The 121,306-nt window shown below is 26.4% G+C and overlaps 6 protein-coding genes and 1 long non-coding RNA gene across 11 annotated transcripts; 4 read left to right on the top strand and 3 right to left on the bottom strand.

The window, feature by feature from the left end:
• The first annotated feature begins 16,402 nt into the window (after nucleotides 1–16,402).
• Nucleotides 16,403–35,135, top strand: LOC132927911 (uncharacterized). Its single transcript, XM_060992481.1, has 24 exons — nucleotides 16,403–17,091; nucleotides 18,731–18,874; nucleotides 19,099–19,246; nucleotides 19,305–19,439; nucleotides 19,513–19,663; nucleotides 19,751–19,943; nucleotides 20,014–20,128; nucleotides 20,252–20,548; nucleotides 20,614–20,807; nucleotides 20,908–21,088; nucleotides 21,150–21,290; nucleotides 21,369–21,534; nucleotides 21,598–21,834; nucleotides 21,906–22,023; nucleotides 22,089–22,258; nucleotides 22,507–22,616; nucleotides 22,679–22,823; nucleotides 23,520–23,692; nucleotides 23,775–23,886; nucleotides 23,966–24,194; nucleotides 25,236–25,327; nucleotides 26,204–31,262; nucleotides 33,780–33,901; nucleotides 34,468–35,135. Exons 1-24 carry the CDS (start codon nucleotides 16,876–16,878, stop codon nucleotides 34,550–34,552), a joined length of 8,733 nt encoding a protein of 2,910 aa, XP_060848464.1. The 5' UTR covers nucleotides 16,403–16,875; the 3' UTR covers nucleotides 34,553–35,135.
• Nucleotides 35,136–45,070: 9,935 nt separating this feature from the next.
• Nucleotides 45,071–60,971, top strand: LOC132924963 (protein ELYS-like). Its single transcript, XM_060989398.1, has 18 exons — nucleotides 45,071–45,427; nucleotides 49,406–49,546; nucleotides 49,622–49,769; nucleotides 49,836–49,970; nucleotides 50,030–50,177; nucleotides 50,272–50,464; nucleotides 50,535–50,649; nucleotides 50,733–51,029; nucleotides 51,098–51,291; nucleotides 51,402–51,579; nucleotides 51,641–51,781; nucleotides 52,354–52,519; nucleotides 52,577–52,813; nucleotides 52,874–52,979; nucleotides 53,048–53,217; nucleotides 55,322–55,434; nucleotides 55,509–55,647; nucleotides 58,664–60,971. Exons 1-18 carry the CDS (start codon nucleotides 45,233–45,235, stop codon nucleotides 60,969–60,971), a joined length of 5,124 nt encoding a protein of 1,707 aa, XP_060845381.1. The 5' UTR covers nucleotides 45,071–45,232.
• Nucleotides 60,972–61,683: 712 nt separating this feature from the next.
• On the bottom strand, nucleotides 61,684–67,436 carry LOC132924204 (tyrosine-protein kinase transmembrane receptor Ror2). The gene is made up of 7 exons (XM_060988373.1): nucleotides 66,840–67,436; nucleotides 65,994–66,181; nucleotides 65,657–65,924; nucleotides 63,908–64,153; nucleotides 63,569–63,810; nucleotides 63,336–63,491; nucleotides 61,684–63,273 (listed from the first exon to the last, which is right to left on the bottom strand). Exons 1-7 carry the CDS (start codon nucleotides 66,913–66,915, stop codon nucleotides 62,431–62,433), a joined length of 2,019 nt encoding a protein of 672 aa, XP_060844356.1. The 5' UTR covers nucleotides 66,916–67,436; the 3' UTR covers nucleotides 61,684–62,430.
• A 1-nt stretch (nucleotide 67,437) lies between these two features.
• Nucleotides 67,438–74,347, top strand: LOC132924205 (uncharacterized). The gene is made up of 3 exons (XR_009661300.1): nucleotides 67,438–67,579; nucleotides 67,730–67,848; nucleotides 73,878–74,347. It is a non-coding gene; the product is annotated as an uncharacterized LOC132924205 (long non-coding RNA).
• Nucleotides 74,348–80,647: 6,300 nt separating this feature from the next.
• On the top strand, nucleotides 80,648–88,025 carry LOC132924202 (ral guanine nucleotide dissociation stimulator-like 1). 5 transcript variants are annotated; one of them, XM_060988371.1, is made up of 15 exons: nucleotides 80,656–81,254; nucleotides 82,108–82,212; nucleotides 82,305–82,501; nucleotides 83,917–83,979; nucleotides 84,210–84,391; nucleotides 84,446–84,567; nucleotides 84,637–84,834; nucleotides 84,890–85,000; nucleotides 85,084–85,248; nucleotides 85,326–85,463; nucleotides 85,555–85,751; nucleotides 85,828–85,936; nucleotides 86,649–86,835; nucleotides 87,485–87,619; nucleotides 87,687–88,025. In XM_060988371.1, exons 1-15 carry the CDS (start codon nucleotides 81,231–81,233, stop codon nucleotides 87,797–87,799), a joined length of 2,046 nt encoding a protein of 681 aa, XP_060844354.1. In that variant the 5' UTR covers nucleotides 80,656–81,230; the 3' UTR covers nucleotides 87,800–88,025. The 5 variants fall into 5 exon arrangements, with proteins under 5 accessions (XP_060844351.1, XP_060844350.1, XP_060844352.1 ...); XM_060988370.1 differs by having other exon boundaries at nucleotides 80,663–81,254; nucleotides 85,323–85,463; XM_060988368.1 differs by having other exon boundaries at nucleotides 80,648–81,254; nucleotides 82,111–82,212; nucleotides 84,210–84,567; nucleotides 85,323–85,463.
• Nucleotides 88,026–90,027: 2,002 nt separating this feature from the next.
• LOC132924962 (piwi-like protein Siwi) lies at nucleotides 90,028–95,431 on the bottom strand. The gene is made up of 16 exons (XM_060989397.1): nucleotides 95,320–95,431; nucleotides 94,863–94,958; nucleotides 93,582–93,793; nucleotides 93,138–93,323; nucleotides 92,896–93,072; nucleotides 92,664–92,819; nucleotides 92,452–92,597; nucleotides 92,278–92,386; nucleotides 91,911–92,200; nucleotides 91,702–91,856; nucleotides 91,497–91,621; nucleotides 91,267–91,435; nucleotides 90,753–90,874; nucleotides 90,532–90,689; nucleotides 90,219–90,366; nucleotides 90,028–90,144 (listed from the first exon to the last, which is right to left on the bottom strand). Exons 1-16 carry the CDS (start codon nucleotides 95,429–95,431, stop codon nucleotides 90,028–90,030), a joined length of 2,478 nt encoding a protein of 825 aa, XP_060845380.1.
• A 7,234-nt stretch (nucleotides 95,432–102,665) lies between these two features.
• LOC132926628 (piwi-like protein Siwi) lies at nucleotides 102,666–116,712 on the bottom strand. Its single transcript, XM_060991002.1, has 18 exons — nucleotides 116,490–116,712; nucleotides 107,746–108,074; nucleotides 107,643–107,682; nucleotides 107,134–107,253; nucleotides 106,582–106,793; nucleotides 106,138–106,323; nucleotides 105,896–106,072; nucleotides 105,664–105,819; nucleotides 105,448–105,593; nucleotides 105,274–105,382; nucleotides 104,907–105,196; nucleotides 104,699–104,853; nucleotides 104,494–104,618; nucleotides 104,264–104,432; nucleotides 103,751–103,872; nucleotides 103,528–103,685; nucleotides 103,214–103,361; nucleotides 102,666–103,145 (listed from the first exon to the last, which is right to left on the bottom strand). The coding sequence occupies exons 2-18, from the start codon at nucleotides 108,058–108,060 to the stop codon at nucleotides 103,029–103,031; spliced, it is 2,745 nt and encodes a 914-aa protein (XP_060846985.1). The 5' UTR covers nucleotides 108,061–108,074; nucleotides 116,490–116,712; the 3' UTR covers nucleotides 102,666–103,028.
• Nucleotides 116,713–121,306: the final 4,594 nt, after the last annotated feature.

The following is a 121,306-nucleotide window of genomic DNA, read 5'->3' as shown; positions in this document are numbered from 1 at the left end:
AACTTATGTGAAATCAGTAAAAATGTGGGAAAATGACCAAAAAATGCAAAATAAAAATTAGTTGTTCAGATTCACATACTAATGAAACACATTTGTGGCCAGGAGAGTAGCGTCTAAAAGTAAAAGTAAAAGTTCCAAAAAAATTGCAAAATACATCAACTTCCGAGCCCTACACATTACACTAAATAATATTTTATCTAAATTACTTTCACGTTACGTTAAATTTTCGTTTAAAAACACATTATTTTAACAACAAAAAATACTCATAGCTAGTAATAACTACCAAATCATGTCAAATGAAACAAAGTTTGTACAGCTATAAAAATAAAACAGTTAAATTTGAAGAAGTAAGGAAAATATATGCCAATAATATAGTCATATAGATATTAAATAATACACTCAAAATATCAAATATGAATTATCAATGTTCAGTGTTCACAAATAGGTATACACTATACAGTAGATTATTATATTAATATTAATATTGATGAGTGATGAGTGATGACTGATGTTAAGGATATTATTTTAGACGAATTATATTTCCTGCAAGGTTTATGAAGACATGAAGTACCTGCTACTTAGCAAAATAAATAATACAAATGCAATCAATTATGTATTCAGGTATTCTACTTAGATAGGTAAACGATATACCTACAACCTACTCGTTCTGTTTTTTAATTTTTATTTGAACTATAGGTACATTACTACTTACTTTGTATATTGTATTGCGTAAAATATGTTTAAGATTTAATACATATGGTTCGCACTCCACGAAAAAATTATTTTTATCCCATGTTGATTTTAGATTAAAAAACTTATAGGCTGCTCCACTAGACCCATGGTAATTTACTAATTTTTCAACAATTATATATTTATATTATTCAGATTCACTATCACTCACCGTTAAAACCTAATAGGATGTCATTACCCGCATGTGTTGTCTCTGTCTTACTAACGTACATCATAGCAAATTTGCGATCAGCAGAAGATAATAAATTGTTATATTGTTAGCTTTAATATTGGAGTCAATTAACCTATTATTCAAATTAAAGGCAAGAATATTATCTAGGATATCGCATATGTTTTTATTTATATTATAATTTTAATGTGAGTTATGAACATTCTAAAGTTGCAATATTTTACATAGCTATATTCCTAGCTCACTTAAAATGATAATAATATTAATAAAAGCATTATTAGCTCTACTAAAATTATTATATACACTTTAATAATTTATTTTTAATTTTCACAAGTATTTAGTTTAATGTTTATACATATACGTAATCACTAATTGGTATATAATTAGTAAATATTGAACTTGGTATTTTTCGTGTAAAAAAATTAAAATTAATTAATTAAATACATAGCAAAATTCATCTGTTGGCATAACCACAGGAGATGGTAGTACCCAATTTATTATTAAATTACAAAATATCATTATTCATTACATAATAGCTATATATAATACTTAGTAGTTAGTAATAAGAGTAATAACAAGTAATTGTATTACGAATCTATAGGGAAAAAAGCCCCGTACCAATTAAATACATTATGATTCACATAATTAATTATAATCATTACGTTTATCTATGTAACATTTATAAAAGTACCTATAGGTGCAATCTGCATTTAACATTGTCGATAATAATTGTCATTTATCATTTGTATTAAATAATTAAAAAAATGTCAAATAAATTATTCAAAATCTTTAAATTATATACAAATGTCAATTATTATTATTATTATTTTTATTTTTATTTTTATCTTAAATTTTTTTTAAATTATGTAGATACAAAGGACTAATGACAATTATCGACAAGACAATAATGTTAAATGTAGATTGCAGCTATACTTTTAGAATTTTAGATATGTTAAAGAGGAGTACATAGATAAATGTAATGATTATATTTAATTATGTAAATCATAATAAAATAACGAATAATGTATTAATGTATTTAGTGCTACAACCGGTACGAGGATTTTTTTCCTATGATGGGGCTTTTTTTACGATGAATAACTAGGGGCTTTTTCGCGAATACCTATATAACAATATCTATATGGCTATATAGTTTATACAAAATCTACTTGTGAAGCCGTCTTAATTATAATAATCACAATTTAATTTAATTTTTAATCAGACATTTTTTAATTCCTGTAAAATGTGGTTAACATTAATTCCCTAAATGTTTAATTATATTGTTGTTCGAAAAAGTAGTCCATTAATATTTTTGAGGAGGACTTCAAACTGTTTTCCACAAAAGCGCATAGACTATAAATTGTAATAATCTTTTTTCGGTATACATCTAATTTTTTCATCATTTAATAATAGCGAACTGGAAGATTTTTTCACTCAATCGATTTCTACAGTCAATATTACTCCTAATCTGCTATCGTATCAAACCATACAATCAAAATCAATAAAATTGACTACTATCGTTTTCATTCATAAAAATTATAATATTATATATTTATATCTAATATATTTATAAAAGTAACGTACCTGATAGCTACTTTTAAATTGTATAAACAATTATAAATTGATATGATTTTGTGTTTAATAAGAAAAAAAAAAAAATACTATCGCGCGAGCAGCCGTACCTAACGCACGCCTCTTTGTCGCTCCGTTAAATACCGCCGAGATCTCGATCATAGATGCTCAAATTTTTCCAAATTTATATATGTTTATATTATATTATGTAGCATGCATATATATATATACATATACATAATACAAATGTAATATATTATATTATATTAGTAATTCTGTTATATAAGTGAATCAAGTTCGTTCGTAAATTTCCAGTGTCTTAATTACCGTACAGCCGTCGCGTTATCGTGAACGCCGCACGGCCGCCGTTATCGCATACGTCGCGTAGCGGTGCGTGACCTTTGTCTCCGTGACAAACATGCCACAATCGCCGAATCCAAAAACTAAAACTAATATTAAAAATAAAAATATTAATAATAATAATACAAATAATAAAACCATTATACAGGATGCTCGCCTAAACTTATCGACAAATAATCCCAACGTGAGCCATTCACCCACACAAAATAACTTAAATAGTCCAAATAATGATGGCTGGACACATCAAGCCGAGAAAAGAAACCGCTCAAGTTCCTCAGAACCAAGCTCTCCAACTCAAAATACCAACAGACACAAAAAGCTATTTATTTCTAGAAATCGATTTGATGTCCTATCGCAAACTGAAGCAATCGAAGTTGACACAATAACACCAAACCCAGATCCTAATGTAAGCAACCCTGAAGAGCGCACCTCACAGGTAAAAAGTACAAATCTACCCCCTCCCATAATAGTAAAAGGAATTAAAGACTTTGTAAGTCTACGCTCGGAACTCATAGACCTTGTGGGTCCTGAAAACTTCACATTTAAGTCAAGCATTAACAACCTCAAAATCCTAACAAAAAACCCAGAAACCTACCGAGCAATCATCCGTTTCTTACAAGGTGCAGAAGCCGAATTCCACACCTATCAAATGCAAGAAAACAAAGCCTATCGGATAGTCATAAGAAACCTTCACCCAACAACCAACACAGCAGAAATTAGAACAGCCTTAGAAGAAATCGGTTTTCAAGTACGCCAAATCACAAATGTCCTACATAAAACAACAAAATTAAATCTTCCAATATTCTTTGTTGATCTCGAACCTTCAGAGTTAAATAAAGACATCTTCCATATAAACCACATACTTCATACTAAGGTAAAAATAGAAGAACCATATAAAAAACGTGACCTAGTACAATGTCTGAATTGCCAGGAATACGGTCATACAAAAACGTACTGTGCACATACACCAAGATGCGTTCGGTGTGCTGAACATCACATCACCTCAGCATGTATAAAGCCTCGAAATCTACCCGCCAAATGCGCGCTATGTCAGGGTGAACACCCTGCAAACTATAAAGGATGCCAAATTCACAAGGAGCTTCAAAGACGTCGCAACCCAAACTCAAGAACCATCCAATCAACTTCAATCAACAACCAGTCCAATCCAAAAACCACAGTGAAGACTTCTTCGACTGAATCCAATCCCTCGCCCTCTCAAAATAGAACTTATGCAAATGTAACCTCGAATCAGGAACCTCCGAAATCTAACAACAGTAATCAATTAGACACAGGTACCTTATTATCTAAATTTATCAGTGACTTCCAAGCTATCATAAATCCATTGCTCTCCCTTCTTACAACAGTCCTTGCCAAACTTGCAGCCCAAAATGACAAATAATACCCAAACCTCCAAATCATTGCTCATACTCCTTTGGAATGCCAATGGTATTCATAATCATGTAGCCGAACTCTCACTTGTACTTCATGAAAAACGTATAGATATAGCTCTAATATCTGAAACACACCTCACTAACAGAACAAAAATACACATACCCGACTACACAATACTGAGATCAAACCACCCAGACGGTACCGCACACGGGGGAGCGGCGATAATCATTAGATCTACAATTCTCTTTCACAATGTCTCTCAAATTAGCGAACCCCACATACAATCTTTCACCATACAAATTACTCTAGACCATTCTCCTATCTCCATCTCGGCAGCATACTGTCCCCCTAACCAAATCATTACCACAATACTATTTGAGCAATTTTTCAACTCTCTCGGAAATTACTTTATTGTTGGTGGCGACCTCAATGCCAAACACACCCAATGGGGATGTCACTCAAACTCACCAAGAGGTAACTCTCTTAGACAAGTTATTACTACCAAAAATTACTTAATCATTTCACCCCAAGACCCCACATATTGGCCAACATCACCCCGAAAGCGACCAGATATCCTTGACATATTCGTCTCTAAAATACCGAACAGATTTAACACCATCATAGATAATCTAACGAATCCTCACTCAGACCACTCGCCAGTACTTCTCACCCTTGACACCTCTCCTCAAAAAAGATTAATGAATCCATCATTAATCAATGGAATAATTAACTGGGAAAAATTCCAATCGATACTCACAAACGACATTAACCTGAACGTTAGTTTAAAATCTCCAAATCAACTTGAGGAATCAGTACAATATCTAACAACAACAATACAAAATGCAGCATGGTCCTCTTGTAAACCAAAAATAATTGATAATTACAATCAAAGTAATCTCTCTTTGCCTACCTATTTAAGATCTCTTATTGTCCAAAAACGTCGTGCCAGAGCAACCTGGCAGAGAACAAAATATCCCACCGATAAAACTAATTATAATCACCTATGCACATTACTCAAACGACAAATGGCGAAACAACGTTCAGAAGACTTCGCCAAACAAACTAGCCTCTTAACTGAAAAAGATGGCTCTCTGTGGAAAACCACTAGAAAAATCTTAAAAATCAAAACAATGTCATTTCCAATCAAAAAAATAGACGGCAGTCTCGCTATAAACGATAAAGAGAAAGCAGAAGTACACAGACATCATCTCTCCCAAGTCTTTAACCCAAACGATTCCACCATTCCTTCCATAGAAAACAAAGTACGCAATTTTCTAGATAGCCCACTCCCAATGACACTTCCACCCAAACCATTCACTCCAAATGGGATAAAATTATTCATACAAAAATTTCCACTAGGTAAATCACCTGGTCATGATTTGATAACAGCCGAAATAGCCCGCAGACTTCCAAACAAAGCTATAGTACACATCACTCATATTTTTAACGCAATACTCCGACTTTCATATTTCCCGATTCAATGGAAACTTGCCACAATTATTCTCTTCCCTAAACCAAATAAACCAATAGATAACCCCTCCTCATATAGGCCAATTAGTTTGTTACCTTTCTTTGCAAAACTTTTAGAAAAACTCATACTAAACAGAATCTACCCAATCATCAAAGAAAAGAAACTAATTCCTGACACGCAATTTGGATTTAGAGAACACCATTCAACCATCCATCAAATGCACCGACTAGCCGATACTATTGCCTATTCTCTGGAAAAGAAACTGTACACTTCTGCAGTATTTCTTGATGTTGCACAGGCCTTCGACAAGGTCTGGCATCCCGGTCTTCTTTATAAACTAAAATCGTTCCTACCCCCATCATACTACCTTTTTTTTAAATCATACCTCAACGAACGTTACTTCTTTGTCAGGTCAGGAACCGAATACTCCAGTATATCCCCAATAAAAGCTGGTGTTCCTCAAGGCGCTGTTGTATCTCCAACTCTTTTTAATCTATACTCTGCAGACCAACCCACCAATCCGAATACACAAATAGCTGAATATGCCGACGACAAAGCAATATATGCCACCCACACCGATTCTGACATGGTTTCAACTACTCTCCAAAGACACCTAAATGATCTATCACACTGGTACTCCCTCTGGCGCGTCAAAATTAATGAAAACAAATCTGTACACACCACCTTTGCTCTTCGCCACAGACAACCTCCTCCGGTACATATAAACGGCAAACCAATACCAAACTCCGAAACAGCCAAATATCTAGGTCTAACCTTCGACAAACGTCTAACATGGGCTAAACACATACACACAACAAAAATAAAATTAAATCAACGACTCTACTCTCTCAGACCTATTCTCGGTAAATTCTCAAAATTATCCCTCAAAACAAAAATTCATATATATAATCTTCTTCTTAAGCCTATCTGGCTCTATGGCATACAGCTCTGGGGCTCGGCAAAAATATCAAATACAAAAAAAATACAAGTATTTCAATCAAAAATCCTCCGACTCATAACCAATGCTCCTCCTTATATTTCAAACCACACACTTCATACAGATCTTCACATTCCGAAAGTCACTGATACAGCCAAGCTATACTACTCAAAATTTAGGAATCGCCTTCAAAATCACCCTAATCCCCATATAAAAAAGCTATTATCCATCTCCATCCCAGGAAATCCCACCAGGAGACTTAAACGACAATGGCCCCGTGACCTTATAAAGTAAACATAATATGAATACACCTAAATAATTGTAAATTCAAGTCGAAGTATCTTCACTGGACGGTTTCTTCTCTCAAGACATTCAAGCTATTGCACTTAATTAAACATACATTATGCTTATTGTACTTTTTGTAGTATAGATTGTATAAATTCTAGATTAAAAATAATAAAAAAAAAAAAATAAGAAAAAAACTATTATGAAAACAAATAGAAAAAAAGTATTGATATACGACTGTAAAATTATAAAAAAAAACCATAAATTATATATAAAAAATAAGCAATAGGTACAGGTACAATTAACCTCGATTATAATTGTATAATAGTTATATATTTATAATCGGGGCTTTGAAATTTTTACATTTTCATATAATAATATTTTATTTATGAAAGTTATAAATAATAATTATGTTCTATGTATCTTGTAATAAATTGTACCTAAACATTATGATTACCTATAGAAATAAACCGGCAAAGTCACTGTGCTGTATATTATTAGTACCTAGCGATATAGCATTGTCGAGTTATTTATCATTTATCGTTGCAGTGAACGTAATAGTGAGACTATAATGGATGTGTTAAAAGTTAAATTAAATAAAGAATCAATGCATATTAAAAACGATTATATCCTTAGAGTGGCTTAGACTAATATATTGCCATTAGTTATAACATTGATTATATGAATAGACTATAATCAATGGTAATAAGTAGTAGGCATAACTTTAGTTTTTTCTGTTTTTATACCTATATATACCCATATATTATATGAATTTAATTTTGATTAATCATTTTTAATTGAAAAAAAATATGTTTAATCTTTTTACATTGTTTTTGTCTATGCAGGTACATTGTGCATTTTACTTGTTTTCATTTAAACTTATTAAAAAAAATATGTACAATTACTAAAATTTTACAACGTTAAATAAATTAATAACAATTTTTATACCTGAAAGTTAAGAGTACCTATTTTGTGACTTTGTGAGCGGCTATATGATTATGGTAGGCTATTTATTTATTTTTTAGATTCTATTTCTATTCTGAATTAACGCATCTAAAATGAATACTAGCACAGCACGGCGTATACCTACTGAAGAAGTTTAGAGAATAAATTAGGTAAATTAAGGATGTAGGTATTGATAAAAGTAATCTAAATGTTTTGACAATGTAATTGTGTATTATAAATATTAATTAAATAATAACAAAGGTACTACCATTGCTAGCGAAAATTTATGCAAGCCCCTATTCTCTACGAATAAATTTTTTTTTCTAATTACAACAAAATACCATAAAACGAGGTGATTATGTTCTTCTGAATAACAACTTTTTTACTTCTTATTTTTACTATAAAAACAAAGGCGCTATTAATAGGGAGAGCAAGGGGAAATTTCCTACTTGATTTGGTAAGTATAGGTGGGCAATCGATCAATACTCGATGGTGAATTTCAAACCAAACAATAAGCATATAGCAATACCTACACTAATATTATGTAATTTATAGACTTACAGTATTAAGTAGGTACGATATAATGAAAATATATATTTTTTCATAGATGGGGTATTGATACTTTTGTTTTGCCCCCCCCCCCCTCACCATAACTCCAACTAGTTTGTACCTCTATAAAAGAAAATAAGTATAAATGAAAAAAATTTAGTCTTCATTGTTTAATTAACCGAAATATTTTGAATTTTCTATGAAATTGATGATCTATATTTCTATTAAATACCTATCTAACAATATAGCCATAAGAAGATAAAGAAGGCCGTGCAATCAAATGTCAAATTTACATTAATTATTGGGCGTCGCCTACTACCTACTGCACAAACAAACACAACATGTCATTATGCACAGTATAAAACCACATTCCTACAGATTTTAAAATATTGAATAACCCATTACCACACACAAATTTAACTGTACATTTTTCACGATTATCCTTAATTATCAATAAATAAAAATACATCTTGATCAAGATCGCACGACATTATTAAGCTTTATTTGTAAAATATTGTAAATATTCACTTTGTACAGATTTGTAGTGAGTTACAGGTTTCAATCTTTGAAAGTTTGAACCATTTTTACGTATTATTTTACTCATTTTTGACTATTTTTATGTAACACACACATGTTTGATAATTGATATCATTAATTTTCGAACACAAAATATTCATAATATGTAAGTACCTGCATGTCTGCATATTATGTTTGTTTTTAATAAATCTGTGAAGTATTGTACTATTAGTTATTACTGTATGTGCTATTAGGTTATGCGTATGCGTTTTGTGTAATATTAGTTCATGTTTATACGGTATTGGAAAGAAATGTTGATTATAATTTATAATAGTACGAGTTCTACGAAGGTATCGCGTAAGAAAGTGGTTTAATATCATCTACAATTATTGATACCGCTAAAACTGTTATCAATATATCACCATCAAATGCCAAATTTTAAATACATTATGTAACTATAGGCAGTTTAAGTCTTTAAATGTAAGAATTATAAAATAAAATAAATTTTTAATCATAATATAAGATACCAATAAATAATAATGTAATAAATAATAATATAAATTTGGTATTCATATAGATATGGTATTTATTTTTTATAGCAGTTAATAATATATATTAGGTACTTATGTTTTTCAATTTAATGAAATAATTTGACTCAATATAAATTTTTCTTATTAATTTGTATCAGCCAAAAGATTCTACACTTTAATAACATTAATTAGTATAAAATAACTTACCAAGAATAATGTTGTGCCCATTTATAACTTTTAAAATAAGAATTTATAGGAACCTAAAATGCTAATACTGTAATAACTAATAGGTACCTACAATTATGTTTATTTTGAGTAGAAATGGCACGTAAATATAATATGATTTGGACATTTTATTGGTAGTTAATATTTATAATCTGCAATCAATGTTATCATAGAAAAAAACTATGAGTTTTCCTATAAATTAAACCTTTTAGGTATTGTATTTAAATATGTACCTATATTTACCTAGTTGATTGGTAAAACTGTACAAGAGTTTTAGGAACCTATTTTGTTATTGTTATTATTAATATTAATTGTTAATTAATTATTAATTGTTATTATTTGTATAATCCAACAATTAACATAAACATTGATACATATTATACCTACCAGGTTAAATAAATAAAAATTATTAATTGAATGATTCATTTAAATTTAATGGACTACTATAATAAACTATAATAATACTATACACTTAGATAGGTACATAAAAAACTCCTAGAAAAGTTATTAAAAAACACCCTAAAATTGGGTTCGCTATTAATTGGGACACATTTTAATTTTATAAATAAATTGCGGCATAAATAATTTTTATTCATATGTAATCTAAGGATAATTTTACAAAATCAATATTTTCCTTCTCATTTTTCAAGCATATGAACTGATAATATTGTATTTATATTAGTATAGGCGGTATATGGTTCAAAATATTGGTATCACATTTCATAATTAATAATGTATTATTAAAAAATAATAATTAAATAACTGGTAAATATTTATATAATAATTCCTGCAAAAGTTTAAATCAGTAATTGTTTCTCTGATTTTTCAAGCTGACATATGTATTACTTTGTTTAAATGATATGAAAATTATAAATTGTTTTATTAACCGGTATAATAACAGTTTAGCAGGGCCGGCCCGATCATTAGCGGCGCTTCTGGCGAAATAAAAATTTGCGCCCTCACAAAATAAAAAAATAAATTTTTTTAAATTTTTTTTATGTAACCTTAAGTGTTTTTTTGTGTTAAAGACATTGGTGTGATTATAATTTTGATATACTTTCTAGTTTTTTATAAAAGATAAAATTATTATAGTCAGTTTCGTAAAATTTGGTTTGCGCAACAATACAATGCGAGTTGTGAACTCAATAATTTTACTAAATTATAATTTATAATATTTATGCAACAACAAATATACTCAATTTTAAATCACACCATCGTCTTAAGCACATAAATATACTTCGGATTATGAAAAAAAAATTCTGAAATACAATTTTAAGTTATTAATATCATTGTGTAAATCAAACTACTTTTACGCGTAAAACATAGGCGGCTGCTCGGTCGTCGGCACTATGACATCACGCGGCTATCCATCTACTCATTATACTCTCATTATTTTGTTAAATAATCATTTTTTTAACTTCGGATTTTAATCAAAACATTTTTCATTGTGTTAACTACAATAATACACCAATAAACTTAAAATTAAAAAAAAAAATAGTGTTTTGATGTCTTTTAATCCAAAAGTACGCAAATTTGTGCGAATAAAATAATAATGAAAAAATAATGGGAAAAATGATACAATATTAATGCTAACAATTTTTCATAATCGTTAAATTTTAAATAAATTCTATTAGAATATTTACCTAATTACCTTGTTCTATTTCAGGCTTCACTGTTTAAGAGCGTAGATTAGGTAGGTATAACTCCGTAATGCGCGTTGTCATTCAATCGAATGTCTATTGTAAAATAACCGAATAATTATTATTGTAATTTGTAATATAATAATACGATTGTGTGTGTGTATATTGTATAGCTTATTTCAATACTTTAATATAATCTTTGAAAATATTATTTTGGTCGATTTAAAACTGATAACCATTTTATATACATAATATATCATAGTTGTTCTATTTTTATAATTGTCGGCCATGGGAAACGCATTAATATTTTTTACATTATTATAAATAAAATATAATATTCCTTTTACGATACCATTCAATAACAGCCATCGTCGATCGTCGTGTATGAAAATTAATTTCTGTAGTAAATTTGTTGCTTAATTATAAAAATTAAGTGTTAAATAAATAGCACAATTAATGAATTAACTCAGTATTAATCAACTCGCATCTAATAACAGATATTAATATATTAAAATATTTTGGCTTAGATTTTCAAATTCAAATTTTATGATATCAAATTTTGCGCCCCTGGCAGACGCCCACCTTGCCAGGCCCTAGGTCCGGCCCTGCAGTTTAGTAGCTAGGACGAAATTACGTATGTTTCAAAAATACATAAGCTGTAATTTACAAACTGATATTTTTTTGGGAATACGTACCTATTCCGTATAATTAACCTTAATGCCTAATCATCCAATTACTATAAATTAGAATCATTATTTTTCATAAATACAATAAATCGGTCAAAAGTTATTCTCAAAATCTTTATTAAAAAAAATTGGAGCATATTGAACATTTTAGGTCTATGTAAGAAACATTTTACATTAATTTTTCATGGTTTAATATTACAAAATGTTTGTTATTTTTGCGATTTTGACGAATTTTATCAAAATTTAATTTACCAACATTGCTTGTAAAAAAAATTGTGCCAATATATTTCCATTATTTTTAAAAAAACTATAAAAAGGACTTAAGTGATATCTTATTTAAACTCTAATGAGTTTAAAATTGTACCTAATTCATACTAAAAATATCCGAAAATATCAAAAACTCATTTATACAAATAGTAAAAAATTAATTTAAAATATTGAAATACTTTGAAAATTGTATTTTGTATATAAATTGATGTTTTGTGAAATAGTATTTTGTTTGTGTTTATATGATTAATATTTATTAAATTACAACAAAATAAGAAATTATCATAATTTTAAGGATTTAAAAAATAATAAAATACCCATATTATATCTCGTCTATTTACTAATTTTTATATTTTTAAAAATCGATATCTGCAAACAATTTTACATGCATTAAGCTAATAATTAAAAAAATAATTGAAAATATATAAAAATATTACTTTGAATAATGTATAATTAAAATTACATACCTAATGGCTAATACAATATCGACGTTTTAAGGAGTTCAATATAGGCAATTTTAGTGCGTATAATGTGCTCAGTATTAATAATGATGGTGTGTGTAAAAGCTACAGAGTAAGAATAATAGTAGTAAAAGCATATACATTAAAATAAATATACTATATAATAATATAGTGTTATTTTATCTATGATTAAATATGATTATTATAACAGAATGTTCCCGTATGCACATACACATGTCAATTACGTTCAAAATAAATTATTATTATTATTTTTTGACTTTTGACAGACTATCAATACCTATTTTGGCAATTGTAAAAATGAAACTATTTAGTATTTATACGAAAACATTATCAAATATTGAAATTCAGTTTTCGACAAAATCGATTTAGTTTTTTATATACCTACTTTGAAATTTTCATAAAATGTTTATATTACCGATTTCTATTTACAAATTTATAACAACATTTTTAAGCTATTGAAACTGAAAAGCATAAGTAATTTTCATTTTTTTTTTATAAATGTCGAGTAAATATTATTTGTGAAGTAGAAATGCTTAAAATTGAATACAAGATTCCACAAAAGATATTCTAATATCTATATCTGTATAAAAATATTGAAAAACATCGGCACAAATTATTTTTTATATGCATTTGAAGTTCAAAATTTGACGAACTCGTCAAAATCGCAAAAAATTACAAACTATTTTTTAGTTGAAAATTCATAAAAAGTTTTCTTTTAGTTTTGGAAAATTAATATAAAATTCCTGATAAGTATAGTTCATATTGAAACCATAAAATCTAAAAAATATATAAAAATAACAATTATTTTTTTTTAGAAAATTTGAACGAATTTACTTATTTAAACGATAAAATAACGGTATTAATTATTATGTTATATTTTCAAAATATTATTTGTGAGACCTTTTATGTATTTTAAAATATTATCAACTTATAGATAGGTAGTATGAATTTATTTTTGTTGTTCTACAGTTTTTACAGAAATATGTTGTTTTTAATATTCATAAAAGTTGTAATTTTCCACAAATAATGTTTTGTAAACATAACATAATAATTAATACCGTTATCTTATCGTTTAAATAAGTAATTTCGTCCAAATTTAAACATAAATTATCTATAAAAAATAATTGTTTTTTTTTTTAGATTTTATGGCTTTAGTATGAATTATTTATGAGGAAAATTTTAAATTGATACAAAACGAAAAGTTATTGTGAATTTCCAGCTATAAAATAGTTTGCTATTTCTTGTGATTTAGGCGAACTTCGTCAAAATTTTAACTTTAAAAGCATTAATATATTGTAATATATTGTAATGATATTTCTTATCAATATCAATTGAAACAAACTAAAAAAAATTGAAATTTGCTCATACCTATGAATAGCTCAAAAGATTTCAAAATATTTTGAAAATTATGTATAGAGAATGATGATATAAACATTTTGTGAATTTTTTTTCTATAAAAGGCTGAAAAATGTATAAAAAAAACTTAGAGAACTATGAGTATCGATAATAAAATAGTTTTGTTAATTAAATCTTTAAAATCTGATAGACCTAATTAGTAATTTACCTATAGTGATGAGTGAATAACAGAAACATTAAAAAAGGATATTTGTTTGTTATTGTCCCACCACCAACTTGTATACAATTCATCACAACTCTACCGGGTGATCTTATGTTGGTAGTCTTTGATCTAAAATCTAAAATTTGGATATTCATCGATATCTCTGCATTTCCATAATATCTTACATATAGGTTAGTCTAGTATGCCTTTTATTTAAGTAAAAAAAGGTAAATACCACATAATATAATAGTTGAAATTGTATTATTTTATTATGTTAATTGTATTAGTATGTTTTCTGTGTATCACTTTATTGTATATAATTGCAATTTAAAGTTCATACCTATCTGACAAAAAGTATTAGATTATTTCAAAATATTGTTAGAAATTAATATGAGTAATATTAATTTTAAAAAGTAATATTCTATAGTTCTATACAATTTTATATTTATTTTTTAATGTTATGTAATTTTCTAGAAAAGTATTCTCAAGTTAATATTAAACTATTTTTATATTTTTTTTAAGATTGAAAACTCTACTGTCTGTGTCCAGTCCTAACAGTGATGAAATATTTTATGTATGCAGTATAAGTGTATAACGATGTAATTCCTCAAAAAACTTAGTACTTATTACGCTAAATTCATAAATTATGTTTCACTTAAAGTAAGAAGAAACATAACTCAATTAAATTAATATTAGAGGTTTTGATTTGTAAAAAATAGTTTTTTAGTTGTTATCTAAGAATTTAGTTTCAGTATTATAGAATTTTGGACTTTGTTGACTTAGCTAATGTTTCTGTTATATAATTTCTCCATTGTTTTTATAAGTCTTCTGTTTTCAAATCTATCAACTAATGAAACTGAATAGTACCGAAGTTAACCTAAACATAAATAAATATATTTACTAAAAAATAAGTTTGTTAATTAATAAATTAAATATTTTTATTTTTACAGAAAAATAAATATATTAATTAAGTTTGATACTCTACGTATAGCTTATAGTATTGTTTTTTTCTGTCATTTACACTGCCATTCGGTGTCTGATTTCTACCGAACATTACATTTGCTGCCAGTGATTTGTGTATTTCCCAAATATTTAAGCTGTTGTACATAATTGATCGCTTGATGCTTGATTATTTAATTGTACATCGTAAATGGATAATTCTGCTTTTTTTATACTTGCATTTAATATTCATAAGGTAAGGCATTGTTTTAATATTTCATTAAATGCAGCGTGTTGCATACTATTCAACCAGCTTCCATTATAACAATGTTAAGATTCGTATCAGTAGTGATGAATTAATTTAGGTCAACTAATAGACTAATCACAAGTGAATGTTCTGTAGTTTTACTTCGTAATATATAAAATAAACGTAAAACAATTAGGTATTATTTTAAGTTATCGATTAAAAATGAATACATTTTTTTTCTTAGGAAATAATTTATTTTGCAGCCTTGCGTTGAATTTATTGTAGTTAACATTGTTGCCATGCTACCACAGAACACAGACTTTAATCTATACACTTATAAGTTATAAAACTTTAGTATTTAAAAATGAATTATAATAGTCTGTACTCTGTGCGACAGAACAACTCAATGTTGTTACTGTTCGGCATTCGCCGACCCAATCTAGCTAGCCGTCCGATCTCCGATAACGTTTAACCATACGTCCATACCCCTGTCATTGCTGCACATAGCCAAACTTATATCTTAGATCATAGACTATGGATCATGACAAAATATATATTTTATTTATTGTATAGTCACAGGCAACAGCGCACGGATCTATTATCCGTGGTCACAGCGTAGAACAAAAACAATAGGCATGTTAGTAAATTAGGAGATGTTCGATATGCCCATGCGTATTGCAACTCCTCGCATAATTATCCACCGGTACAATGGACAATTTAATTTATCTGTGGATAAATATGCGAGAAGTCGCGTCGCGCGTGCGTACATCTAACACCTAATTCCGAGACTCGTCGCTAGATCGACAACAAAATAATACACTCTGTGACCACGGACTTAGGCAGATACATACTTGTCAATGGATAGGATGTCTTGGTCTGTGACTGTGACTACATCCATTACAGTATTTGATGATCGAAGAGGCAAACCAAACGCGTCCAATAATTAATTTGTCCGTGTTTTATCAACGCGCCGTTAACGTTCTGCCGTTATAACAGCACAGTTTCTCGAACGACTGCAGCAACGCAACCACGTGATCGGCAGTCGTTGTCGGAGGGGGAGGGGACGGCGACCGTCATATCGTCGGACGCTGCAGTGTATTGTCTGATACTTTGATAGTAGTGTTAGTAGTTGTGCGTTAAAAAAAAAAAACATCATTCTACAAAGCATGGATTTTCTATGAACTCATCGACGGCCGATTAAACGCGGTACCGATGTGCGTTCAGTGCGCTTAGACAGAGAGTGTGCGTTTCCGGTTGTTGTCAGGTCCGCGGACTTGGAAAACCGTATCGTGTGCGCCGTAGTAGCGTGAGTGTTTTCTTTGGGGACTGCGTGTACCGACTACACCGTGCACGGCGTCATGTCGTCTCTGAGACAAGTGATGCAAGTCATCGGCTCGCATCACATATCCAATCAGTTATTGGAATCGGATTGTGACAAGTCCGGCGGTCTAATTTCCAATGGCGAGTATGCGTGGTTCGCCGCCGGGGCGAACATCATACTTTATTCGAAACGGCTAGGGTCCATTGTTTCGTCTCGGTCATTTGCCGCAAATCAAAAGGACAAATCGTTGACGGTAAGTCGCATATCTACGTCGTGTCCGCCCACACTCAATTGAGTTTGTATCGGTTCGGCAAATAAGTTGGTAGGTATATTAAATACTTAGGATCTAGATGATTTGATCGGTTTTGGAGGGAAATAATTGTACGTAAGCAAAAACTCCGTAAGTCTCCAAAAAATTAAAATGAGGTAAAAACAAAAATATTATTGTATAATTCGGCTTGTGTAGATTTTATGTATTTTGTATGTCTGAAAAATTGTAGAAAAATTTGTGGGTACTGTGTTATAACGCCGTAAGTATTGTTGAAGATACGGCATTTTATCTTAGTACATAATACAAATTATAATTGACAGGCATTTTGGCTTGCAAATAACAGTTGTTTTGTTTTGTGAATTCTTTATAAATAATTATTTACCAATAAATATAATAGTTAAAATGTATAAATAATTTTTAATTATTAATACAATTAAGAAATTATTAATTACTGCATTGTTTGCTTAGGAACAAAGTATCAAAAGTTTTTACCAATAGGTACTAAGGTGCAACGTGAAAAGTAAAATATCTTGTTGAAAATTAATTTAAGTTTCATTGTATTCGTCTGGTAAAATTACATAGGAAAACATATATCATATTTAATATTTAAATAATTATAATGTACAATGTGTTATGATTTTAAGAAAATGCAAAATACTAAAAAATATGTTTTTCTCAAAATCATTCTACGGTGACTTTAAGCGTTTTTACTTACGGCGACAGTATACTTAAGTATCTGTAATGAATTTTTAGAACAATCGACTAATTTTATAATATATGGTATTTTTTAATAATATAATATGTACATGATTTTAAAATTTAAATAATAATTAGGTAGGTATATTATTCACGTCAAAGTGAATTCCCACTTGAATCCAAGTTTACTGAAATTATTTAGAAAAAAATAGCAAAACAGTTTATTTCATTACATACAATCAGAATGATGTAAAACAAATTAATTTACTTAAGAGGACATGTGTTGTCTTCATCTTACAATTGTATAACATGGCAAATTTTTGTTCAGTAGAATCAATTTTGTGTGATTAGCTTATAATGGGTCATTTCACTTTAATATTTAAGTTTATCACACAAAATTGATCCTACTGAACAAAAATTTGCCATGTTATACGTTTGTAAGACGAAGACAACATATGCGGGTATGATGTCCTCTTAACATAAGAATTACTTTTTTATCATCCTCCTAGCCAAAAAGCAATTGCTACCACGCGTTCTTTATTCTTATTTGATATTCCATCATATAAAAAACTAAAAACATATTTAAAAAACACAATACACATTTTCCTATCTAAATGTGGTATGTGGTTGGAAACCTGTAATATATTTGTCTGTGTAGCCTAGCTTGAACCGGTATGGATAAAAAGAATTACATAGGTAATAAATTATACAAAAAGTTCAGTCTGCTCATGGATATAAACGAGGATATGAATTAATTTGTGGATGTTGTAGGGCATACCAATGAAAAACTTCTATTAATAATCTTTGTTGATAATGACTAATTAGTAATAACACTAATAACCCATTATTAAAATGATTTTTTTTATCTCATTCATATTTTACTAGATTTGCTTTGATATACTTGGTACTATTTTTCTTATTCCAGATTACCTTTGTTCAAGAATTACATAAGAGCAAGGAAACAACTAACTTACTTTTGGTCGGATGTTCTTTTAAATCTTCTGGGATATTATTTATATGTCAATTGCCAACATTAACCACAATTCGTTGTATTCATATACCAAATCCAGTAAGTTAATATTTAATTTATTCAATTACCTTAAGAGGGCACACTTCCTACATCTTTAGTCTTAGTCTTACAGAACAATATAAACAATTTTGTGTTGGAAAACTTACTTAAAGAATGAATTTGCCTATTAATGGGACAACAAATAGGGGTGTGATGGCCTCTTAAGTAATTTTACTAAATAAAAAATATCATTTAATAAAATATTAATTGTTTAAATTATTTAGATATCCTATATTTCTACAATAAAAAACAAAACCATTGCTGAAGATCAACTTTGCGATGAATTTAAACTTATGTCCACTGTATTGTTAGTTGGTATGGCAACTGGAGCAGTTTTTGCAATTGATTTAAGACAACAACACATTGAAAACCGTACGTTGAAAAAATATTATACCCTATAGATAATAATAAAACAAAAAATTTTCTATAGAATTAAGAAGAAATGAAATTGTTGTAAATGAATTGAGACCTAGTAAGTTATTCATTATAAGGAAAAATGAGGATTGCCAAGAAGTTAAAGAAATGAGTGATGACAGTGATTGTCATTTAGCAATATTTATAAATGGTAAAATTATAATTCAATAAATAAAATTCAAACAATTTATTCATTATGTATTTATCCTTATGTTTTATTTTAGAAAATTTCTGTATCTATTGTAAAAAACAATACAGTGGTAAACTGAACTTCAGCATATCAAGTTTGTTTTATAATGAAGAAATCAATACTGTTGCCATTGGATATTCTACAGGTCACTTTCAACTATGGGACTGTAAAATGATGCGGACAATGTAATTCTTTGATCTTTAGTTAATAATAATACTGTATTTGTTTTATTCAATTTTATAACCCAAATTATTTTTATTATTTTATTCTAGATATTTATTAAAAGAGCCTAAATGTGTTATGCCAGTAACCCATATTACATTTCTTGAACCATCTGATGATCCAAACAATCTTTGTTATCTTTGGATTATTCAATCAGATAATTCTAGACTTCCCAATGCAACAATGATTGCTTTAACATATGAACAGAGAACGATGATGTCAAATGGATGTTTGTCATATAAAGTGAGTTCAAGTTTAGAAGTTTATAATTTAAATAATTTTTTTTTTTATGAAATAATGTGTTTGTATGAAGGTGTACAAAGGAAATGGCATAAAATTAGAAATGTCATTACGAAGAGAAACTGGAATTGGTCGATGTATATCTGCATTAAGTTTATGTAATGTGAACTTGTCCAGAAATGAAACTGGTAACTAAAATATTTATTTTGTGATTAGTGTGGATCATCATCAATAAATTATATGTCAATATATGTTAACAATATTCTGTATTAATTTTAAACATAGTTTTTTTTTTTTTTATCATTGTTTAGATATGGATGAAGATTGTGAAATAAGATTATTTGCAATGTTAATGGAAATTCGTCAAAATGTGGATGCCAGTCCCGAATCTTACATTTTTTTGTTTGATATTAACCAGTGGTATAAAGCCCAGATGCCATCAAATATAAATCATCTTAAAGTATCAAATTCTTATGCTAGTTTTGTGAAATTGCCTCATATTGCCAGTTATTTAGATTTAAATATTTCTGCCAAAACATTACGCCCATTTGGTTACAATTTTAGAAATAATGTTGAAGAACTCTATTATCCATCTTCAATATATTTTGGTAACAATATAATAGTACTTGATAGCTTTTTGTTCTATATGTATAATTTTAAATTTTTTTTCCAGAATGCGATTGTTTGTTAGACAATGAAATAATTAGATTTAAACATGCTGGCGTTCAACAAGAAATTTTGGATCAATTACTTTTAAAAAATTGGAGGTTGTTAATAAATCCAACTTTAATATTCAGCCAGTGTTTACAAACAAATTTAAGACCATTTTTTTGGGATAAAACAGATGATTACGTAAATTATAGTTTGGTAAGAAATGAAAAATAGATTTTGTTTTCATGAAAATAATTAATTTATACTTAAATAATAATATAATATATATTGTTGATCAAATTTTGTTTTTTTTCAGCCTGATAAAAGAAGTTTTGTAATATCAATTATAGTTGAAAATAAAATAATGTCAGTTCTTAGTGCGTGTGCCGAAGAATGGAAAAATGGAACTTATGTATCTAGTGAAGCAACAATTTTACATTTAGTTCAATGTCTTTGGAAACATGTCATGGTTGTTAAACAATACGCAGACAAATTATGTAAATATCTAATTTGTTCAAAATGATTACATTTATAGCTTTTAATATAAATCCTTTTTAGGTGTTCCATTATTTGATTACTCTGGTACACAGCTGGGTAAAAAAAATGAAAGGATATTAAATCATTGTTTATCTCAAATGTTGTGTGTTAAACATTTCCTAGAAGATTTACATAATGCATACGGTATTCATATAATAAATGGTAAATATATGTAGTATATAATAGTATATTATATGTAAAATAATTAAACCAAATTTTATTTTTATCTTCTTATTTCAGTTGATTATTCTTATCGTGTATATACACTAAATTTGGTTACTCAATATTTTAAAGCAGTAACATGTTTTCTTAGTTATGGACTTTTGCCAGAATCCATCGAAGAAGATCCTACTCGAAAATTTATAAAATGTGATTTTTCATCTCTTATCCAATATGCTATTAAACGGTTAGTAAATAAATATTAAAAATGAACTATTAAATTAATTAGATAATAATATTATATTTTTAGGCGAATGGAATTTGGAGATTTGCCTTTCTATCTTATCGATGCTTTTGTGAATAATGAACCTAAAGGAAATAAATTAATTGAACAATGGCAACATGAAGGTGGTGAAGCAACTAAAGGATTGTATCCACCTTCTAATGTCCAATGTCTATTGAGAATCTATTTGAATGCTGCACTTTCTAATCAAATCAAAGATTTCATTACTATTTATTTTTTGATTGACATCTGTTCATCACAGGAGTACGTTTTAATATTTTAAATATATTAATTACTTATTAAAAAATAATAATATTCAATATGATCAATTTTAGGATAGATGTAATAACTGCAAATCGCATGTGTAATTTTGCTATTGAATTTGATATTGAAAATAAAGGATTGAATAGTCTTTGTCGTGCTAGCTGGTTAATAGATCACGACATGTTTGAAGTAAATATTATTCTTATTCTCACTATTATGATATTTTATTTTTATTGTATTTGTTATTTTCATAGGAAGCTATGGAAATTCTGGCCAGTAATAATGAATGGATGGTTAATGATAAATCTTGGGATTGGTATCATTGGACTGTATTAAAATTACTTGTGTTTAGAAAAAAATATTTTTGGGCACGGTTTTACTTGCAACTCACTAAAATTAATTTAGTCAACATTGAAGATCATAAGTAAGAGATATTCTGATATAATATTTTATTTTTGAATAACCCAAAATCTGGCTAATTCTTCCATACTTGAAGTTCTTTGTTAAATTTGTCATCCACTTGTATTATTTATGCATTGTTTAGACTGATTGTTATTTATTTGATAATTATTTTATCAACAGCAATTTATAATTTATTTATATAATATAGTATAAAAAAATTAAAAATAATATCAATTACATTTTATTAAAATTCATTTATTTTTATTTCAGATTTTATATCAACTTGCAAGTAATGGAAAATCAATGTTTCGATACTTTAATATATTTACGAGCAAGACCCTTCAAAGAAAAACAAACATTATTTGATTACTTCTTCGATCGTATGTTAATAAGTATATATTGATTAAAAATTTATTTCTAATATTTTAATATTTATTATTAGGATGCAGAGAAACAAAAAAATTAAAATGTTTAATAGAGTATCTCTGGGAAACAGAGGAAGCTGAATTATTTTTGTCTTTTTTGAAAAGATTTGATGATACTGAAACATTAATTTTTCAAGTATTATTTTTGTTACAACGAGGAAGGTAAGTTGGATTATTATTTAAAAATGTAATTATAATGTTGAATGAAATTCTTGCATGTCATAGAATTGTATTTAACTCAACATTTTTTTTTTATTATTATTATTTACAATTAATAATAATACACATTTTTATTATTTTTAATTATTTAAGATTGGAAATTCATTTAGTCATTGAATATAATTTTTATATTAATTAAAGAACTGTATATCTAACTTCATATACCATTAAAAATTTGTTGTCTTTTTTTTAAATTTAATTTATGGATTTGTTAGTAATAACATTTTTTATATTTTCACATAACTACAATATTTAATAAACATTTATTTTTTCCTGTGTAGAATATTTTGATATTTTATTAATTTTCGATTCAGTATAATAGTATTCATTCTAGTCAATATATATACTATATATTATAGCAATTAAAATGTAATTTATACTGTAATATTAATTATTCATTTAAATTAACAGTTAAGATGCTATCCAATTAATTTATATTATTGAGTGATTATCAGAAAATGTTGTGATATTTTTAAATTTAATATGATTAATATCCCATGGACTATTCACTTAGATTTAAAAAATATATATTATTGATAATTAATATTTTTTATGTTCACCGTTAGCTAGTTGTAGAACAGTAAATATCCAATAAAATTTGTGTATAAATAAATTATTTTTAATATTATTTTTTTTTAGACATAGAGAAGCTATCAAATTAAATCAAACATTAAAAGCTGGCCTTACATCAAATAATAATGATGCATTAAAAATTACCAGTGTTTTAATTGATGGACTTGAAAAAACTATTCCTGATGATATAAACCAAAATTATAGTCGTCGTAATCTTCAAAGTATATATAGTAAACCAGGTTAGTTGTTTTTTTAGTACTGTATTTTTATTGTAATTAACCTAATATAAATTATTTTTTTACCCTTATTAATTATTTTTAGATGTTGTTATGAAATGTATGAACAATGAAAGTAAAATGTTTATTATGGATATGAATAAAACAAGTCCTTTGGTTAAAAGAAGGAGTGAATCTTTGACACCATCAAATTCAATGTAAACAATTATTCATTAATATTCTTTAATTTAAGAAAATACTTCCTGAATATGTATTAATTTGAATTGATTTGTTTAGTGATCTTTTCTTACCAGCAAATACTAATTTAAGAAAGCGGTCACCTATAGATGATGTAGTTAGTAATGAAAAACGAAGAAAATTAGGAGACGATTCATTAAGTACACCAAACACTGTTAATGAAATTGTAAAACCAATTGAAAAACATGTATTAGAAATACTTAATACACCATTAGTTGAAAAGACCATATCATCACCATCTATTACAAGCTATTCATCAATTTTAAAGGTACATATTTTATTGTATTGCATAATTTATATCTTATATATAAAAATTTCATGTCACAGTGTTTGTCCGGAATGAACTCCGAAACTACTGGACCGATTTGGATGAAATTTTTTACATTGTTTGTATTTTGATCCAACTTAAAAGATAGGATAGTTTTTGTCTCAATTTTTTAAATTTATTTATTAACTTTTTAATAAATTTACATACTTATGTATAATTGCATGGTGTATTTCGGGTATTCCCATAACTGACCGCGATAGTAGGTTTCCAGCTACCTGTAATCTAACCTTTTTTCTTTTGTGTGTGTTTTATCGCCGGTGGCGTGTAAATATGAATTGTTCTGAGAAGTAAATCTCTACAATCTATCTATATACTATCTTCTATCTCCATAATATATTTTTATATACATAGAAATCATGTGTCATATTGTTTATCCGAGATAAACTCCGAAATTACTGGACCGATCTTGATGAATTTTTTTACACTATGTGTAATTTGGTCCTAATTAAAAGATAGGATAGTTTTTATATTGATTAAGGCCCTCAATATTTTTGCATTGCAATAATTTCGAAAAAGAAAGTTATAGAATTATTCAATTGTCAATAATAGTTTAATAGTTAATATTTCTCAAAAATAATTAAGTAAATAATGTATATTTTGGATATGATTTTACATTCTAATATACAACAAAAACAATTATAAAAATTTAAAATAGTCTCAATCTATAAAATGAAGTATCTAATATAAAATATAAATAAATCTATAAGTGTATAATATGGTTGAACTATTATTATTGAAAACAATTATAAATTAAAATTACACACTCCAACTAATAATATATTAATTATATTATGAATTTAATTATATAAATGTGAAATGAAAATCATTGTATAACTATCACAAAATTTAAATATAGATAAAATTATATAAACATATGTATATATGAATTCAATAAGAATAAGATACAATACGATTTATTTCTTTGTTAATGAATTCATATTCACATTTATTGATCTGTTATTAAATTAACTATCATTTCAGATGAAATTGGCTGCAAACAATAAACAAATACTGTCTCCAAGATCTTCAATAAGATTTAGTCTACCTTGTAATGATGACGCTACAGTCAAAAGGTGTGTTATGATTGTGATTTATATTAGTTTTTAGTATTTATTAAACTTAGATTGTTATGATGGTACTATAGTAGATATCGCCTTTTCCTTTATTGCATGCCAAACTGTTTTCTTTAAGAAAACAATTATTTATCTTTTATATAGTTTATTACATATTTCTTTCATAAAGTTAATTCTTTGATAAAACGGTCAATTTTCAAGTTCATTTTGAAATATTAAAAATAAATATATAATAGTGTTGTAATAGTATTGGATGAGTGACATATCTTACTTTAAAATAATGTTGCTGCGGTAGTACATTAAAGTTGTGACTCAATAAAATTACTGTATACTTATTCTTAGTTCTTTGTTAAATTCAATTTTATGGTATTAATTTGGATATATTAGGACAGTCGTATAAACATTATACATATGTTTATTAATTGGGAATTAAAGTATATAGGTATAATAATTCATATAATTTATGTTTTTTGATTTCAGTATTACTGGTAAATCACATTCTATTCATGAAATAAATAAATTAATTTGTTTGTAATTAATTGATAAAAAAAATATTCATCTAGGATTGGTTTGATAGTATCAACCAGAATTTTTGGGTTGTTCCCTCATATATCAAATAATAAGTTAATTCATAATATCTGGTGTTCTTAAACTTCCATTAATCTGGCTGTAAGTTGTCAAATCGGTTAACAAATTTAGGAATATATATATAGTTCAAATATATATTTTTAAATTCATAACAGATCTGGATTACAACATTGAATAGCCCATGCACAATAATAATTGGCAATTATTGGACCTCGATTTATAACATGATGTGTTAATTTTATTAATAATTATTAATTTTTTAATCAAACCATAATATTTATTTTTTAGAAATGATCCTGAAGAAGTGGTAAATGTACAACACACTGATAATCCTGAAAATGAAAGTTTTTATAGTGTTGGTAGCAGTGATGTCAATGATTTAACAAATCAAACGATCTCGGATAAAATACCAATAACTTTCCAGGAATCGATTAAAGATAATTCCAAAATTAATATGAGTAATGAATATGAAAAAATGGACATTTCTGAGGAAAATTCATGTTCTGAACAAGAACAATTTGAAATAGATGATGTGTCTGAAAATGAAATTAAAAATAAAGAAATGGTTTCAAATTTAGCAAATGATGAATGCATTATGTTGACATCTGATGAAGAGGATGACAAAGAAATGCCAGTATTAGCATTATTACCAAAAAATACAAGTTCAACTTTGAAAGAAGATATTAAACTTTCTACTCCAAAATCTGTTCCATCAGATGAAAAGAAAACCTTAAGCCCACATTCTATGACCTTGAATTCTTCAGGTGTTGATAGTGATTGTCTAATTCCAGATATGAAACAAAATATAACTAGTAATGAAAAACCACTATTAAATGAAGTTACCACAGACTGTTTAAAACTAGACACAAATTCCAATGACTATGATCCTGTATTAAAAACAAATAAAAATATTGATGTGATTTTATTGGATTCAGAAGATGAGCACGAAAGTGATATTTTATCTGATGGTTCATACAGTGAACAATCCTCAGATAGTAGTGTAGATAGTGATTTAGAAAATACAAGGTACGGTAGATTTAAATCTCAAAAAAGACAATATGGTGAGGATAGTAATGACGATGAACTTGAACAAGAAAATGAAGAAGAAGAAAACGAAGAAGATGAAAATGAAGAAGAAGAAAATGAAGAAGAAGAAATCGAAGAAGAAGAAATTAAAGATGATATAGAGTTAGATATTTCCAGAGATATATCAGAACAGGATGTTGAAGATTCAGAAGATGAAAATGTTTCAGATCAACATAATGATGTATGTGAAGAAAGTAATTTGAAACATCCTTGCCTGAATGATTTAGATCAACAAAGTGTTAAATTTGATGAAAATAATGAAGAAAAAGAAATTTATCGCATGACATATTTTCATAGAAATGAAGAGACTGGATCTGAAAATAATGTTAAAAGAAATGATGATGATAATTGTGAGAATAATCCAGGACGTGTTTTATTTATTAATGAAGACAAAGATAATGATTTAGAAGTCTCTGAATATGTTAAAAATGATGAATGTTCAGATAATGTAGCAGACGAATCTTATAATGTAAATGAAGACCATTTAAAAGATTCAGATGTCATAATTGATGATGCAAGTGACGAAAATAACTCAGCAGAATCAGATATCATTATTGATGATTCAAGTGATGATGAGAATAATTCGGAAAAACAAGATGAAAATGAAGACAAAGCAGATGAACTAAATGTCATTTCTGGTAATGGAATGGAAGAATACAACTTAGACGAACCAACTGACATACTTGTTAGCAAAAAAGTTGAAAATTTTGAAGAACCTGTTGTTATAGTTGATGATGCAAGTGAAGAAAATAATTCAGAAGAACTTAATGTTACAAGTGAAGGGAACGATTCTGAAGAACAAAATTATATAATTGATGATGCAAGTGAAGAAAATAGTTCAGAGGAATCAGACGTGTTACTGGATAGTGAAAACGAAGAAAAGAATTCAGAAGCATTTGAAGATTCAAGTGATCATAACAGTTCTGAAGAGTCTGATTCTGATGTCATACTCGATGATGAATGTGCAACAAATAATTTGAAATCGTTTGAAACTTTAAAAAGTGAGAATACATTAGAAAAGAATGAATTAGTTGACTCTGATAAAATGATAGATCCTATTGATACACAATCCACTTCTGAAGAGTCTGATTCTGATGTCATACTCGATGATGAATGTGCAACAAATAATTTGAAATCGTTTGAAACTTTAAAAAGTGAGAATACATTAGAAAAGAATGAATTAGTTGACTCTGATAAAATGATAGATCCTATTGATACACAATCCAATTCACTAGTAAATCTTGCCGAGGAGACTCATTCTAATGATGAAGATCAGATAAGTAATGAAGAAAATGAGAATTCTGAAAGTATTATAGTTGAAGATGACAAGACAAATGATTTATATTTGTTAGAATACAATGATAATGTTATTAAAGTAGTAGAAAATACAGAGGAAGATAATAAAGAAAGTTTGCCTATTAATCTAGATGACGTTGTTGAAAATAAAGATAATTTATGTTTTGACCAGAATGAAGATAACCATTGTGATGAGTATACGTCTAATAAATATCATTCTTTTGAAACATCAAGAAATGAGTCTAATCCCATACCTGATGATGGTTTTAATCATCTTACTATGACTGGAATTGAATCAGATCAAATAGAAATGGATGTTAATCAGTCGACTCCATTTATGTTTGGGGAATCATTTTTTGGTCAACAAGAAATTCCCGAGCAAAAACCAATGCTTCTATTTGGTCATGTATATTCTTCTGAAAATGAACAGTTGAATGTAAATGCACAAGTTAATAAACTTGAAACCCAAGAGTTAGTTGTAATTAATACTGAAGAAGATAATACTAATAAAGAACTAGAGGTTGAAGCAGAGGGTGAAATTCAAGATATATTGGAGCTAGAATCATTACCAGAGAGTAATCCAGACGATAATATTGATACACAAAACAATGCTGAAACTAATAATTTACAACTAGAATTCAAAGAAGCTAATGAAACATTGTCTGACAATAGCCAAAATCTTTTATTAGGTAATTCCAGCCTTCAAAAACCTATTTATTTTGGAAACATTGATTGTGTACAAGTATTTGAAATTGAAGAGCAAACTTCGAATGTAAGTGAAAATTTATCAAAAGAGTCTCTTGAACTGGAAAATGAAGATTTGACAAATCAAGAATCTTGTGACTTACTTACTATCAAACAAATAAATCAATCCGTGCCCAATGAATCAGAGGATCAATTTAAAAAAGAGGGTATTCTACCAAATAATGTCGAAACTTTTGCTAAAAGTTCTGTTAATACAATAGAGACAACTGATTTATCATCTTGTATCATTGTAAATGATGTAAAAATTTGTTCAATACCTCAAAGAAACATTGAAACAACAACTCAACCAAAACACTTAAAGAATATCATTGACATACAAGATGAAGAACTTAATTCTAAATGCACTACATCAGTTGTGTCTTGTTCATCAACCATTGAACAGTTTGATAATTTCAGTGATAATGATCATCTAGTAAAATCTAAAGATATTACACTTCAACAAGTTGATACTAATGTTTTAACTTCTACAGAAGAAAAATGTTCAGTTGACGAAGTACAAAAATACTATCCTGCTTCATTTGACCCCAGTAAAATGCTAACTAAATTTAATGCTGATAAAAGTGTAAGTGAAAAAATTGAGCTACCATTTGAAAATGTTAAAATAGAGTCCGCAGACAATACTATAATCCCGCAATGCCCAGATGTTCCTAGTAATATTCAAAATCTTGACGATAATCTCATTGATAACAGTGTAAGTGAAAAAATTGAGCTACCATTTGAAAATGTTGTTAAAATAGAGTCCGCAGACAATACTATTATCCCGCAATGCCCAGATGTTCTTAGTAATATTCAAAATCTTGATGATAAAAAAGAATTAAATTTAGTCGAAAAATTGGATAATAGTCATCAGGAAAACTGTCTGGTTATTCCACAAGTTGAAAACTATAGTTTGCGTTCGTCTTCTAGAAGAAGTATATCAAAAATAAAAAACTGCTGTTCATTGGATGTTCCTCCCAAAATAGAACAAAAATTAACATGTGGCAAAATTAATTTGTCATCTGATCCAATTCAAGAAGATAATTTAAGTACACCTTTTGTTATCGAGCAAATAAAGAAAGCCAAATCGATTCCATCAGCGGATACCAAAATAATAACAACAAGATCAAGAGCTAAAAGTGAACCTAAACAAGTTCAATTGGAAACTATTTCTTCAAATATTTTCCGCAGTTCTGATATGGTTGAAGATAATAGTAGACAAGTAAGGGTATCATTATCAAAAAAGAAATCTAAGAGCCAAGAAAATATTTCATCGATAAAACGCAGAAGTGGACGATCAAAATCTTTAGCTCCCGTAGATGAATCAATAGCTACTAATAGAAGAACTGTGTTTGGCTTAGAAGAAATACCTGAAGAAGATACTTCAAATGCGGAAAATAATATTCCAAAAACTGAAAGTACAGCATTAAAAAGAAAATCAAAATTCAATTTCTTAACTAATGCATCGAAAAAAATAGAACATAATAATTTAAGCACAAAATGTCAACAAAATACAAAAATAAGAACTCCAAGAAGATCTAAATCCGTTGAACCAGATCCTGTTCTAACATTTTCTGTTGTGAAAAAAAAACCAAAACGAAGTTCAAGTGTAAATATATTAATTTCAAATGAAGAAATTCCTACTCAAAAAGATGATTTAATAGGAGTTTTAAAAAAAGCATTGAATTCGCCCAAAAAAATTAGAAAACGTTCAGTTTCGGAGTCACTCAAGAGTAGAAAAAAACAAAAAATCCTAAATGAAGTTGAGGAAGAAAAAAAAGAAGTTGCTGAATCTGAATTAAATTCAAATGAGTCTTATCAAAGTAATCACAATTCTAATTCTTCTTATTCTTGTGAACAATTATCACCAATAGCTGGAAACATTTCTCAGCATATGTTGTATACTCCAGCAAAAAAACGTTCTAAAATACGTATGGCCAACTTGAATTCTGAAAATGAAGATTCTTCTTCAGATGAATCAACAGACTCCAAACGTATTATGACTAGATCAATGATACACAATTCTAGCAATGTAGAAATAGATCCTATTCACCGTACACTTAAGAGTGAAATCAGACCACCGGTTAAATCTAAAGTACCCATTAACAGACCGAGAAGATCGTCTGTTAGCAACACACCCAAAATTAAATCTCCAAGAAAATCAGCTACATCTCTATTTGAAAAAGAGGAATTATTGCCTAAACGCAAAGCTAAAAATATAAAGGTAAGAGATATTTAATAATTTTAACTATTAATCTTTATGGTGATGTTTAAAAAACAATATTATTAGTTATTTCAATTGCACAAATTTATATATAAAAAATAATAGTTGTATTATCAATATAATAAATCTTAGTAGAAAAAGTAACAAATATTTTTGAAGCCTAGAAAAAAAATTATTTACAACTTACGTATTTGTTCGAGATTTTTCAATTTCTAAAGATGTTAATAGTAAACCATTTGTTAATGTTAATAGTTATAAGAAAAAAGTAACTTAAAAGTTTAACTTAAGATAATGAGTTTCTTGTCTTTGAGTGATACAGTATCTCCAGACTTATTAAAGAGTCTCTCTTTGAACTGAAGTTACAAATATCTATAAATATTACAAGTCCAGCTTTTAAACTTTGCAAAAAGAAGTTTTAAATTTTTCCCAACTTATTAGAGTATCAATAGTATTAATAGTATTATCAGATTTTAATATTTATCATAAGCTTACAAATATATCTGTAATTTATTTTTTGAAATATTATTTTATATTACTTAAGTTCTTGTTCATTCCATAGGTCTTTGAAATAAATATTTAAAATATTTCTAAATTCAGTACTTAAGATCATAATATCTAGTTAATCCTCCTCTGGAATATTTATCAAAACATATGAAATGATATTTGCCAACCTTTCTCCAACCTATAATATGTTCTGTTTCAACATTTCTTGACATAAAAAATAAATTATCAGTGTCATAATATTGATATTTTTGTCAATATTTTAATTTTTAAACTAGGTTTGAGCATTTTCAATTTTAATATTTTACATACTCCATATCTTGCATATAAATTAAAATTTATAAAAAAATCAATTTTTCGACACTGATTTTAACCTTTAATTTTCATGATAGGTAAATTCTCTAATATTAAAGCTAAGGCTAACACATAATGTGTTTTACTGAACTCAAATTTGCTATGTTGCATATACAGGGCAGGGTATAACAGATCGACTTGACCAAAAAAAAAAAAATTATGCTACTTAAATGTATGATAAAAATTGTTAATATTATATGATGTGTAAACAATTTAAGAAATATATTCATGTCAGCAAATTCTCAAAAATCATATTTTTTTTAAAAGTTATTATAAAAATTATATTATAGTTAGACATTCATAAAAATTTTCGTTTTTATATCTAGGATTTGAAAATTTATTACAAGGTTCTTTTAAATTCCTCAACCTTCATTTATAAAAAAAATTCCTTAATCACACTTATTTCTCATCAACCAATTTTTGAAATTTTGTTGTATTTCAAAAAATATCACTGGGTGTGAATACATAAAAACAATTTTTCTTGTATGTATTCGTTAAAATAAAAAAAAAATGCTAACTGTTTTGTAATTAGAAATTTATAAAAACTTATCATTTTATATCTAAGTTTTTAAAATTTAATTCAAGATTCCTTACAAGTAGTGCATACCAAAACCTATCTATTTGATGAAATCTAAGAAAATGTTTAAAAATAATTATTCTTTGTAGACATTTTAAGTTCAAAATTGGATGAAATTATTTATTCAAACCTTTGATAACAATGTTAATTCTTTTGTTATAATTTAGAAACATTATTCATGGAAACTTAAAACTTTTACATGTATAATATTATTATGGATTTTATTTAACAAGATGTCATTTTTTGATTTATTTTTAGATATTATTTATTTTTACTGTAATATTTTAATATAATATCTAAATACTAATAATTTTATACTTAAATGCAATGTTTTTTGGAAAAAATCAGTTTAAAGTTTTAAGTAAAATACTTTTGACTCACAATATACTTATAAAATCCAATTTGCATCAAAACCACACTGTAAATGAAAGCTGACAAATAATATCACATTCGTTATTATTAAACTAATTTATCTCATTTTGTTAAATATCTATCATAATACCATATATTATAAAAGTGTTATATTATAAAATCAATATTATATATTTTGGATTATTTATAATTTTTGTAATTTTAATAGCTTTTTAATTCTTTTATAGTAAAAATCTAATCTGAATGGTACTATTTACTCATCTTATGATTGTAATTTTGAAGAATTGATATATATATAATAAACAAATAACAATTCCACCATTTGGTAATTTTCCTTTCTAGTGTTCCAGCAATATTAGTTGATTTTTTTTTTTAATATAAGTGCTTAAACAAAACCAACTCTAATATTTTAAAAATTAGTTGCTTATTAAATTTTTTTCATGGTAAAACTTATATTGTATTAATTATTATTACACTTGAAATAATGATAAAATGTATGTTAATCAAATATTTATGCCATATTTTTTTTTTATCCACCCTGTATTATTGAGCTCATTATAATAATTATTATTTTTGTTGTTAAAAGATTTTATTGTTTACAGTCCAATAATGTTTTAATCTCAATTTTTCAAATTTATGATAATTAACTATCACATATTATTTATCACCAATTTAGGTTATAAATAGTTAAATGTTTATTCATTTTTTTTTAGGAAACAATCGTTCATGCACCAATAGAACCAGCAATTGTTGAACCACCTACTTCAGAAAGACGTATGACACGTTCTCAGCAATCAATATTAGATAAATCATTACAGTCTACATCTATCATCGGGTAAGAAATTTGTATATACTGTCCAAATTAAACTGTAGAAATAACATATATATATATTATTACCTAATCTATGAACATTATATTACCTTAATGATTTAATATAAGTTTTTTAATTTATATTATTTATTTATTTATTTTTATTATTATTATTTTTACATGATTTATCTTTATCAATAAAAACAGATTTAATCCTTAGTAGTGATTACTAATATAAGGAATGTGATATTCCATATAGAACCCCATAAGAGATTCAAAATATTAGCTATTCTATTTGTCCAGTTTTTATTTTACCTATTAGAATCTTTATAGACTTTATTTAAAGAATATTTCTCTTGAAGAACAATCACAAGATTTAGATTTTATAATAACAATTAAGTAATACTGGAACAATTTATCAGTATAAATATGATCTTAATAATGTGGTGTATAAATTGCTAATCATTCTATTTTATAGAAATTATATTTTTAATTTTCCTTTTTATAAATATGGAGTAGAATGTATAACTTAATTATATTATCTATGTTATAAATTATTTGAAATATATGAATTTTATTATTTTTTTCAGACAAGATACAACAATTAATAACACCACTGTGCCAAAACCAGAAAAGAAAAGAAATGTTAGAAAAACAAATTTAAAAAAAAATTAGTAATTAACATTAATATAAAGTTAATATCTTTGTTAATAGGAATATATTTTTATTTATTAATAAAAATTAATCCTATAAATTACCTAAAACTTAAATTCTGCCGTATTTTGTTATTGTACGTATACATGTTTAAATTTCAAAAAATAGATTTTCATCTTAGCTTAGCTGTGGTCATGTAAGATTGTTAAAAAAATGTAATATTAAAAATTAATTCAACTGTATAATTTCAAAATTTGACTTTGAATTTTATTATTATATTTATAATTATGTATGTTTGATATTGAAATAAATACATTTTTTTAGTATCACAACCTTATTTAATCATTTATGTTTTGTAAGTTTTGGTTATACTTTGATTTTTGTTAATTGTTCACATCTCCATTCTTACTAGTTTTTTAAAGAACAAATATAACCAAGTTATCAAATAACTTATTCCAATGATATAATGTGTATTCATTTATTTCTGTACTTAAAATTATATTATTTAACTGTTATAATTAGGATACATTTATATTTGTAATGAACTATTACAAAAATTGGATTAACATTAAATAAAATATATAACTTTGATGTAAAATTGCAATTGGGTGTTAAATGATTTTGATATTCAATATTTAAATTGTACTAAATATGTACTGTTTTTTTAAATTAATAATTATTGTAATTGTAATACGTATTATTAAAAAAATTATTTTATTGTTCACAACTAAATAAAATGACAATAATTTTTCTAGAGGAGTGACATATTGTCTCCCATTAAACCTCCCAATGGGTGCCCTCGTCTGGTATAATATTTCTAAGATACAGCTTAAGAGGACGCTACGGCTACCCCCGCATGTTATGTCTCAGTCTTTCATATAGACAACATATAGAAAAATTGGGTTCAGCTAAATCCATTTTATGTTGTTAGCTTTAATATTAGAAGAAATTTAGGTACTTATTATCCAACTTGAAGATAAGAATATTATCGAGGCCACCAAGGCCGTAACTGAAAAAATTTCGTGGGGGGTCTAATATTTTTTTTAAATTTAAATGCTGAAAATTGTTAGTCAATAAATTATATTCACCACTAAAATATTTCTACTTTTAAAAATTTCGGGGGTCCAGACCCCTTGGATCCCCCCCCTCAGATACGACCTTGGAGGCCATCACTTGGTGGTTATTGATATTATATCATTTTAAAATGAATTATAATCACCCGTCTAAAATATATCAGTTAGCACACTAGACTATAATATACAGTATGGTATTCTAATGTAAATAATGAACAAATATTATTATAGGTAACTATAATATATCTATTTAACAAGTATTTTATTTAAACGTAGGTATTACACAAATATTTTATTTATGATTTATAATATAAGTTGTAATAAGTAGCTACTTAATGTAGTTTAATAAATCGTTTATAATAATTCTAATTAAATTAACTAGCATAACTTTATGTTAAGTAGTATATTTTACCTACAACCTATAACAATTTGTATTAATTTTTGTATATTTTATTTATAAATAACTATAAAATTAATCTAATTTTAAATAACATAAAACACTTAAACACACGTCACCCACACACTTATAATATATATTTACATATTATATTTCTATACTCAATAAGTTAAACGTCTATAGGTACTCATACTAAGGTATATATTAGGTACATTACTTTCATTAAGTGATTTCATTTCTGTTGTATTAAATTGACATAGCACTTACTTTCTCTACAAATATAACTACAGTTTTTGTTTCTACACCAAATATGACACCCAACTACCCAAGTAGATGTTTTTTTAAAAGGTGTAAGCAAATTTACTATTAACTATTTCACTTGTATTTTTTATAAATAAACCTAATACATTATACATTAATAGAAATGTTTGATTATGAATAAAAATTAAAGCTATCCCCAAGGCCGTAACTGAAAAAAAATTTCGGAGGGTCCAACATTTTTTTTAAATATAAATGCTGAAAACTTTTAGTCAATAAACTATATTTACCACTACAATATTTCCACTTTTAAAAATTTCGGGGGGGGGGGGCGGACTCCTTGGATCCCCCTCAGATACGGCTTTAGTTATCCCCCCCTGAAATTTGACCTGCCCTTGAAGATAGGTAATATTATTGAATGTATTGTATAGTATATACCAGCTAGTATACCACAGATATCAATCATTGTGATATTTACACTATTTTTATTCAACGGACAATGGAACTATGGAAGTAGTTATACATTCTAAGATTAATAAATTACATAGATAATACAAAAACCTTTAGGGCTTATTTAGATGAACACTCAATTACATAACACTACTGGTACTACAGATACTGGTAGTCGCATCATTTTAATAGTACGAGAAATACGCGAAAAACAAAATGAAACACTTGCTAAATGCCTAAATGTAATGAAATATATCAACCACGGAATATTAAATTAAGGCATATATCAATAGTGTCTATGTTATCGACGACGAAATTTCGAGTATTATATAGCCGCATATTACAACATTTAGCCACGTCCGCGTGAACCGTAAATAATATACGTATTTATTAAATATATTGGAATTTATATATATATTTTTTTTTTTTAATGGAATTCATAACGAGTAAACGTGGTAAAAAAATGAATGTAATTGATGGGTTTAATTTTAATTTTTTGGACAAATCGGTCCAAACAAATATTTCACGGTATCACTGTTTCATCAAAACTTCTATCGCAACTGTTTATGTTGATGACGACAATATTTTAATCAGTAAGACAGGTATGTTAAAAAATATATTTATTTTAATTTTACTTTTTCTTCAATATTTTAAAACTAATTAGGTACGCATTAATTACTTGTACAGTTGTACTCTTTTACCAAAACATTAAAATTAATTAAAATATGACATATTTGTAGTTCTTGTCCCTGTAAATCTTAAATTAAATTAAATTAAAAAACCAGAATTATGAGATCTCCATTATTTCAAAAGATATCGCAATGGGTGCATCCTCACGGGACACTGAAGATATTTGTTGCTTACTTGTATTTTTTTAACTCTATCCCTAGTTTCCCTTGCAATTTACCAATAATTTTATTTATCCTTACGCGTTAAGCTAAATGTTTACATTAGGCAACTAAGTTTAACGCGAGTGCAATTTGTAAGTGCAACGAAGTGCACAGGGATAGCTAAGTGTGTTTATATATCTAACACAATTTTAAAATTGTTAAGGTACCTATACTTGGCTGTATGGATACATTTCAGTATTAACATTAATTTATAATTATTTTTTATTTCTTTTTTGAAAAATAATATTTTAACTCAGTGTTTATACACGTCATATATTTTAATATTTTATGAATTCATAATGCATTAATAGCTACATATAAATAATGGTTTACAATATTTTTTTATTTATACTTAACACATTAATTATACATACTTATTATTTTATTAATTATTGACTTATTGTAGTCTTGTAGAGTTTGATTATAACGATTGTTATAAACTTATAAATTATAAATATGGATTTGTATAGGTAACCATAATATTGGTAAAAATTGAATTAGACATGTAACTGTTTAATGTTTGACCTTACTTATTGCCAGAAACTATCATATAAAACGTCCTAAGAATAACATACTATAAAATATATTCTTAAATATTTTCATATTTCCGACGAGGCGAAACAATTTTATGAACTTATTTTCAAAAATATACACCATAAGAATCGATTAATGCTCCTTTTTAAGAAAAATAAAAAAATGATTGAGTTCTTATTAAATTTTTTTAAATCAAAGATGATTGCAATTTGCTATATAGTTTTATGTTATTATGTAGGTATACTTAGCATCTACATTTTTTTATTTTTAACGATTGAAATTCATTGTAACATATGCTTCGTTCATATATTATATATTATTATAAATCAGTATTTTGTTTTTTTTAAGAAATATTTTAATGAATATTAATATTATATGTAGATAGGTACTAATATACTAATGTACACACTACCTACACATTAATATATATATCTTATCTTATATATATATAAATCTATTGCTATTTGTTAGTCTCGCTAAAACTCGAGAACGGCTGGACAGATTTAGCTAATTTTGGTCTTAAATTATTTGTGGAAGTCTAGAGAAGGTTTATAAGGTGAGTGAATATGAAAATATTCGGAATTAATTTTTTAATATTAAATTTAAATTTACATACTTACTTGCATGGTGTATTTCGGATATTCCCGTGACCTACCACGATAGTATAGGTTTCTACTTTTCTAGCTACCTGTAACCAGACCTTTTTTCGTTTGTGTGTATTTTATCGTCAGCAACGTGTAGGTATGAATTGTTCTGAGAAGTAAAACTCGACAATCTATCTATTATCTATATACTATCTTCTATCTCCATAATATATTCTTATATTTAGAAATCATGTGTCACAATGTATAGTGTTTACTCGGGTTGAACTCCGAAACTAACTAAAATTACTCAATCCAACTAATAATATACTAATTATATCATGAATCTTCTTGATTTTTTTTTTTAAACGAAAGAGTATATCACGGAGGAAGTTTCTATCGCAATAGTATTTGTCTAAATTAAAAAACCTCTGAGTTATCTACTAAAATAAACGTGTATTATTCACGTGTTAATTGTATAAATCGTATACCTATAAATATATACGAGTACATAATATACACATAGACGTAAATTAGGGGGCTTTAGCGGCACTTGCCCCGGGCAACAGATGTTTGGGGGCATCCGAATATTGAAATAGGTACTAAAAAAAAAAATATTAACTTTAAAAATTAAATATTGATTATTATTAATAATGTAACAGTGTGATACTAATTTTAACTCTTCAAATTATGAAGGCTTAATAAAATTATTATAATATTGAGATCTTTAAATAAATTTTTAAATTTGTGATACATGAACAGTGGCATATCAAACTAGAAATAAATACATTTTTGGTGAATAGACTTAATGTGTAAGTTTGCAAATTTTTAATTTTTTCCTTAACTTCTTAGATATTGGGTATTTTTAATTTTTTTTCTGTTAGGGGCACCAAAAAAAGATTTGCCCCGGGCATCCGGGAGTCTAAATCCGGCCCTACTTAGCTCCCTACATATTTTAAAGTTTTTCAAGAAATTTAAGGTTATTTATTAGAGAAAATTATAAAAGGTAAAACATAATTCCTTATCAGAATATCCGATAAGTTTATGTGTAAATGTGTTATGTGAACATTTATACGCCGTTAAGTAAATAATTTTGAAGTTTTTAAATACCTATATCTTAATATCTTATATAATAAATGTTACAATAAAATTGTTTTATGTTTATAATTTAAGCCCCCTCCCTTTCTAACAAGGCAATTTTTACGCCCATGCATATACATATATATATGTTCTCGATGCATTCCGAAACTACTCAACCGATTTTGATGAAATTATGATCAATGTGTGTAATTTTATCTCCGTCATAAGATACTAGATAGGATAGTTTTTATCCCGGTTAATGACCTCAATATATTACCTCTTTATTATGTTTAGGACTGTGCAATTATTTAATGGGTTATTCGAATAATATATTATTTTTAACAAATAATACATAATTGGCTAATCGATTGAAACAATGCAACTCTATATAGGCGGGACAGTTATAGGTAACCAAACTTAACGCGGGTACAAAATGTACGGGCGACGAAGTGCACGGGGACAGCTAGTATTATATACAATATAATTTATTTTCATTGATTATGTTAATTATTTACTTAATAAATTAATAAATAATAGGTACATAATTTCATAAAACTAAATAATATAAATTTATCATATAAGTATATTATGACAGCTGTACTAAAAAAAATACTTAGTAGTACTAGCTTTTATTATGGGTCATAATTTATGACATGTATGACATTGTACGTAGAAATCGTAGAATATTATTTTATTATTCTATAGACTATAAGCATAATATTCAATACCACCCATCTTTGTATTTTACTAATGCAGTCAATGGCGTATACAAGGAGGTGTTGTGGTGGTCAGATCCCCCACCCATTGGCTTTTTATCTTTTATTTTTTTTGCTTACATTATGCAGTATGCACAATAATGTAATATTTTGTCAAATAATTATCTATCGAGCTATTGAATTTTGACAATTTTGTCAATACTAAATACCATTATAATTTTATTTTATTTTATTTGTATAGCAAAGTAATGTTTATTTAGTCGAAATGGTCAATGACGACTATGTAGTATGTTTATACTTATATTCTTATTATTTATAGAGACAATACTATATATATAATAATATGTATGTTGGCTCGACTAAAAGGGCTAAGCTTCCACTGTGAGCCTGTGTTTAAAATGTTATCAGATATTATCATTGTAATTAAATTATGAAAAATGATCATGGCTATAGCCGTGGAAATGATTAATGAAATCTTATAGCTATGGGTTTAGTTCATAACGTATACGTAGGTCGTACCTAGGTCTAGTGATTAAACCAATGGTTTTTTCGGAAATTAATAGTAGGTGCCAAGTGGAGCTGATTGATATACTGTCGCAGGGGTGGGGCGAAGAGTTCCGGTTTATTATGGTATATTAAAATAACCTTACTAAATTCGTCCAACTAAAACCCTTAAAAACAAAGAGAGCAGAAGAAATTGCAAAACATCTTATCGACATACTTACGGTTATAGTAATACGAATACTTTATCCATAACACACCGGATAATGTATTAATTGATTGGATAATACATATTTACAGTGGATAATGTATACACTACAATTACACTGTTCATATGGATAAGGTTCCCATTATCCGGGTAATATGTACACTTACCATTTTTAGATCTTACCCGTAACATATTATACATGGCTCAGAATACAATTAATTTTGCAAAGGTAGGTTAGGTATTCGTAGAATGTGCCGTTTTTATTTATATGGCTTCCCATATTGGTCATATCTGTGATAATTTTATATACCTATACCTATATTATACTGGTCCCTAATGTTATGTTTGAAAAATAATTTGACTTTGAGTTGTTATTTTGTTCATACAATTCTAGTGTATCTTTGAATAGGTATATAATATCGATTTTTTCCCAAGAATTCATATAATGTGTTTTTCTTTATTCAACGGGAAAACCTAAGTTGGGTCGGCGGAGTTATTTAATAATACGTTTTTAAATTGGGCCTTTGGTTATATTTTATCTTAATGTTTTCTTGATGACAAGAGTTATTGAATTTTAAGCTATTTTAGCACATCTTAAGCTAAATTAAATTAATTGTATAACTAATTCAATAGTCATTTATAATTTTATGCATCAAAATAAAGGTAAAAAATAATGCTAATTAAATAATATTTTTAATATTTTAATAATTTTTACATCAGACCGTTACCTTTTTGTAACAAAAAACAAAATTTTTGGTAGACTTTCTAGCCAACTTCCATTTTGTGTTTCCTACAGGTAACGGTAATAGGTTGATTCCAATTTATGTACTTTATAAAACACCCCTGGATCCAATTCAGATTTATTTTTATTTACCTAACCTTTAGAATATGGGTTGATTTTCTAAAGGTGGGCAAAGGCCCCCAAGATATATTCCTTTTTATTTTATCAAATATTTAATCGATTTGCCAGTGTAAAAAATAGAAATTTAAATTTTATATTATAAGTAACAACAATTAAGGTAATTTAAATATATAATATAAATCTTATGAGTTATGACATTCAAAACTACAAACATAATATTACATTTTTTAAATTATTTTATTTCAGGATATGAACTAAATAATTATATGCTTCATAGTCAAGGTTATATACAAGGTGAATTTTTAAATATGCTTACCACGTTTTTATGCTTAAATTATGTTTATATTCAAATTCTGATTTTTTCATAGTTTCAAGTTGTTAAAAAACAACGTTTTTATTAAAAAATTATATTTTAAATATTTTTTATCCTTATATTTTTTTTAAGTTTTTTAATTTTTTGAATGACACATAGTTTTAATTTCATATTCTAAAGCAAAATATTTTTCTGAGTATTTTGATTCATAAAAATCGAAGGGTGAGTAGTTTATGAGTTATACGTATTTAAAGTTTAGACAAGCGGAGTAGTGGACAAACATTTTGTGGGGTAACCCCTTACCACTCCACTTCGCGGATCTAAACTTTAAATACTTATAACTCATAAACTGCTATTGCCCTAAATTCGATTTTTATGTATCAAAATACTCAGAACATTTTTCTGCTTTGGAATATGAAATTAAAACTATGCTGTCATTCAAAAAAGTAAAAAACTTAAAAAAATATAAGGATAAAAAATATTTAAAATATAACGTTGTTTTTTAACAACTTGAAACTATGTAAAAATCAAAATTTGAATAAATGCATAATTTAAGCATAAAATCAACTTGTATACCTATTTTTTATTTTATTATTATTAATAAATTAAAAAATAAATTTTTTATTTATCATATAAATAGTAAATATACTGTTAATTTTACACTAAATAATAACATATTCATAATACACTAATTTTTGCTATATTATAATATAAACACTCCCTGACTAATTGTAAGAATTATAGTATAAATATATACTTCAAAAAAATATTGCCTCCCCCCTCAGGCAAAGAATTAATTGTGGCCGCCCCTGATTTGAAACACAATTCGAGTATTCACTTCAACGATCATTTTAATTTATGACTATTTTGTGTTGTTCAATACTACCTTAGTTTGAGGCACACACGCACGCTCGCGAGCGATTTGAATGCATACACGCCATCAACCCTCGCATGGCCGCACGATGTTAATTTATAATTTATTTAGTGCCGTAAAAATTCTAATAATTTTATTCCTCCATGTTATAGTTTATAAGCATAACGTCTGCACAGAATCAAAATATTCGAAACTGTTATTAAATACCCGTATAAAAACGGTACGGCCTTGTATTTCAAGATAGATTCAATCAGGTGTCTATCTTGTACATAGAAAAATGCAAAACAAAAATTACAGATCGTTCTCAAAAAAATTGCAGATGAACATAAATATATTATGTTATTATAATTATTATAAAAACAATGTTTTTATTAATGAAATTAAAATTTGTATATGGTTTTGTAAAATAAATAATTTTGAAGTATGTATTTATATTATAAATATTTGCAATTATTGTAAAACATAAATATAGGTGATGCGGGAGCGAAACCTCCGCGGATTTATGGCCTGTTGTAATTTTAGAGACAGGATTTATATTATGCGCTTAAAATCTTATATAAATTCTTATTTTTATTAAATAGTTCGATACATTGATTCAAATTCTCGTTTTGATAAGAGAAGAAAACAACGGAGGTCAAAAATATATTATCTTGAAATATGCTTTTTTTATGCGCTATAATCAATAATCTTCTTAAATAAATATATATATATATATTCATTATTCATTTATTTATAATTATAATTATTAATTTCTGGTCGAGATTAATATGTAGACGTTGTTTCTTAATTTTCATGGAGGTAAATTTTTCGAATGATAAAATATATTTTGTCATGATTCATCGTATCATTACGTTAACCGTTTCGTACAAAAAAAAGAACCAGACCACAGAAGGGACACTTTAACACGGGTTATTATGGAATATGGGGCACAGATTTGCTACACCTATTGAAATATCAGTGTTGCCTATGGAAAGATACTTCCCATTATTTTATTTTTCTAGCAAGACTGATATTCCAAATATTCGAAATAATTTGTTATTGTTCACAAAAATGTATGCTGCAGATCAGTGTAACCAGATAAAAATAATTTTACATTTTCGTTATTTTATGGATACACTAATTTCAACAAATTGAACAGTATTTTTGAGTTCTCAGCCAGACGTGTCAATGTACCTTCTGGTTATTCTGTGACCAGACAAGAACCAATGGTAAATATCATTTAGGTAACAGAGCTGGTAACAAACAACGCTGTCCGCCCGTGGCCATTGGCACGATTTAAGATAGTAATGGTTGCCCGACGACCTATGATAAGAACATTTTAAACTATCAACGGTATTTGAGCTTATAGGCTATAGCCACTATTGCATTCTAGCGCTAGTTGTGCATTTTCCAGTTGTTTTTAATAGTGATTTCGGTTACTAACCGTACTATCTTAAACCGTGGTCAGTGGTCACCAAGCGCGGTAATCACGATATTCTTCCAGATGTCAGGAACGTCCCTCGATTGGCTTTTGTTCATTCATTGTTTGTTTGGTTATAAAAAGTACAATACTATCTACGCATTTAGTTTATTTGTTTAACCACATTATTGCCTATTGGTCGCGTACTGTAAGTATCATGAAATTATATAATCAAATTAATAATCATTTAATTATTTCATACTATAAGGTTCTTTGTACAGATTCGATTTCGCGCATGCCGTAGTCCTTGCGTTATAACGTTCTCGGCGTTTATACGCAGCATTTTGTTAATGATGTTTTCAATATCTGTTGTTGTTTTATCTTGTTTACAGTGTTCGCCAAACCCGTTTTTCCAGACCATGTGTCCAGGGACAACATTAATCCGGATACCGTAGTGATTATAATAATATTATGTCTGTAATCGATTAAAATGTTTGTATTGCATTGATGATATTATACAGTGATTGTTCAGTCACATCAACGCATCACGGATTCGACGCAAACAATGGAAGTATTAGAAACGCATAGAATCCCATTTCCTTCTGGATTGGACCGCAATGATGTGAAGGGCGGATGGATTGACGGCACTCAGTACGTATGGTATACGTACGGAGCCAACATCGATCTCTATTCAACGGAAACTAGGTCTGTTGAGTCTTCCAGATCGTTCAATGATGTTCAAACTGATAAATCGTTAAAGGTAAGAACATTCATATGTTATTAAATTATTGACGTTATTGTATGATCAACTGCATTACGAGTTTGTGGTGTTCATGGTTGGTTTGTATTGTAGTATACTTTCTGTAGTGAGTTTAAACATAAGGAGGATGATTTTGATTGTTGACAATTTCAAGTTTTTGATTCTTTTCTTAAAAACCTTGCCATCAACACTTAGCTTCTAGGTACACCTTACAATGGGCTTACACATATTTTATATTATGTTTGCTGTGACTGATTAAAATGTGAAATGACAGTGCTATTGAATACTGTCAAATGGTTTGAATAGATTAAACAAAAATAATTTAATCTTAGAACTTGGCTACTTATATTATTATTTTAGGTTCAATACTTATAAGGTGTTTATCATTATTTATTAGAAATAAAAAAATAAATACATAAAAAAACATAAATTCATATTAGCATGTAATAATGCAGATTTTCTATAGATTGACTAGCCAATTAATTTATCAAATTGCTCATATTTGTATGCATAACATTAATAACACTCATTGTATTATTTATATCATATTTCATATAAGTGACTGTTGTGAAAATATATTTCTGATAATCTATAAGAACAATTTGTTTATTAACTACTTGAATATAAAATATAGGATAAAATAAGAGGTTAGTACATTAGTGATAGTGTAGAAGAGACACCAGTTGTAGATAAAATAAAGATACATTTTATTTAGCACTACTACTGTAGTTAATGAATACTAATCGATAATCAAACTTAAAGTACTTATAAATTATAAGACTATTAATACTTTTAAATAAGTTGTATTTTTAGTTTTATAAGTACTTTAGTAATAATTTAATAACATAGCATTATTTAAAATAAATATTAAAATTATTGGAAAATAAAAAATACTTTTATCTAAATTCAATTTAATACTGGGGTTCTAGATTAATAAAAACAAAGACCAATTGAAATATAATTTAAAAACAATTTATATGGTCTGGATACTTATACAATTTGATATTAACTGTTTAATCAAATTACGATAGGTAAAAAATGTATTTCATTTGAGAAGAGAATGCAATTTAAACACACATGAAATGATGTTGCTCTTGCATCTTGAGGTTTAATCCTGTTATTTTTTATAAACTACTCTTTTAAAATATACATTAATATTTTTAATGCTCAGTTTAAGGCAATAAGGAATAACTAAATGTAAATAAACAAAACTTAAAATATTATAACTATAAAAAGAGAAAAAAAAGAATTAACTAGTATACTCAGTGGCATGCCCAAGGGAGCGGTTAGGGGTTAATGTCCCCCATTTACTTTTTTTTGCTCACTTTCAGAAAATAAATTATTAGATATTATATTTGTTATAAAGACATTACTTTTGATTATTAGTAATAAGTTATTGCTTATAAATTATATTAATTATTATATATAAATTTCATTATAATTAATAATTATATATACTTTATGTTTTCTCATTCACTGCCTAAATCATTTATTCATTTGATAAAAATAATTGAATATTTTTACTAATCGAGAGAATCGAAAAAATTACTCGAAATTTAACTATAGATTATTATAGTAAATAAATTATTTTATTTTATTATTTGTCGGTGTACTCATAATATTATTATTAATTATAATTTATAATTCATAATTCAAAACCACCGAACAATTCAATAGTTAATACTTGTTATAGTCCTAACTTGTTAGAATATCTTGTATGATTATTATTCATTATTGTTTAATAGTCTCATATTTAAATTGTTAATAATACTTTTAATGAATTAGTTTTTATTGCTACATACCTACTAATGTAATATTATTACATAAAGGGATATTTTTAAAACATAATTTGTTTCATAGTCTCGACTGCTTCAGCATATAGTAATCAGTTATCACCAATGATAGTTTTTAAAGAACCAATTACTCTAATAGCTCTTTTAATTTTTTTATCAACTTGTATTAATGTTACACTGTGACTATAAATCTAAAGACATTTGAGATAATTCAGACAACACATCACACATAAGTGCCAAGTCTGAAAGAAATTGTTAACTTTCTAACCAATAATAAAGACCTTTATACTTGGATGTAGTTTTTTGATCATGACACTTATTCTGAGAAGCTTCTTTAATTAGATATATCTTCCAACTACTTTTACTGTTTTATAGCTGTTAGCAACCAAACAAACATCGATACTCGACCAATTTTAAAAATATTTCATTTTAACTTCTACAATGCAATTTTAATTTCATAAATGATAGACAAAGTATATAATGTGTGAAGAAATTGTTTGGAATTATACACCGCTGTAATATCTTTTAATACATCATTAACTGCCAATTCTTACCTATGATTAATACAATGTCAGCTAAATAATAAATACTATTGAAATTTTTTCTTTTAAATTTGCATCAAGACCATTAGTTTATCCTAAAAGAAAACTGGCTCCATTTGTGACAAATGATATCCAATATTCTTCTGAATAAATATCAATAAACCTATGTTTATTTAAACAGTTGGTCTATGATGTTTATAGATGTTTGACTTTTCAATTCAATTAAAACCAAAAATATAAGACCGGGTAAATAATATTATGATATGGAAGCTTTGTGATATATTATTATACCAGATAATGAACTATTTGTAGTTCATTCATCTAATAATATAAAAATCATTGAATTGGTTTCTATAGAATTTTTACAATTTTATTTCTCATTTTAGTAGTTAAATGATCTATAATTGAAGTACTTGAATATCCCGAATGTAATATTTGACCTAATTTAACATTTGTTGTCATTCTACAAGATCTGAATTTTCATCAGACGGCCGATTACTTGTTGCAATAAAATAAACAGTATGAAAATTTTTTTTGTAGATTAATAATGTTTAGAAGTTAAAGTTTCAAATAATGTACTTAGTTTACTATGCGTTTTTTCTTTTGAAATATTTAAAACAAAGTTGTATGCTTTAGATCTATTGTGTCTTAAAGTACTTAAAGGAATAACCAATTTAGAAATTAGAATTTATTTGATTCCATTCAGATAAGAATTCAACACCTTGAATTTTACATGTTTTTAATTCACCGAAATTAAACTACTTTTAAACTACTTTACACGCCCCTTATCTACCTGAAGGGTTTGCTCTCAATGAGTTTTATCAATCTAATATAATTTATAATTTTAAAGGCTCTCTTTTCGATCTTGTGTTTACCAACTTAAACCATCTTACAACCGAAATTTCCCCTGAACCTCTTGTACCACGCGACTCCTTTCATCCTACATTATAAATCTGTTTCAATTTATCTCATTCTATTCCTTTTTGATAGTTTACATTCATTTTTTACTTCAAAAAGGTAATTATAGTAAAATTTGATGTTGACCTTTTTACAGCTTGACTTAAATACTGCGGTTTACTCATTCTACGATGCACTGCATTATTCAATCTTAAACTATATTCCCACATGGCATTTTGCTAAATCTACTTTTCCTTCCTGGATTACTAAAAAACTATTCCTAAAAATAAAGCACATTCTCGTTCTAAATCTTCACGTGATCCACTCAATTACATACAATTTTCACTACTATGTGCCAAGTTTAAATTCTTATCTAAGCAGTAACTTTTTAAAATTACTTTTCTATTACTCTAATTCAAATCCAAAACTACACTTTAATAAAAGTTGTTAGCCTCCAATGTTTTTTAAAAGTCTTAAAAAAAAATCTTTTTAAAATAAAATATATACATATTAGACTTTTAGACCTATATTAAATGTATTATTTTGCGCTTATTTTTATTGATTGTGAAAGTTTTCAAATCAAGTATGTTATTTATAGGCTAACACCATCATACATCTATCAGTTTTATACTTGAGATTCTGTTCATTAAACATAATAACTTCTTATAGCTGGCTATGGAAAAAATAGATGAAATTATGTGATACACTTATATACCTAATTAAATTTTCTGTATTTTATTTTTCAGATAACCTTTGTGAAAGAACTACAATGCGAGAAAATTATTAATTTATTATTGGTTGGATGTTCGTTTAAATCTTCTGGCATATTATTTGTATGTCAATTACCAAAATTAACCACAATTTGTTGTATTGCTTTACCAAATCCAGTATGTAGTTAACATTATTAAATTAAATCTTAAGTTGTTTAACTAAATAAAAGGTATTCATTTTAATTAATTTAGGTATCATATATTTCAACAATACTAAATAAATCACTTCCTAACGATCAACTCTGTAACGAATTAAAAATAATGTCTACTATATTGTTAGTTGGTATGGCAACAGGAGAAGTTTATGCAATTGATTTAAAAGAACATTACATTAAAAACCGTATGTGTTAACCAAATATATTATAAAAAATTATAAAAATATTTTTTATAAATTAATTTTTTATAGAATTGAACACAAATAAAATTGTTGCAAATGAATTAAAGCCTCGTCAATTATTCATTTTAAAGAATAATGATAACTTCCAAAAAGCTAATCAAATGACTAATGGCGGTGATTACCATTTAGCAATGTTTTTAAATGGTAAAATTACAATTCAAAAGATAAAATTTAAACAGCTTATTAATCATGTTTCATTTTAGAAACTTTCTACACGGATTATAAAAAACAATACTATGACAAATTAGACTTCAGCGTATCTAGTTTGTTATATAATGAAAAAATCAATACTGTTATCATTGGATATTCTACGGGTCACTTACAACTATGGGATTGTAAAGTTATGCAGTCGTAAGTATTTGATCATTAAGCTTACAAAATACATATTTTGTAAATGGTATGTTTATATATTATATTTTGTTATAATTGTTATTATTTTATTTAGATATATGTTAAAATGTTTTAAATATGATATACCAATAACCCATATTACATTTCTTGAACCATCTGATGATCCAAACAATCTTTGTTATCTTTGGATTATTCAATCAGATAATTCTAGACTTCCAAATGCAACAATGATAGCTCTAACATATGAACAGAGAACTGTGATGTCAAATGGATGCTTGTTATATAAAGTGAGTTCAATTTTAGAAATTTAGAAATTAAATCATTTTATTATAAAATATTATTGTGTTTCTTATAAAGGAATATAATGAAAATGGTATACAATTAGAAATGTCTCTATGGAAAGAAGCTGGAATTGGTCGATGTATATCTGCATTAACTTTATGTAATGACGCCTTGGTCAGAAACGGCACTAGTAATTTAATTTCATGAACATAATATAATATTAAATTAGTTATTTTATTTTTATCATATTTGGCATATTTGAATATTTTATAGATATGAATGAACATTCTGAAATTAAATTATTTGCTATGTTAATGGAAATTCGTCAAAATGTGGATGCCAGTCCCGAATCTTACATTTTTTTGTTTGATATTAACCAGTGGTATAAAGCCCAGATGCCGTCAAATATAGATCATCTTAAAGTATCAAATTCTTTTGCTAGTTTTGTGAAATTGCCTCATAATACTAGTTATTTAGATTTAAATATTTCTGACAAAACATTACGCCCATTCAGTTACAACTTTATTCATAATGTTGAAGAACTCTATCATCCGTCTTCGATATATTTTGGTAACAATACAACAGTATTTGATGATAGCTTTTTGTTCTGTATGAAAACTTTTAAATTTTTTTTCCAGAATGTGATTGTTTATTAGATAATGAAATAATTAAAATTAAACATGCTGGTGTTCAACAAGAAACTTTGGATGAATTATTTTTAAACAAATGGAGGTTGTTAGAAAATCCAAGTTCAATATTTAGCCAGTGTTTACAAACAAATTTAAAACCATTCTTTTGGGATAAGACTGATGATTATGTGAATTACAGCTTGGTACAAAATAAAATATTGTATTAATTTTTTTCATTCAAAATCTGTGTACTTTGATCTGCTTATAATCTATTATAAATCCATAGTTAATTGATTAATAATTAATATTTCAGCTTGATAAAGTACATTTTTTAATAGCTATTATAGTAGAAAATGAGATAATGTCAGTTCTTGATGCATATGCCGAAGAATATAAAAATGGAATCAATGTTTCTTGTGAAACAATATCTTTATTTATGCAATGTCTTTGGAATCACTTTACGCTTGTCAACAAATATACTGATCAATTATGTAATTATACATTTCTTCAATATGATTGATTTCATTATTATTAATTTAAACCATGTTTAAGGTGTTTCTTTATTTGACTACTCCGGTGAGCTGTTTTGCAATAATAATGAAATCATGTTATGCAAATGTTTGACTCAAATGTTGCGTGTAGTATACTTTTACGAAAGTATGCATTCTGCAGACAGTATTCAAATATTAAATGGTAATATAAGTGAAAATATTTTTTTCTTTATAAATTCAACTAGTCGACTAGTTAAATAAGGTTTATCAGAAAACATGTTGTAAATATTTTTTAATACAGATTTTTCTGTAAAATGATGACTTATTTACAATATGCGAATTACAAAATTTTGATTTTTTAAATTATTACATTTTACAAATGATTGACACATAATTATTAACTATAATGCAGAATATTCGTATCATATAAAAAAAGCCTTAGGCATATGGTCTTAACAACAACAAAAACTCACTTCTCAGTGAGGCCCAGTAATTTTTTGATATTAATTTAAATAAATTGAAAAAAAAATTGTGGCCTATGTATGCCTTGTGGAAATTTTACTTATTTCAACAACCACCTAAAATTTTTTTTGCTAGGAATTTTTGAGTGTGGCAGACTGACAGAAACAAAAGTTAACAAAAAATCATTTATTTAGGGATTTAATCTAAAATTTGCTGAAAATCAATTGCCGCCCTAAGTTATTCTTATATAATACTGAATGTAGTTATAAATTTAATATTAAATCAGAAAATTAATTAACTTTTCAATTTCAGTTGACTTGATGAATCGAGAGAAAAAAATGAAGTGTGCCATTCAATATTTTCACACTCTTATTTATTTTATTAACTATAAACTCTTACCAAAACTAATGGAAGGAGATTCTATGTGTCAAATTCTACAATTTAATTTCTCATTTCTTATACAATATTCCAACAATCGGTTAGTGGTTAATTATTTAAGAATGTACAATGTATTAATTAATTTTTTAATATTTAGTCGAATGGAATTTGGAGATTTACCCCTTTACCTTATTGATGCTGTTATCACCAATGAACTTAATGGATATCAATTTATCGAACAATGGCAACAGGAATTTAATAATGAAAGTAAAGGCTTATATCCGCCTTCCAATATCCAAGATCTATTAAAGATTAATTTGAACACTGAACTTTCGCACGTTGTCAAAAACTTCATCATAACTTACTTTTTGATTGATGCCTATTATTTGCAAACGTTAGTTTTAAAATTATAAAATTATTTAATTTACTAAAAATATAATATGATTTATTTTAGAATGAATGAAATAATGACAAATGTTTTGAATGACATATCTAAAAAAAATGATAGATTATACAAACTTTGTGGTGCCACCTGGTTTTTAGATCATGACATGTTTGAAGTAAATATTATTTTAGTCGTTTATTTTATTTTAAATAGGTAATTATTTTTTAATATTTATTTGTATAGAATGCCATGCTCATCTTTATCAATTATAATAAATGGTTGATTGATGATGATTCTTGGAATTGGTATCATTGGAATGTTCTGAAACTACTAGTATTTAAAGAACAGTATTATTGGGCACAAAATTACTTAGATCTCTTTGAAATCAAATTAGTTAATCTTGATGATCATAAGTAAGAATTTTTTTACCTTGATATAATTTGTTTTAATATAAAAAATATGAAAATATTAAATTTAATTTTTACATTTTTGATATTTAATATGTATTATACTATCATAAGTATACAAATGATTAAATCTCAATTTTGCAAACTATTTAATTATATTTAAATTAGTCATAAGTTCATATTACAATTATTAATATACAGGTTATAAATTATATTATTCTAAAAATGTTTAATCTATCTTAGTTTACATTAGTAGTTTGAAGTGAAGTTATTGCTTAGTTAAAAATATTTTATTAAATATTATCCAGCTTATATTATTTTAAACAGCTATGATGAAATATATCTTAACGAGTTTAATATAAAAAAATTTAAAACAATCTATTCAATTCTGTGACAGGATTGGGTAGATAATTTATTTTGTGAAGTATAAAATAATATGAATAATCAGTGACGGCTTGTGACTTGACCGATAGGACGATAGCACCCCCTACTAAAAATAATGGAAAGAAAAAAAACCAATTGTATATTTTATCGAACATAATCTACGAATAAATTATACCAAATCAAACTTTATAGCTTTCTCGCAAGACAAAAGAACTCATCCAAACTTTAATGAAATAAAAATTCACGATTCAAATTGTAAAATAAATAATTGTTCATGCAATATCATTAATAAAACAGAATATATGAAATACTTAGGAATAATTATTGACAAAAACTTAATATGAGACACACACATAATCATGAAATTATGAAAATTACAATACCTATACATTAACACAAAAAAATTATTAAATATACAAACACTACACATCATCTATTTTGCCATGACAGTCAATCCTTCAATATGGTATATCTGCATGGGGTGGTTTAGTTATTGTTGCAAGCAATAAAATACTTAGAGCCCAAAAAAGCAAAATAAAAATAATAATAATAATAGCCTTCTACACAACTATTTAAAGAATTTAAAGTTTTCTCAGTATAAAAATTATTCCAAAGAAATTCCCTTTATTTTGTTTACAAAATGAACCTAAATTTATTTAAAACCAACTTTCTACAATACAAGACAAGAAAAAAATATAGAGATCCCTATCACTCCTTGATTAAAACAAGTCTATGTTTTTCCCATGTAGGTCTTAACCTACTGAATAAAGCACCATTGCATATCATAAATAGTAAATCCTATAATCGATACAAAAAGCATGTTAAAATTTGGCTAATAAATTCATAAACCAAATATTTGGAGCATAGTGTATATAATGTAAATCTAATTAACTTTAATTAAATTATAATATCAATCTATTGATTTTTTTTTTTTACTTGTATATATATTGTGTATATATTTCTTTTTTGTCTTTCATATTAATTTTTATACTTTGTCTTTTAATGTTTTCATTATTATTCCTAAATTTTCAATGTTTATACTATTTTAATTACTTAGAATTTAGAACTCCAATTTCACCAACAAGAGATTTTCTCAGTGGTAAGTTAGGCCATTATACTCGACAATTTTGTTTAAATTACTGTTATACAACTACATGTGGCCAATAAAAATTATTATTATTTCTACATTTTTAAAAAATAATTCTTATTAAAACTGACATTGTTGTATAGTATAATGTTATATAATAATAGTTATATTACTTTTTGTCTTGTGCGGACATTAAACTTATTTCCCTCAAATACCAGCGTACGCATGCACACACAAGCAGTGTTTGGATGACCAGCAGGATTGTCTTAGCTATTCTGAATATGTATATTATAAGCAAAGGCATTGCTTTGTGTGTGTGCAGGTATGTTGAAACTGCAATTTTAGATATGGGTTTGATATATATTTTATATTTTCATTTCTATTTTCTACCGCAGCCTGCGATTAGTAGGAAGCAGATTGTCAATTATATAATACTATAATATACTATATTTTAGATACTTTGATGAATAAAATATTAAGCTTGAAAGTAATATACTATGTATTGTGTTTTATCTTATTATATTTAATTTGCGATTTGTTAAACCTATGAATAGGTATTATATTTAAAACCACCAGCACCTATGAAATGCCACAGTGAACAATAAATAAATTAAAAATATATGAATAATTATATTTCAGATTTTATGTTAACTTGCATATAATGAGTAAAAATTGTTTTGAAGCTCTGGGTTATATGCATTCAAGAGAAGATGAGAATGAAAAAAATATTTTATTTGAATATATTTTTGAACGTAAGATATATACAATTTATTTATTGACTTATATGTTATTATTATTAACTTGAAGTAAAATTTCTTAATTTTAGAATGCAGAAATACTAACCAATTGCAAAATATATTTAATTATCCTTTTGACGAAGACGAAAAGATCTTATTTTTTTCTTGTTTACAAAAATTTGATGACACTTCATCAACTCAATTTAAATTTTTAATTCAAGAGAAGAGGTAAATTGAATTATAAATTAAAAATATTAGATTTATAACTTGCATTGCAATAATAACCTATGTTTCTCTTAAATGTATTTTAATTTAGTTCAGTAAGAATTGGGATCAAAATATAGAAATAAATACATTTACTAAGTTTTATTATAAAACTTTTATAATATTTTACCTGGTGCTAAGTTTTTATATTGCATCTTAAATAATAAGTAGTATACAAAATACAATTATGCAAACCACTTACTGTTCTGAACAAAAGATATGACATAGAACAACTTTATTCTTAAGTTAAAAAAATAAAAATAGAAAATATGAAATATAGAAGTCTGGATGGGCGACACACAATTCCACTCATTATACCTTTTTTCCTATCCAATTTCACACATTTTCATTGTACAAAAGATTTTTTTTATTTAACCCAAATTTAACATGATTCCGCATTAAAAATTATTTGCAACGTTGCCAGTTCTGAAGAAAAATAATTATAGTAATAATATTAAACAAATTATTAAAAATAAATTTTATAGAAAAATATATTTCAATTCTGTCATAAATAATATTTTAGTTTGGTTTTTATGCATAAATATTAAATATATATACTCTATTGTTGAAGTAAAAATAAAATAATACAAAAATAATCAAATTAGTTAAAATAAATAATTAAAATAAGTAGTAAGTAAATTACAATTTTTTTTCCTTGATATCTAGGATCAATTTGTGATAAAAATTGAATGATATCAATTTGATTTGTTTCATACTTACTGTATGCATTTATGGTAAATTCCATACGTTCTATTTCTTCCAATCATTATATAAAGTAATTGATCAGATTTTAGTTTCAGTTTCCGACTGAAATTCCATCAATACTATTATAACTAAATAAATATGTAGATGAGGGTGATAAAATTGGCCATTATATGTGATGAAAGCTTTCAGAGCCATTAGTTGTCCTATAAAAAGTATAAATAACTATTTTAATTATGATTTATTTTTATTAAAAAAATTAATTTTAGCTTGGATTCATTGAAAGCTTTTCTGCCCACAATTTTGATGGAAATAAGCATTCATCTTCAATGTAATTCTTCAAAATATAGTCTGAACAAATATTCTACATTTTGTTGGGGCGAATACTTATAAGTTCAGTGAATGCTTCATTTACTTCATGACATGCAAAGAAAGGTAAAGCAAAAAATTGCTTCAACCACTTTCCGAGTTCATCATTTGAATCCATATATGCTACTCTTAAACCAGATTCACTTTGAATCTAAAAAAAATGTTTATAAAATAATTAAATAAATATTTAAATATACAATAATATTGTTACTAACCTTACGCCACCAAGATTGCCCTAAGTGAAATCTGCAAGCAATTATTTTTACATTCGGGAAAACAGATAGAACTGTCTTATGTGCACTAATTTCAAAGTCCAGGTGTATTATTTTTATATTTAATATTTTATCTCTGAGTTTTGTCTTTAAAAAATATAATATACTAGTGATATAGTAGTAAATAAAATACATTTTTATAACTATGTATTGTGTACAGCTGTAAAAAGTACTTAGGTGAATAGTCAAATGTTCAACATTTATAGTTATTTATTTCAATATTTAACTGAATATTCTAATGTTAGTTTTTCTGCTCTTAAAAGTATTTTAAGCAGAGCTGTGTCTAATGGATGACAAAGGGAGGCAACTGCCTGCCCCGGTATCATAGTTTTCATATGTTAAGAGTGGTGTCAATTATTTTTATTAGCAATAATCTATTATAATTTGGAAAATTAATTTGCCCCTAGTGTCTTTAACTCTTAATCGGTCATTGTTTTTAAGTACAAAATGTTAATAGTGTGTTATATTTTGACCTAATGAGACTTGTAGTTGCTAATAACAAAAGTGCTTTGAGGTAAATAAGTTTGGAAACCTCAGTTCAAACTTTTTAATGTGGCAACATAAATATATTTAAGATATTAAAAATTAAGGATATGTTATGGTATTCTTTATACTTTTCATCATAGTTATTTTAATCAATAATAAATAATTATATTTAATTTAAAAAAATAATAAATAATAATTATAGTTTAATTTTATATTAATTTCTTTAGATATTCAGAAGCTCTTGAAGTATCCAAGATAATTGGCGAAACAAAAAATTTTAATATTACATCTGTTTTGGTAGGTGCATTTACAGATATACCTCCAACTAACAGAAGAGAACTCAACAAAAAAATATATTCGGATGAAGGTAAATTAAATTATTTTTTTTATGATTATGTTATTTAAAAAATATGTATTTTAATATTACTATACTTTTTTTATAGCTATTACTATTAGTATTATTTATATATATTAATTTTTTATGATTTTTGACCATTGCAGAAATCAAGAACTTGTTTATGAAGGATGATCTTTTTAATATCAAAAACATGAATGTTATTGGACATAATAAATCCATTCAAATGTATGTAATACGATTTTATTAATTAAATATACAAGATATTTTAAACTTTGGAATTGCATTTGCATATTTTTTTTTAAACATTTGAAATTATTAATAAGTTTAAAATTAATTTTACAATGTAAATTGTAAAATGCAAATTTATCACGCATATATTTGTATTTATGTTATTTTTACATATTTAGGACAAATTTCAATATTGCATCTTTTATATTCTACTACAAAAACATAAAAGTATTACAATGTAATCATCATTTATATAACCACTTAAAAATTATCCATCATACCAAATTTGTAATATTTCTAACTTCAAATACTTATGCTTAATTATTAGGAATGTGATAATCAAATTTTTCTTACTATGTTGTTTCACTTATACTTCACTTTCTTAACTAACTATATTTTTAAGAATTAAAAACTAAAAAGAAACATTAAACTCTTTAAAATAAATTACCAATACTTTATAATTTTGAAATCAACAAACTACTGATTACAATTATACATTGCTTATATTTAATTTTTTATATTCATTGGGTTATTACTTAAGCTATGCATTTTTTTATTGTTACAGTAATCTTATTAATCCAGATGTCAAATATAATGATGACGCTATAGAGAAATTAAGTAGACCAAAAATCATACTCGATGAAAATATTGATAAAAGTAATTTAGTAGAACTAGATATTACACTCAAAAGTAAAGGCAATTTAAAAGAACCAGATGATGGTATATTTGATAAAGAAAGTGTTGAAAATAACTCTGAAAAGCCAAGTGAAAACTCTTTAGAAAATGAAGATATTAATATTATTACAGACACAAACAATGAATGTAATTTAAATGAAGTCGACATACTTTGTGACGAATTTGTGGACAATACTTTTGATGAATTCGCTGAAGAGAATCGTTCAAATGATAATAATCAGGTATACGAAGAAGAAAATGAAAATACATTTGGTAATATAATCAATGGCAACAATACTTCTCTTATGGTTAAAGAAGATCATGTTACTAAATTATTAGAAAATAAAGACAAAAATTCAAGTGCGTCTAATTATTCTCAAGGCATTGAAAATCATAAAGATGATTTATTTAATGATCCAAATGAATTTAATCCTATTCCTGAATATAATTTAAATTATGATAATATGATTGGAGATAATGAAATTCAGCCAATATCAATTTCTATTAATGAATCGCTTTGGGAAAATTTTAATATAGAAGCTCAAGCTAAAAAAAATGGAACCCAAGATTCGGCTGTAGATAATCACGAAGAAATAGTTACTGATGAGATATCAGAAAAAAATGAATCATCTTGTGTTTATAAAAATGTGAAAGATAAGAAAAAATCCTTACATTGTGTAAAAATAAAAACGAGTGAACTAATACAAGCTTTAACTAATGAAGAAACCTATTCTTCATTCAATAACAATTCTATGAAATCTAATACATTTGGTAATATAATCAATGGCAACAATACTTCTCTTATGGTTAAAGAAGATCATGTTACTAAATTATTAGAAAATAAAGACGAAAATTCAAGTGCGTCTAATTATTTTCAAGGCATTGAAAATCATAAAGATGATTTATTTAATGATCCAAATGAATTTAATCCTATATCTGAGTATAATTTAAATTATGATAATATGATTGGAGATAATGAAATTCAGCCAATATCAATTTCTATTAATGAATCGCTTTGGGAAAATTTTAATATAGAAGCTCAAGCTAAAAAAAATGGAACCCAAGATTCGGCTGTAGATAATCACGAAGAAATAGTTACTGATGAGATATCAGAAAAAAATGAATCATCTTGTGTTTATAAAAATGTGAAAGATAAGAAAAAATCCTTACATTGTGTAAAAATAAAAACGAGTGAACTAATACAAGCTTTAACTAATGAAGAAACCTATTCTTCATTCAATAACAATTCTATGAAATCTAATAAAGATAATGTTAATTTGTATGATCAAGAAATTGAAGAATCTAAGGACATTGCACTTGATGAAGATTTTGATTCAAAAATTTTAGAATTTGAAAAAAGTATATGCGCCATTGAAAATAACAAATTAAAAGAAAACTATCCTTCTGCATCATCATTTGTTCTGCCTAACAAATCGAAAATAATTAAAGAATTTCTTCATAGTGACGACAAAAAAAATGAGCCACCGATTCCCTTTGTTGGCACCAGAATGATAACAAGATTGAGATCAAAACCAGTCAAAGTTGAAAGTATTTCTTCAAATACTCCTTCATCCACTTCTAAAATTATTGAAGATTGTTTTGACAATAAATCAAAAAAGAGATCAAAATGCAAGGAAAAAAATTCGAAAAAAAAGTGTGTTAGTAAACCACAAAAAAGCTATTCTCCTGCATCATCAGAGCATAATAAATCGATTATTAGTAAAGAATTTCTTCATAGTGACGACAAAAAAAATGAGCCACCGATTCCCTTTGTTGGCACCAGAATGATAACAAGATTGAGATCAAAACAAGTCAAAGTTGAAAGTATTTCTTCAAATACTCCTTCATCCACTTCTAAAATTATTGAAGATTGTTTTGACAATAAATCAAAAAAGAGATCAAAATGCAAGGAAAAAAATTCGAAAAAAAAGTGTGTTAGTAAACCACAAAAAAGCTATTCTCCTGCATCATCAGAGCATAACAAATCGATTATTAGTAAAGAATTTCCTCATATTGACGATAAAAATAATAAGCTCAAGTATCCAATTGTACTTATAGAAAGGTTTGATGTTGAAGCATACAAACAAAGTTTTCAAAATAAAAAAAAAAATTGGAGAATAATCCCCCCTAGTAATGAAAATAATAATGATAACACAATACTCAAGATTCGAGTGGGTCGATATAAAAATATTAATTAACATTAATATATGATAAACTTAAATTTGTTGGTTTATACCAATTCCTTTTTTAATTAAGCTTAATTTAAATTTTGTAAACATCCATGTATTAGAATTATGACAATTTTTATTTTTTTTATACCATACTTTTTATTGTATATTTATTTTATTATATTATATTATTGAATTTATATAACAGTTTTATATTATTTTCACAATATCAAGATTTATTATAGGAATGCTTGTCATTATTATTTTTATTGCGTATTTTGAACAAATTTCAATATTAATACATTTATATCATTATATTCTACAATCAAAAAAAATGCGAAAGGTTTTCAGTATTATCATTTATAAATTATCCATCTTACCAAATTGTATTAATAATATTTTAAGGACTTATTAACTTAGAACATATTTTATGCTCCATTAGCATTTTTTTTTTCTAATTCAAATTTATTGACTACAATAATTACAATATCTTAATTACCCAGGCATCTTTTCAATGGTTTCATTTAAAATAATAGATCTTACTATCACATTGCAACACTTGATAAAATCAAGATCTACTATCTATTATACTTAATTTTTTATAAAATATAATTTACCGGTTATACAATATTTCTTACAAGATATTTTACTGCTCACAAATAAGGAAGGCGTAAATCATTTCCTAAAAAACATTCTTTTATAATTGTATTGTATTAATTATTAATTAATTAACGATTTGAAGTAATTAAATAAAAATTATTGTTTATTTACACAGATAATAATTACATTATTATTTATGTCACTTATCACACAAAATAAAGTAATAAAAAAATCAATAATAATATTGCAAAATGTAAAGCTAAATTTATTTCGTAATTAATTTCATTTACTCAATTAACATAAATTACAAAAATGCATGATACAAATATTAGGTGGATAATACATGGTTAAATATAGACTAGTATATACAGAGTACAGATATTAACTAAAATAAAAATATTATACATTGTACAGCTCATAAAATACAGATAAGTATAGCTTATCAAGAGTTAATAGTAAAAATCATACAATTGCCAGAAAACAAACATTGATTTTAGCTTACTGTATTTCCTGCATTAAAATAAATTAACAATAATAATGATTAAAGTATTAAAATATATTTAAGAAAATATAATGCGTAATATGGTAAATAGAAAAATTAAATATCTAACTTATATTGAATTGTTAGTAGATAAGTTTCTAATGAGATAATAAAATCAAGTGCTTAGGGAATATAGATCAGCTAAGAATAAATTACTACTCTACTAAAACAGTCTTTAAAAAAATGATTTAATCAATGATATAACAGGATTATTGTCATTGAGGATGTAAATGAAACATTTTTGTAGTTTTATATATCTATACAAGATGTTACACAATACTACAATGATTCAATATACAGTATAGGTTAATGGATTTCTATACATTATTGTATAAACATCTCAATAAATCACAAATGAGCATGTGGAATCAGTCCATTCATACGGCAAACCACTTCTTGTCGTACATTTTCTAAAGTCTGATAAATTGTACGAAAAGTTGGACGTGAATCAGGCTTTCGACTCCAGCATTGTTTCATGAGCTCGTATGCCAATTTTGGAGTATTTTCAGGACAATTCATAACATTGCCATCTTTGATGAATTTAACAACTTCTTCGTGCGTCATGCCATAATACGGTTGAAGAGCAAAAGAAAATATTTCCCAAAGACAAACACCAAATGCCCAGACATCTGATTCAACTGTATACTTGTTATATAGAATGCTTTCTAAAGGCATCCATCTAACAGGTATAGCATCGTGTTCATCACCTTTGTAATAGTCTTGTAAATACATCTTTTGTGAAAGCCCAAAATCAGCTATTTTTACTGTCATTGTATCATCAATCAAACAATTTCTGGTCGCTAAATCTCTGTGCACAAATTTTCTGTCAGACAGGTAAACCATACCAGAAGCAATCTGTTGAGCTATTTTCAACATGTCCAAGTTTGTAAGATTTAAATCACGAAAAACATCACCCCTAGCTTCAGCTGAATGTACAATGTAATTGCTTGGTGCACATGAACGAAGAAATTCATTTAAGTCCCCGCGGCCCATGTATTCAAAAAGTAAACACATTGGTTTACCTAAAGCACAAACTCCCAATAATTTAACAATATTAGGATGATCAAATTCTGACAACAAGCAAGCTTCTCGTTCAAAATCGACTTGAAGGTCATTTGAAGCTTCATCCTTTAACATTTTCACAGCGACCAATGTAAATTCTTCGTCTTTCAACAAACCAGGTGCTTTGGCCTAAGAATTATAAAAAATACATTAAGTCAAAATTCAAATACATTTTATTTTATTTTTGTCACCTGAAATACACGGCCAAATGCTCCTTGTCCCAAGTCTTTTACATATATTATATTGTTTCTAGGAAATTCAAGTTTTTCTAATTTTGGATTTGAACACATTCCATATTGATGATATGCAGAATTACTTGGTAATTTATCTAAATCTATATCAACTTCCTAAAATCAATATTGTTTCATGTAATAAAAATATAATAATATAACAGTAAAATTGATTAATGATCATATATATTTACTCGAGTTTGTGTTGATCTATATGAAGTTTTATTTGACAGCAACTTGTTGCACAATACTAAGATTATAACTGATATTAAAAGTATCAGAACTCCAACAATCACAAGAAATATATGTAGATGTGTTGTTGATGTTTGATCAATGAACGTTTCAATATGGTTTAAAATCATCGTAATAATATTTATAGCCGTATCATTATTAATGATATCAAATTTTGGTTCCACTAATTCAGTTTCATTTTTATCTATAATCATGAGTATAAATAAATAAAATAATAAAGACTACAACACTTAGTATAAGTATACTATAGCTAAACAATAAAACAATAATTAAAGTCTTACCACAAAGAGGTACATCACATTTTTGCCATCTCACTTCAGGATCCATAGTATAACACCACGGAGAAGACACTTCACCTCCAGCATTTCGGCAATAATTTTCAGAATTTTGAACTTCTGGAAATACATTAATTGGTGGTCTTACAAATTCATGCGGAACTTTTGAATCCCATCGTTGGCATGGTAAACCCGATTTGGTAACATTAATATATCCTTGATAGAAACGACCATTTCCACGAATGCAATCAACTAAAAAAAAAAGATTTATAACTGAATACTTTAAAAATAATTAAATGTATAACTATTTAATGAAATATTAAATTAAAAAAATTAAGAGAACATCATACCTGCATATGTTATCAGTTATCACATACACATACATACTAAAATCCAGCAATTCCAATTGCGTGTTGTTAGCTTAAATGTTGGTGTGAATTAACCTATTATCAAACTCAAAGTTAAGAATATCTATGTTCTCTCGTTGGTTTTTTACAATACTTTAATTTTTAAGTGAATTATTAGCATTTTTAAATATTAATATTCTACATGCTAATAACTCTCTTAAAAATTAAAATACGTAAAAATCCAATGAGAAAACAGATAATGTTCTTATCTTTAAGTTAGATAATAGGTTATTTCACTCCAATATTCAAGCAAAAATAACAAAATTGAAACTGTTGAACGTATATTTTGGTACCATATATGTTACTAAAATGAAGACAATAAACTGGGGTACGACATCCTATTAAGAGAATTGGAAGAAGTCATTTTTTGGCTTTGACTATTACATACACAGACAAACAAAGAAATTTGGTCTCAATCTATATTTAATAAACGTATTAATTTAGTGAGTATTGAATACAGATTTGAATTGCTGTTAAGCTTACTTGAAATTGACTTCCACATATTTGGTTTTAAAAAATTGTCATATTTTAATTTTTAAAAGAGTTAAAATCAAAAATGCTGAAGTTAATCTTATAACTAACTCAGATCTGTTACCAGAATTATTATCGTTTCACCAAATCAATTAGTATATTGGAAATACATAACGTAAAAATTCTTATGTTACATATGTGATAAATTAAAACAATAAATTGCAACACCACTACTAAACCTATTGAGTTATTTTAATCTCTAAATAACAATTATTTTTAGATATACATTTTTGTAAAGTTATTAATCATTTTAGTTTATTGAACTTATATTATAGATTGTTATATTAAGTAGATACATTATAAGAAACCTTCTTAAAACAATTAATTTACACTTAAATAACAACCTAATAACATAAACAAAATTCTAGATAAAAAAATACATTTTTAGTATTAATACGAGTACAAAACAGTATAATTGTGTATATTTTATTATCGTAGATCAGAAATAATTTAAAATGATTGAAATTGCAAACATTTTTAGCTAAGTTTCATAATATTTTGAAAATTATTTAATAAATAATATCATTATTATACGTAAAAGTTTATGTTTTCCTGATTATTTTGATAAGTATGGGGAATTCACTATTTTCAAAACTATCCCCAGAGAACCAAAGATAAATTTGCTATCTTTAAAATTGGTATTCAAATTACTTTTTCTACTTCAAAACATGATGACAGATACAAAGAAAAAATCATAATCGTAAAAACAATACATTAATAACTCTCTCAGAATCTAAAAGTAGTTTTTTTTCTTAGTGGCTTAAATAATAAAAAATAATTATATAACTATTATGTTATTTTAATATAAAATACTTACTAGTTATTTCATCTTGTTTTAATTCTGTGAGCATGGCATGTGAACATACAGGTTTACCATTCTGTGAGTTATGTGGTAGGTTCTCACAAATTGGTAAAGAAAAATGTCCTTTAGATTTATAAAAAATTCCCCTTTGTTTATTTGCTTCAATCAAAGCCCATTCTTTATAACAAAACAATTCTCGTACTGCTATACAATCTTCATAACAAAGTGGAAAATAAGATTTATCTTGTTGACAATGAGGAAATGCATATAAACATAGAAGTTTCTGAAAAATAAAAAGAAAGAAATTAATATAAATCTAAAATAATCAAAAACTTTTAAGCAAAATAAGTACTTCAGCTGCTGGTCTACATGTTTTTGAAAAGCTTGGTAACATTTCTTCCCATAACCCGGTAGTGATAATTTCATTTTGTTCACTTCCTTCATTTTTCAAAGTGTTGTTAAACCATATAAGAATTGAAGCATTTAAATATTTTCTACATATCTTCCCATTGTACTGAGCACAGTATCCATCAGGAGAATCTAAAATAGAACCTCAAATCATGAGTATAAAATTCATATAGATTTAATGCTCAGATAATGTAGCCATTTGAATGAAATAAAAATTATGTTTATTTTTTGCTAAGGTCACATTTATTTGCTTATTTAAAACTCATTAATCAGTTTATTAGTTCAGTTACAAATTAAAAAATGAAGTATTGAATAAGAAAATAATATTAAAATAAGTTAGTTTATGAATACATAATATACGTCAACAAACTTAAAAATTAGGTATGATTATAGTTAAGATATATAAAAATGTTTAATAATAATATTATATCATTCTAAATTTAAATACCATACAAACATAACATAATCTAAAATATAATTTAAAATTTCAACACAATAATACCCTAAAAAAATTACCCAAATTTTTAGATAGGTAAACAAGTAAGAGGAAAATTATGGTATAAATTTTGAAATTTAAATTGAAAATGATTGTTTTTGTTATAAAATAAAATTAACATTGATTTCTAATAAAGAATTATTACTATCTTACATTCTTACCTATCAAATCTTTGAGGAATAAAACATTTTTATTTTGCAATTCATCTTTGGTCTTTATGAATATTATTCATTAAATAATTGTTAATACATTGCATTCAATTGATTTAAGAACTATATTTTAATGGATACTTACTGACTTGTGCTGATTGCTTGACGAGTAATACCGACAATACGAATAATAATAATGATGCCTGTTTAATGAAATCCATTGGTTATTTTGTATTGTTTTGAAACTGCATGTCATTTGCGAATCGTTGAATGTCGCCTCCTTGGACGCGTTTGCGTAGAGCGTGCTATTATATGAACAGCCAGTCGAGGCTCAAAACAATTTGACTCTCGTCCAGGTACCTATTGGGGTCCCGATTGATTTATGCCAGGCGATTAGTTAAAACGGTTCGTGCCATCGACACCGCTACAATTATGCCCACATTCGTCGAGCGTCGTCGGACCATCCTCGACTAAACCAGCTCAACCGTTCGACGATAAAGCCGCAATCTGACCGACGGACGGACAACGGTCATCAAAAACGATTACGCACTGTGAAAAATATGCTTCTGTGAGCCGTGTAAATATATTTACAATGTTACAGTCGATTTAAACGCACAAACATATTATAATTTATAAAATAATAATAATAATAATTGACAACGATAATTGATAAAACACCAGTGTACAAAGTCGGTCGATATTGATAAGCGTATTGTACGTATCCAGTGATACGACTCGATGTAATATCGATTCCGCAGTGTGGCGCGGGTCGGCGATGCAATGAATAATATATTGGAAGTTTTCTCCGGGAAAACGTCACGAGGTCCATCCGACGACACTCCGTCCCCGCACCGTCAGCTGCCGTGGGCTACGCGCGTTATCCGGGTAATTCGTCGTCAACACAGCAGTGTTTCCCAACCGGTGTTCCGCGGAACCTAAGGACTCCGTCAGCCGGTGCCAAAGGTTCCGTGAACAATTTGGGAAACTATAAATCAATTAATAATATTTTTGATTTGAATTATGATTGTAACGTAGAATTAGAATGGCTCCAATAAATATGTGGTGATTCCTCAAAACGTTCAAGCTCCTGCAAAGGTTCCGCGAGTAAAAGAAGTTGGGAAACATTGGTCTACAGGACCGTCGTTGTCGCGGAGGTCAGTCTCTATTTTTTGTACATTTTGCTACTACACGATTTATTTTTATTTTTTAGCATATCAGCTATAGACAAACGTCTTTTAAAGGTTGCAACTACTAATTAGTAAACACATACTAACAGATTCCCAAAACCAAACCACCCCGACGTTTTAAAATAATATTTTTGTTTGTTTCTCTAATCATTCCGAGCCTGAACATGATTATTATTTTATTTCACCTATATACTTATACAGTTAGGTATACCTAACGGTACAAATGTGCAAAAAACAATTATGATATTAATAAATATATATATATATACATACAACATTGTATAGGTATTCGAATACAAGTATTTAAATACTATTCGAATACTTTTTCAAAAATATGGAGGTATTTATGTTTATAAATTATAAACCTGACATATTATGTTACATATATGTAAAATATATAATAATTATTTATTTGACCTACAGGGTACAGAAAATAGTATGTTAAGTAAAAAATAATGTTCTCAAAATATTCTTAACAAGACTTTCAATATTTTCCTTTATAAATAACTATAAAATATAGAATTGTATACTATATAAAATATAAATAATATTTTCACGGCGAAAGTTAAATAAAATTACTTACCAAAAAAATTCTTCTTTTATAAACTGCGTGTCTGCGTGAACGCGTGCAATTGCCTACAAATATTTTAAAAATATATAAGCCGTAGTATATAAAACCAAAGAGCTTGTTGCTGCTGCACAGTAGGTTTTTAATTCAATAAAACATTATACACGGAAAACGATTCTAAGCGATAGAGATGAACAATTCGAACTTCAAACGATAAATATTATCAAATAAACTGCAGTTCATACATAATAATATGTCTTATCGATATTTTTAATTACGGTAAAATCAACTTAGGAGAGGACATTGCATCATATTTTAAATTTAAGTACATGTAATTAATCAAATTAATTAGGATCGAAAATGTTATCTATACTATTAAATTCTGAACATCAATAATAGTTGATTTCTGCAACCACAAAACATATTAATTTACAATAAAAAAAAAAAAAAAATACTAATTATTAAGGTTCAGAAATCATAGGAACTAAAACAGGCAAGACATGTACGAAAAATTGTATAATATGCATAAAAAAATGTTAACACAAAAGAAATTATTCAAAATTCCGAAAAAACATCTAAAGGTTGTTAATATGCACAAAAACAAATGTAAAAATAAATTCATAGATAATATTTAAAATATAACGAAAATTGATTGGCATTTAACATATTTTAAATACTTATTTACAATTTCAATCGTGTACAACAAATAAACAATACATTAAGTCAATATAACTTATCGATGATAATATAGTATTTCAACCATTTCGGCATGTATTAGCGCAATATAGATTAAATGTACATGTATATATATAAATAAGGTGTAGAAGTACCTATCTAAAAATGTAACCAAACATAAGAATCAATGAATAAATATCTAATACCTACAAAATAAACATATAAATAATAAATTATAGACTATAGTAGTTTATTAAACTTTATAGTTGCGAGTTTTTGAGGCGTTTAGTATAGGCAATTTAATTTATTATTAAATTAATTTAATTTAAATTAAATTATTTCCTATCAGGCGCGTATCCAGGAACTTGTGAGGGAGGGAGGAGTTATACAATTTAAACTTATTTACTAGTAAAGAACCACTCTTTACTTCATGTATTATTTAATTTAAAATTAATAATTTTTGTTGCAAAAAAAAAACATATGTATAATATTTGTATTGATTACGGTACTTATTGTAGATTTAGTTTACATTACGTAGTCACGAGTTACAAAGGTAAAAAAAAATTAATTTTTCAAGTTTACTTCATCTATAATATTTAAAAACAATAATATCAAACATTTTTTTAGGTAATCAAAAGTATAATATTACCTATCTAATATAATTATTAATTATATAATGTTCTATACTATTTAGTATATTAGAATTTATTAGAATATAGTACATATTGGAACATATTGAACATAATATATTGGATGTAACAATTTGTTCCGATTACTAATACTAAAAATTAAATTTTCAAAATTTCTTACCGTGATGAAACGTTTAGACGTCTTATAACTTGTCTCGTTGAAATGAAAAATGAAACAAATAACAAAATGTCGAAATACTTTGGTATTTAAGTAAAACAGTGTCTCACTAACTTTACACAATAATGGGCTTGTATTAAATGAGGGAAATAACTAAAATAAACTTTAAATACAGACAGTGTTATCGGGATCAGACGATTAATTCAGCGAACTGATTTAAAAATTGTCATAACCATAAGTAATGTGATCCGATTATAATGACTAATGAGGTTTTGGAAACCCAAATACTTCAAACGTATAATTATTATCAAAGCAATATAATTATAATATGATTATATATGTGTGGGTCTGTATGTGTGTGTGTGCGTGACTTGTGTAAGTATTATTCATTTATACCTTTATACGGGCGATTTTTAAGACAAAATTCTAAATAAAAATATTTTAGAAAAACTAAATTTTAAATGAATTTATTATCTCATATCCCAAGTTTATTACCTCTCCCCGGGGAGGTCTGACCTTATCAATACGCTACTATCTAATATAATATTTCGTATATTATTTTAAAGCTGTGCATCTTTTAAGAATATTATAACTTATAAAATAAAAAAAAAATACAATACCTATAAAATACGTATATTTTATGTGTTTATTTAAAAGTACTTTCTTTTAATATATTTATTATTTATATATTTAAGCGATGTTTATATCGGTTATAAATCGTTATGTTTTAATATTAATTTTATGAAAATCGTGTAAAAAAAATATCGTTTTAAGAACCAATAAATTTGAATGTAAGTATGCATATAGGCATATATAGCAATATAGGTAATGGTCGTAAAAAACCGGTTCATTCAAAAAAAAAGTTCTCCTTTGTATATTTTTTTAAATAATTAATAAATACAATTAGTTAAATAAAACACTTCAGACCACTCTCCAGTGACGAAACCACGAAACCTAACTAATGAATCTTATTTACGCATATCGAATGAAAGTTGGAAAATCGTACATCATTTTTACTATATTACCTATCTATGTTTAAAAACCTGTTATAACTAATATTTTAAAACTACAGTTTATGTTTGTTTTTGAAATTTAAAACATTTAAACACTTTCTATAAATTTTAAAACTGACTGTGAGTTTATTTATAAATGTATTATACGGCGCAATATCTGTATAAAAGCGTGATATAAATAGTATACCTATATATTGCTGGGAATCGAATATCGATACCAATTGTCTATATATAGACGTCTCACCTGCATTTTAAAGGGTTAATGCAGACGTGTAGTACCTAAATTATAATAAGTAGATACTTAAATTTTTTACCTTGTGCCTTGTTTTTATAGTGTAAGACGTAAGTGTATACTTAAAAATAATTTTACAAAATTCGCATTTCAAAGAGCCAAAGAGGGATTTATTTTTTGTTGCCTTGTTGGATAAAAATAAATGATAATTTTTTTTATAGGGTATGGTTGCCATTGGTTACAGAAAATAAAATAGTTACTATAATTGGATAAATTTTAGACTAGTATTTTATATTTATAGTAGGGTGGCGGGATGACTATTCGCCCTGGGTTTTCCGGGACGTTACCGGTTTAGGAACTTTTTCGGGACAAGGTGTTGTTACCGGGTTTAGCTATCAACATAATAATGTCCCGGGATTTAACTTCTTTTTTAACGAATTTTTTTTTAAAATTATTTGTTGATAATAATTAATAATAAATAATCACACACAAATGCACATATAGATGTTAAGTATCGGGATATTTTAGCAGAGCCGTGCCGTTAAGATTTGGCGCCTAGGGCCCCCTAGGCCCCCCAAGGCACGACTCTGTATTTTAGCACATACTAAAACAAGATGGCTATCATTATCACCTGCTGTCGATCGAATTATTTTAAAGTGGTTCAAACTTTTAATACTTAATGTTTAATACTACATAATGAATTCCACAACTAAAATGTTAAGATAAAAATATTAAGTAGTTATGGTTAGATAGGACGATTGGGTCAAGTTAGAATTTATTGTCCCAGATTTCTTTTAATATAATCTAGCCACCCTAAATTATACGGTCAAAAAAGACCACTCATTTTAACGTTACACTCGACGCGTATTTGTATAGCTATTATTATAGGTAGGTATATATATATTATATACTAAACAACGACATCGTATATTATACTAATACCATAAATCATAATAATAATACAGATTACAATTTACAACATAAAATTCATCTCAAAAGAAACATTTTTTTTTCAAATTAATGACTAATGTGGAACTATAGTACACTAGGTCTAGTGTTACCCAAAATCAATTATATTGCAATATATTAAATTGTGATTCGAATGAATATGATTATATTATATAAGTACATATTATATTATATTAATCTGAAACTGGAAACGTATGCTTTGGCTTGTCCATCTTGAATGTTGAAATTACATAAATTACAAAACACATGCATGTTTATAATATATGCCTATTATACAAAAATAATCAAACTGCATTTTTTATGAAACAGAGGTTCCTAAAGCTAATATTTTATTCTACGAGCATCGACATCTTATATATTACACGAAAATAAAACTAGGTTTATTGTTTTATTATTAGTTGTGATATAAATCCACATTTCGAATAAGAACTTAAATATTCATGAATTAAATGATTACTTATAGCATAGACTATAGTCCTATAGACATATACATCATATATAGCTGTATAATAGATATTTAGTTGAAAATTATTTTTAATATTAAATATTTATTATAACGATAAGAAATATCAGACTAATACACAATATAAATATATATATATATATATATATACTGTTATTATCGTATGTTAGTTCTTACATGAACAATTATTAATTTTTCTTTATTGTTACAAAGTAATATTATACTATTACACACATGCAATATATTATTTTATAGAATAGATTTACATTTACATAATATACTAATCTGAGTAATCGTATAAATTCGGCGCTCCTCCGAAAAGTGTTGAGTATATTTTGTACATACTGTTTACATCACGCAGTTTGAGAACCGATGATATATATATATATATATATATATACATATAGTTACCTGCATAATATAATAGTCTGTGTATAGTGTATTATAATTTTTAAGTAGTGATGCAGTAATAATGTATAATATATTACACATTTACACATATAGTAGGTGCCTATAATATAGCATTATATTTTGAGCATTGGGTCCGTGTCATCTAATCCCGCACCTATATAAGATAAAAATATTGAATTAATGCTGTATGCGTTTTTATATGCATAGCAGTGACGGATATAATTATAATATGTGAATAGAAAACCTTATAGACGAAAACCGTGATGTTCATTTACATTTAAACTCGTTTTCAAAATAGGTATAAGTTTATAAAGCCACTATTCACCATAGATATAGATAGAACAGATAGGTAGCTTATAAGATTATGTTTATGTGTACCTAAAATGTAAACTAGTGATGTGCTATCCAAAAAAAAAAAAAAACTGATGAAGTCAAATGTAAAAAACCTGTTTGGAATCCTTTTTTTAAACATACAAAAAATAGCAGTTTAACATTAGTTTAATTTTTACATACATGCGTCGCTGTTAAAATTACACATATTTACTTTCTTGGTAAAAATTAAACAAATAGTACAGTTGTTATTATTTATTTATACATATAGGTACCTATACATAAAGGTATTATTATTTATTGCTCCATTCAGCAATCTGAACAGAAATAATTAAAACAATAATTTATTAAAAAACTGTACCAATATCTATAGGTATAGGTAGATACCTATACGGTAAACCAATTAAATAAAATAATTATTATGGCCTATGTCACCTATGGTTATATGTAAATATGTAATTAAACATAAATTAGATAAATTGGTGGATAATTATGGATACTTTTATGCTTAAGTGTGTGTAAATTTAGGTATGTGCGGGGAACTAATTCACCAAAACAGAACAGACAAGGTGAAATATTTATCCAGAAAATGATTATAAAATATTATAGTAGGTAAGTCGTACAAACATATCTTTATAGCTTATAGTTGGTGAACTTGATAGTATAATGACTTGACTGCAGCAAGCGGTTTTTATACAGTTTGAAATAACCGTAGGTAAGTACACAATATTTAATAAACCTACCAAAATAAAATAAAATAAATGCAAAGTGATGTAATAACGACAAAATATAATTACGGTAAGCGTAATTAATTTAACTACGTGAGAAAAAAAATACTTGTTTCTATTATAATAGTAATATTACTAAGTAAAACAAACCATAGGTAAATAGGTATAGTAATACCTATGTAGTTTAACTGACAGCTATTGTATAGGTGTGTTTTAACACTTTTAACTTATAAGTTATAACACATCATATTATATTATATCATTTAGATATTATTATAGGGCGTGGATTTTTATGAAACAAACAAAAGTAAAAAAAAATTAATATATAGTTATCAAATCATGTATTAAAATTAAAAAAAAATAATAATAATAATACTCAATAAAAAAGATTTTATTTGATATTCATTTTTTAAATGCTAATCATATGGCAACAAATTAAAGTATTGGGTAAAACACAAACGAATAAATAAGAAGATCTATTAGTTACTGGAGTAAATATTATATAGATATGCATAACCAATATGGCGATGTCAAAAATCATTACCTGATGTCCTGATCTATCTTACCTTGTTAAATTTAATACGACAAACCCTCTAAGTCGATTTACTGCGGATATTAAATTGGAATGTATGTATTTACCACAGATTAAAACGAATAATGATTACTGACAATATGCCAGTGAATAGGTTAATATAAAAAAGGTACGCTAGTGATGGGTACTGCTTTGCTGTTCAGTAGGATGATGTCGAATGGGTCACTGTGATGGATGTGTTAATTTTATTCTTACATCGTTGTATACAAAAAATGATTCTGAGTGAAGACGGTCAATCAGTCACAATCATCCACTATCAAACAAAAAAATAATTTACCAACTATTGAACTGTGTATAAAAGTAAATATATAGCTGTCAATTTATTTAAATAATAATTTGTTAACTATAGATAGATATGTGATGTACGTCGCCATACGTGTGGTCATGTGGATCATATAAAAGTGATTCGATGGTCATAATATATAAGTGGTTTTAATGTTTCATTGATTATAAAAAAGGCAATAGAAAATTATTATTTTGTTTTTAATGTACGTAATAGCCAATAAGCCAATAGGTAATTATTGCTATATATATACACACAATGTGTTCAAAAGTCCCGATCACCCTTAAATCTTTGTAAAAAATCAATATATTTAAATGCTGTTTTTTTACAGCTATAAGTATGGAAATTCTAATTAAATGGCTTAAGATTCATTTTTTTTTCAAAAATTATCAAAAAATTGTTTATACAATTAAGTTTTTTATATTCAAGAGAGCTGTTTTAGTGATCATATTTTTTAAAACAGTTCAAAAAAAAATTGAATAAAAATTGACCAAGTTAGAGCCAATAATGTTCTTGAATTTCTAAGAACAATAGTTATGTTACCTAGCAAAACACGAATTGTGTGATTTAGTGATTTCATTAATTTCGATTGGAATTTTGATTTTTTTATGACAATTTGTAAATATCTAATTATTAGTGAATCTTTCAGTTAAGATTAAAAATTTTAATTTTTGATAACCGTTATTTTGTATGTCGATTTATAATATGTAATTCAAGAACAATTAATTGTTTTACTTTTTATTTTTCAGTAATAAAATATTTATTTTAGCTAATAATACTTATATATATACTTAATTAAAGTTTTCATTTCCATTTCTTAATTTTAGGTTCGCTTCACAAATTCACGATAATTATAATACTTAAAAATAGGTAGATAACCAGTTTTGCTATTTAGCTAACATAACGATAAGACACGCTATTGTTATTTTTATTCAAATAAAAACTTTAATTAGGACTTTTGGAACACACTGTGTATATATAATAATAATAGGGTATCTAGTCTATTTAACTATATTCAATGGAACAGTCTTTCATTATAATATTTATATGTGCAACCATCACATCTTAAACATGGTGTTATTATTATGATAAATGATAATACTTATGACTTATAGAAATTATAAAACGTTATAAGTCATTACTGATATAGATATAATAAATAATTAATTTCAAAATATATATCAACCCTCAACGTTAAGATAATAGAGTATACGAGTATATCTATAAAAATACTCAATAATTTATTTTCTGCTGGTCTTTATTTGTGCAACAACATTATACTTGCACTGCTTTTTGGGTCAGCCCTAGCAAAAGAATATGAATGATGTTAAAAACAATTTAATTATTAAACCAAGTTTTAGGATAAAAATTTATAAATTGAACATAAAAATATAAAATAATACTCTTGGAGATACCTATACATGACACATGTCTACATTTATAAGTTAAATATCTAGTTATGTAGGTACTTATAACAATTATAGTACCTATAACCTAAATAAATATTTTTTTGGAGAATGACTGACTTTTATAATAGCAGAGACAGTATTAGACAGATCCTATGCTCGAGATTTATTTATGAATAAAATGTTATTGCTAACAAAATGAATTAAAAGATTTTTTTTTCATAAAGTATATTGTTTTCAAAATACTATAAATAATTTAATATAACCTACTCTGTATACATATTGGATATAATGACATTTATTGATTTATGTTATGTGTTATGTACTCGCACTTCGTCCATACATTGTAGGCATAGTATAAACTATAAATAATAATAAATACAACTAAATATATACTTATTCGTCATTTAAAATTTAAAAAAAAAATACAACAATGAATACTTATGAAGTATATTATAATTACGTATTTTCACTTAATATTTTATTCATTATTCTTGTTTTTTAATATATTATTTTGTACTTATATTGTGTAGGTATATAAACATATAGTAATGGTACATATATTATGTTTTGACTGTTTTGTACAAAATATCAAATATTTTGTGAAGACATAACAAAACTACAAACAAAATTATACATTTTTATACTCATACTTATACATCATGTTTGCAGCAAAGTATTTGTATCGGAGTGTACCGAAAATGGTAGCTGATTGACCGATATTTCACTATGTGAAAAAATGTTATTAAAACGGGAAAAACTATTGTCTACTACCTACTCTACTGTAGTCTATAATAAACGTACGTTGTACTTATCTAAAACAGACATACTATAAACCGTTCGTGATTCGTTGGAAAAACATTTTTTTTTTTAAACATAAGATGCTGTTATCTTAAGCAAATATAATATCTAAATAATTTTTAGTCAAACAAAAAGGTAATATGTTTAGTTTACTTTTCAAACATACAACAATAATTAAATTTCTATTGTATAAATATTCAACTATTTAACATTAGTACCTACATAAACCTTTGTATCCAAAACATCATAATACATAAATAAGAATTTATAATAATATATTAATTTGTAAATACTCTATACGATATTGTCCATATTTCCATATAATAGCTGAAGTATTATGATTATGTTTATTAGGTGTCTATAGTGAGTAGTGTAGGTATACTTCGTTATTGAATAGGTCAACTGTTTACTGTTATATATTGTTAAATTACTTAAATTTGAATTCAATGATATAAAATATAAATCATTATGTATGAAACACGAATCTCTGTTGAGAATTTGAGACGGACTGTCATCTATATATTTGCATATCGTTATTAATAATAATATATTAATATGGTAGATCAATTAAACTAATTTTTACCAAAAACAAATCATAGGTAGCCATTATAATCTCATTTCATATTATTATAAAAGCTGATATTATCTTATAAATCAATACCGATGTAGGTATACTGTTGTACAACGTCATGAATAAGTTCGTAATATAAATAGCTTAAAATAATAAAATAAATCTAAATATTTGGAACATTGTATAGTGTAATGAGTAAAATATAAATAATAATATACATAGGTATAGAAACTAGGAAGTAGTAAAACTTTCAAGTTTCAATGAATATAATATTTTTTGAATTATGTACAAAAAAATAATATTTCGTTTAAACAAAATTTTGCATCTATCCTATTGTTATAGGTTTAAATAAAATTATTAGTAAATAAACTGTTCTTAAGTATAAGATTTTTTTGAATACCCATTGTTATCAATGATCCAATCTCAATTACTTATAATACGTTAATGTATTTCTAGTAAAAAATTGTAAGAGAAAGCTTGTGAAGATATTTTGCAAACCTTAAATGTGAACATTAAAATTGTTTTTAACTACAATACATTTGTATTTTTTTAAGATTTGGATAAATTTTGTAAAAGTTTAAAATTTAAACGCTTAAAAAAACTGTCATCACCCACTATGTATTTTCGAAATATTTTAATTGAGGTATAAACATGAAACTTATGAGGAACATTGTATTCATTTTTTAAGTTTTTTTTTTATTTAGAAACAAAAATGCTATTGTACGCAAAAATAAAAAAATCTCTACGACGTTGTTATTATAGAAATTAAAAACTATTGTAAATATATAGGCATGGCTCATAGACTTTTTTATAAGTGTTTGAAGTTCAATTTTCAACAAAATTCATCGAAATGATGAAAATTTGAAAAATATCTTGTAGTTAAAATTTGTTTAATATATTCAATTTTTATGGCTTAGGCATGAACATTTAATACATATAAGTTTCCTTAAAACAGTTTTTACAAAAACTCAGCAATTTTTAAAATATAGAAGCACAGCTTTTTTTATAGCAATTTGAAATTAAAATATTAACGAAATCGGATACAAAGAATTACAATTTTAATTTTTTTTTATTGGAATTCATAGATATTATTCGTGTGTAGGTAATTTAAACGTTTAAAATATACGTATATTAATATTTTATTATACACAATACAATTTTTAGAATCCATTCTATAAATATACACCACTATAATAATAATTGATAATAAAATAAATGTTTACGGCATTTTTAAATAATAAAAAAAATCAATTTATTAAACCTACCATAAATACCTATAGTACCTACATAATACGATATACTGAGTTATATAGATTGATATTTGATGGACGTATCAGTTTGCCTCCAAAAATGAGATAATATTTTCCTCCACTATCCTTAGAAAAAAAAGCTAAAACAAATCTTGATAATTTTCCATAATTTTTAACAAAATAAGAAACTGTCATCTGCTTATTAATTTAAATTGTGATCAAATAGGTATAGTAAAATATTAATATTAATTTTTATAAAAATTTAGTACTAGAAACTTTCGACAACTTCAAATTAAAACATGCATATTGCATAATACACAAATTATCGTTTTTAATCATTTATATATATTATGAATATTAGGAGTGCAAATACGTTATACAAAAAAATAAATTACGAATACAAATAAAGCACTTTGTGTTATAATTTTATAAATACCTAAATGGCTAAATAGTTTTAATATTTATATTGGTTATTTAAAAAATTAGTATCTATACGATTTTAATACTTAGAAGAAAATAGACATGAATTCTAGTGCAAAAAATCATTTAGACGAAAATGGAATACCTATAACTTACACGTGTCTAATTTTTAGAAGTAAATAGATCGTTTCCGCTCAGTATCGCTTTTCATAATATATCATGTAATTTAAGATTTATCATCGAATTCAAATTTAACGGTACCTACTAACTGATTCAATGACGAGAATCGACTGCAGCCACCTGCAGTAGTTGTAACAGAGCTGTTACCTATATATATTTTACTCTTAAATCTTTTTTTTTTATTTTTGAAATTTTATTTGAGTGTCTAGTACTCTCTTATATACACTTGAAAAAAAAAACCATTTTAAATTCGTTATATATACGCATTAGTATTATTTAAAATTATTTAGGAGCATTAAAGTCTAAAAGTCTACTTAAATAGAATATGTTCAAAATGATAGATATTCGATAAGGAGGTACTTTTTTTAAATATATAGGTAGGTATACCGACATATATACAATATAATAAATTAATAAATGTCTATTGTTTATACTTATATTCAATACTGCAAGTAGTGTAGATCTTTTAAGGGTTCCGCGAAACTTAAGTGTTTTTTTTCGAAATATTCAAAAAAATTATTTTAAAAATCTATTATTTATTTACAAAATATTAATATATTTTAATTTTACATTTGGTTAACTACAGTATGAAATGTACGTTAAATAATAGTAAATAGTAATTATATATTTTTATCAATAAAAGTCAAATATTATATTACTTTTGAAATTTTGAATATCATGCTTATGATACCTCCTAAATATATAATTTTATTACATTTTGCTGTATTTAGTATATTAGATATATTGTCATTGTTGCCGTTTATTGTCATGTTTAGTAGTATCCTCCTTTTTTGAAGATAATTTTAATAGGGGTTTCGAATAAAAAAATTTTATTGTTTGGTGTTACGTGATTTCAAAAAGTTTAAGAAACACTTGTGTAGATCATATCATAATGTTGTATGGATTATGGATATCGTCGGTATTGACATGTTAGTATGTTACCTCTTACCTATTATAATTCAATGTTTTTATTTTTATTTTTATTAATTTAATGCATCGTGATTAATACAGACGCAGCGACGGCGCGACGCCAATGTTGTGCGCCGCCACTGACGACGTCCGGACAAATCGGAGTCATCGGGGACCGGTTCGCGTTCAGACAGTTTCGTCGTCGTACTCTGTACGCATACCTGTTGAGTCGTTGGGTGTAGTTTTCTGTTGTAGTCGAAGCGCGCCCGTCCGGCCGTCCCGCGATTACGTTCTTATTGTTCTGTGGTAGTAGATAATTATATTATAATATTTTTTTTTCATTTCGAATAAGTGACTGTTAACAATTTTCGAGATTGATAACAGCAGCTGTGCGTGTACGCGTGTGAGTGTGTGTATGTGTGTGTGTGCCATTGTACTGTTATTCTTATTCTTATTATTATTATTATTATTATTATCATCATCATCATCGCCGCCGCCGCAGCCGCTGCCGTCGTCGTCGACCGTCGTAAGTGGCTCGCACGGAAACGATACGGACGCGCTACGCCGTTCGACGACAATAACTACATCATCTCAAATCCGTCTTTGAAAAACCGTCATTCCTCCGTGTTGCTGGTGCCTGGATACACGCGCGAGACCCCTGTCGTCTTCCAACGACGGTACAGATAACACAACCAGCCATTCGGTTTAGTTTTCAAAACACTATGATGCAGGTGGACAAGTATGAATTTTGATGCCGAAACTTCGGTGAGTTTGAGACGAACTTCTTTTCAAAACTAAAATACTATTCGGCGTCATTAACACTGCATCTGTACTCTGCAATGCTGCAGAAACCTCGGTTGAGGACGCTCTAAGAGGGCCATTCGAAAGTGGGACGTCCCAATTTTAATTTATTCAATCGGGTCACTGATGATTTGGCAGGAACCAATTTTCGTGAAAGAAAACCGGGTGAATTGAGCATATACATATAATGCAAGGGTATACTGTTCTTTGTCTGGGGCCTATGATAATTATCAAATGAATGCTGCGTGCTATGCTTATATTAAACGGTGGAAAAAAAAAAAATTATATTTTGAACTTTGAATTGTTGCAAATTACAGATTTTGTGATATACGAGTATATGACTATTCTAAGAAAATAAAAATCGTAGAATCCTTTTTTTTTATCAATCATTAAACCTACTAATAATATTACTGTATTATATTACAGGTATTATAACGGGTCTTACTTATTATTACTAAAATTTTTGAAAAATCTTGTTGATTTTTAACATTCAGCAAATATGTTTTCTTGTTAAACCTTCTGTCAACAAAATTGACAGCCCCAAATAAATATTTGGCAATTCTTTCAATGTTCCTTGCCGCTGTAATTGATCGATCGTTTGACCCATTTCATATTCTATTCTCTTTGTCAAATTACTTTCTTAACTAACCAATTATTCATCTAATGAACATTACCAATATTAAATCTCTTTCTTTCTTTAATTAATAAGCCTATAGTTTCCTTCAATCATTAATTTTATACTGTACATAACATAATATAGTAATGGGTTCATATCCCGTATTATAAAATAAAATATTTATATTATTATGATTTGCAGCAGCCAACATGGAAATTATGGGGTGAAGAAAGAGAAGAGGGTGCTGTTTATACAATTTATTTAAAAAAAGTGCGTTATCAAAATCCTACAAAAACTCTACTGTTGGTACGTTATTTTTTCAATTAGTAATTTATTTTTAGTTTATATTTGTTGATTTATAATATTTAAAGAAATTAATTATCTTGAATTTACTATAGGAATCTGATGATGAACGATCACATTTGGAATGGGAAACGATCAGAGTAAAGTTCATTAAAGCTGGAACAATAGAAAAATTAGTTAATAGCTTAGCATCAGATGATGGCGAATTAGAATCTACATTTGTGAATATATTTCTTGCCACCTATAGAACTTTTGCATCACCTCATCATGTTTTGTCATTATTAATTGAAAGGTATAAATATTTTTTTTTACACATAATGGTCTATGTATAATATATCTTTAACCTCGGTATTTTTTTTTATAAACCAATAAATTATGAATGTTTTATAATGTATTCTTGTATCATAATCTTATCTGAGGTACTTTTCTGTTATCCCGACTACCGGTCGATGCTGCGACTACTGCTGATCAAACTATTATCTAGACTTCTAGACTATACATGTTGACGACTGTCGTCTTCAGTCAATCTCCGTCGTCAGCACTGTTAAACGATAATATTAGTCGTATCTAACCGACGTTCAAATTTATCATTTTTATTTATAATTTTGATTTTATGGAATTTACTGAATAGTGAAAAAGATTTTTTTTAGAAAAATTATTTCAAGATAAGGGTTTACTTCCAAGACACCGTCAATGTAAAACTTGTCATTTATTTTCTCTTCTAATATGATTCATTACAATATAGTTCATTGTTGTGTCTTAATATTTACCCTACTATGTTTTCATCTTTTTCTAATAGTTTCAAGTAACATTGGGTTCTTTTATTTCATTGAGTATATTGTCTTTTGTTTTACATTTTGTCTAGTTCACTCAAATCATTATTTTGTGGCTACACATCTCAAACTTTCAAGAATATTTACAATCCGACTAAAAAATACCAATGTTTTTTATTTAAAAATCAAACTTGTTGTAAACCACATTTCTTACCGTCCCGACAAAACAATCATTAGTTTATTTATTTCCCTTGTTATGGCATAACTAGAATCATTGACTATGAATAGTATATAATAGTACTATTGTTTATTTACTATTTAATATTTAATAAAACTTATAAAAAGTGATGTACCTATTTGTATATTCTTCAACTATAAAATTTAATTTAGTTTTATAATATAAAAATTGCTTAGAGCATCTATTAATGCTGTCTATATCTGTAAATATGATAATGTAAATGATTGTACCTATAGTGCATGTCATTTGCAATGTGCGGATATATCCAACAGTATAAAATAATAGATAATAAAATATATCTAATATATAAACTCCTTCCTATATTAATAAAATTGGATCGTGGTTCCAAATAGGTAAGTGTGATGAAGATTATAGTAGACAGTAAGTAAGATATAGCACTCCCACTCCGGTCTGGTGGTTCGTGGTTTTTTTTTGTTTGATAATTTTATTTTGAGTAAATCAAAAATGATTCAACTTCTGAGTAGCCATAATGTTAATGTGAGATTCTATAATCATAACATTAGAATAAATAAACGAGGAAAGTTTTGAATTTTAAATTATTTATATTATAAGATTCAATTAAATAATTTTAGTATGTTATATTTTTAAAATATAACTAGAATCAAGTTAATATTTAATATTTATTGTAATAAAAATTGTAAATAATAATAATAATAATAATTTTATTTTTCTCAGGTATGAGTATTTAGTAAACAACAAAGAAGCCTTATCAGAATCAATGATCGATCCACATAAAAAGTAATTTTTTTATTTTAACTTTAAATACTTGTTTTTAATTCTTATTGTTCTTCTTTTAATTTGAAATGATAACATATTAGTCATGTTTATTATATTATTATTATATGTTATGGTTATATGATAAGTAACACTATTTAAATACATTTTATAAAAATAAAAATATAATCATGTTGTAATATTTGTCATAGTGATATTAGGAATTGTAAATACTAAACTGTATATTATTTTAGGACTGTTGTATCTGCATTACATGTGTGGTTGGATTCATATCCTGAAGACTTCCGTGATCCACCTTTACATACTTGTTTACGATGTTTACATTCCTTTACTTTTACATATTTGCCAAAAACTGAACTTCACATAAAAGCAACTTATAGACTTGAAAGATTCCTTAAAGAATGTAAACAATCAGGTATGAACTTACTACATTTTTTTCAATATAAAGCTAATTATCAACAATTTCTAGACACTACAACATTTATTAGTGATGATTATGACTTAGTTATTGCTAATTCTCCACATTCTCCCTACAATTTTCCTAACATAGCAGAAAGGCATTTTGCTGAGCAGTTAACTCGAATGGACCGTGTATGTTATTTTATTTTATTACCATTATATTTTATATCAATATTTCTAACCTATATTTAATTTGTATAGGATGTTTTAAGAAGTATGGTTGCTCACCAATGTTTAGGTGCAGTTTGGTCTAAAAATAAAAGAGCAGGGTCTGCACCCACAGTCCTTGCTACAATTGATCAATTTAATGCTGTATCACTTAGAGTTATCAGTACTGTGATATTAGCAATCAATTCAGATAGACCACATGTTATTGAAACTTGGATCGACATTGCTCAAGTATATTAATAGAAATATATAGTTAGCTTATAAATAAACTTTATTATTTTTATAGGAATTAAGAGTACTTAAGAATTTTTCCTCATTAAAAGCTATTATATCTGGCTTACAATCCAATTCTGTGTTTAGATTAAAGAAAACTTGGCATTCAGTTCCTCGAGACAAGGTAATACTAATGAAGTGAACTGTATTAAATTAAATACATAAAATATTTTTAATCAAGTTATGTATATATATAAAATTTCCTAGGTGGAACTGTTTCAAGAACTTGCAAGAATATTTAGTGAAGAAAATAATCAATGGGCGCAGCGAAAGTTATTAATACGAGAAGGTACAGCAAAATTTGCTGACACATTTGGACACAATGATAGACATTTACAAAAAATTATTCAAAAGCAGCAAAGCACTATGAGTGTGAGTTACATTGTGTAAATTATATCCAATTATTTTTTTTTCATGTTTTAATTAAGTGAATGAAATATTTTTAGAAGTTAAACATTGGAACTATACCATACTTAGGGACATTTCTAACTGATTTGACCATGATTGATGCTGCAACTCCCGATCTCTTGCCTGATGGTCTAATTAATTTTGATAAAAAAAGAAAAGAGTTTGAAGTATTAGCTCAAGTATGTTTATAATTATGTATAGTATTAAATTATGTTTATTTTAAATATCTATAATTGTCTTAAATGTTTATCTTAATTGTCTGGGTATTAGATTAAGCTCCTTCAAGGGGCAGCAAATTCATATAACATAACTGAGGATTCAGTATTTGATCAATGGTTTCATTCCATTTTAGTTTTGGATGATAGAGAAGCGTTTAGAATTTCTTGTCAAATAGAACCATCAGATAATATAACATCATCATGTGCAAATTCAATAATAGGAACTGGAAAAAAACAAAAGTATATTAAGTATAACGTTCACAAACTTTTAAATTATTAAATTAAAATATGTATGATTGATTTTTATTCAAAGATAATTTTTCAGTTATGAACATAAAAAGAATGATTCCATTTCTAGTAATTGTAGCAGCAAAAGCTTGTATGGATTATCCGATGATGGTTTACACTCACCTAATAACTCTTTGGATAAACAGGTAAAAAAATATTATTCACTAATACTCAAACTAAACAATTTTGTTATTTGAGACATAGCAGAATACCTTGCATTTAAAAACTTGAGCTCAAATTTATAAAAATAGTTAAATACTGAAATGTATTTATTTTAATATTTAATAAGTTAAAATAGAACAGAACTAACCTGAAACACTTGGAATTAAAAATATAGAAATAATAGTATGCAATACCCTAACTATTTATACTACAATAAAATATCCTAATATCAAATTAAAAATATGACTTATCAGTGGAAAATTTAGTCTATTAAAAAAAAATTATTTACTATTTTTAAATTGCTAATATGAATATTTATTTAATTTTGATTATATTTAGCTATTAACTTTATTATTTTAAAACTTTGGACTACAGTATTTGTTTAGTATTTTGAGTATAATTAATAAATTTAATTTACTCAAGTTCTTATCTATATTCAATTTTTTTTTTTTTTTTTAATAAATAATTAATGAGATTGTGTCCTATTAAATTTAAATTTAGGGGAAAAAAAGTAAAGACTAAAAGTTACTACATAATTAGTTCTTTTTTTTTACAACCTATTTAATTTATATTGTTGCATGCAAAAGTAATATTTAATCAACACTTTATAATATTTTATAATGTTTTATAAACCTAATAAGTTCATTACTACAAATAATAATTATTATACAAAATTTACTTTTTTTTGAGTTGCAGGATTCTTTACTCGATCTATCTTCTTCATCAAGTAGCTATTCATTGCAATCTTTTGACATGTCACTAAATGGAAGCAATAATACTAACATTATAGTTAAAAATAGTGTCAATAATTCAACATTTAATACTTCGTCAGATTTTTATATTATTCGGATAACGGTTGATGCAGATAATGTTGAGACTGACGGTATGTAAAATTGTTAAATTCATTTTTATTTAAGAGGACGTCACACCCGCATAATATGTCTTTTCCATCTTACGTAACATATAAAATTTAAGCTCAGCAGATAACTCACTTGAAAACTGAATTATCGTAAAAAGCTAATATTTAAGCGCAGATAATGTTCTTACCATCAAGTTTTATAATAGGTAAATTCATTCTAATTTTTAAACTAACGGAGCTAAACATGATCTGCTGAGTGTAAATTTACTATGTTGCGCATTTAATTAATATAAGATGGAGACAACACATGCGGGTGTTTCATACTCTTAATTCTGCAATATTAAGTATAATTATATATATTATATTATTATTATAGTATATTATATTATTATTATTGCATAGTTTAAAATATTTATATATTTGAGTTTAAACTATTTAAAACAAAGTTTGCTTTTAAAATATGATTCGAATCAATCATAGAAATGTTTTTCCTTCTTAAAAAAATTATTTTTTTAATTTTCAGAAACTTCACATTTTTAATTAATTATGTGTAACCCAAAAAACCAGAAATGGACTAATTATTTTAAACTGTATATAAATATAAATAATTTATTTTAATTATTCCCAAAATTTGTTGATATAAAATAAACTATCTATATTACCTATATTTTAGGGGTTGTATTATACAAAAGCATTATGTTAAGTAACAATGAACGAACACCACAAGTTATTAGAAATGCTATGCTGAAATTTTGTATTGATGATGATCCAGAAAACTATACTCTATCTCAAGTTTTACCTGATAAAGGTTTGTGTATTTATTGTTTCATATGATTATTCTTAACTAAATTTATTTTTTGTTATTTTTATTTCAGAAATGATTTTACCAATGACAGCCAATGTGTATTATGCAGTAAATACAGAATATGATTTAAACTTTTTGTTACGTAAAAAAACGTGGAAAAACAATACAATTCCAAAAAAATGAATAATTTCTTACAACGAACTTGTGATATGTTATTATACATAATTAAATTTAATATTTTATGTAATCGACTGTATTGTGTATATAAAAAAAATAAGACAACCATTAAAATAAATAAAAATTCTGTGTATAATGATTTTTATTGGAGTATATAAAAATGGTAGTACCAGAAATCTGTGTATTTGGAATTTAAATAAGTTGTATGAATTAAACTCCTTGTAAATGCTAATTAACACAAAATGTTTTTTTAATGAACAGGGTTTCCTATCTTTTACACACAATAATAAGTAATATTTGAATAAATATTAAATAATTATTTATCTAATTAAAATTGTTGAATAATTGTTATTACTTACTATTTTAAAGATAGAAAGATGTAACCTATTTAATTGTTACCAAAGAACTAGTTTTTTTTTCATAAAAATCTTGACAAGACAAAGACAAGACAGAATGCTTTAACTAACTTTAAGGAGTAATGATGTTATTTATATATTATTAGAGGTTTTGCAGTCAAAGAATAAGTTTTTTTAAGTTTAACTTGTCAGCTATCCTGTTTGCTTTTAAGTTGTTTATTTGGATTTACTGGTAGTAGTTATATTTTCTTTTTTTTTTTAAATATTTTAGTTATATAATATTATGTTATTTGTAGAAACATCCACTAGCACAAAAAGCTATCCAACTACTACCAACTTATTAGTCGTATATTATTTACTTATTAATTATTTTGTTTATTAAGTTAACCTAGTTAACTACTTATATATTTAATAAATTGCATTTGTATTAGTCGATATTGTGTTAAATGATGATAATGCCAAATGTTATAATACTAATAATAATAATAATAATAAAACTTGTGAAAAAAGTTAATTGATTTACACTTGGTTAAAGTAAAATATAAATTTATATCCTGAAACCAATATAAGGATGAATATTAAATAAGTGAAAAATACATAAATATGATAATATAAATGTAATATACATGTTTATATATAAATCATTTAGATGCAGAAGGCAAAGTATTGCTTAAGAAGCTTCTAGTTGGTGGATGTTGAAGTACTGTTAACTTTCTGTTTGATGAGATAGTGATAAATTACTAATGATATACCATCCACCGATATCACCACTGTTAACTCCAGATACAATATCATAAGTTTTTAGTAGTTTATTATGCATATTTAGTACATATTATTTTAAATTATAATCATAAATAACTACAATATTGTTATATTGTGTGCTATAATGATTAAACTGTTATAATTTATTGATTATTGATTCCTTAAAAAAAAAAAAATATTCTAAGATTTTTTTTTTAAAATTAATATGAAGAGATAAGCTAGCTAAGCAGTGTATGTACGGCAAATTTTAATAAACAATACAAAACATTAAACTTCTAATAAATCAATAAAAAAAAAAAAAAAAACAGGTATTTAAAGTGAACTAAAAGTACATATTTATTTAATTTTTTAATATTAATTAATTCTAGAGAATATGGCAGTGTCTTTAAGTTAGAAAACATATTCTCAAGGAGGTAATTACTAAAGACACATTATCATCATAGATGGCTTGCAAGATTCCTCACTTACAACCCTATAAACAAATCAAACAACAAGTCTGGTATCCATCTACAATGGCAAGCATGAAATTAAATTTGCATTATGAAAATGAATAATTTATTAAACTTAGTACTTAGATGTAAGACGTATGTTACACAGTCTAAATTAGTTAATTAAAAAACAAAGAATAATTGAATATAATAAGGCATGTTGGAAGTATTTTGGAAATAATTATATTATTGTTAAAGGCCATATATTGAGATTATATTATTGGAGAATGAGATTATCGAATCGACAAAATCTGTAGTGTTTAAACTATATTACTGCATCATCATAGTATATGTTTTATCTGTATTTATCATAGTTAATACAGGACTGTCAGTCATGGATTACTACAATGAATGATAATATAGGTAATATACCATTTAACCAAAAAAAGTCACATTTATATTGACTATAAAAAAGATATATTTAAAACAAAAACTTAAATAAAATAAAATAATAAATATGTATAGGACAATAAAACAATTAATTAAACATTATTTAAAATGAACGCAAAAAAAAATATTGATAAAAAGTAAAAAAAGTCAGTGATATATAACAAAATAAAAACTATAAAAAATGTAACGGTAAAATTTTTTTGAAATTAATATTAAAAGAAAAAATATCACCTATGTCCTATAAAAAGTATAATAATTCGTCTAATTCAACATTGGGAGAACGTCTGAGACTTTGACCAGTGAGGAATGCTAACTTGTGAGCCAGCTGACATGGAGCAGGAACTCGTACAGTACCCTGAAGTTAATACAAATTGATAGGTATAGATAATGATAATAATAATAATCAAATTCATAACAAGGTATACTAACAGACCAATTGTAGTACATATGGGTCAACTTGAATGTAAGTCTTTGCATTATATCGGGAGGAAGTCTAAGCGTATCTTCAATCACTTGATAATGTGTAGGAGTTACAGTACCTTGTCTTACATGTTGAGAAACTAAAAAGAAATCATACCTAAAATTCATAATATTTGAGCATTATATTCTATTACTGATCACCAAAGTAAAAAAGTAATACATTTCTAACAATGAAGTCACTTATATAATGGGAATAAAGATACTAATTTTATTTATTTTAAAAATAAACACCTAAAGTTAAAATAAATGATTTATAGCTTACTTGGTTGGGTCCGTTACAACACTATCAATAATTGTACCAGGTTGAGGGTTTTCAGGGCCTCTTTTACTAGGAGCAAAAAATCTTGAACTTATACGTTTTGTTACAATAACAAAAGCAAAGGGGACAGAACTTGGACCATAAAATTGTTCACACGCAGTCTACCAAAAAAAATTAAGAAATTAATCAAAAATTAAAATTAAAAATTATCTAATCAATCTTACTTGCAAAAGTCTAACTTCTGTTTTATGGACCTGTGATATTTGGCCTTCTCCAACACCATCTCTATATACAACAATAGAAGTAGGTAATGTGCCATTTTTATTCCGGTACTTGGACAATGCCTCTAAAAAAAAATAAATGTATACATGTACAATTACTATATTTATATAACAGTAATAAAAATAGACAACAATCTTAAACAGATACTATAGTAATGTGTATTGTGATGCAATAAATAATTATAATTATCTGAATGTTAAATTAATTTCAATTGTTTTTAAATAGAAAGACAGATCACAGATATTCATAATTCATCTTATGCTCTTAATGAAAAGTTGATTGGCTGATAAATCCTTCCGATACTACCAGTATTAGAAATAAGTTCACCCATGAAGTAGTAGTAAGGATTATACCAGAAACTTAATAAAAATCAACTAGAAATAAGATTAAATTTAGTGTTTTAATATAAGAGTTTAATTAAAAAAACTTTCACTTGTAAAATTCAGATTTACTTACTACTTATGCCAGTAGCAAAATGCACAGATAGTTCCTCTCCACTTTCATGAGGTTCTACACAACTGAAATAACTTGTATGAGAGTCATTCATAGTAGATACTAAAGCTCCAAATGATATATTTTTCCGTTGACTGTCATGACACACGTCAAAACCAACAATCATCATACCCTACATAACAATAGGTTAAATTATTCAATTAATATGTATCAAAATATATTTAAACAATTACTTTTTTGGGAATAGTAACTAGCCAAGGAGCACCACCAAGCTTACAATTGATTTGTATAGCAATTTTTGTGCAAACTGACATATTGTTCTTTTGCACATTTTTCAACAGCACCACCTGTGAGGGTACTGAAAAACAATGTTTACGAGAAATATAGATTATTTAATAAAATCTATGATCTATAATAATAAATAAATTAGAATTATACCTGCTCTATCTATACATAATTTTCGTTTAATCATACTATAAATATCACCACGTGCCGATGGAATAACACATAAAATCAATGATGGATTCGATTCATTAATGACTCTTTCTAATTCGCTTAAAAATGTACTTGATTTTCCATCAGCCATAGGACATCTAAAATTTATACTAATTAACTATCAAAAAATGTATGCTATAACATATATTTACAAATCAGGCCTAGGTAATACAAATGACATCCCTTGTCCTGCCTTTGAAAGATTTTTAGCAAAAGTATAAACTTCAGCACAATTGTCCTTAGGAGCTAAAATAACCCAATGTTTTACGGTAGCAGAAACGAACATAGGTAATGTGCGTAAGTGCTTTGTCCAATCAGCTTCTTCACCACCATTATACCCTTTAGTTCGACTCTGAATTGATTCTGGTTGTAATGTACGACCAGTAAGTTCAACTAACTTGTTACTTAATGTAAGATTCCATCTTTTCAATTCAGTAACAGACTAAAAAAAAAAGAAGAAAGAAAAATAATATAATTTGATTATATACAAGCATTTTTTAACTAAATAAAAACATTTACGTCAGGCGTAGAAAGAAGACGATTTGCAAAATTTGTCAATCTGTCCATGCGTTCTTTGGGATTCACACGAGTATGAATGGCCATATCTTTCATAAGTGTGAAATTGTTCCTATCATTAAAAAGAAGATATTCAACACAGTGTACATAATTAAAAACATTAAACAATTAATCTACCTCATAGCATCTGTTATACCAGTCATTATGCATAATTCTGGAACTAGATAAACCAATGTATCTTCAACTCCAAACCTACGTATTGATTTCTTATTTTTGGAAATCAACATAGGTTGCCTGCCACCACGAATTGTCATGTTCCATTTCTAATACAGTTATCAACATATTAATAATAGCCTAAAATATTGAATATTACTAATTTAAGATAGTACTTCTTTGTAATATTGCATGTAAGTCATTTTAGTTCCATCTTTTTTTTTAAATTCAGAATTAGGTTCAGAATTCTCATCTATATCATCAATCCTGTATGTTTCATTGTTGTATTTAGTCATCACTGTAGTACCAATAATAACACTTTTAAAGTTTATCTAAATAATATTTATCAATCATTTAATTATCAATGGTAAATTATACTGAAATCCTAAAATATCAAAATAAATTTACCATCCAATCTTTATTTCGGTTTCTATCAGCAGCACACTGTTTAAAAAAATCTAATACTGTCTCTTGACGCATGACTTTAGTAGATATTTCAGCACATAATAAAATGTTATCTTCATACCTGCCAATGGTTGTTTCATAGCCCGGCCAAAGTTGAAGTTTGTGCTGAGCCATATCAATCTTAAAGCATATTACAAAGAGTCAGCTATGTAATGAATGAAATAATAATAGAATTGCAATTTTACTTTGGCTTCTGGATCATAAAAGTTCCTTCCAATCATTGTTAGTTTAAGATGCCTCAAACAATTACGCAAGAGCAAGTTAAAAACTTGAATATTAGCATAATCCCCAGTTTCTATTACATTTGTGAATTTTACAGTGACTATTACAATTTGATCATCTGGGCGACGTGTAGATGCAAGTTCGAAAGTCTAAACCAAAATATTATAATTAATTTTTACATTTTATAATGCTGGGTAATACAAAGGCATTCTCTAAACATTTAATGAAACAGTAGTGAGCAAATGATTTCTTAATCATAATTTAGTGGCTATTATAATTTTAAATAAGTTTTTATACAATCCTCATCACAACAAGTTATTATAAAAAAAATAAATATAGATTATCATCGATAAAATGTATATATTATAAAATATTTAATAAGTCATTTACGTTATTAAACAACTTACTGCTGGATCAAATCGCTTTCCAGAAAATAACATTGTTCCATCAAATAGATATCCGCCAAGACGTTCTCGATGTTGTGCTATCAATCCTCTTTTAGTACTAATTCTATCTTCTTCAGGATTGAAGTCAACTCGATATTGGTACAAGCACCAGTTTGTATATGATGTGATGGGAAAATAATTTGCTAACAGTTTTATTGGCTGTCCAGAAGTTCCTAAAATATACAAATACATATTATTTACAATATAAATGTTATTAATACACAATTTATTAATATTGTTATAAATTTTACTTATATAATACTAAATTAAAAGTATGTAGGCACCACCAATTAATACATTATCAATGAAATTATAGGAATACATTTTGGCAGCAATTTAATATGCTGGTCTGGAGTTCCTAATGATTGTTTTAAGTGTCTATTAACCATTATATAAATTTTTATAATAATTACTATAGGTACTCAAGTTGTATACTTTATTACTTTAACATTCAATTTTGTTTCTAATTTTATTATTTTATATTTTTTTTTTTTTTGGTTGTTTTGCTTGATTTAAAAATGATATTGTATAAGCTACCACTAATTTTACCTAATATGTTTATGATAATGCAAGAAATTTTAATTTTATCCATTACATTTATTATATAAAAAATAGTTTCCTAAACTGTTTTTATTGTTGTGTATTATTGCATACTATAATTTAAATACTATGTTCTTTGTGGAAAAGTTAAGTTTTGTGAACATTAATAACAAACATTAAATTGTACACTATTAAATTATTTATTTAATAATTATTAATTTATTGGGTGTATAAATAATTTAAAATACATATGTCAGCTTAATTAGATACTCAGAATAGAACATATATTTTTTAATATGAAATTGCTTAGCAAGATTATGAACAAGAAAGTGAAAAAACTATACAGTTTATATTAATCAACCAATTTTACTTAAATAAATATTATATTACACCTTTATAAAATTTCTATAACATGTAGAATAAATAGGTACCTATTGTAATTTTATTAAATTTCACTTTTATAGACAATAAATATTAAATTTTGTCAAAATAATCCAAAAATAGGTACTTATGCAATTTACATTATTTACAATTAAATAAACAGATATAATAATATTACGAGTAGCTTTAAACTTTTACAATTCATAAAGATTTCTGACAAAAATCCAAAAATATAAAAAGGAAAAAGCATACAATTTCATAAAAACGTGAGTCCTAGCTGATAAGATATAATTGATTATATTGTCGTAGATTATAATTTACCTTGTTTTGTATCAAATTGCATTCTTGGTTTATTTTTTTGTTCAGTTTTGTTTGATTGGCTTTGATTGTCTTCATTTTTTACTAGTTTTAGTTGATCTACAAAGAAAATATTTTGACAAATAGGGTATCAATAAATACATTACAAAAATAATAGACAAGTAAGAAAATGTATAATAATATACTGTATATTATATACATTTGTTAACGTGCCTACTTAATTAAATTGATGTTACACCAAAATTAACAACATGAACTTGAATTTATAAGACATAAATATGCCAGCCATTTAGACTATATTAATTTAATACAAGCTAAATTATATTACCTATGTACAATTTTTTATAATCATCTGTAACTTGTTGCACCTTAAAAAAAAGTTTCATATAAATAATTAATAAATATCATAGTTACAGTTTTAATGGAATTTTTACTTTTGTCTTTTGATTATGAGTAAGACCTGTATCATAACTTAAAAGTCCGCATATTGGTGGTCTTGGGGCTCTTTGCTGCGATACATTTGTTTGAGGTTGTGGTGGCCTACTTCTGCCTCGAGATCTGCTGTTTTCCATTTTTAATTATTCTAATGAAATAAAAGTTTTAATTTCTGAATGTTTTAACTGAAATTGAAAAAATATAATAAAAACTATAAGAAAATAAAAAAAAAAAACATAATTTTCCGTTTGATATTATCAAGGACTAACTTATAACAAAAATTAAATTACATCGATTTGTGTCTGAAATTTGTGAATAGAAAGGTGTGTGCACTGTGTGGGATTGTGTAGTAATGCGGAATCGTGGTCCACGGATCGCAATTATTTACTAATATTTAGAATTGTAAAATTGTAAAACATCATAATAATATACCTATACCATATATTATCATATACCATATAAGTTAAAAGCACTCACCTAAGGCGAAACGTGTGGTATAACAAGGCATAATAAAATATTTTTGGAGTCCAATAAGATACTAACTCCACTCGCTAAAAAAAAAAATTAATTAATCCCATAAAATATCCAACAGTTAAATATCAGATATTCATCAGAATGAGCGGACTTGAGAATATGACGTTTCAGACGTACAACAGCTAGACTTTATTCAGATTATAAGATCACAGCAATCGTTATTCGTTACCATTAACCATTTAGTTTATATAAACGACTGCAGTCTACAACCACCGGTATGTTATGACCATGTTAAATCGTGTTTATGGAATAGATGAATTTATAATTTTCCATAACAATTAAATTATGTAGTCTAAATATTGTATTCCTGTTTGCTTATATTTTAAATATTAATAGCCTATCTTCGTGTTTAACATGCATATTTCAATATTTTTAATTTTGTTTTCACAAAAAAAACTGTATGTAAATACAATCGTGTCGCGGTAATTTGAAAATCTTTATAACTCGATTTTGCATTGCTCTTGATACTTTATAATTTATATCTATTTGAGATATATAATTTGAAACATTCTTAAGTCGAATTTATTTTTATTTATGACACGAATGCATGCGTTTGTGTCTGTCATCAGTCATCACGTTTTGGAGTAGTAATAGCGCTTTGATTTTTAATTTCAGCCCCTCTTTGAAAAGGAAAATAAATCTAGTTGATACTTGGGGGGGGTCAAAAGTAAAAAATTTCCCGTAGTTTTCTAAAGCGTTAATAAAAACCCTAAAAAAATAACGGAAAAAACGGGAATTTTCACGCATATCCAGTTGTTGACATAATAGACTTTTATTTTGTTGTAGCTCAAAAAAAAATCACTGTAAATACTTGAATTTTTTACCTGATATTTATATTTGCGTTATCTATTCACGATTAAATTTTCAAAATATTTTGACTTTTTTAGAGCTTATTGCAGGCAATTGAAATTTTCGATTTTTCTAAACTTTTTTTTTAAAATGCCGATAAAAACAATTTGGCTTAATACAAGGTTTATTATGAATTTTACTTATCGTAAAAAAAAAAATAAAAATCGTTAGTCACAATTTTTGTTAATAATTATTTAAAGTTCAAATGTTTACTAAATATATCAAAATCGTGAAAATTTGCAAGTAATTTTTAAGTTAAAAATTCGTAAAATTTTTGTGATTTATACCTAAGGTTAAAAAACTCAACACAAGGTTATCTATAAGTTTTTCTTCAAGTAACTGCATGTAAAAAAAAATTCTAGCGTCAATGCAGAAAAATTGTATAAGCGTATGAAATTTAATTTTTTACGAAATCGCTTAAAATAACGATATATTAATATATTATAAATTAAATAAAGGTAGTAATATTATATTATAATATATCCTACCAATTATCCTAGACTGACGAAGTGACGAATCAACTCCGTTCAGAATCGTTTTTCGTATATTATATTATTATATTATATTAACCTGTCATTGCTTTCAAATTTAACACATTCATCATAGTGACCTACTCTCCATCTCTGCTCTACAGCAGACCGATACCCACTTGCCCACCCTTTTTTACTTTGAAACCTAAATAAAACCATTTGAACGTGAGAATATAATACTGAAGATATACACAATCACAGAATGTTGAGAATTACGATTTTATTTATAATATACAATATACCTACATGTTCACCCGATATTTTTAGTAAGTATCGGTTTAATTAAATTAATAAAAACGATAAAAATTATTTGTATTTTAATGTCATCATTTCAAAACTAATGGTTTATTAAAATTTATATTAGCAGTATAAGTTTTATAACATTGATTCGTCTAGTCTCCAAAAGTCCAAAGTAAAAAAATTGAAAAATTTATTATAGACGTGGCGCGGGGCAATAAATAGTAGGTACTTACAACGTTGTGTCTTGTGTGCATTCGTATAAAAACGTAAAATCGCAAACCACTTCGGAAGGATATAACATCCAAAATAATGATTCGCGTGAATATATTTTTGCACTGTTGTTTTTGACGACTTAACCCGCTAAAATACATATGTTCAGAAAAAAAAAACTAAAAAATCGCTTTGTAACTTAACTGCGATTGTTCCTTATTTATCTTGAGATCTCGTCAGTCGCCGCTGTCCAACATATAAACGTTTTACTGTTTCAGTTGATTATATAATGTAATTAAAACCATACCTGATGAGTATTATCGCGTTTTGATGGTATTGCTGTGCCGACGTCTGTCGCAGAAATGCGGAAGAGGTAATAGCAAAACGAACAATGACTATCGACTGCCGGAGTCACCGTTGATCCAAAATGTAAAATATGGCCACGACGTACCCATAGATCAAATATAAACAACGGACGGGACGTGATGGCTATATTGCTAAAGTTTACAAGAGCCGCGGTTTTAAAGAGCAGATGCCAGTCATCTTCGTCGTGCGTGTCTCAAAATGTTATATACAGTATCAAAAGTAGTTGTGTATAAAATATTAATTACGCCCACGATTGCGTCTTAATATTATGTCAAAATCAGCGGAGAATAAAATCACCCGGACTTTCCGTTCTTCATTCGATTTTATCAATGGGCATACCTATACATAAAATAGTTATAGTTATTTAATCGTAGAATATATAGCAGACTTAGTGGCGTAATTACGGACATTTGGGTGTCGCATCCCCCACACGACCTTTATTTTTATTTTTTAAAGACTGGTTAACTACATAATACATTTATATATACTAAACTACTAATTTAACTATAAATATTATTATACATAGTCTACATCTTTTATAGAAATAAATACAAAAAAACCAGAATCCCATGCGTTAGCTGTACATAAATACTTCATAATAAACGTAGATGCATAATACATATAGGTATTAGACAGGTACCTCTATTGCAGTGATGCACAATTGCACAAATATATATATATATATTGTAATATTGTGTTGTGGTAGTGACTATATAGTGGTACAAAAATAAACCATACCAATCGATCAAGTATTATTTTATCGTGGATCGACAACGTTCTTCAGATTATTTTATCTATAGATGAATTTAGATTTATCTTTTATTGTGGTTAAAGAATTTAACTGTTATGAAGGTATCAATAAACAAGCACGGCACTAGAATTATTTTCCAGGGGGGGGGGGGCAGAGTGGGGCAAATATTTTTTTACGTGGGCTAAGGTTTTTTCAGCAATCAATGAGGTTATTTAAATAAAATATAAATATTTTCGTATCATATGACATAACATTATATAGCTATTAGCTATATATAGTACAAACTTTTGAATAGTTAAAAATGTTTTAAGAATAATGTCAAATATTTTTTATGTTACTTATGTAAGAAAATGTTTAATCACAGACCTTTTCAACAATTATATTAACAATGATGTACAAAAATGACAATTTCTTTATTAATTTAATATTACATACCTTTGTGTATGAATGGTTATGGTTTTTTTTACTTATATTTCATAAATATAAATTAAAGTAATTGTGTTTAGTAATGAACAGATAAATTTGTTTGACTCAGCTTTAATGCAATGATTTGGGATACATTTGTTTATTTATTTTCATCCAGTAATTAATACTCAATAAAGGTAATATTAAAAAATAAAAGATTTTTTCCTTATTAGACAATAATAGTAGGTTAATCCATAATAAAAAGACCAAAGATTGAAAGATTTTATTTGTTCAAACTTCATTAATTCAATTATTATAATTTATAATAAATTCAATTTATTCCGCAATGGATCTATTTATAATGTTTTATGACTTTATTATATATCGTACATATTTTTCAGTGAGGAGGGGGGCTGGCGAGAGGGGCTTCAATAAAGTACCTTTTGTAAATATGAATATTTTGTAATTATTTGTTTCTGTGTTACATGCGTACATATACCTTTATTGCAGTGAAAGGTGCGTATGATGAGTACAGTTTTATTTTTATTTTTTGAGGAAGGGGTTATAATAGGTAAAAATGTAAAATGTAAAAAAACATTTCATTCCCATACTTATAAACATGATCAAATTACGGCACTGAGGTTAGTATAGTTACTTAAACTTAAGTACTCGAGTAGAATGACTAAACGATGTAACTAGAGAGCATCGATACCTATATAAATAATATAAAATATATCAACGATCTAAAGGCCCTTTAGAAGTAGAACGATTAACGAAAGACATCGACACATCGTACATGCACGCGAGTGAGGAGGCGGTGAGCCCGGGTGACCGTAGTCCGTAATACGACACTGAACGTTTGAATTTGAAACACTATATTACCTATTATAATAAATAATAATAACAATGTGCTTAGTAAAGTTTGTCTCCCCGTTGTATTGGTACGGGACGGCTGACGGCAGCGATGATATCGACGCAGATGGATTTGTAATTTAAGTCCATTCACTGATATATTAAGGACCCACTGTGGCGTTATACATATTATCATTGCAAAGTCCATGTTGTATCAATACTATTTTCACTAGATAGACCGATAGACGTAGCTCCAAAATTACCTTTTTTTTGTAAGTATTCCGATATTGGATACCCATATAAATTATTTTATTATTGGCCCATTGCGATATTTCTAAAATAATAGAGATATCATAATTCTGTATTTTTTTTTTAAGATTTGTAAGGACAAGAATTACTATTACAGTATGTCAATGTGTACTTGAACAAACCCTAATACTACTATAGATATTATATCATTACAATTATAAAATCAAAAATTTATAATTACAAGTTATGATTACCTTTTACATACATTTTTAAATGCATTAATGACTGAATACATCAACATGAAGTTATTTACTTTTTTAACATTAATAATTATTTCTTTTTTTTTTTTGTATTACTTAGATTTTAGATAAATATAATGATTTGCTATACCATTTATATTTTGTTTAAATAATAAAATATGATTAACCTAGTACATGTATCTCAGATATTGTTGAACTTAATCAAAATTAAAGCAGTATTTGTATAATCCGAATTATAGTTATACAATTGCTTAAAGGAAAAAATAACTAACGCAGAAATTTTAGTGGAACATAGAAATTATTGTAATTGAAATATTATTTTTATTTTAATAATTAGATAGTTCAATATAAAATAAAAAAAAAAAAAATTAAGTAAAACAATATTATTGTGTTATTGAATCATTGGAATGAAAGCTGGGCAATAAATTTAGAAAAATTTGTCAATACGGAATTCCGATATTTTTTTTTTTGTTAGTATTTGATGATAGCTTAACAAATTGTATTGAATGTTTTTTCCATTTTTTTTGAGATCTGATTTTAATTTAAAAAAAATAACAATCCCGGTAGTCATAACTAAATAATAGTTAAGTTGTTTATAACAAACAATAGATAGATACCTTAATTTTCTAAATTATACTTAACTTCAAGATGAAATGTGTTAGATAACTGATAGACAATGATTGGTTTTATCATATATTTTTTTTTATCATTAAGTTGATGTTGTAAGTATCACTAACTACGACACTTGAAAAAAATTACTAAACTTAGGCATTTGTGTGCAGGTATCAGGTAATATTATGATAATTACTATTAAATTTACTTCCTCCCTCATATAAGCTAAAGGTAACAATGTAAAATAATCTGTATGAATAATATTTCAGTTACATAGTTATTGTATTATCGTTGTTTAGCGTCAGGAGACTAGATTTATGTCATTATATACATACATATTTTATATTTTTATTAACTAATTTACTTTATTTCTTAATATACAATGCATACTACTTTAGCAGTTTGCATGTTTTTATTAGTCTTACATTATAAAAATGGTTTGGGAAAATACTAGGGTAATAAAAATTAAACATCTACCAAAGGATCAAAAAATATGTTAGTAGTGGTTATTTAGTTATTTTTTTGGCGACACAATTTAATGATTTTGAGCATACATTGTTATTATCACTACAAAACTCGAGTTCAATGGTAAATTGACTACATACATAAAAATTAAAAACTCTATTAAATTATTTCCTAGTTGAACATTAATAACATTTTTAATTTTTGTATTTAAGGGATGAAAAATTAATTTAACTTGTCAAATTTACCACGAGTTAAAATTAAGTTCTAAACAAAGTATTAAAAAACACATCATATTATATTGACAAAATCTTTTAAAACCACTAACTTAACTTTGACTTAATTTCAGGCATCTCAGGGTATAACATCTGCTTTTTATTATATATAAATCATTCAACTTAAATATAACACCTAGTTTTTAATAAAATTGTTATAATCTGCCAACAATATTAAGTTCTACACTAGAATTAAAAAATTATAGCATAAAACTTAGTTTCTAATATACATTTTCTAAAATTTTGTATAAAATATACTAGTTAAATACGAAATATTTTATTATTTAATTTACATGAAAAAGTATTAATTCTAGAAATATTACACTGCTCAAATTATTTTGTTATTGTTAAAATTAATTACACTTAAAATTTAAGATTTGTATACAAATCAAGTATAAAAAATTGTAGAGGTTTTCTCACATAGAAAAAGCACTAATTAACATTGCATATACAATAACAAAAAAAATTTGGAAATATTATTTATACCATTAAGACTATAAGCAAGTATATTGCTGTATTATACTGTTAAAAAGGGTCAAAGGTAATTTTGAAATTTACCATTCTTATTTCAAAAATATATGCATTAAATTTAAGATTTTTAAGAAAAAAAATGATACATATCAATATGTACCAACTTTTGCATGCTTAATTATCAAGTATCAAATACACTTAGCTATAAATTTGAATTTTACAACTGTTATACATATAACATCATAGTACATGCATAAAAGTAGAATAAAAATCTTGAATCTTAAAAAAATAATACAAATTTTACATTTAATGTAAAAGTGAAACAAATGGTATTTTATTGAAACGAAACACTAAATAATATAGCTAAAGATATTATATTAATTATTATTAAATCAATAATAAAAAAATTAAGATTAATAACGATTGAAATTTATATAAGATAAATGTAAATAACATTGTCAAAACATAGTTAATATTTACCGAGTATAACATAATAAAACGCTAAGTAGTAATTACTTAAAACTATGTAAAAAAAAAAAAAAAATAATATTTAATCGCTAAATACTTTTAAATGATAAATGAAATAAAATTTAAATTTCTTCATGTAACAACATTATTATGCACAGCAATGAATGATGTATGAATAATATCATAAAAACAAAACTTATTTAAAGGAAGTATAACAATTCGTCCAATCCAACATTGGGAGAATGCCTAAGACTTTGACCAGTGAGGAATGCCAACTTGTGAGCCAACTGACATGGAGCAGGAACTCGTACAGTACCCTGCAGTTAATGAAAATTAATGAGTATAAATAATACAAAAATAAAAATTCATAACATGGTGTACTAACCGACCAATTGTAGTACATATGGGTCAACTTGAATGTAAGTCTTTGCATTATATCTGGAGGAAGTCTAAGTGTATCTTCAATCACTTGATAATGTGTAGGAGTTACAGTACCCTGTCTTACATGTTGAGAAACTAAGAAGAAATCATACCTAAAATTCATAATATTTGAGCATTATATTCTATTACTGATCAACAAAGTAAAAAAATAGTACATTTCTAACAATAAAGTCACTCATACAATGGGAATAAAAGATACTAATTTTATTTATTTTAAAAATAAACATCTAAAGTTAAAATAAATGATTTATAGCTTACTTGGTTGGGTCCGTTACAACACTATCAATAATTGTACCAGGTCGAGGGTTTTCAGGGCCTCTTTTACTAGGAGCAAAAAATCTTGCACTTATACGTTTTGTTACGATAACAAAAGCAAAGGGGACAGAACTTGGACCATAAAATTGTTCACACGCAGTCTACCAAAAAAAAAATTAAGAAATTAATCAAAAATAAAAATTAAAAATTATTTAATCAATCTTACTTGCAAAAGTCTAACTTCTGTTTTATGGACATGTGATATTTGGCCTTCTCCAACACCATCTCTATATACAATAATAGAAGTAGGTAATGTGCCATTTTTATTCCGGTACTTGGACAATGCCTCTAAAAAAAATAAATGTATACATGTACAATTACTACATTTATATAACAGTAATAAAAATAGACAACAATCTTAAACAGATACTATAGTAATGTGTATTGTTATGCAATAATAATTATGATTTATCTGAATGTTAAATTAATTTCAATTGTTTTTAAATAGAAAGACTGATCACAGAAATTCATAATTCATCTTATGCTCTTAATGAAAAGTTGATTGGTAGATATATTCTTCCTATACTACCAGGATTAGAAATAAGTTCACCCATGAAGTAGTAGTAAGGATTATACCAGAAACTTAATAAAAATCAACTAGAAATAAGATTAAATTTAGTGTTTTAATATAAGAGTTTAATTAAAAAAACTTTCACTTGTAAAATTCAGATTTACTTACTACTTATGCCAGTAGCAAAATGAACAGATAGTTCCTCTCCACTTTCATGAGGTTCTACACAACTGAAATAACTTGTATGAGAGTCATTCATAGTAGATACTAAAGCGCCAAATGATATATTTTTCCGTTGACTGTCATGACACACGTCAAAACCAACAATCATCATACCCTACATAACAATAGGTTAAATTATTCAATTAATGTGTATCAAAATATATTTAAACAATTACTTTTTTGGGAATAGTAACTAGCCAAGGAGCACCACCAAGCTTACAATTGATTTGTATAGCAATTTTTGTGCAAACTGACATATTGTTCTTTTGCACATTTTTCAACAGCACCACCTGTGAGGGTACTGAAAAACAATGTTTACGAGAAATATAGATTATTTAATAAAATCTATGATCTATAATAATAAATAAATTAGAATTATACCTGCTCTATCTATACATAATTTTCGTTTAATCATACTATAAATATCACCACGTGCCGATGGAATAACACATAAAATCAATGACGGATTTGAATCATTAATTACTTTTTCTAGTTCAGTCAAGAATGTATTTGATCTTCCATCAATCAAGGGACATCTAAAAATTACTCATTAGCTTGCAAACAAATAATGCAAATTATAAATATTTACATGACAGGTTTGGGTAGTAGAAACGTCATTCCTTGACCAGCTTTTGCAAGATTTTGAGCAAAAGCTTCAACTTCTCGACAACAGTCCTTAGGAGCTAAAATAACCCAATGTTTTACAGAAGCAGAAGTGAACATAGGTAATGAGCGTAAGTGCTTTGTCCAATCAGCTTCTTCACCACCATTATACCCTTTAGTTCGACTCTGAATTGATTCTGGTTGTAATGTACGACCAGTAAGTTCAACTAACTTGTTACTTAATGTAAGATTCCATCTTTTCAATTCAGTAACAGACTAAAAAAAAAAGAAGAAAGAAAAATAATATAATTTGATTATATACAAGCATTTTTTAACTAAATAAAAACATTTACGTCAGGCGTAGAAAGAAGACGATTTGCAAAATTTGTCAATCTGTCCATGCGTTCTTTGGGATTCACACGAGTATGAATGGCCATATCTTTCATAAGTGTGAAATTGTTTCTATCATTAAAAAGAAGATAATCAACACAGTGTACATAATTAAAAACATTAAACAATTAATCTACCTCATAGCATCTGTTATACCAGTCATTATGCATAATTCTGGAACTAGATAAACCAATGTATCTTCAACTCCAAACCTACGTATTGATTTCTTATTTTTGGAAATCAACATAGGTTGCCTGCCACCACGAATTGTCATGTTCCATTTCTAATACAGTTATCAACATATTAATAGTAAATAGCTTCAAATATTGAATATTACTAATTTAAGATAGTACTTCTTTGTAATATTGCATGTAAGTCATTTTAGTTCCATCTTTTTTACTAAATTCAGAATTAGGATCAGAATTCTCATCTATATCATCAATCCTGTATGTTTCATTGTTGTATTTGGTCATCACTGTAGTACCAACTACGCCACTCTTAAAGTTTATCTAAATAATATTTATCAATAATTTAATTATCAATGGTAAATTATACTGAAATTCTAAAAAATCAAAATTAATTTACCATCCAATCTTTATTTCGGTTTCTATCAGCAGCACATTGATTTAAAAAATCTAATACTGTCTCTTGACGCATGACTTTAGTAGATATTTCAGCACATAATAAAATGTTATCTTCATACCTGCCAATGGTTGTTTCATAGCCCGGCCAAAGTTGAAGTTTGTGCTGAGCCATATCAATCTTAAAACATATTACAAAGAGTCAGCTAAGCAATGAATGAAATAATAATAGAATTGCAATTTTACTTTGGCTTCTGGATCATAAAAGTTCCTTCCAATCATTGTTAGTTTAAGATGCCTCAAACAATTACGCAAGAGCAAGTTAAAAACTTGAATATTAGCATAATCCCCAGTTTCTATTACATTTGTGAATTTTACAGTGACTATTACAATTTGATCATCTGGGCGACGTGTAGATGCAAGTTCGAAAGTCTAAACCAAAATATTATAATTAATTTTTACATTTCATAATGTTGGGTAATACAAAGGCATTTTCTAAACATTTAATGAAACAGTAGTGAGCAAATGATTTCTTAATCATAATTTAGTGGTTATTATAATTTTAAATAAGTTTTTATACAATCCTCAGCACAACAAGTTATTATAAAAAAAATAAATATAGATTATCATCGATAAAATGTATATATTATAAAATATTAAATAAGTCATTTACGTTATTTAACAACTTACTGCTGGATCAAATCGCTTTCCAGAAAATAACATTGTTCCATCAAATAGATATCCGCCTAAACGTTCTCGATGTTGTGCTAGCAATCCTCTTTTAGTACCAATTCTATCTTCTTCAGGATTGAAGTCAACTCGATATTGGTACAAGCACCAGTTTGTATATGATGTGATGGGAAAATAATTTGCTAACAGTTTTATTGGTTGTCCAGAAGTTCCTAAAACATAACACAAATTAAAAATATAAATACCGTCAATACAGATATTCAATACTGTTTTAAATTTTATTTCATGATTATAATATTTTTAAAAATATTAACAATAATTTAGCATACATATTTATTTGAGGTTCTTGATTTTAATGTTTATTATTAATCATAGAAGATAGTATTGTGTTTGAAATCTAAGTAGTAAATTAATTTAAATAAATTGAGTTTCTTAAGTTACAAATTCATTTTTTAATAGTTCTGCCTTCAGTAGAATATTGATTATTAATAAACTCGATAAGAATCCTATACATTTTAAAATAAACAACAGTCTATTTTAATTATACTTTACCCTGTTTTCCAATATCTCCTAATGAAGATTGAGGCCTCGGTGTCCTAAAATGTTCTAGATCGATTTGTCGTCGTCCTCGTACTGCTCCACGTCCCAATGGCACTAATGAATCGCCTCCTCCTAAGTTTTTATAAACACAAAATTATCTTTACAATTTAAAAATAGAAGTAATTAAATTAACATTATTAATGATACAACATGTTTGCACTAAGTAGGTCTATATGAAAAAAAAAACAATAGTTTCTGAGCCACAGAGGATAATGCACCCGTTTTTTACATTTAGACTGACAGTTAAATTAGGATATTGACCAACAACTAAGTTATAGGTGTGTGAATTTAACAAGGAATGCACAAATTTGGACATATTTTTGTTATTGCCTAGGTGCACTCTCCTGTGGGTCGGAATATAATTAGTGTTACATAGAAATGAATAATATGAACCTGAATTTATAAGAGCTAGTTATTCAGATTTCATTTTATCAATATAATACAAATTAAAAATACATTACCTGTACCCAACGTTTTAAGTCCTTCTGTTACTTGTTGCACCTTGAAAAAAAATTGTACATAAATGTTAGTATAAATGTTATGAAATTGGAAATAGATTCTTACTCCTTCCATTGGGTCATTTGTAGGAGCTGTAGTATCAGGAGTAATCCCAGGTCTTGGTCCAAGTGGCCTTGGGGCCCTTTGCTGAGGTGCAGTACCAGGAGGTCTTGGTGGCATTAAACGGGGCGGACGTTGCATACCTACACCCGTAGTTGGTGCTTGTAATGGTTGTGAGGATTGCGTTGGCTGCAATATGGTTGGTCTAGGTCCTCTTATTCCTTGAGGAAGTGAACTCGTTAAACTTGATATAACGGGTTGATTTATTGGTATTTGAGGACGTCCACGAGCTTTTCCCCTTGAAGGTCTTATGGGATCCATTTAGAATAGTTTTACTAAAACCAGTTTTAATTTATATACAAGAATAAAATATAAAATAAATATCTGTTTAACAAATAAAATACTTTCATGCCATTAAATACTGATCAACTGACCGCCTTTAACAATGTGACGGTTATTCATTTGTTACAAATCAATTTGTATTTTACATAATATGATTTAGTACTGTTTACTAAAATAAATTTTTTTCAAGGGTTAAGAATTATTAAAAAATATTCATCTTTTTAAATTCATAAGATCTCTTATGAAGCACTGTCAAACAGTTGATGATCAATTCAAAATATGACAGTCCAAGTAGACGAGTTTAATACGTGGAAAAAAATATAATATAGGGTTATTTATGTATTAAAAGAATAAATAAATATTAAATATTTTAGTGATGGGGAAAATAATTCCAATACGAATTATGGAAAATAATAATAGGTGATATTAAATAAAATTATTTAAAGAGAAATTGAAGTTGAGATTTCAAATTACAAATGTTATTGATTTATTGTTAATATAAGTTTGGAATTCAGAAATTTGTGCACATTGTATGCATAGGTGGACATTTGATTGAATTTTCAGGGGGGGGCTATAATAATCCAATACAAAGGAATTGTGAATCCCATTTTTATACACAAATATAATATATTACCTTAAATTGTTGGGGCAACCAACCCCCCTACATGTCTGCCTATGTATGTATTCGCTAAATGACTTGAAAATTGATAGATCAGTTACAAATTTCAATAAAATACTTAAATAAATTCAAAATTTTGTTTTGCAAATAACTGCACTTTAAGAGTTAAATATCATGTAATTGTTAAAATGAATTACTTCTAAAAAGCTTATTGATATTGGTAAATAAAATAAAAAATGTATTTATAGTTGTGTTCAATGGGATGGTGCCAATTAAAGTCATTTATGAATTGTAATGTTTAAAAAAAACATAATAATTTAATATTTAAATATTTAATTAACAATAAACCTACAATTGTAGTACCTAATAAAAAGTAATTTATTTATTATAATTATAAAACTAAAATATAAATTAATGTGCATATTTCAGCAGTTTAAAGCACATTAGTGCATAAAATTTAATGCACTATTAATAACATTAAATGTGATTACTCATAATGGCATAGCCAATTTCATAATATTGTTACTTTTTCAAAAGCAATTGAAAATTGTTAATACAATTATAATATATAAAATACAAATACAAAAAGTTTTCTTATCATTCATTCATTTCATTATATCATGAGGTTGATTCATGAACATTACTGATAAAATCAATAATCAGAAGTCACAAAAAAAAAACAAGCTGTTGCATCCTAGCCCTGTTCGTCAATTTTATATCAAATTTTAATTCTTAATTATTTAGAATTAAATACATATATATATATATATATTATTTATGCAAAATATGTTCAACACAATTTATTGTTTTTAACTTTATTTAATTTATAATTGATAAATATTTTTAGTAAAATGTTAAATATCAAGTCTTTGAAACCAATTCAAAAAATAGAAATCTACTAATGAAAAAAAAAAAAAAAAACAATAATCCCAGACCTAAGAACATATTGATATTTGGTTATTTACTATAAGTTTTGGATAAACCTATAGTACAATATCAAATGTTCCAAAAATTATATATGTACTGAAGTAAGTATTGTTTTATTGTATTGATTCTGAGTAAACCGATGAATGTATTGATTTTATAATGTTTTTTTTCTAAATGTTAACAATAGTAAATTGGATCTCGTTTGTACTTCAGAAAAGTATAAATTTCCAGTACTAACAAACAAAAAAATTAAGAAAAAGGGAAATTTATATGATAAATTAGTTTTCAAATAAATGAATTTTTTTATGTTATAATTTTCAAAAATAAATAACCGTAGAAACTTAAAATTTCCATCAAGTGTTTATACTATCATTTTATATAAAATATGATAAAATGTTCAAACAATTTAAAAGCTTTTTTTGGTTATTTAGAAATATGTATTTATTTTTATAAATATCAATAAAAAATATAGTAAATATAATACAGTTTCTAATAAGTAGTTCATTAGGTATCCAATTGAAAGATATCAAAATGTAGTCACAAATTTTTTTCATAAGCATTTAAATTCTTAATTATGACAAAAAAATTAAAATTTGAAAATTATTTTGTAGTTTGAAATTCATTAAATTGAAACTGTTTATACCTACCTACAATTTGAAAATTTAATACAAGATAATTTAAATGTTTTACAATACATACAAAAATTAATTTTTGTTTTTGTTGCAACTCAAAACAAATAATCATACATTTTGAAATTTTAACCAAATGTTTAGATTTTAATTCTATAAATGTCAAGAAATATAAAAAATAATAAAAATACATGTATTTATACTTTTACTATTTTATGGTATTTTTAAATGATGAGTTATATAAGTTTATATAATATATAGTACTAATATAATATATTTTATAATGATTAAAGAAATACAATAATTTTGAAAAAAATTATATTAACCTTAAACTTACCATAATAATATATATAAAAGTAAAATAAATAATTTTATTAGTTATATTAAAAAAAAACATATTTCACATTAGTGAAATAGAGGCTATTAGACTACCTCCTCTCAGAATCAGTTTTTGTTAAATCATTTGAATTTAAATTTAAAAAAAATTGTACAGAACTTATTTATAACAGAGAATCACTCACTTGCCTTCATTTATATACATAAATTGAATACATTAAATTAATCATAACATATATACTACTCTACTATACATTTTAGTATATCTATATCATACTTAGGTTATGTGTCAAAAATTTAAAATTAAATAATTTGTGGATTAACTTTATATTTTCATACTAAATTTCTATATTATTTTATAATCAGATCTGATCAAGCTGCCAAATATGCAATTTGAAAATGTAATAAATTAAAAGTGATTAAATACACAGACAATGCCACTTTTTAATACAGTTCTATTAAAATATAGGTAAATTTTATTTAATACTGATCATAATGTAGACTAAAGATACTTTGTTGTACAGAAATGTACAGACACCTGAAATGGACGTGTTAAATTTAAATTCAGTGATAAATCATTGCATATAAAAAATAATTCAGAGCATCAGCTTATATTACAAAGTATTTCTTAATATGTATTATTTATATTACTAAAATAGTAATTTATTTTACTATTACATAGTAATACGATAGGTTGAATTAATTTTTGTTGAAAACATATAATTACAAGAAAAATATCCACAGATAGTAGATAATACCTAGATGTTTAAGTAGTAATATTATTATAGGTTTGTAATTGAGAACCAGTTCAAAACATGGTAATTTAATTAGTACCTAAAAGGTACAGTTGTCAAAAATTTCCAAATATGCCAAACTTAACAGTTATATGAAAGAAATTAATTATTGGAAACTTTTGTATGATAGAATATAATCTTATGAAATTAAAAATGATTATACTAAAACCATGCAGCAAAGTATCAATGTATGTATTATGATCGTGAGAATCGTCATCAATAAAACCTAATATTTATTTAAAAGAAAGACAGATATTGTTTTAAAAAGAATCAATGCATGCATATTATATCAAAATGATACTTTTAAAATTAAAACTATACCACTTATAGGAATATAGCCAGGGCTTCATAAGTTCATACGCTAACAAATTCAGAAATATGCAATTATATTCACTTAAAATATGCATAATGTGAAAAGTCATAAGCAAATTTTGAAATAATAAGATATATATACCTATATATTATATATTTATTTTAAAAATATTTAATTATTTTTAATTTGTATAAAATATAAAATATTATATTATAACACTCAATGTATACAATTAGTACACCTTGTGGCAAGGCCGTAACTGAAAAAAAATTTCGTGGGGATTGGATCCAACATTTTTTAAGAATAAATGATGAAAATTTTTAGTCAGATAACTATATTTACCACTAAAATATTTTTACTTTTAAAAATTTGGATCCCCCTCAGATAGTCTTGCCTTGTGGAATTCAAAGTTTTATCATATTTATCAATCTTAATTTATGAAATTCTTTTTCTGATTTTTTACACTTTAATCCAGCACTTACAATGACAACATTAAAATAAAAACGCAAGAAAACTGTATATTATAGTATTATACCAGCAGTAAGTAAATATCAATATAATGTGGGTATTCCAGAATCTTCTAATTTAAGTTATAGATACGAACGACAAGCATTGGTGACGTACATATTTCTATACTTCTATAAGTTGCGTTGCACAAATGAGCAAATGAGAATCGATATTACAAAACGTATTTCCCATGTTAATTGAATTTAATAATCAGTTATTGTAGCATAACGTACTATTTCCATGTCTAATATTAGGTCGAAACGAACTATTTAGTATTTACAAATTACATCAAAACGTTATATTTACCGCGGTGAATAGGTGTCAATTGAAGTTCCTTTTTATGATAAAGATAAAGATTAAGTTCTTATGTTCCTATTAAGGGGACCACTATACCAGCATTTGTTTACTCTGTCTATCTCCAACATAATATAAGAACAAAAATACTCCGTATTTCCACGATTAAGACTCTCTGGTTCAGTTTAGGGAAAAAGCACCTACAATATATTTTATAAAGAAGAGTATTTTCTGTGCATTGACCGGGTAGATTTTTAATATTTACAATTTTGAATAAATTATTAATGGTTAAAAATAATCGAAATTATTTTAAATTAAAACATATTTATATTTATAAAAAATGTAAATATTAAAAATCTATCCGGGCAATGCATAGGAAATACTCTTCTTTATAAAATATATAATAGGTGTTTTTGCCCTAAACTGAACCAGAGAGCCGTAATCGTGGAAATACGGAGTATTTTTGTTCCTATATTATGTGGGAGATAGACAGAGAAAACAAATGCTAGTGTAGCGGCCCCTTAAACCAATGCCGATTGATATATTATAGGTTTATGTTAGGTATTTAAGTTATTGAAGTTTATTTTGTTTGTTGTTATAATATATACTTTATTTTTACTTGTTTTTTAAGTTACATTCTAAGTTCAATAAATTGAGAATAAAAAAGATTGAATGAGACTGAATCAAGAATTTATTTTAGCATATTTTTTTTACTTTCAATGATGAAACTCATTTGCATCAACATTTTTATTATATGTTCTAAAGATTCAATTAACGAATAAACAAGCCACGTTGTAGTATTTTAACACGTTAGAGACGAAAGGGATTTTAGATACGTTCTTTGTTTTAATATTAAGTCACAATACTATTTATACCAGGTGGCTACATAATACGTTGGGGACGAGTCTCGCGTTTAATGCGGTGTACGATTATTGAATAAATACGGACGCCAATTACTTTTTGTATGAACGGGCTATTTTTTGACATTTTCTTTAGTTGTTTACAAGCTATTGGGTATCAGATTTATTTGTTTCTTGTTTTGTCAAATTCTCTTTGTGTATATCTAAAAATAGGTCTAAAAATAAATATCAAACTATAAAACCCAATAACAATTATGTACGGCTATTTTCGATAATTCCAATAGACAAAAGAAAGTCCAAGATTTTATATTGTCACATTCATTATATATACGCGTAGGAATAATAAAAATTAAAAACAATATAATTATTATACTTGTCATAGCACTAGAAAATAGAATAACCGAAAGAATTGTTGGTATTGCGATATTATCAATATGTTCATTGTAATTGAATATAATTATATTATATAAATAATGTATCTATATTATAAAGCGGTTTTTGTACATACGGTTCTAGAGGCGGTGCTCGTCCACAACCTAACAATAAACATAGTACCGTATAATATAACAATAGCCACGTTAAATCATCTCGAACGCAAAAACAATATAAAAATAGCCAGTTTCCAATGTGTAAATAACTTTAATGAAATGTAATAATTATGTGTGTTGTCGTATTATGCCATGAAATCAATATAAAATATTTTATTCCTGGAAATAATATGACGTTGTGGTGAAATATAGAAAGCAAAACGAACTCTATCCATAAATCAGACCAAAATGTACTATTTATTAAAAATAGGGCGTTATGATGCAATTCAGTAGTTTAAATTATGAATTACAACATTATAATTATAAATTATATAAATTAAATAAGTGTATTTTTAGGAATATTATACAATATTTCCACGAGTTTCTAGTAATTCGGAATAGAAAATGTTGATTTCTGAAAAAAGTGTAAAATGGAAATAGTACGTTTTAAATGGCGCCTCACAAATATAAATTGATAATTTTCAAATGCACGTTGTATGGTAGTGGTAACCGGGAACGATAAAATTGTCTCCGTGGTTCTTATATAATCTTATAAACTATAGGTACTTATAAACTTATATAGTCGTACGAAAATAAAAATTAAATAATAAAATTTTGTAAACGGGAAAGTAAATAAGAAATAAAAAGAATTTTAATATATATATATTTTTTTTTATGAAATAATATGCGTTAATAATTCTAAAAAATTTACTATTTGCTAAATATGCTTTTACACCCAAAATATGCAACAACATGCATTATTAAACGTAATATTTATATTAATATTGTTAAACGGATTTGTATCGCAGTTAACATGCTTTCCTATGTTGAAAAAAAAACATGCAAATACATGAACGTACATTATTTCTTTAAGTCATTGAAAATATTACATCATTTTATAATTTAATTGGTGTATATTTAAGAAGAATCAAAAATCAAGAAATTTATCATCATTATGGATCTTGAATACAGAAAAAATTAGAAAATTTAATTCAAAATTTGAATTTATAAATAAAAATAAAATAATTAACAAAAGTAATAAATTAACATATTAGAGTAAGATACTATTAAACTATTTATTATTATCTTGATACTACACTACTAGATGTATATCATTAAGAATAATTAACATTAATAATAACATAACTAAAACTACTAATACAAAAATAGGTAGTTCAGGTTCAAAAATAGTTTTTAAATTAGTATAACTTGAAAAACTTAAAACTTTTTAAATTTTCAAAAGTTTAAGTTAATTTTTGTTAAAACATTAAAAGCACATAATAGCAAGAAAAGGTAGTTTGGCTTTTAAATCTATAGAAAATAAGATCTGACCATCTACAAGTATGATTTTACAATTTTGCTGATTTTAAAATTAATAATATTTATTTATAATAAAATGTATTCATTCATTTTATTAAGATGACTTACATAAAATATTTAAAAATAAAAAATTAATAATTTTTTTTTAAAATTGAAGTTACAATTTTTGCTATAGACATTATATTTAAAGAATTTTTGAGTATTTATTTGTCACTTTTAATTAATTATATGATATCAAATATTTTATTATTAAAGTCTATTTAAAAAACTATATAGCAACAACTTATTTTAGTGTGTTAATATTACGTATTACTTTTTTTTTTAAATTGATTACATTTAGGAAGGTTAAACACCAGTAAGTCCAAAAAATACTTAGTTCCATCATTTGACACTTGAGAACATACTTTAGGCATGCAACTTTTCTACATTTTAAGGTACCACAGTTAATTTTTGTCCTAAGTCGCTAAATTATAAAAAAGAAACACTTAATAAATCGTTAAGTTCCTACTATCATTATTATAATTAACAAGTAACTTCTTAGTCATGTTACACACATATTCTTATGACTAGTACTACAAATAATACTTCACTAAAATCTAATACACATTACATGGCCAATTGCCAATAAATATTTAACTTTAAAGTTGGTATATTTCAATAGAATTTTCATGAAATAAATAACCTCTAATAATTAAAACGTTTAGTTATGATGATATAGTCTGATGAAGTCTTTTCGACGCAGTGGCAGAGCCAGAGGGTAAGCACGGGCCTACCCACTTTTTTCCAGGAATAAATGTTTTATATCGTATTGAAAGTGTCGTCTATATATATTATAAAATAACATTTGTTTGAACAAATTAACAATGATAGCAATCTTTATGTCAAATAACTATAATAATCATAAAATATGTAGGTATGTTATGTTAAACCAATATCAACTTTAGGTCCTACCCAAAAAAAAATGTCTAGCTACCCCACGCCACTACATCGATATCAAAAAATTCGCTTCGTTAAAAAAAAAAAAAAAAATTAAGTACTCGACAAAATCACAGAAACACAGCTTTGGTCAGGTTAATTGATTATTAACGTCAAACACACAGAAAGCGCAAAAAACGTGAAACACGCTCACGGATCATTTGGAAAAAAAAATGTAAAACCACGTTTTCAACTAACGTGTTTTTTGAACGTCCGCTACCCTAACACTCTTTCAAACGGACGGTAAAACCAAACGATGTAAGATTAACAGTGCCTATTAGTTATTACATAAATAAAACAATCATACCTGAATTTTTCCGCGTCAAATTGAAGAAAAACACAACAGCGTTTGGTTAAAATCGAATAAAATTAAAAAAAAACTCACGCACGTGCGGACATGTGGTGCGAGCTTTCGAGTCAAAGTGAAACGTTCAATGGTAAAGGTTATCCAAAAATGTCGGACACGGACCGAGACAGCAGACACGAAAGCGAGAGTGCGCGTGTGTCGTACCGGTTGTGGCAGACGGGCAGTGGTGGCAATTGGCGAGCGGCAAAGTCGTACACAGAACCGGCAGACCTGTATAAGAGTGTGCAGGCGGACGCCGAATTTAGGGCGGCCAAAGACGAAAACGAACAGACGGAATGACTTTGATACTTTGATAGTGTGCGTGTGTGTGTGTGTGTGTGTGTGTAAGTGCGTGAATGTGCCTGTCAGTACACGCGCGGGCGCCGGGCTTTCTGTTGGCTTGCCCGTGTGCACATGGAATAGCGTAGTCAGCGGATCGTTCTACCGTTGCAATAATTGTTGTACACTTGTACCCGTATATAATAATAATAATAATAATAATAATAATATATTAATGTATAATGAGAAAAATAGACGATATAGATGCTATAATAATGTTCAATAATATTATTATCAAGATTCTTGTACTCTCCTTAATAACAATAATATTGTCACCGATTTTTCCGTATCCTAATAATTAGTAATTACACGATATTGTTTAACAAAAAACACGCAATAATATATAGATGGTATCAATGGCGAGTTAAGAATCTTGATAATATATAAAATGTGTATGTAACAAGACTATTTAATATATCTGTATCTTTCTATCTTTTCTATCTCTACATATGTCTAGAGTAGTATAGAGTCTAGATATCATTGTAGATTAAATAATTATTTACTTTTACCAAATAGTAGGTAAATACGTTGTATAGTATTTGCTTTTACTCGCAAATGTATAGATAATAATTGATTATCCATATATGTGCTATTGTTACTTGTTAGTGATATTCAATCTATGAAATTATGATATTACAGAATATACTCACTCACTGACTCACTATAAAGTCGATGAATATAATGAACGATTTAAGACATGATGTGTAGAGTGCCATGATGCACTGATATCAATACACTCTAATAGTGTGTATCTCGTTAAACTCTATAAGAAATGTATAACTATTTTAATTACTTTAACATTTGTCATGTAAAGTTCAACGCATTTAATCCTGGACTAAGTCGACTATTTTTTTTGTTGATAATATTTGGTATTTGTGTACTAATAATAGTATGATATACTATAATCAATGGTATGTATCTTGGTCCGTGGTTTAAATCATACAATTATTTGAATTATTGTATTTACAATCTCAGACTGTGCCACTGTGGTATTTACCTACTACGAACATTAATTAATAATTATTATAGGGCTCGGATTTTGTTGTAAAATAAATCATTAAAAAACATTTATTTAATTTATACCTAAAACAAAAAAATTAAATTAGAGATATATATTAAAAAAACGAATTTACGATCATCGAATCATGTATATATTTGGTCAAGTTATTTTCGTTAATACTTATCTTATTAGGTGCTAATATATTATTGTACATTGAAAGTGATCTAACTTATGGAATTTTTGTATCCAATTTAAACTTGAAAAAAAATTGTATAGAACATTATTTATATTAACTGATTTACAATTACCAAATAACTATTTGAACTTTGAACATGCTATAAAAATACTATATAAATGCTATATTTACAACAATATAATATGACAAATAATTTCCCTTTCCTTAAGTCGTAAAGAGACTGTAATTAGATACGGTGATTTTGATAAATACTACAATTTTTTCGATAACTTCGATAGTGTTATTTTATCAATTACCCATTTTACATTTAATACGATTATTTTTGGCAATAATAATATTAATACAGTAGAAAATAAACAAAATTAAAGAAATATGTGAAATTTTTTGAAAATCATGTAAAAAATAAAAAAAAGTGGGCAAGTGGGTATCGCTCTGTTGTATAGTAGAGATGGAGAGAGTAGGTCACTGGTTGTGTGGATGAGTTAAATTTGTATGCAATGACGGATATCATTGTATACGAAAAACGATTCTGAACGGAGATGATTTGTCAGTCAATGATAATTAGTTGGATATATTATATTATTATTACTTATATTTAAATTGTAATATATCGTTATTTTACGCGATTTCGTGAAAAATTAAACTTCATACGCTCATAAAATGTTTTCTATATTGACAATGGAATTTTTTTTTACAGTTACTTGAAGGAAAACTTATGGATAACCTTGTATTGGAGTTTTGAACCTTAAGTATAAATCACAAAAATTTTATGAATTTTCAACTTCAAAATTCCTTGCAAATTTTCGCGATTTTGATATATTTCGTAAACATTTTAACTTTAAATGCTTATAAATAAAAATTGTGACTAACGATTTTTGATTTTTTTTTTTTACTACGATAAGTACAACTTATAATAAACCTTGTATTAAATTTTAAAGATTTTTTGAATAGCCAAATTTTTTTTATCGGCATTTTAAGAAAAAAAACTTAGAAAAGTAAAAAATTTTAATTGTCTATAAGTAGCTTAAAAAAGGTCAAAATAGTTTGAAAATTTAATCGTAAATAAATAACCGTAATCTAAACATTTTGTGAAAATTTCAAGTAGTTACAATTATTCGTTTTTGAGTTACAGCAAAATCAAAAAATCGATTTTATCGAAAAGTGGTTATGCGTAAAAGTTACCGTTTTTCAAAGAAGGGCTGAAGTAAAAAATCGAAGCATTATTACTACTCCAAAACGTGATGACAGACACAAAAATAAATAAAAAAAACACACATCATTGTGAATCGATAGATTCATCACTCCGTTCAGAATCTAAAAGTACTAAACGGGGAAAAATAGTACATCTAGTGGTAAAAAAGCATAAAAAATCAAAACTTTGAACGTATTTTATACAAAAATTAGGTATTTTTATATCACATTCCCCGCCAAAGAAGCATTATTTGCTACAAAATCCGAGCTCTATCTAATATTTATAAAAGATGACGACTGTGCAGTGTGCATATAAAAGTGGTACTGTGTGGTAGTGATCTTGTTTTCATAATATGTATAGGCATTGTAATCATTATGTACAGCATTAGAAATCAGTGGCGTATTTTACTGATGTGAGTATTATATTGAGAGATGACGTATCTATATTATTCTATATTACAGAAGTCAGAAGTATAGAATACAATTATTATTGAAAACACTACACTTTATTATAATTTTTAATATTGATATTTAGGAATATTATGGATGATGCCCGTAGTCTATACACTACTAACTGCTAAATATGTATATGATTGAAAATAATTCGTGTCGTAAATCATAAAATATCGTTAATCGTCATTACTGTTAATAACCATCTGGCTATTATCGTATTTTTAATAATAAACATTTGGTTGCTATTTCAAAAGATATTATTGCAGGGCGAGGTTATGTATATATAAATAGGCATTCTAAACAATAAATACCAGTAATTAAATAGAGTACAAATAATAATCAAACTAAAATACGAGTTATTTTTATAATTTATTATTGCATTACATTATTTTTAAACCAGCCTAATGATTCACTATATGTAGTATACCCATTATACTCGCCTACTCGCGCTAGCGTCAGTGCTGAACTTCTGTCTTTAGGTAAACTTGTTTATTGTTTTGGTCACATATACATTTATATACATATTTATCAATACTACATATTGTATTCTTATGGTTTTCTCTGTTTTATAAAAAAATAATTATTAATAATAAATCTTCAAAATAAAAGATTACAGTTTTATAAATTTATATGACAATGTATACTTACTGATAATAATTATTATTATATTATAAATCTTATAATTTTTTACCTAACCCTCCCGCCGAGGAAATTATATGTTCACCAACGTATATCCCCCCTTGACAAAATCCTAAATACGCCACTGTTGGAAATACATTTATGGTGCTACTTGCTCTGATATCCTATGCTAATAATATAATACATAATAGCATTGATTGAGTTTATTATATAGTCAATTATCAATAATAAATAATAATAGCCAATAGGTATACTGCGACGTAGACATAAGTATTAAAACAATGATCACTGTATATTAAAATAATAATATACATAGTAAAGGTACTGCGACGTAGAAATTAACATTTAACACATAATGGGAGGAAGGTACTATCGTACCTGGACGACAACGTCGACAACGCATTAGGCTTAAAAACAATGAACAACAATAATAGTCACACCACCTAAACTGGGAAATGAGCGAACATCACTCCCGTATTAACTATGATTATAACTATTTATAACCGCAGTATATTATAGGCGTATACCAATGACGATGATTAGAGTTGCGTTTCTGGGAAAGACGAGGCGTTACGGTTGACACACCCGTGCGTTGGCAGAGCGTCATCCAGACGGTTATATTAGGATACGATCATCACACGTGTATGAAATCCTGAAATGCGTAAGAACGTGATAATGCCACTGACGCAGTGACGCATATGGTAGATCAGAAGGGATATGAGAAGTAGGACAGGGGAAACGTACTAATAAGGGGTTAGGGGCAGTGACGGATCAAAAAACAATGGCCTGGACGGACATTTAAAATTAGGGCCCGCGCCTCCACATCATTACTTAATTGTAATTAAGCCGCCAAATAAATTGTTGACATAAATATTAAATACATAATACTTCCAACTCGGTACCCTCTGTACTCTGTTTTTTCCGAACGACTTTTTCCCGACGGTTATTGTTCCAGAAATA

Source organism: Rhopalosiphum padi, chromosome 3, assembly GCF_020882245.1.
Source record: "Rhopalosiphum padi isolate XX-2018 chromosome 3, ASM2088224v1, whole genome shotgun sequence".
In the NCBI taxonomy this organism is placed as follows: Eukaryota; Metazoa; Arthropoda; class Insecta; order Hemiptera; family Aphididae; genus Rhopalosiphum; species Rhopalosiphum padi.
The sequence above is the reverse complement of the archived record's forward strand: the minus strand, read 5'-3'. Positions and strand labels throughout refer to the sequence as shown.

Excerpts from the sequence above, each read along its gene's own strand:
- LOC132927911 (XM_060992481.1), top strand. The coding sequence starts at position 16,876 with ATGTCGTCTCTGAGACAAGTGATGCAAGTCATCGGCTCGCATCACATA. Across the intron at positions 19,440-19,512 it reads TTTAGCAATATTTATAAATG|AAAATTTCTGTATCTATTGT; the intron begins GTAAAATTATAA and ends GTTTTATTTTAG. Across the intron at positions 20,549-20,613 it reads TCCATCTTCAATATATTTTG|AATGCGATTGTTTGTTAGAC; the intron begins GTAACAATATAA and ends TTTTTTTTCCAG.
- LOC132924963 (XM_060989398.1), top strand. The coding sequence starts at position 45,233 with ATGGAAGTATTAGAAACGCATAGAATCCCATTTCCTTCTGGATTGGAC. Across the intron at positions 51,030-51,097 it reads TCCGTCTTCGATATATTTTG|AATGTGATTGTTTATTAGAT; the intron begins GTAACAATACAA and ends TTTTTTTTCCAG. Across the intron at positions 51,782-52,353 it reads CAGTATTCAAATATTAAATG|TTGACTTGATGAATCGAGAG; the intron begins GTAATATAAGTG and ends TTTCAATTTCAG.
- LOC132924204 (XM_060988373.1), bottom strand. The coding sequence starts at position 66,915 with ATGGATTTCATTAAACAGGCATCATTATTATTATTCGTATTGTCGGTA. Across the intron at positions 65,925-65,993 it reads CATGTAGACCAGCAGCTGAA|AAACTTCTATGTTTATATGC; the intron begins GTACTTATTTTG and ends TTTATTTTTCAG. Across the intron at positions 63,811-63,907 it reads ATGTGATGTACCTCTTTGTG|ATAAAAATGAAACTGAATTA; the intron begins GTAAGACTTTAA and ends TCATGATTATAG.
- LOC132924202 (XM_060988367.1), top strand. The coding sequence starts at position 81,231 with ATGAATTTTGATGCCGAAACTTCG. Across the intron at positions 82,213-82,304 it reads CTACAAAAACTCTACTGTTG|GAATCTGATGATGAACGATC; the intron begins GTACGTTATTTT and ends AATTTACTATAG. Across the intron at positions 85,752-85,827 it reads AAAAAACAAAAGTATATTAA|TTATGAACATAAAAAGAATG; the intron begins GTATAACGTTCA and ends ATAATTTTTCAG.
- LOC132924962 (XM_060989397.1), bottom strand. The coding sequence starts at position 95,431 with ATGGAAAACAGCAGATCTCGAGGCAGAAGTAGGCCACCACAACCTCAA. Across the intron at positions 92,201-92,277 it reads GTCTTCTTTCTACGCCTGAC|TCTGTTACTGAATTGAAAAG; the intron begins GTAAATGTTTTT and ends TTTTTTTTTTAG. Across the intron at positions 90,145-90,218 it reads ATATGTACTACAATTGGTCT|GGTACTGTACGAGTTCCTGC; the intron begins GTTAGTATACCT and ends TATTAACTTCAG.
- LOC132926628 (XM_060991002.1), bottom strand. The coding sequence starts at position 108,060 with ATGGATCCCATAAGACCTTCAAGGGGAAAAGCTCGTGGACGTCCTCAA. Across the intron at positions 106,073-106,137 it reads TTTATGATCCAGAAGCCAAA|ATTGATATGGCTCAGCACAA; the intron begins GTAAAATTGCAA and ends ATATGTTTTAAG. Across the intron at positions 103,146-103,213 it reads ATATGTACTACAATTGGTCG|GGTACTGTACGAGTTCCTGC; the intron begins GTTAGTACACCA and ends CATTAACTGCAG.